Source organism: Oryctolagus cuniculus, chromosome 15 (genome assembly GCF_964237555.1).
Source record: "Oryctolagus cuniculus chromosome 15, mOryCun1.1, whole genome shotgun sequence".
Classification (NCBI taxonomy): Eukaryota; Metazoa; Chordata; class Mammalia; order Lagomorpha; family Leporidae; genus Oryctolagus; species Oryctolagus cuniculus.
The window spans coordinates 82,264,556-82,404,219 of record NC_091446.1 but is presented as its reverse complement, the minus strand read 5'-3'; the positions used below and the strand labels follow the sequence as shown (position 1 = coordinate 82,404,219).

The window sequence follows — 139,664 nt, the reverse complement described above, 5'->3', positions numbered from 1 at the left end:
GTGCTGGGGCTTTTCCCGTTAGAGCTTGGGGAACCTGCCCTCCTCCCTCCCACCTGTCCCCCAGAGCTGCCCCATCCGTCTTGAGCCCAGAGACCGTGAGAGTCCCTGGCAGACCCCCCCACCCCGCCTCGCCAGCGCTGCCCACCGCGGCCATTGCCATTGCCATCAGCGGCTCAGAGGCCCTTCCAGCGGCTCAGTGAGCTCTGAAATTGCAGCAGATGGCAGAAGCTCTGCTGGCGGCCGCGGCTGCCGGGGAGGGACCATTTGCACCCCCTCTGGAGGCTCCTTGTAGAGCCAGGCTCTGGGGGGCAGCAGATACTGCTCAGACAGCCCTGGGGAGGTGTGTCCCAGCCACCAGGGCCATCTCCCGGGGCTTCGGCCAGTTCAAGACCGCCAGGGGGGACCTCCACGAGTGGCCATCCCACCACCCCAGAGGAAGCGCCACCTGCCCTTCCTGGCGCTGGATCCAGCCTCCCGCGAGGGCGGGTCCCTGAGCAGCGAGCACTGTGGCCTCACCTGAGCTGGTCATTGGTGTCGCGGAAGTGCTGCTGAGCAAAGATCACAGCGGGGCTGGAGTTGACGGGCAGGGCCAGGCGGTTATTGAGGTACATGTCATTGAGCCAGTACTCAGACACCTGCGGGGAAGGCAGCGAGGGGCGCCTTTACCCATGCGCCCAGACAGGCGCACAGCACCTGGGGAGACCACGCTCCCATCGTGGCCACCGCAGGGGACAAGCGGGCACGTCCCTGGATCACCTATTCATTTATGCATTCATTCATTCCCCCAACATACACAGTGAGTCCAGGTATGTGCTAGGTCCCTGTGCTCCCAAGCCCACCCCTGCCCTGCACCCTCACCCCTGCTCTTCCACACCAGTCTTGCCTGTTTGGCCTCTGCCTTTCTTTAGTGAGTCCCACCCCTGCCTGTCACCTCTCTCTGCTTCCCTGACCTCATCCTTGTCCCTCTCTGCCCCCTCTTTGTCACCCGAATCCTGCCATCTGTCTGCGTCTGCCTCCCGCCCCTCTCCTGTGGGTCCCTGTACCCTGCCCCCCGCAGTAGACCATACCCAGTTGTCTGTCTCCTGTTGCCGCTCCAGGAGTTTCTGCTGCAGGGTCTCGCCCAGGCCACCAGGGGCCCCAAAACGCTGCACGATGGCCTGGCTCTTCCGGAACTGCTCCTCGGGCACCAGGTGTCGCATGCACTGCAGGTAGGTGGCCAGGGTCTGCTGCAGGGGGGGCACCGGCAGCTTGGGCAGCTCCTGGAAGAGAGGGGTCCCTGGGCACTCGCTGTGTGTCTGCCAGTCTGTGTCTCCTTCCGTTCATTCTTGGGGCCTGTTTCTGAGGCCCAACAGAACTGTGCATTTAGGGAGCTCTGGCTTGCTGTCTCTGCACCCCCACTATGTTCCTCTCCCCGCCCCACCCCCTGGGAGACACCAACCCGGAGAAGAGTCCTTGCTGTTGGACAGACCCGGGTTTATATCCTGACCTTGCTGCCTAGCAGCTGCGTGATCTAGAGGCAAGACACCCGCCCTCTGTGCCTCAGTCCCCCCCCCCCATAATGTGGAGGTGAGAACCCCGTAGGAGCAGGGAGACATGACGGCTATGAAGGTGCCTGTTAGAAACCGTGCAGGCTGGGTCTGAGATGGAGCAGTCCAGCCACTGATACTGTCAGCTGCTGGCCCGTCTCCAGTTAGGCATTGTTCCCAGCTGGGAGTCTACAGCCTAATTGACCTTAAAGGGACCACTCTCACAGGGAGATCTGGAGGGGGAAAAAAAAAAGTGGGCTGGGGGTCATGGCTCAGTGCTGCCGGAGTGACCAGAATCCTACAGCTCGCTTCCTGGAAACAGTGCTCTTGCCCCAAGCTCCCCGTGAAGGCCTTCCAACCCGGCAAAGGATTTTGTTCCTTGTGGGGCCAGGCGAGGGGTGGAAGTCCTCTCCCCTTGTCCTCTCCAAGCCCACAAATAACAACCCCCATCTAGAGAGACAAGGAGAGAGTTAACCGGGGGGAACAAGGGCCTCAAACAGACGCAGCATACAATCCTATGACGCGGGAGGAAATATTTGCAAACCGCTCATCTGACAAAGGATTAATATCCAGAAACTCAACAGCAAAAAGCCAAACAGTCCACTTAAGAAATGAGCAACAGACAGTTCTCGAAAGAAAAAATACAAATGGCCACCAAGTGCATGGGAAAAAAAAAAAAAAAAAAACTCAAGATCATTAGCCATCAGGGAAATGCAAATCCAAACCAGCATGAGTGGTAGCTCACCCCAATTTGAATGGCTACCAAGAGAAACCCAGAAAATAACAAGCGTGGTGAGAAGGTGGAGCAAAGGAAACTGTTGGTGGGAACGCAAATCAGCCCAGCCGTATGGAGGTTCCTCAAAAAGCTACAAGGGGATCTACCGTCTCCCCTAGCCATCCCACTTTTTGGGAGACATCCAAAGGAAATAAACATCAACACATCAAAGAGACACCCACACTCCCACTCTCACCACAGCACTAGTGAGACCCGTGGATACATGGGTCAGGAAAACGTGGCGTGGATGTCCTGTAGAATATTATGCAGCCTGAAAAAAGGATGAAACCCTGATGTTTGCAGCAAAAGGGATAGAACTGCCAAGTGATTAAATAGAATAAGCCAGACAAGTTTGACATGTTCTCTCTCATGTGTGGGAATTTTAAAATAAAAAGCCAATCTGAGCTTAGACTAGTGATTGTTGGGGATTGGGAAGGGTGCAGGGGAGGCTGTCTGAGTACAGGCACCAAAGCACAGTCACAGGAGGAGCACGGTGGGGTGACACAAACTCACAGAATGCACTATGTATTCCGTATGAAGAGCCAGAGGCCAGCACCCCAAGGATGAAGAGGCGGAAAGGTTGGTTCCCCAATTGGATCCATCTTTGCTGTACACACGCATTGAGATACTATGCTGCACCCCATAAAAACATACGAGACTTACATGTTGGCCAAAACAGCACACATGACCTTGTGACTGTCCTGATCCTTCAGAGGAATTCCTAGAAGGATCCCGACGCACGGCCAGGGGCTGGACAGAACCTCCCACCCCACTGTCCACCTAGGTGGGCACGGCACTTTCCAGCTTAGTGGCCATGTCCACCTAGGGCCTCAGGTAGGTCTTTGACCTTGTGAATTAGGCAGGGTGGGGGTTTCAGTTCCCATTCTGGGTCAGAACATGGAGACAGCAGTGCAAAGCCACACACAGACCAGGTGGCACATCCAGGGGCTGCAATCCTCTTCCTCCACACCTATTTTTCTTCCTCTTCCTCTGCGGCCACTCCCTCTCCCCTGCTCCCTCTCCTAGCTGCTGACCGCAGGCAAGGAGGGTTTTAAAGACTCTCATTAATGTTGCTGGTGGCTGGTGGGCCACCTTGCTCCAGGGGCTTCTCTGAGGCTTTCAGGGGCTCCTCTCTGCCCTGGGGGGCTCTGGAGTAAGGGATCCTATTGACAGCACCCCCCTCTACTCTGCTCCTGCCCCACGCCCCAGGCAGAAGCAGATGGCGTGAGTGCGAGCTGATGGGCGGATGACAGTCCTCGCCTGTCTGGTCCTGTCCCTGGACTTCACTGCTCTGGCAGAGGGTGGGGTGTCAGTGCCAGCTATAGGCTGCTCCTGCCCCGGGGCACGATGCCAGCACAGGTCTGGGCAGCACCCCAGGTTTTGCCCAGCCCTCTCGCTATGAGCCAGGCCCAGCCCCGCCACGGCCACTTTCCGTCCTCCTCCTCATGGGGTCTGGGGTCTATGTGATGGGATCGGGAGGGTCTGGGTTGGAGTCAGAGATGATGGAGAGACAGAGACAGAGCTCTACAACATGCCACAGCAGAGAACATGCCACGAACATGCCATGAGCCACAGCTAACAGCAGAGGCACGGGTCAGCTGCAAACATTGGAGTGGTATAGGAAGCAACCTCATGGAGTGGTAGAAGCCAGAAAGTTCTGATGGGGACCACAAAGCAAGGCTGGGAAGCGGGGCTGGGGGAGAGAGACCAACAGGTGCAGCAACCAGCACTCAGAAGTGTGGTTCTGTCACTCCACGGCTGGACAGGTGGGTGGGCAGATACCGTCCAGGGAGGGTGGCCTTGTCTTGGGCTGGTGGAACAGACGGAGCCCAGAGCTCCAGGGCTGAGCTGGGGCTGCAATGCAACAAGGCTTGGCAAAGGGAATTCAGCCTCCCCCTAAGGCACCTCCAGCGGGCTCAAAGCCACTGGCAGTGAACGTGGGGGTGGCAGGAGGCTATTCTAGGGGGAAAGGTAGTTCCAGGTCCAGATCCAGGGCTCTCCTTGGGATCAGGAAGCATGACTGTCGCTTCCCCTGCATGTCCTGAGGCCACTCCCAGGCCCTCTGTATGCAAGCCTCCTCTGGACTGTTCTAGAAGCAATGCATGTGAGTAGGGAGAGCAGGGTCAAGAGGGAGAACTCCAAACATCACTCACAGGCTCCTCCTCCTCGCCGCTGGTGGTTTCTGCAGCCATCGCCTGGGAGGCTTTTTCCAGGATGGGCATCTTGATGATTCCTGGGCTGTGGAAGCCAAGGGGAGACCTGGGAAATGAGAAATGAGGGCGTCAATGCTACAGCCACGTGGGCCTGCCAGGAACCTGTCCCCTCCCACAGTCTGACCCCCTGTCCCCAGCCCCAGGAGGAGGCCAGAGCCTGCCAGTAGCATACAGAGGCCCCGTGGCAAGCCTGGCTCCAATCTCGACACCCTCCCCCCACCTACCCCAGGCCTGTCCCCCTGAACCCAGCACTCTCTCTGAGCCCCCAAATGGGAAAGGATTCTGCAGTGAGCCTGCAGTTGGGACCTGCTCTCACAAGGCTGGGGGCTCCCGGGGCAGCACTGGAGGAAGAGGCAGGGCTGGGCTTGCCCTCTTCAACTCCATGGGGGTGCCTAGAGCACTCGCTTTGTTCTTGCCTGGGAAATAACTGGTATGCACTTGGCCATGCTTCATCTGCGGGGACTGGCCTGGTGCAGGGTGGATGCTGGTTAGCGGAAGAGGAGGAACACATGGGTGCATGGATGACCACAAGGCCCCCAAGGCTCTGTGCTCTGGGAGATGCTCTGGGGAGGACCCCAGGACCTGTTGGATGTCTGGTGCCATGAGATTGCAGAGGTAGCTGATGCAGGACACCAGGAGCCTGGGGCCCTAGGGGGACAGGTGAATTTGGAAGGTGCAGCAGAGGGAGGCAGGCCAAGAAGAGTGAGGCCACTTGTTCTTTTGTCTTTGTTATTATTTGAGAGGGAGAGAGAGGAGAGAGAGGAGACAGAGAGAGAGAGAGAGAGAGAGAGGGGGGGGGGGAGAAGAGAACTTCCATGTGCTGGTTCCTTCCCCAAATGCGCACAATGGATGGTGCTGGGCCAGGCTGAAACTGGGACACAGGAACTCGCTCAATCCAGGTCTCCCACATGGGTGGCAAGAACCCAACTACTTGAGCCATGCAGGTACCCATTAGCAGGACTCATGAGCAGAGTAGAGACTCGGACCCAGATACTCTCAGATGAGACGCAGGTGTCCCAACGGGCATCTTAACTGCTAGGCCAAATGCCCACTGCCAAAGGCCAGTTCTTAAGGTGGTGGGGAGCACACTGAGACCACCCCCCTCCAAGCCGGAGCCTGCAGAGGCACACACTCACGACTTCCACCAACCCACCCTCCATTCTCCCCCAAGAACCTAAAGCTCGTGTTTAGCCAATTCCATCACCCACACCAGTCCTGCTGGGAAGAAAGCACAGGTCCAGATGTGGGTACCTGGCACAGCAGACTCAGGAGACGGGGTCCCCCCACCCCCAAAGAAGGAGGGACCAGGCAGGCCCGAGGATGGAGTAGCCTGAGGCTGTCTGTGGCTCTGGGCCCTTGCAGGCAGGGGCAAGGGAGCTGCCCGCTGAGAGGCTGCTTCTAATACAGGTCCGATTTTCGTACAGTAGAAGCCGGGCTCTGTCACCCTTGATGCAGGTTGCTGGTCCTGTGTATCATATCCAGATTACTCAACCCTGCAGCCAGAGAGAAGGACGCAGCCGCATCTCTCTGCCTGGCAGGCTGGCCTCTCCCATTTTCCCCACTGTGAACCATTCAGACATTTTGCCCGGGGAACTTAAATATACCACTGGGTGCCAACAGCTCTCGTCTGCCCGACCTCCATGTGTGGGTCTTCCCACAGGTGTGCTACGCCCCCACCTCAGGGACCATAAGTACTTAAAACTCTCAAACTCACACTGTAGCTGTGCCATTGAAGCACCCCCTCCCTCCCCCCCAAAGGACCCACGCAGGTGCATCCGCTGAGGGTTCGCTTCTATTCGGACCTGTGCCAGATGGATGCTGGCGGGTAGCTACCAGACAAGTCGATAATGAAACTCAGTTGAGTCCAAAACAGTGGTCCCAGGCAGGCTAGCTTAGCAGGCGTGGGGCTGCCTAGGACTGCAAAAAAACTGTAGGGCCCAGGTGAGGGTCCCTCGGGGTGAGTGAGGAGTGGAGTCCATTTGCGAGGGCACCAGAGCAAGGTCATGTTGGTAAATGGTTCTGCAGACCTTGTTGCCAATGCCTCTTCTTGCTGCCAGTGTGCCTCTTCCCTCCCCCAGGAAGTCACTAGTCAGGCATCAGGGATCCAGGGCCGTGGAGGGGAGCCTCGGACCCCAGCAAGATGCCTTCCTGGTGGTCCAAGCCTGCCAGCTCCTTTTCCTTCTTGGCTCTTGTCTATGTGTCTCCCGAGCTCTCATCCACGCAGCCGCCAGTCTGGCCTTTTAGGGCTGCCCGGAGGGGTCTCTGCTCTGCCCTCAAGCGCCCAGCCCAGCCTGGCACAGAGTCACCTGCGGGCTTCGCGCGGAGGCCGGCTCAGACTTGCTACCTGTCGCAGCTCCCTGCCACTCCCTCCCTCCGTTCCCCAGAGGGTCTGCAGCCACCGCGAGGTGGGCGCGCTCTGGCACCTCAGGGGGAGCCTCGGACCCTCTGCCTAGGAGCGGCAAGCACACGCACGCAGACCTCGGCACTCAGCAGATGCGTGCCCGGGGTGTGGTAAGCACAGGCGCGTGGCGCCCCGGGTGATCCAACCTCTCCAAATCCAAGCGCCCAGGCAGCGGAATCCCGCAGCCTCCTGGCTGTCCCCCGACGGCCGCCGCCGCCCAAAACTCAGAGGACCCGGCGACTGCCAGGGCCTCTGGATCCCGGTCCCAGTCCCCGGACAGCACCTCTGTCCGCAGCTTTCCGCTCCCCGCGCCATGCTCCGCCCGTCCGCCCAGCCCTTCTCACCTGCTCTCCCGGGTTCCGCCGCCTCAGCCGCCGCGGCCGCACAGCACCAAGTAGGACTGGGGGCGTGGGTGTGAACCCGAGAGGATGGGAGGGGGTCGGGAGCGCGCGTCGGCAGCGCAGGGTGGGGGCCGCCGGCTGGGTCCCCGTTGGAGCCTCCGACGTAGCCGGGTCCCCGCGGCCGCCCGACTGGCTGTCTGCGAACCCGCCTCGCCTCTCCTTCCTCCTGTCCCTCCTCCCTCCCCAGCCCCTCCCTGTCTCCTTTCCTCTCGGTCCTCGGTTCCCCCCTTCCCCCTCCACCTCTGGGCCCCCAGAACCTGTCCGGACGACTCGTGCCCCGGCAGCAGAATCCAGGCCGGAGAAGGGCGCGGGGAACATGGCTCCGCCCCAGTCGTCGCCCCCTGCCCAGCCTGACCCTCCCCCGCGCTCCCCCAATCCCATCACCTCCCGCCCGCGGCTGCTTATGAAGCAACCTTGGGGAAGGTTGGGTGAGAGACGATCTCTGCTCCCCGCCGACTAGGCCAGACTCAAGCCCTACCAGACCCTCCTTAAAAATAGTAATAATAATAATAATAATAATAATAATAAACCTGTTTGCCAATTACTGCAGGGCCTACCTTTCTGCTGCCGACCCTTCCCTGCTGGCGCTGGGGGGTGGGAGGTGGAGATGAGTGGAGCTGACTTGGGCAGACGCAGGGGTGCTTGGAGACCTGACTTAGGGGCAGATAAAAGTACCGCCTCCCAGATAGAACCCCCTCCACACACACACACACACACACACACACACGAATGAGCACCCACGAGGAGAGGCCCCACACAGACACACATACACGGGGAATGCAGGCCCCCACGGGCGACCCAGACCCAGCCGCCTCTCCACGAGATCTGGAACTTGGAGGGGGGTGTCCCCCGAACGCCGGCCCGGGAGCCCGGGACTCCAGGCCCTGAAACTTCTGAGACCCTCCCTCCCCCGCGCGCGCCCCGCCGGGCGCGGCTGCCTCCATTCGGGATAGGCCGGGGGTTGGCAGCAGCTCACACACTCAAGGCCCGGACCCGCTGCAGCGGAACGCAGCCGCCGCCACCTGCGCCCCACGCCTCCTGGTGGGTAGCGCCCAGCTCTCCAAGGAACACACACGGATGGATGCGGTTCCATGGATCAGGCCTGCAAAGACGCGGCCCGTTTATCTTCCTCTTGCCGGAACGGCTCGTTGCTCATTCCTTCCTCGAAGCCTGGCCCGGGCGGGATACCGGTGGGAAGGGGAGCCCAGCCCGCAGGCTCCTTGGAGCCCTGCGGCCGGCGCGGGGCGTACCCTCAAAGGGCGGGGCCGGGCGCGCGCGGCCGGTGCTGGTTCTCTGCTCCCCCGGGCCACACCTCCGGGCGCTGCTCTGGTCCTGCCCGGAGGGGCCGACTCGGGCTGCACGGAGCGTGCGCTCTAGGGCGCCAGCGAACGGGAGCCCTTGGTGGGTTTGCCTCCTTTATGTGCCCTTTTCCAGGTAGCAAAGGAGCCACAGGCTTCCCACGTGCCCGCCGGGCTGGAGACGGACCCAGCTGAGCCTCCCCCTCTACCCGGGGCCCTACGCCCAGCTGCCCACCCCACCAGTAAAGAGACTCGGCCTCCTCGGACAGATACGGTTTATTAATTCGGCCCGGAGGCGCCGCGGTGCAGCGGGCCGTGTTTGGCACTGGGAGGAACGTTGGGGAAGAAGGGACAGGCGCGCCTTTGTCTACACAAGGGAGCCCCGAGGTGGAGGCCTGCCGGTCTCCTCCTCCCGGCAAGGAGCGCAGCCGCTTAGCCTTGCCCCGGCGCTCCACGCCCACGGGAGCAGATTCTGGCAGGGGGAGTAGAGGCTGGGGGGAGGGGGGGGGGGCTGGGGTTCTCGCTGGAGGAGGCGGGCCCTGAGCTTGAGCTGGCCAGTGCGCTCACAGAGCAGGCCCCTTGCCCCGAGGGGCAGCGGAGGGGTGGGGGGCGGTGGCCTGGTGCCCGAGCCCGGCGGCTAGCTACGGGTGTAGTAGTAGTCGTAGTCGTCCTCGCCCGCGTCCAGAGGGTCAGGCGGGGAGCAGAGCTCGCCGTCCTGGCCGGGCGCGGGACGCTCCCGCAGACGCACCGCGTCGTACAGGCCCTGCGGCGGCTCGTCCAGCAGCACGTCGCGCTCGGAGCGGGAGCGCGTGAGGAGGCCCACGTTGCGAAGCAGCAGCAGGACCGGCGCGTAGAGCAGATTGGCCAGGCCCATGCCCAGGCTGAGCTGCTCGAAGCCCAGCGAGTGCACGATGTGGCCGGCCACGATGGGCCCGAGCGCGTAGGCCACGGAATAGGAGATGTCGGCGATGGCGTAGACGCTGCCATAGACGGAGACGTGGCGCACGTCCACGAGGAAGGCGAGCGTGGGCAGCAGCGCCGTGTCCACCAGCGCGATGCCGAAGCAGAGGCCGCAGAGCGAGACGACGAGCGGCGCGAAGGAGAGGCAGGCGGGCACGACGCAGGAGCTGGCGCCGATCACCGCCAGCCCGAGCGCGCCGTACAGCCACTGCAGGTGCGGGTAGCGCGCCGCCAGGCGCACGGTGAGGTAGACGCCCAGCACGTGCGGCACGAAGGCCGGCAGCCAGACCATGCCCATCTCCCACTCGGACGCTGCCATCGTGTGCTTCATCCACGTGGCGATGGTGGGCTCGAGGAAGGCCAGGGGGATGTTGCAGGTGGTGAGCGCGCCGGCCACCACAGCGATGTAGGGGTCCAGCATAAGGCGGTGGATGGGCGTGCCCACCGGTAGGTTGGCGCGCGCGCGCGCGGCCGCCGAAAAGGGCCTGGCCACGGCCAGTAGCAGCAGTGCGTCGAGCAGCGACACGGCGGCCAGCACCAGGAAGGGCACCCGCTTCCCGGCGAACTCGTAGAGGATGCCGCCGAAGGGCGGCGCCACCAGGCTGCCGAAGCTGATGAAGGCCAGCGCCACGCCCAGAGCGCGGCTGCGCTCGGGTTCCTCGGGGTACTTGTCGGCGATCATGGCGATCCCCGACGTGTCGGCGAAGGCGGAGCCCAGGCCCTGCAGGCTGCGCGCCGCGAACAGCGTGGCGTAGTCCTCGGCGAAGGCGAACATGGCCGTGGAGGCGAACATAACGCCCAGGCCGATGAGCAGCGGTACGTCGTAGCTCATGCGGTCGATGAAGGGCCCGCTCAGCGGGTTCACCAGCAGCTGCAGGATGGCCTTGGAGGCAAACAGCACTCCGATCTTCACGTCTTCGCTGTCGGCCGGGTAGCGCGGCCGCAGGATCGGCCCGGCGGGCGGCGCGGCCGTCGGGGTCGCCGAGGCGTTGGCTGCCGCGGCGCTGGCGTTGGCCAGGGTGGGCGGCGGCGGGGTGGGCTCCCACGCCTCGGGGGTCGCCGTGGGGCTGTCGCTGCCGCCGCGCATGGAGGCGATGTAGTCCGGCACAATGGGCACGATGACCATGTACAGCATGTTGTCCAACAAGAGCGCCACGCACACGATGACCAGCACCAGACGCCGCTGCCGCCGCGGCTCCTGCAGCGCGGCGCCCACAGCCTGGGACAGCTTGGAGGCTGCAGCCCGGGCCTGGCCCGCCGGCGCCGCGGGTTCCATGCCCCTGGCCCCCCGATGCTCTTCCTCGGGAAGTCTCCACCGGCTCCGGGCGCCGACGTCCCGCAGTGCAGAAACTGCAAGGTGCGGGACTTCGGGGGGCGCGATCCTCGCCACGCAGCTCACACCCACCCCTCTACACACACACACACACAACCCCACCCCGCGCCTGTGCCTCAGGTGGCTGCGGGACTCATGGCCCCGTGCCCCGGGAAAGACAAGGACTCCGTCGCGCGAGGAGGCGCCGCCGCTGCGCTGGAGCCGATCCGGGACCCGCCGCCGCCGCCGCCGGGCTCAGGAGCGGCGGGAGAGGCGGGCGCACTGAGAGGCTGAGGCCGGAGACTGGACGCGCCGCGCCCGGGGCGCATCCGGAGCAGCCCCCGCAGCGCTGAGAGGCAGCCCGCGCGGGCCGAGGGGCATGGCTGCTGCCGCCTGCCCCAGCCCCAACGCCGCCGCCGCCGCCGCCGCCGCCGCCGCCGCGCTCCCCTCCCCGCGCGTCGGCTCCTCTTTTTCCCCCTTCCACTCGGGGCTGTGACGCGGCGAGTCCCGGCCCCCGAGTGGTGCCCCGGCCACTTGCGTCGCGCATGCTAATGCGACGTCGGCTGGGCGGGGGCCGGGGGCGGGGCGCGGCCGGGCAGGGGTCCGCTCCTCCGATGCTCTAGGGCCGCGAGCCCCAAGACAGGGTATCGTTACGGGCGGCTACGGGACGAGCCCCGGAGGGTGGGCGCGCCGCACTTGGAGCCGGCCCTCGCCTCCCCCTCTGCCTGCCCGGGACGGGGTCCCCGGGGGAGAGGGAGACCAGGGGCTCTGGATCTCCGCCTCCGCCCGAGTCTCGGCGCGCAGCGGGCAGGGAGCCCCCGAGGTGAGCCGCGGCCGCGTCCATCTGTCCTCCTCGCAGCTGGAATAGTGGAGCCGCGACCCGAGGGGCTCCGGGCACAGACACCTCCCCAGCTCTTTCTCTGGCCCCACCCCCTAGCCCCTGTCACCCCAGGAAGGGAGGGAGAGGCCCAGGGTCTGCTGAGCCCGGTCTGGAAAAATCCCCCACCGCGAACATGGGGGACTGAAGAGAGAGGTAGCCTCGCCCCGACCCAGGGTCCCGGGTATCAGCCAGGCCCCTCCCACCCTCCGCAGCCCGGGCGCTCCCGTGGCTCTAGAGCCTGCGGATCCCCCAGCCCCACTTCCTTTCTCCCCCCTCCCCACTCTAACTCCTCCCAGACTCCCCCCTCCCCAGCCCCCGGCTCCTTCGCGCCTCCGCCCACTTTTCCGACACCTCCCTTCCGCAGCTCCAGGGATGGGCAGGGTGGGCTCGGGAGTGACAAGGCCGGAGTTCCTCCTTGGAGCTGCGGGGGCGCCGCGCCCACTCCCCAGGAAGGGCCCAGCCCCAAGCGAGGCTCACCGTGATAAAGGCCCGCACCGCGGAGGCGCCCGCTTCTCAGCTCACGGGCTGCGCTGGCCGGGCTCTGCGCCGCGCCCGTCGCGTCCCCAGAAGGTCTTTGACCCCAGATGGCCGGTGGAGCCCGTGTTCGAGTCCCCGGGCTGGCGGGAGAGAGGAGGGCTCCGCAGCAGAAGAGGCTGGGGGGCAGGAGGCTTGCGTTTTTGAGATTGCGGGTTGCCTTTTTTTTTCAGAGAGGAGCCTTTCCTCTCTTCTGATCTCAAAAGCAGATCAACCATAGGTGCAGCTCATTCGCCCCACGCGCCCCCCCCCGCACCCAGCAGGAGGCCACAGAACAAGAGCTTTATGGGCAGGCAGCTGGGATGGCTCCTACCTCTGCCACTTGCTGCTAGGAGTTCCTCTGGGAAATGACTTCACGCCTCTGTCCCTCAGTTACTTTATCCGTAAAATGGAATGATAGTGGTACCTACCGCGTAGGGTGTCTGGCACACAGTAGAGCCACGTAAATACTTTGCCATTGTTACTGTTGTCTGTGAAATGTACTGTTCTACCCTCCTGTCACAGCAGGAGCAGATACAAGGGACAGGGGGCGCCCTTGGCCACCCGGCTGGGCCCTCAGGTTAAGGTGGGTGCTGTGGCTCTGGGGAGCTTTGGAGAGGGCTGGAAAGTTGGCGTCTGTCCCTGAGATGGCTGTGAGATGAGGTGATGGAGACAGAGCGTCAGACTCGAAGCAGCAGTCCTGCCAACTATTGCTGCTCAAGCTAACCAGCCCACCCCCACCCCCAAGGAGAGGATTCCGCTGACTGACCCGGCTCCTGCTCTGCAGGGGCTGCACTGCCCTCTGGGAAAGAGCCCCGTGTGCAACAGGCCTGGCTCTGGATGACCTCGGGTGAGCCCCTCCCTGGCTCCTAAGAGGTTGGGAGAGACCCTGTCCCTTTGAGCAGAAACCTGTGCCACCAGGGGGCTCTTTGGGGGTGTGGGAGAATTGTTTTAAGTTGTATTGGAAGGCCTTTGTTCTTGGTACACTCACACCCCAGCTCCTCCCGGTCTTTCTCCCCCAGCCTCCAGCCCACCCCCACCAGTGGGCCTCCCGCATTTGTCACCTGCCTAGGTCTCCAGTCATTTGAATGTGAGACCACCAAGATGAAGCTTTTAAAAGAAAGGCCTTCCAGCCTGCAGAGCCATGATTTTTTAGGCCAGTGCTGCCTGTACTCTCTAAGGGGAAGGAAAAAAGAAGGAGGAAAGAATATGAGGCAGAAGTGTTCTGTCTAGAACGGTGGAAGCCCAGAGAGGGGAAAGTTTCCCAGAACCCCCAGGTGCAGACCCCTTCTCCCAGGGCTCAGGCCACATGGCTCCTGGCTGTTCCTGAGCTCACGCCTCTTGCAGTCCTATTTCCTGGTGGCAGAAAGCAGACCTATGCATGATGGTTCTCTCTGTGCCAGGGAAGCTGTGTGTGCAGTTCTATCTACCCCTCCCTCAGAACTGTGCTCTCCATCTCACTGGGTGAAGGGAGCTGGCTCACTCCCCCAAGGTCCCAGTGGCAGAGCCTGGATTTAAGCTCAACCTGGGGGACCTGTCCCCTGGTCCTCACGCTGCCTCCTTCCTCCCAGTGCCCCTGATGCTCCACTGCAAGGTGGCCACCACTGGGACAGTGGCAGATGACCCAGGGATACCAAGCTCCCTCACTGTCATACTTCCAGATGCGAAGGCACCCACCTCCCATCATCAGCCTCAAGGACTAGGGTGCCCGGTTCATAAGGGGTGAGGATCCCTTTCAGCAAAAGGCTAAGGGAGCCTCAGCAAGGCGCTACAGGGTCTGTGAGCAGCCTCCATCCCAGCCATTCCTCCAGCAGGCGGGAGCTGTCCAGGGTGCTGGCTCTGGGCAGTGCCACTTGCCAACCAGCCTTGCATAAGGGCCCGCCCCCTTTATCTTCCTGCACCTGTGGCTGCCTCTTCCCCAGATCTCTTGGTAAATTCCTTCCTGGGGACTCCCCTATCTTACAGGCAAAAGGAAACTTCCCACCGGGCCCTGTAGGAGCAAATAGAAGCATTTTCTCCCCCTTCCTTTCTCAATCAGATCTGGCAACTGTTGCTACAGGATACACATCTGGTACTCAACGTAAGCTGAGTGAGTGAAAGAAGGAATTTGTTTGTTAGACACACAGCAGTACTTACAATGCACCAGGCAATGTTTTGAGCACTTTGCAAATGTTAGCTCATTGAATGAGCTCACCAACCATCAAGGACACCAAGGCAAAGTGATTTATCCACAGTCAGAGCTCGTAGGTGAAGAGGGATCCAGACACAGGTGATCTAATGAGCCGCCCTGCTGGCCAGCTCAGGGTGGGTGAGGACTGTGAGAAGACTGACTTGAAAGGGTCTAGCTCCAGGCCTGGGGCTTAGCTGGAACTTTTATTCTGTATGGATTCATTATTTTGTACGAGTAGTGAGGGCTTGGTGTTTTCTGGCTGGCAATCATTCTTTTATGCACTGATCTCCATCTGATGGCAGAGTCTGTTCCATGTTGGACTGGTGTTGTAGGGAAGCTTTTTGGAGACTGGGGAGTCCCAGTAAAAGGGACTATGAGGGGGAGCTAGAGGGGTAGCCGTCCTGCTACATGCAGTGCCTGGCTGAGGTGTGTGTGTGTGTGTGTGTGGTAGGGGGAGAGCCTTGTAGGAATGGCTACTGCTGTGGAGGGAGGCACTAGGTTAGCCCAGCTGCATTTCTGAGAGGGTCAGGAGGTCACATCAATTTTAGGGCTTGGCCATTTGTTGCTTGGGTGAGACATCTGATGCCAGTGATGTGGACTAGTGCAATCCTTGGAGTTGGAAGTCGTGGTGCGTGGGTGGGGCGCCTGCTCCTGATTTATGATTTCTTTGTCTCTCTGGAAGCACTTAAGTGCAGGCTTAGAGCCAATGAAGCCCGCAAGCCTCTCTGGATGCCAGCACTCAGAGTGGGGGCGCGGCATGCTCAGGCCTCACAGCCCCTGCCCTGTGCGCTGCTTCCGGAGGGCCTCAGGGCATCAGCATCATTTAATTAATTTAGGCTTCCCCCGCCGCATATTCTGACTCAAAAGAACAGAACGGCGCGTGTCAGCCTTTCTGGGAAACCTGTGAGGCTCCCGGCTGGAAACCAGAGGACGACGTGCCTGCCCGGCCGCCCTTGGCCAGCCCAGCCGCGGAACCCAGGCTCTCTGTGTGCACAGCAGAACTGGGCTCCTCAGGGAAAGAGAAGGGCTGTGGCCCCTGCACTGTGGAGCTGCTGTCTGTAGACCCTGGAAGGGGGACCTCACCCCTTCACCCTCCCTCTGACTCCTCGACAGTTCCGGTAAATTCTGCTGGAAGCAGGACTTGACAGCGCCTTTGCTTCCTGCTGCCTCCCCTGGCTTTCCATCCCTGCCCAGTGTCTCTCTCGGGCTCATCACTCCCTGCCCAGACTCTGCACCTCTCCCCACTCTGGGACAATCAACACCTCCCCTCTTGTCCTCTGCCTGGCCACCTCTGCATACTTCTCTGTGAAGTCCCTCCAAAGTCTGATCCCAGGGTCCCCTGCGTCTTCTCCAAGCATGGTGACCACACCTCACAGCCATCATGGCCTCCCTAGGAGGCCACAGGAGCTGCTCCCTCCACACCTGGGAACCAGCATTCGGCTGGACCACAGCTTTGCCTTTCCTTGCTCTCCCCTCTCCTCTGATTCTTGAAATGCTGTGACCAGCTCCTGACCCCCAAATCCAGGCCTGTGAGCTCCTGGAAGGCAAGGGCTGGCTTTTGCTTGCTGTGTACCCCATTCCATCCTGGCCAGGGCACTTTGCATGGGGACTGATACATCCATGTTTTGGAAGTCTCCCTCTTCGTTTGTTAAAAATGGAAACTAACCACCTGAGTCATACATGTATGTGTTCCTGTAGAAATGAGAGCACTGTGAATGGTCAGCCCCTCTGCCACTGTTATGATGTTGATGTGTATTCTTTTGATCCTTTTCTAAACTCTTTGCCAGACATCCATGAGCACTTTAAAAAGCTTGTGGAAAATGGAATTAAAAATAAATTTATTTTGGGGCAAAACCTTTGGAAACCCACGCCTATTGAGGTCTCTCCAAGGAGGAGAGACAAAACAGGTATCGTGGAAAAACTATGGTTGGATGTAAAACATTTTTTTTGCACCAAAAAGAAGCTCATCTTTTAATTCCAATTTCCATAGTTTAAAAAATCATTTACTTGGTTGAAAGGCAGAGAGAGAAAGAGAGAGGGAGGGAGAGAGATAGAGATAGAGATAGATAGAGAGAGAGAGAGAGAGAGAGAGAGAGAGAGAGAGAGAGAAACCAGCCCTCATGTGGGATGCCAGCATCATGGGCAGAGACTTAACCTGCTACACCACAATGCCAGCCCCTGTAAGACTATTTTTTGAAAAGATTTATTTATCTGAAAGTGTGTGTGTGTGTGTGTGTGTGTGAGAGAGAGAGAGAGAGAGAGAGAGAGAGAGAGAGAATCTTCCATCTGCTGGTTCTCTTCCAGAATGGCTGGGCCAGGCCAAGGCCAGGAGCCCAGAATTCCATCTGAGTCTCCTGCATGGGTACAGGGGCCCAGGGACTTGGCCATCTTCCACTGTTTTCCCAGGTGCATTAGCAGGGAGCTGGATCAGAAGCATGGCATTTGGGACGTGAACCTGCTGTGCCACAACCTGGCCCCTCCACAGTCGTTCTGAAATACCCTAATATGTATTTCTTTAAACAAATCAGGTTTTTTCTCTTTTAAAAAATACTTTTATTTACTTGATGGCAGAGAAAGCTAAGGAAGAGGGAAGGAGAGAATCTTCCACTCACTAGTTCATTCCTCCAAAAAAACCTGCAGAAGCCAGGGCTGGGCCAGCCTGAAGCAGGAGCCAGGCACTCCATCCCAGTCTCCCATGTGGGTGGCAGGGGCCCAAGCATTGAAACCATCATCTGCTGTCTCCCAGGGTGCAGCAGCAGGAAGCTGATTGGAACTGGAGTAGCCACGACTGGAACTGGCACTCTGAGACAGGATGCAGGTATTCCAAGCAGAGCCTTATCCCATCACACCCATCGCACCTCCACCCAAACAAGTCCATGTCAGCAGAAATGTGGCTCTGTGTGTGTCATTGTGCATTGCTTTGATTTCTGGTCAGCGTGACCCACACTTTCTGAGCTGTTGCATGATATTTCCTGGTGTGAACATAGCATGGTGTTTTCAACTATCAGATGCTTGGGTCATTTCTGCCTTTCCACTCTTACCATGCTGTGATGAGCCTCCTCGGGCTTGTGTGGAGTTGCTTCCCCAAGAGATGCACCAACAACTGGGATTGCTCAGTCATCCCCGGCAAACTGTGTGCTTGCAATTTGAAAAGAAATGTGCAGTGGTTGTGTGAATGTGTACCCCCAAGCAGTGGCTGCTGTGCACAGCCCACCCACACCCGTGCCAACGCTCCCTTTTATTATCAGGGTTTTTTTCCCCTTTCTGTCCATCTATGGCAGAAAAATGGCTTTCAGTATCATTTTAATTATTGACTTGTTGTGTTGGCTGAGTTCCTTTTCGTAGGTTTCTTGGCCATTTCATTTGTATTTTCTCTCTGTGTCTTTTTTCTTTTTGAGGTGCCTGTTTCTTTGTATGTATTTGTTTTAAATTAGACTGTTTGCCTTTTCCTTTCTGGGTTGTAAGAATTCTCAACATCTTTAAAATAGAGCACCTTTGTCCCAGATCTGTCCATGGTAGATGGAAATTATTGCTCCTACTTCCTTCCTGGATTTAATGGTTTATCCTCATCGGGCAAGGTAAGTTAGAGTGGCTATGAAGTTGCTGCATCAGGTAAAACCCTTCAGAGTCCCGTCAGCAGTGGAGAGAGTCCAGATCCGTTAGCTTCACACAGAAGGTCCTCTATACAGCATCTCCTTCCGTGGCCTCCATGTGATGCCCGGATTTGATGTCTGAGTCATTCCCTTCTATTTGAAACCTTGAGTGAATTTAAGTTCTGGGGTCTGTCATTTTATCTTTTTTTTAAAGATTTATTTATTTATTTGAAAGGCAGAGTAAGAGAGAGAGAGAGAGAGAGAGAGAGAGAGAGAGAGAGAGGAGAGACACAGAAAGAAAGATGAAAGATCTTCTGTCCACTGGTTCACTCCTCAAATGGCCACAATGACCGGGACTGGGTCAGGCTGAAACCAGGAGCCAGGAGCTTTTTCCTGGTCTCGCATGTGGGTGCAGGGGCCCAAGGACTTGGGCCATCTTCCACCGCTTTCCTAAACAGTGCTGTCTTTAGCACATTAGCAGGGAGCTGGATCGGAAGCAGAGTAGCCAGGACTCGGACCAGCACCCACGTGAGATGCAGGCTGTGGCTTAACCTGCCGTGCCATAGCACCAGCCCCAGGGTCTGTCATTTTAAACACCTGTTGGCATTGCCTTTCCTTTGCAAGTTTCTAACTCCCTGGTCTTGTGCAACTTGCTTAACTTCTCCCAACCGTACTTACACGCCTGTGAAATGGGTGCATCGACAATGCCACCTAGGGTTTGCTATTATACTATCGCCAGTCTGCCTAGATGAATCTTCCACATCTCGGCCGGCGCTGTGGCTCACTAGGCTAATCCTCCGCTTGGGGCACCAGCACACCGGGTTCTAGACCCGGTTGGGGTGCCAGATTCTGTCCCGGTTGCCCCTCTTCCAGTCCAGCTCTCTGCTGTGGCCCGGGAGTGCAGTGGAGGATGGCCCAAGTGCTTGGGCCCTGCACCCGTATGGGAGACCAGGAGGAAGCACCTGGCTTCTGGCTTCGGATCAGCACAGCGCTGGCCGTAGTGGCCATTTGGGGGGTTAATCAACGGAAAAGGAAGACCTTTCTCTCTTGTTTCTCTCTCTCTCACTGTCCACTCTGCCTGTCAAAAAATAAAAATAAAAAAATCTTCCACATTGCCCTCTTTTTTAAAGATTTATTTTATTTATTTGAAAGTCAGAGTTACTGAGAGAGGTAGAGAAAGAGAAAGAGGTCTTCCATCTGCTGGTCCACTCCTCTGGCTGATGGAAAGCCAGGAGCCAGGAGCTTCTTCCACATCTCCCACGTGGGTGCAGGGGCCCAAGGACTTGGGCCATCTTCTACTGCTTTCCCAGGCCACAGCAGAGAGCTAGATTGGAAGAGGAGCAGCCGGGACTAGAACCAGCGCCCATATGGGATGCCGGCGCCTCAGGCCAGGGCTTTAACTCGCTGCACCACAGCGCCCGCCCCTCTTCCACATCTCTTATGATCAAATGAAGCCTTTGTTCCACCCCTACCCCCAAACAGCACCGACCTCTTCCCCCTTTGCATCATGGAGCATTTACTGTACGGATCACTCCGTGTGACCGTGGTGGGCTCACTGGAGCAGGCACCTGGGAGGTAGGCTCTGAAGTAGCTGGGTCTCCTTCGCTGCCTAGCACCAGAACACCGCGGATGGCTGACTGTGGAATGAGAGAATACACCTGTTTGTGAGTTTCAGAAAGAATCAGGAGGCACTGTGGAGTAGCAGGTAAAGCCGCCACCTGTAGCGCTGGCATCTCACAAGGGTGCCAGTTCTAGTCTCGGTGGAGCCAGTAGAGTGCAAGGAGAAGGCGCGCCATCTAGTGGCAAAGCCAGGCCTTGCCTGAAAGCCCAGGCTTGGAGGAGAGGGGCCGGGGTGCTAGCCATTAGCCTGGTTCCCATCAGTCATCTGAGCAGCTGGAAATCGGCCCTTCCCCCTTCCCAGGCGAGTCTGTGATGAGAGAGAGAGAGAGAGAGAGAGATTGAAGTCCAGGGACAGCCACAGCGCCAGGCTTGGCCCCAAGCCAGCCCCCAGAGAAGGCTTTTAACATTATTAGCTGTCAGTCCCATAGGCCCCCTGAGGCATCCTCGCGAGACTCCCCCCCGCCCCACCGTGTCCTCTGTAGAGCGGGCAGTGCTGTGTGCCAGGTCGTGGGCGTCTGACTCACGCTCATGTGCTCTGGGGGCTGGGACTTCAGGTCTCTGCTCTACCTTGGGTCCCCCTGACCGGTGTGTGTGGTCAACTCTGCCCTCCTCGCCCTGAGGCTGGGGGCCATCTGGCCCAGGGAACAGAGAGGCAGGTGCCTCTGTCTCCTTGTGCGGATTTTCTGACATGCATTCTGATGCAGTCTTGCTAGGACTCCTGCAGTAGGCTGTTGGCAGATCCCCTGCTCCGGGATCGGTTCTGCCCACCTCCTGGGAGCAGGTTCACCAGCTCGGCATGGGTGGTGGGGCCCTCGGTGGGTGCCTCCACCCTCCCCCATAGTGCTGCTCCTAGTATTCCACAGGTGCTCACAGGGCTGCCTGCTCAAGACCGCTGGGTCCTGTTGCTGGTGCTCTCTCCCCACCAGAGAGCAGGTGGGCCCCGGGTGCACACCCCCACCCTGGCATCTTCAGAAGGGACTCCCAGGCTGGGTTTAGTCCATCTCACTTCTCCCAAGACGATCAGGGGGCCTCAGGCAGCAAACACCTGGAATGACCAGAGTCACACAGGTGCATACACACCTCCACACTCACCATACACACCCCCCACACAGACACACACCCCACACATATACCCTCATGTACAAAGACATGCATACACCCATATACTCACATGCACACACGTACACAACCTCACACACATATGTGTGCACACCTCACACGCATGCACATGTGCACACGCATACACAGACATATACGCACATGCACACACACCTCACACACATGTGCACATACACATATACCCATACACTTATATACACATGCCACACACACTCACATGTGTACACATACACAAACACAACATACACACATGCACACACTCACATGTGCACACACACCCCATATACACTCACATGCATATACACATGCCCACATGTGCACACACCTCACACACATGTGCACACACATACACATGCACACATATGTCAGGGGGACCCAAGACAGAGCAGAGACCTGAAGTCCCAGCCCCCAGAGCACATACCTCACACCCATACACTCACATGCACACACCCCATATACACTCACGTGCATACACACATGCCCACATGCGCACACACACCTCACACAATACACACATATGCACACATACCTCACACACATGCACACATATACTCACATGCACACACCACATGTGAACACACACATACACACATGCGCACATATGCAGGGATCAATGAGCAGACTGGCGCTCTGACACGAGGCTCGCTCTTTTGTCTGTGTTAAATTCTGTTAACCAGTGGCTGGTGCCGCGGCTCACTACACTAATCTTCCGCCTAGCGGCGCTGGCACACCGGGTTCTAGTCCCGGTCGGGGCGCCAGATTCTGTCCCGGTTGCCCCTCTTCCAGGCCAGCTCTCTGCTGTGGCCAGGGAGTGCAGTGGAGGATGGCCCAAGTGCTTGGGCCCTGCACCCCATGGGAGACCAGGAGAAGCACCTGGCGCCTGCCATCGGATCAGTGCAGTGTGCCGGCCGCAGCGCGCCGGCTGCGGTGGCCATTGGAGGGTGAACCAACGGCAAAAGGAAGACCTTTCTCTCTCTCTCTCTCTCTCTCTCTCTCTCTCTCTCTCTCTCTCTCTCATTGTCCACTCTGCTTGTCAAGAAAACAAAAAACAAACAAAAAATTCTGTTAACCCCCGGACCGGCTTTATAAGCGAGGAGGAGTTGGCGACCTGCGGTTCCTCACAGCAGCCTCACCGTGTACTTTACGTGTAATTTCCTCCTGTTTTCTGTGCGAGGGCCTCAACACATTCATGGAAATGGGCAGCAATCTGTCCGGGAATATTTTAATTTGAGAGAGGGAGCGCATGTGCTGCCATCTGCTGGTTCACTTCCCAAATTACCACATCGCTGAGGCCAAAGCCAGAAGGTGACCTCATCCCAGGTCTCCCACGTGGGTAAGCGGCAGGGTGCTGGCACCTGCTGCCTCCCAGGGTGTGCCCTGGCAGGAAGCTGGAGTCTGGAACTGGAGCCAGGACTGGAACCCAGGGGCTCTGATCTGGGACACGGGCGCCTGAACCAGCCAGGCCAGGTGCCCACCGCTGACCATGACCTTCTTGAGACTCCTTGTATGTGATGAACTGAGAGAGGAGGTGACGTAGTCCAGGGTGCATGGCCAGGAAGCAGCAGGGCCAGGATGGCGTGCAAGCAGGGGGGCCCAGGCCATCTCTCCCTCCCCCTAAATGTGGCTTTGGGATTGTTCGGGGCTCCAGGGGCCGAGCCACCCATGGGACAGGAGCCGTGGTGAGCCTGCTCCTTGGAAGTGGCAGCTGGAGCATCCCCCCCCCCCCCGCAGGGCCCGGCTTCAGCTGCAGGTGGCTTGGCCGGCAGTGGGGACCAGAGGCCCTCTGTTCACCTGTGGGCTGTGCTCGGGGTGGGACAGGAGACAGGGAGAGCCCCTGGCAGAACATGATGATGCCAGAACAGTAGTGGGGGGCTGGGGGACACTTGGGAGCATGGTGACCAGAAGTGGACTGCCAGACCTCGACAGTCCCCGCAGCACCCACGACAGCCAATGCTTCCTGTGCACACAACCTGTGACCTTCTCAGGACTGTCCCCAGCATGTCTCCAGCACCTGGCACCATGGCTTCTCCAGACTTCTGACCAGGGATGCCAAACCACATGGGAAGCCCCCGAGGGCCCCCACCATGGCCACATGGCAAATGAGGCCCTGAGAGAGGGTGTCTCCAGGACAGTGGCCAGCCCCAAGGGACCCTGACCACATAGAAGGCCTGGAGAAACTTCCAGGTTCTGAGGGTGACATTGACACTTTGGGGTGTGGGCACCCTGAACTGGCTAGACCAACCACCTCCGTGCAAGACTCTGAGGAGTTCTGAGCACCACGTGGAGGTCTGGGTGGGGGCTGGAGACAGGAAAGGTGGACACGGCCCCGGTCTCTCCACTGGTGTGCAGGGACTGCGTGGGGTTCTGGAGCGGGGGGGGGGGCATGTCATCCAGACGCTTGGACCCAGTAGAAAACATGATGTGCTCAGAGTGGCAAGAGGACTAGCCAGAGCCTGGTTGCCCCCAGGTGATCAAGGTCCAAGGAATCCAACTGCACTTGGAACTGGTCTCAGACTCATTCTTGATGCCACACGTGCAAACATCCGCCCACCCAGCGCCCACCACTGCTGTGTGGTCGTGTGGAGGTGGCCGGCGTTGGCGCCAGTGGGAGGGTGGGAAAGAATCAAAAAAGCCCGAGTGGTGGGGGTTGGAAGGAGGAGGTGACGTGGAGGGGTCAGGCAGGCAGGGAGTGGCACGGAGAGGCTGGGGGGCTCCAGGCAGCTGCCCGCTTCAGGGACTGTAAATGTGCCAGAGCCCAGCCCAGCCCACGCCACCGCAGCCATGCCCTCAGCCCAGGGAGCTTCGCCTCTGACCGCACGGTCCCTGGCCTTCCAGACCTCACCCAGGCTCCTCCAGGGTCTCGACAAAGCTCTCATGCATCAGGTACCAGGGCAGAAGTGGATGAAGAGGCCCTGCCTCCTGCAAACGGGAGACACAGCAGCTGCTCGCCACCCCACCTCCAGCAGCGGCAGGGGCGGGGCGTGCAGGCTGAGGGTCCCTGAAGCCCTGCACCGGGATTGGGGGACACAGGATGAGGGCCGGGCGAGCAGGCGGGGGGACCATCCCATGGAGACGAAGGACAGGATGGAGCGATGTCCCAGGTGGTGGCAGGACTGTGTTGGGAGGAGGGCTTACTCTGTGAGTGGGGTGGGGGGAAGGCAAAGCACCCAGGGGCCTTGGAGAAGGGAGAATGGTAGTGACCGCGGGCAGCGGAAGCCCTAGCACCTGGCTTCCGTGACCAGTCCCTCCATGGAGCACGGGGCGAGCCAGCGTCATGAGACCCACAAGTCTACCAAGTGATGCGAGTAGCGCGTGCACTATGTCTTTTTATTGCAGCTCCCCCGGGAGCAGTCTGTCACCAGCACAAGGCGCTCCCTCCTTGAGCGAACCTACACGGGACTCAGAAATGGACGCTTGGTGAGGGTCTGCGACTCGTGCAGCCGCTGCAGACACTGCGCATGTGCAATAGGCCCGCCTTCTCCCAGGCTGTCCGCCAAGGAGCCCAGACTTTGGTTCCGAGATTCGGGGGGCAAGGTCGTCATCTATTCACTTCCCTCTGGTCATCCCTGTCGGGTGTGGCTGTGGGCACCATCAGGTGTTTGTGGGAGGAGCCAGGACAGAGGCAGTGGGGTACAGGAGGGCCAGGTGTGGATTTCCGTCTGCCGGATCAGCTGGGGAACTTTGGAAAAAGAGAACTCCACGGTGCGTGACGTCGCGGGACTGGAGAAATGTGCACCTGCTTCTTGGGGTGGGTCACGCGGCCCTTCCCCCGAGGAGACCCCAGGCTAAGAGGAAGACCCTGCTGTGGCCAGGGTGTGCAGTGGAGGATGGCCCAGGTGCTTGGGCCCTGCACCCCATGGGAGACCAGGAAAAGCACCTGGCTCCTGGCTCCTGCCATCGGATCAGCGCGGTGCACCGGTCGCAGCGCGCCGGCCACGGCGGCCATTGGAGGGTGAACCAACGGCAAAGGAAGACCTTTCTCTCTCTCTCTCTCTCTCTCACTATCCACTCTGCCTGTCAATAAATAAATAAATAAATAAGAAAAAGAAAAGAAAAGACCCTGCCTACAGGTCACGGGCATGGTCAGAGGAGCATCCGGGCAGGCAGGGGGCTGGGCTGGGGGTGGGCGGCCTCAGCGCCCAGGCCAGGAGGACCGCTGGGGACAAGGGTTGCCAGACGAGAGGCTACTGTTGAAGACTGCCCATTCCGGTTTTAGACGCTGGCAAGGTTTGGAGGGGTGGGCACCTGAGCAGACTCAGAGGGGGCTGTTTCAGAAATAAGCAGGTTGGTGGCTAGGCAGAAGGTATTTTGCCAAATACAGATATACACTACCCACTCCCACAGCAGTGCCTGCTCGTTTTTGGAGAAAGCGGCCCTGTGCCTGGCTGCAGGGTCTGGCAAAGGTAGTTACACCTGGAGAGCATGTGCGACGCACACTACTGGGTCCCATCTCTGGCAGTTTCTGATTCCGTGGGCGCGGGGTTTGTGTTTCTAACAAGTTCCCAGCAGGCCTTTGCTTGCTGGTGTCTGGAGTTAACACCATCCTGAGCTGGGCTGGTGGGCACAGAGCACCCTGGGACCCAGGGCCAGGACGACGACACCGCTGGTCTTTGCTGCCCCCGTCTGGTCACTCTAGAGAATGACATGCTATTTTTCTGGTTTGTCGGGACAGGTTCATCCGCCGCGCTGTTCATTTTAATTTTCATTTAACCAAAAGTGTCTGTACTGAGATAGACATCTTTCTTTGTAAATTTCTCAGTGAAGGATTGATACACCCATTGGGTGTTTGGCTTAGCAGTGAAGCTGCTGGTGGGGACGCACATCCTAACGGAGTACCTGGGTTCAAATCCTACCTCTGCCCCCCATTCTGGCCTCCTGCTAATGCACATCTTGGGGGGCAGAGGTGATGGCTCCTGTAGTTGGGCCCTGCCACCCACGTGGACTGGGCTCTGGGCTCCTGGCTATTGTGAGCAGTTGGGGAGTGAACCGAAAGATAAATTCTCTCTCTCTCTCTCTCTCTCTCTCTCTCTCTCTCTCTCTCTCTCTTCATTTCCCTCTCCTTCTCCCTCTCTCCCTCTCTCTGCCTCTCAAGTAAATGATTAAATAAAAATTTAAAGAATACAAAGTGAAAAATTCATGTAAAATTTTGCCAATATAGCTTCTCTCCCTATTGATTTTCTTTTCTTTTTTTTTTTTTTTTTTTTTTTTTTTTTTTTTTTTTTTGACAGGCAGAGTGGACAGTGAGAGAGAGAGACAGAGAGAGAAAGGTCTTCCTTTTTGCCGTTGGTTCACCCTCCAATGGCCGCCGCTGCAGCCGGCGCACCGCGCTGATCCTGGCAGGAGCCAGGAGCCAGGTGCTTTTCCTGGTCTCCCATGGGGTGCAGGGCCCAAGCACCTGGGCCATCCTCCACTGCACTCCCTGGCCATAGCAGAGAGCTGGCCTGGAAGAGGGGCAACCGGGACAGAATCCGGCGCCCCAACCGGGACTCGAACCCGGTGTGCCGGCGCCGCAAGGTGGAGGATTAGCCTATTGAGCCACGGCGCCGGCTCCCTATTGATTTTCTTTAGGGGCTCTTGTTTGTTATTTTTAACTCATCCATTTGTAGTCAACTAACATTTTATCTGTGCTTTTTTACATATTATATTTTGTGTTTGTTCTCTTTTTTGAAGGTAGAGTTACAGAGAGGAAAGCAGGGGACAGAGAGAGAAAAAAAAGAGGTCTTCCATCCACTGGTTCACTCCCCCAAATGGCCACAATGACTAGGGCTGGGCCAGGCTGAAGCCAGGAGCCAGGAGGTTCTTCCGGGTCTCCCACGTGGGTGCAGGGGCCCAAGCACTTGGGCCATCTTCTACTGCTTTCCCAGGTGCCTTAGCAGAGAGCTAGATCTGAAGTGGAACAGCTGGGATTCGAACCATTGCCTATATGGGATGCCAGTGTCGTCGCAGGTGGTGGCTTAACTTGTGTGTCTTAACTCCAGCCACCTGTCTTCTCTCTCTTTTATAGAAATTCACTTATTTTTATTTGAAAGTCAGAGTTACACAGAGAGAGAAGGAGAGCAAGAGGGAGAGGGAGAGAGAGAGAGAGAGCGCCCTCCCACCCACTGGTTCACTCCCCGACTGCCCACAATGTCCAGGTCTGGGCCCTGATGAATCTGAGAGCTGGGAACTCAGCCAGGGCTCCCACATGGGCAGCAGGAACCCGGTTACTGGAACCACCAGTGCTGTCTCCCAAGATTCCCATCAGCAGGGAGCCGGGGTCAGGGACTGGGGCCAGAAACCGAACCCAGACACCGAGGTGGGCGTGGCGTCCCAACCAGTGACCTCACTGCTGGCCCAAACGCCCCCTCCCGGAACCAGTCTCCAGGCAGGTTTTCCTCTGGCTTCTCAGCCCACCCACGCCCCTCCCATTTCACACGCCCTGCGTGGAGGCCCTTCCTGTGGCAGCTGAGGTGGCTCAGGGAGGCCGGGGCTGGAGTGTGGGCCTCAGGAACTGACATGGGGTTAGAGGAATCCTGGTTAGGAGAAGCAAGGTAGGAAATACGGGGGGCAGAGCATGGGGAGCCCCCGAGTCTGCGCTGCACTGTTGTCGAGTCTTGCCTCGGGCAGGCTAAATCTGTGCTGCGGCTTTAAGAGCAGAGTTCAGGGTTACTCTGGGGTCCCAGGGTAGGGGGAGGATGCTCTAAGTCGGCTGGAGGTCCCATCCCATGTGGTCATCAGGGATCTGAGTTCCTTCCACCCTGTCTCTCCACCATGCTGTAGAGGAGGCTCAGCTTTGCTCATGAAAGCCCCTGGAGGAGGACTGAGCCTTTGGCCTCATGGTTAAGAGCCCCCCTCCCCATTAAAAGGCCCTCATCCCTGGGCTGGCGCTGTGGCATAGCGGGTTAAGCTACCGCCTGCAACGCCAGCATCCCATAAGGGTGCTGGTTCGAGTCCCAGCTGCTCCCCTTCCCATCCAGCCCCCTGCTGAAGGCCTGGGAAAAGCAGTGGGAGATGGCCCAGGTGCTTGGCCCCTGCTACCCACATGGGAGACCCAGAAGAAGCTCCTGGTTCTGCCTTCAGCCTGACCCAGCTGTGGCTGTTGTGGCTATCTAGGGAGTGAACCAGCAGGTGCAAGATCTGTCTCTCCCTCTCTCTCTGACTTTCAAATAAATACATTTTTCAAAAACCAAAAAGGTGCCCAAGAATATCTGGGTTTGAGTCCTGGCTCCAGATCCTGGGACTCTGCGCTGAAATCAAAGGTGCTCAACCTGGAGCGCGCATCAGCGCCACCTACAGGGCGCGATAAGCACTGACGGCGGTGCCCGCATCAGCGCAGCGTATAAGCCAAATTTAATTCCTGACGAATTCCTAATTCCTGACGAATTCCTCAATGCTGCTGCTGCTGGGCTAGAACCACGTGTTTTTATTATTTTTAATTAACTAATCACTTTTATTTGAAAGGCAGAGTGAGACAGAGACAGACAGACAGAAAACTCGCATTTCCTGGTTCACCTCCAGATACTTGCAACAGCCAGTACTGGGCCAGGCTGAAACTCAGCCCAGGTCTCCTGTGTGCATGGCAGGGACCCAGTTACCTGCCAGGATTCTGCAGTAACTGGAGGCTGGAATTGGGAGTGGAGCCAGAACTTGAACCAGGCACTTCAAAAAAAAGATTTATTTATTTATTTGAAAGTCGGTGTTACACAGAGAGAGAAGGAGAAGCAGAGGCAGAGAGAGACAGAGAGAGGTCTTCTATCTGCTGGTTCACTCCCCAAATGGCTGCAATGGCCAGAGCTGGGCCGATCCGAAGCCAGGAGCCAGGACCGGTGCCCAAAAGGAATGCCGGCACTGCAGGCCAGGGCTTTAACCAGCTACGCCACAGCGCCAGCCCCAGAAAGGACATCACAGAGAGAGGCTGAGCGAGCTTGCATTGACAGCAAAGCCACTGGTGTGATAACCCCCAGTGTCCAGGTGGAGGATTCCACCCTTTAGGGCGGAGCCCACTTCCCAGAGGCCCCGCCCCCAGCCCGGCTGCACTGGGGCCACAAGGATTCCCGGGTTCCACCTGGACACAGAGCCAGGAAATGCTGCTGTGGTTGTAATGGACTAGTCACCTGGGCACTGGGAGTGCATTTGCTCTCACTCTCCAAGCGGGGCTGGAGAAGCTACAGGGGCTTTTGAGATTTTACTTAAAGCTTGAAAATAAAGGTCTATGCAGCAGGTTTAGGTAGATGGGAAGGGTATAAAGTTAGTGTCTTCTATGTTCCTTGAAATAAACCACAGGGGCCGCCACTTGCAACACCAGCATCCCATGTGTGCACAGGTTCGAGTCCCGGCTGCTCTGCTTCTGATCCAGTTCCCTGCTAATGTGCCTGGGAAAGCAGCGGAAGATGGCCCAAGTCCTTGGGCCCCTGCACCTGTGTGGGAGACCCTGGCTCCTGGCTTTGGATTGGCACAGTTCCAGCCGTTGTAGCCAACTGGGGAGTAAACCAGAGGATAGAAGACCTCTCCCTCTCTCTGCCTCCCCTTCTCTCTCTGTGTAATTCTGACTTTCAAATAAATAAATATTAAAATGAAATTTAATTAAATTAAAAAACAACCGACAACGTGATGTAAGTGTAGATGGTGATTGAAAAACTGAACAAATTGTCAGGATCAGTTTTGTCAAAACTCTGAAATGTTGGTGAGAGTTTGCAGAAACCGGAAAATGCTGAGCCCACAGTGGGAGGGGATCAGGGCCGTGTCTACACTCGCCCCAGCCGCACCTTCCTGGCTCCTGGCAGTCTGGCAGAGGCCAGCCCCAGCTCCTGGGGTGGGACTTCTTTCGACGGGACTTGTGGTTTTCTATCTCGACCCAAAAGACTTTCACCAGGCACTGGTCTTGTTTTTGCCTGCAGCGGGTGGAGGGTGTCGCCGGTGGTTGTTTTGGGAGCAGCAGCCATTCTTGGCTAACAGTGGAAGGCAGACCCAAAACCCACTGGGTGGGAACAGAAAGAACTCATGGTTCAGGCAAAATCATGGAGCCTGGGGAGCTTGGGAGCAAAAGCGGGGGCCGGAGGGTCCTCGCCGCACTGGGACCCTCAGAAGCTTCAGTTCCCGGTGCCCCTGGGGACGTCGCAAGCCGCGTGCTGGCTGCTCTGCTGGTGCAGCAGAGGGAGGGTGGCACGTGGCATCAGTGGCACTCCCCAGAGGCGGGTTTCTCTTTTCCTCTCCTTGTTTCCTGAATCCTTCAAAAGAAAAGGAGAAACTGAGATATTCCCAAGCAAACAAAATGATGTGGCGTTTGCCGCCAGTAGACCCGTCCTATAAGAGAAGTTCAAGGAGGAAGGGCGTCCGGCTACTATGAAAAGACGCTAGAGGGTAACTCGAAGATGGACAGAGAAGCAAAGGGTTCGAAGCAAGGCGACCAGAGAGGTAAACCCGTAAGAGCCAGGGACCGGTGTCTGGGGCAGTGTGCCTGGTTCAAGTCCCAGATTCCCTGCTTTTGATCCAGCTTCCTGCTACGTGCGCCCTGGGAGGCAGCAGAAAGAGGCTCACGTGCCTGGATCCCCATCACCCAGGTGGGAGACCTGCACTGAGGTTGACTTCAGCCTGGCTCAGCCCTGGCTGTTGTAGGCATTTGGGGAGTGAGAGTGAGTCAGTGGATGGAAGATCTCTCTCTCTCTCTCTCTCTCTCTCTCTCTCTCTCTCTCTCTCTCTCTCTAACAAAATCAAAACCAAACCAAACAAAAACGTTCCTGTGGGTTGTCCTTTTGTGATTGAAGAACCTTAAAAATCAAACCAAGATGGAGTGACTTAAGCTAACACTATTAAAAACAAGAAGTTACCTTTGCCCCAAATAAAAATTAAAGTTTAAAATTACAGCCCTAAACTTTTCCCCCCAAAGCTAAAATTAGGTGCAGCTATAAAATAAGGGACCCTATGCTTAGCTAGCTGCGACACTTGTGCCTGGCTGTGCTAAGACCTAACCCAGTTTGTATACCTCCTAATACTCAAATAACGGTGTGGGAAGTGGGACGCCGCTCTCCCACAAGGGGAACAAAGGGAGCGAGACGTCGTCCCCCTCAGGGTGAACAAGATGGCGCTGGCAGGGAAAGGAACTACTAAAGAAGTAAACAACAAAATGGCGACGAGGTGCATGCCTCCCATGTGATCCCGTAGCTGATTGGATAGAAGACGCATGCCCTTCACATGAACAGCTCACGGATTGGACTGCTGTGTGCATGGACTCTATAGTGCTTTTGATTGGTCACTGCGGGTATATAAACCGTGTGGCTTTGTGCTGGGGGCGCTCTCTGGACTCCTGAGTTCAGGAGGCCCGTCTGCGTAGACGCCGAATAAATCCTCTTGCTTTTGCACCAGCTGGTCTGGAGTCTGAGTCTCTGGGGTTTGCCTCTCGACGTGTTAGCATCCTCACTCCGAGGGTCTAACAGTGATGTCCTTTGAAACCCAAAAAAGTTTCAATTCTGAACAAGTGCAATTTATCCCATCTTTTTGCTTTTGTTGTTTGTGTTTTTGGTATCCTGAGAAACCAATGCAAATCCAAGGTCATGAAGATTTATCTCTGTGTTTTTTTTTTTTTTTCAAGATTTGTATAGATTTGACTTCTACATATGCTTCTTTCCTCCCTTTGGACTTAATGTTTGGATCTGTGTGAAGTAAGGCTCAAACTTTATTATGTGTGGGTCCTCATTCAGTGGGTGGATGGATAAGCCATGTACCTCCAGACTACACAATGTTGCTTAGCACGAAACAGAAATGAAGGGCCGGCGCTGTGGCGTAGTGGGTAAAGCCGCCGCTTGCAGTGCCGGCATCCCATATGGGCGCTGGTTTGAGTCCCGGCTGCTCCTCTTCCAATCCAGCTCTCTGCTATGGCCTGGGAAAGCAGTAGAAGATGGCCCAAGTCCTTGGGTCCCTGCACCCATGTGGGAAACCTGGAAGAAGCCCCTGGCTCCTGGCTTCGGATAGGCCTATCTCTGGCTGTTGCAGCCAACTGGGGAGTGAACCAGTGGATGGAAGACCTCTTTCTCTCTCTCTCTTTCTCTTTCTCTCTCTCTCTGTCTCTCCTTCTGTCTCTGTATAACTCTTTCAAATAAATAAAACTTCAAAAAAAGATACTATGAGAAAAAGGCTGGTTTATTTTATTCTGGATCTTATATTCTGACTTCACAGCACCGGAGCTGCAGCAAAAGCACCTAGGAGATATTGATTCCTGCTCTTTGGATGGGCAGGTGCTGGGTGGGTGGTGCATCGGTGTATGGATTAGCCAGCGCCGAGACGACCAGAAGCAGAACGTGCCCCAGCTGGGCTGCCTGCACCTGCCCAGGGTGACAGTGCTCAGAACCAAGGATGAAGGACATAGTGGAGCACACCCGAGTGGCTGCTGGAGCCTGGTGGAGCCACGGAGAAAAAGCTGGCCCCAGAGTCAGAGCTGGGGCATGCCTGAGGCCAGCGAGCCAGCTCCGTGCTGCCTTATGCTTGCTGCTGAAAAAGCCAATGAGGGAACTTGGCCGGGAGAAAGTCAGGTCCCTGTGGAGTTCAGAAGTGCTGTGTTTTCACTCCACAGGTCCCACTAGGCTTCCTTCTAAGGTGCACCCGGGTCAGCATCGAGAGGTGTGAGCCGCCAGCTACTAATTTTTTTTTAAAGATTTATTTATCTGGCACTGCGGCACCGGCATCCCATATGAGCGTCGGTTCTAGTCCCGGCTGCTCCTCTTCCCATCCAGCTCTCTGCTATGGCCTGGGAAAGCAGTGGAAGATGGCCCAAGTGCTTAGGCCCCTGCACCCGTGTGGGAGACCCAGAAGAAGCTCCTGGCTTCGGATCGGCACAGCTCTGGCCATTGTGGCCATCTGGGGGGTGAACCAGTGGACGGAAGACCTTTCTCTCTCTCTCTCTCTCTCACTGTCTGTAACTCTGCCTCTCAAATAAATAAATCAAAAAAGATTTATTTATTTATTGGAAAAGCAGAGCATCAGAACTCCATCCATGTTTTCCATGTGGGTGGCAGGGACCCAAACGGTTGGGCCATCCTCCGTGGCTTTCCCAGGTGCATTATGCGGGAACTGGATCAGAAATGGAGCAGCCAGGATTCGAACCAGTGGCCACATGGGATGCCACCATCGCAAGCTTAACCTGCATATCACAATGCTACTAATTCTTATTTTTGGGTCTTGACCTTGTTAAACAGAGCGGATACTGGGGCCTGTGACAGTCTCAAATAACTTGCATAATTTATTTGGGTTTTCCTTTTACTTACTCTAGGGAATACAATCAAGGACATTTTTATCCAAATGGAGTTGTATTGGCAATGTCAACTTTTAACAGTCAATAGTACTTTGAGAAAGAGAGAAGAGGGGGAGGGAAGAGATAAGAGATTAGGGACAAGATCTCTGATACAGGGCTGTCACAGAGCACTCTGATTCTCCAAAGGCTAATTTGTTCCTAAATTCAATGACCTGACTTTGGATCTCTCTTTTGTACATATGATTCATTCTCTCTCTCTCTCTCTCTCTCTCTCTCTCACACACACACACACACACACACAGAGCGCGACAGCGAGAATGAGAGAGAGAGAGAGAGAGCGAGAGAGAAGTGAAAGACATCTGCTGATTCACTCCACAGATGCCAGCAACCGGCTGGGGCTAGGCCAGGAGCCCAGAACTCCAATGTGGCTCTCCCAATAGGTGCAGAGGCTCAAGGACCTGGACCATCCTCTGCGGCTTTCCCAGGCGCATTCCCAGGGAGCTGGATCAGAAGTGGAGCAGCTGGGACTCAACCGGTGCTCACGTGGGATGTGGCATTGTGAAAGCTGACTTAACTCGCTGTGCCACAGTGCCGGCCCCTGGTTTACCTTTTGAAGTAATGGTTTCATCCTGGGCGCGCTTATAAATTGCCCCCAAGTGGCTGGGCCCTCTCTGCTGACCCTCCCCTGTGGTAGCCATCTGACTTATCCAGCCAGGAACAGCCAGGACTCCCTGGGTAATTCGTGGTTCTGGTCTCCTAGCGTGGTTTGCAATCATCTTCGACTCTTTCTTTGGAAACTTGTTTTCTGCATCCTTGGTGATGACCTGGGGTCTCAGGCACGGGGGGCGTGAACTTTTCACTCCATTCTAGCATTTTCCTCTCCATTTGATCTCTGGGCTGGTTTCATGGGCAGTTTCCTGCTGCCCGAGGCCAATGATAATTTCTATTGGATATCAGGAGGGAGACCCTCGTAGTGCTGTTTCCTCTGTAAAAGCCATTCGTGGGGCCAGTGCTATGGGGTGGCAGGTAAAGACAACACCCGCAGTGCAGGCATCCCATGTGGGCGCTGGTTCGAGTCTCGGCTGCTCCACCTCCCATCCAGCTCTCTGCTATGGCCTGGGAAATCAGTGGAAGATGGCCCAAGTCCTTGGAACCCTGTACCCATGTGGGAGACCCAGAAGAAGCTCCTGGCTCCTGGTTTCAGATCTGCCCAGCCCCAGCTGTTAAGACCATTTGGGGAGTGAACCAGCAGATGGAAGATCTCTCTCTCTCTCTCTCTCTCTCTCTCTCTCTCTCTCTGCCTCTGCCTCTCTGTAACTCTGCCTTTCAAATAAATAAATCTTTAAAAAAATTCTCTGGTGATCTGGAACAGTGGCACGGAGGTAGCCTCATGAGAACTACTGTCCTGGAGGCAGACAATAATAGAACTTAAAAAATATATTTATTTCAGAGGCGGAGAGAGAGAGAGAGAGAGGGAGAGAGAGAAAGTTTCCACCTGCTGGTTCACTCCCCGAATGCCTGCAATGGGTAGGGTTGGACCAGAGTTGAGCTGGGAGCTGGGAGCTCCATCCAGATCTCCCATGTGGGTGGCAGGAACTCAACGCTCCAGCCATCACTGCTGTATGAGCAGGGAGCTATAGTCAGGACCCAGAGCCAAGTCTTGAACCCAGGCCCTCTGATGTGGCAAATGGGTATCTCAGCCTGCTTCTTCTTCCTCCTTCTTCTCCTCCTTTTTATAAAGATTTATTTATTTGAAAGGCAGAGTTAAAGAGAGAGAGAAAGAAGCCGGCGCCGCTGCTCAACAGGCTAATCCTCCACCTGCGGCGCCGGCACACCGGGTTCTAGTCCCGGTCGGGGCGCCGGATTCTCTCCCGGTTGCCCCTCTTCCAGGCCAGCTCTCTGCTGTGGCCAGGGGGTGCAGTGGAGGATGGCCCAAGTGCTTGGGGCCCTGCACCCCATGGGAGACCAGGAGAAGCACCTGGCTCCTGCCATCGGATCAGCGCGGTGCGCCAGCCGCAGCGTGCCAGCCGTGGCAGCCATTGGAGGGTGAACCAACGGCAAAAGGAAGACCTTTCTCTCCATCTCTCTCTCTCTCACTGTCCACTCTGCCTGTCCAAAAAAAAAAAAAAAAAAAAAAAAAAAAGAGAGAGAGAGAGAGATATGGAGAGAGGGAGACATCTTCCATTGCTGGTTCATTCCCCAAATGGCCACTACAGCTGGGGCTCAGCCAGGCAGAATCCAGAAGCCAGAAGCCAGGAATTTCATCTGGGTCTCCCACATGGATGGAAGGTGCTTCTTTTTATTATTATTATTTATTTATTTGAAGGGCAGAGAGAAAGATCTTCCATTTGCTGGTTCATTGTCCAAATGGCCACAACGGTGGGAGCTGCCCCGATCCAAAGCCAGGAGCCAGGAGCTTCTTCCAGGTCTGCCACATGCGTGCATGGGCCCAAGGACATGGGCCATCTTCTACTGCTTTCCCAGGCCATTAGCAGGGAGCTGGATGGGAGGTGGAGCAGCCGGGACTGGAACCGGCACCCATAGATGATACTGGTGCTGTTCCCCATCCCTGCTTCCTGAAATACTCCCCTCTCTTGGATTTCATGACTTCTCTCTCTCCCAGTTTTGTTCCTACCCCAGTGACCTTCTCAGCCTCCTCTGCTGGGTCTTGTACTTGACCTTGAACTGTGAGAGGTGCACAGCTGCTCTCTTACACACTGCCTCCAGGTGCTTCCATGCGGTTCTACCACTTCCCGTCCCATCTGCCTGCTGAAGATCCTTCATTTCCATTTCCACCTTGGGCCTCTCAACTCCAGGCTCATCTTTCAGATTTCCACTTGGATGTCTAAGCAATCTCTCATGCATGAGCCAGCCGCAACACTCCTCTTCCCACCCCTTGGCCCGGATTCGCTTCTCATGCTGAGAACATAACAAAGGCCCCTCATCTCAGCTGGAGGCGTCACCACCCAACCTGTGGTTTTTTTTTTTTTTTTTTTTTTTTTTTGGACAGGCAGAGTGGACAGTGAGAGAGAGAGAGAGACAGAGAGAAAGGTCTTCCTTTTGCCGTTGGTTCACCCTTCAATGGCTGCCACGGCCGGCGCACTGCGGCTGGTGCACCGCACTGATCCGAAGCCAGGAGCCAGGTGCTTCTCCTGGTCTCCCAGGGGGTGCAGGGCCCAAGCACTTGGGCCATCCTCCACTGCACTCCCTGGCCACAGCAGAGAGCTGGCCTGGAAGAGGGGCAACCGGGACAGAATCCGGCGCCCCGACCAGGACTAGAACCCAGTGTGCTGGCACCGCAAGGCGGAGGATTAGCCTAGTGAGCCGTGGCGCCGGCCCAAGCAACAGTTCTTAGACCCTCTGCTAATCTTTCCTTTCCCTAACCCTCATGTCAAAATCACTGGTTTGTTCCCAAGCGTGCTCCAGGTCTCTCCCGGCTCTGGCTCTCCACTTGCTCCCTGTTCTTTCTCCTAGGCAAGTGCAGGCACCCACCTGTGCCCCCACCTGCACCAGGCACCCATCACACGACAGGCAGACAGTGAGGTTCTAAACCCTGGAATCTCCTGTCCCTCTCTCACTGAAATCCATCCTGTGGTTTCCCTTAGCAGCAGAATAAAACGCACACAGGGATTATCCGCTCGATCCAAATCCCACTGGCATCTCAGCCTGCTGGCATCCCCAGGGCTCGGGTTTAACCCCCACCCCCCGCCTCCCTCCTGCTCACCGAATGAGGGGAGGGCCTCAGAACATTTGAGGAAGTGGAATTGAAAGAACATGGGTTTGTTTTGGTGCCAACATTTTTGAAATTCATGTACAAGAATTCCTGCTAAGAAAGCATCAGCCTGAGCCCCAAATCTCCAGGTGACCTCCGAGCTCAGCCTCACCCAGGACCTGCTGTGTGATTTGGAGCCTCAGTGTGTTCATCTGAAAAGTGGGCTGAGTACAAGCGACGAAGAATTGGCGAGAGGATTTGAAGAGAACACGACAGGAAGGGGCCTAGGGCAGTGCTTGGCCTGGCACGGCTTGGACCCTATACCCCCTTCCTCCAATGGCCTAGACGCCGGTGATGCCTCCACTCCACCCTATTCCCAGGAAGTCCTGAGGACCACAAACAGCTTCCTGGGAGTTTTGTTGGGAAAGAAAAGAGAGTTCCGGAGGACAGAAGGGACAGGAGCCCCCACGTCTCCGTTTTCTCCACCCCAGCAGCCGCCCCAAGTCGCCCTCCCAGCACGCGGCCGGCCAGGGCTCTGTCATTTCCTGTCCCCTGAACTTCGCACACACCTGGGCGGCCCCGGTTCTGCCGCCTGAGCGAGTACACAGATCCACTCACTCTCTGCGATGTCAAGGATGACTCATTAGGTGGACGCGGGCTGGGCTGATTAATCTTACTTATGCACGTGTCTTGTGTCTCTCTGGAGGGCTGCTGGGAGTGTTCATTTCTGCTACACCGGGAACAAAGGCCGCGGGCAGGTCTCTGGGGTGCTGCAGGCCGCGCGCTCCCCACTCTTTGGCCTCCGCATTAATTTTCTTCAAGCGACGCCAGGAGACCGATATGTTGTTCATGCACCTTTGCTTTGACAAAGCTTTTGCTTCTGCTCCCAATCATTTGTGCAAACAGCTCTGGCTTGCGTTTCTTTAGATCTTCGGGACACTTCCAAATTGCATCCGCCCGGGAAACTTGCTGAGCCAAGCAATTTCTCTGCCTAACCCAGGGCCTCGCTAAGTGCCTGTATCAGTCAGAAACCCACACATACCACGTGGGCCCCAGCTCCCAGCTGTCACCCCCAATGAGGATGCTCCATTTTTAAACAAACGCTGTGATCCCAAGGTGTTCGTTGTTGGAGAGGGTTTTGCAGCCTTTTCTCGAACACTGTTTTCTGTTCAACTAGGATCTTTATTTTCCTGGGGCATCTTCGGAGTTCTGCACCATGGCCCCACTCTGCCTGTGCCACCCCTAGTCTAGAACAGACTGCCATCAATAAAATAGCATGTTCCTTAGTTGGGGATTGGGAAAGAGCAAACCTTTTTTTTTTTTTTGAAGTATTGCTTATTTATTTGAAAGGCAGAGTGACAGAGACATAGACAGAGGAAGAGAGCGAAATCGTCCATCTGCCTGGATCACTCTCCAAGTGGCTGCAATGGCCAGAGTTGGACCAGGCTAAAGCCAGGAGCCTGGAACTCCATCTGGGTCTCCTATGTGGGTGCCAGGGACCCAGGCACTTGGGCCATCTTCTACTGCTTTCCTAGGTGCATTAGCAGGGAGCTGGATTGGAAGTAGAGCAGCCTGGCTCAACCCTGGCTGTTGAGGCCATTTGGGGAGCAAACTAACAGATGGAAGATCTCTCCCCCCACCCCCGCCTTTCTCTTTAACTCTGCCTTTCAAATAAACAAAATAAATCTTAGAAAAACCAAAAAACCTCTCAGGTTCACTACCTTTTGTAACAAAGTAAGAGCGACTAAGGGGCAAACCAAGATCCCAGAGGGGACCGTCCAGGGCCAACCCAGTAAGAGCTACCAAGAAGGAAAGAGGGTGAGAGCAGGGTGTTGGGCTGTCTCCCTCTGTGAAGGTCCCAGCCCCGTCGGGAAGCCCCCTCTGTAAGGCTCCCTTCCCTGCCTGTGACACCACAGGCTTCTCTGACAGTCACTGGCCCTTGGTGACAGCCAGAGCTGGATCTCAGCCCCAACGGACCCTTCTCTGGGCACACTTGACCTCAGCCCTTGCTAGGGGTTGTGGCTGCTTGCTTGTGCCTGCTAGTCTGATGCTCTCTAGCGTTCTCTCTGTTTCAGCCAGCGAATCTCTCTTTACTCTCACCCTATGTTGCATTCATAATTCTTTTTTAAAAAGATTTATTTACTTGCAAGTTAGAGTTACAGAGAGAGAAGGAGAGACAGAAAAAGAGAGATCTTCCATCTGCTGGTTCACTCCCCAGATGGCCACAACAGACAGAGCTGGGCCAGGCCAAATCCAGGAGCCAGGAGCTTCATGTGGGTCTCCCACGTGGGTGGCAGGGGCTCATCTTCTTTTGTTTTCTCAGGCGCATTGGCAGACGGCTGGATGGGAAGTAGAGCAGCCAGGACCTGAACCAGCAGCCATAGGGGATGCTGGTATTGCAGGCGGTGGCTTTACTCACTGCACCACAACGCCGGCCTAGGAGTGGGACGTTTCACAGGTGGCTAGGTCACGAGGGCTCTGCCTTCATGAGTGGACCAGTGTCACTCATGCGGGAGTGGGTTTGTTACTAAAACAGTTTGGTCTCTCTTGCTCCTCTGCCTTCCTCCACGTATGATGCAGCAGCAAAGGGCCCTGGAAGCTGGCTCCTCCATCTAGGCTTCCCAGTCTCCAGAGCCAGGAGAAAAATGCATTTCTCTTCTGTACAAAGCACGCAGCCTGTGGGACCGACCGGAATACTGGCCCAGTTCCTGCCGAAATAGTTCATCAGATGCGCCAGCATCGTAAGATCCCGCCCACTTGCAAACGCGCCCGGGGGGTGGGGAGAGCTGTGGCCTCATTTCTGCTGCCCTCACACTTCTGCTGAAACACATCACTCGCTGGGTGACACTTTCATTATCTGCTGCTCGGAGCTCCGAGAGCAAGGCGGCCAGGCTGGTCTCCACTCAGGCATTCATTAGTTTTAATTAGACCCTCCGATTTTATTTGCACTGCCACAAACTGATTAACAGCCCACTGACAGACAGCAGCATGTCTTAGAAAGACCTCACAGAACAGAAGAAGGAGGGAATTGTGGAGTGTGTGTGTGTGTGTGTGTGTGTGCTTGTGCGCACGCCCGCACCTAGGGGAGGAAACTGGATGGAAGAATTCAAAGGCATGGGGCTGGTGCTGTGGCATAGCGGGTAAAGCCACTGCTTGCAGTGCTGGCATCCTGTCTGGGCACCGGTTTGAGTCCTGGCTGCTCCTCTTCTGATCCAGCTCTCTGCTATGGCCTGGGAAAGCAGTAGAAGATGGCCCAAGTCCTTGGAGCCTTGGGAGACATGGAAGAAGCTCCTGGCTCCTGGCTTTGGATTGGCGCATCTCTGGCTGTTGTGGCCAGTTGGGGAGTGAACCAGTGGATGGAAGATCTCTCTCACTCTGCGCCTCTCCTTTTCTCTCTGTGTAACTCTGACTTTCAGATAAATAAATAAATCTTAAAAAAAAAAAAAAAAAGAATAAAGGCGCAGTGTCTGTAGTGCACGTGGCCACCGCTGGGGGATATGAGCTTGGGTATGATATTAGGAGACCAGGGATACAAGCAGGGCTCCTGTGGGAGGCACAGGTGGCAGAGTGAGGCAGAGACAGAGTAGGAGACAGTCCCCATCGCAGCCTGGAGTCAAGTTCAACAAGGACCCCAGAGGATGCCGACGGGGAGTGGCATCGGCATGTCGCCTGGAACATGTGGGCAACGGTGCTCCCACTAAATGGTGGGCATTAGCGTCTCAAGAGGGTGTGAGAGTGGCGGACAGCGGTAAAGGCGGTCTGAGCAGACGCACAGGCTGGAGGTAGCTCGTTAGGGAAGACTGAGGAGGCCGCAGTGAGTGCGTGGGTGGATCCTTAGTAGGCACACACAGGGCTCATGGATCTTGAGTCAGCAGTGCACACGCGACCTTGTTACTACTCTCACTACATACAGGTTCAGCTACAAGGCTTTGCTGAACGAACACCATCTCGTTTCTAAAGTGAACGGTTGCTACAAGCAGTGGCTAATCATTGTGTGGGGGAAGGAGCGAACGGCTGCTACAAGTGGTGGGTAATCACCGTGTAGGGGAATGGCGTCTGCTTTCTGCTTGGTGCTCCAGACCCACCCCCGCCTCTCTCCTCTGATCCTCAGCCTCAAAGGCTGATCGACACGGACAGGCACCAACAAGCTCTCCGGCCCTTTGGTTTTAGCTTGGTTTTGACCAGCGGGAGCCACCAGCAGATCAAACAACGGAAGAGAGTAATGGCAAGGAGTCCTCTCCACTCTGCTGGGCTCCAGACCCAGGAATGGTTCAGAGCTTGCCATGGCTGCTCTACCAAGGACCACGCGCTGGGTGGCTTTCACAACAGGAATCTGCTTTCTCACGGTCCTCGAGGCTGGAAAGCCAAGATTAAGTTTGTCAGTAGGGCTGGTTTCTTCCCAGGCCTTCTCCGGCTTGCAGACTTCTTCCTGGGGTTTCCACGGTGCACATTCATGTCCTAATCTCTTTGTATAAAAAAATACACCAGCCATATGGCAGATTCTACTCCCATGACCTCATCTAACTCAGTTCCTTCTTTAAGAATAACCCTGCCTTCAAATACGTCACAGTCTGAGAACCAGGGACTAGGACATCTTGGAGGGCTCCAGGCGGAAGCCCCCCACCCCTATCGCTGAGACTGAGGGTGGACGTTCAAGGGCGAGCGAGGCATTGACGCAGGTGCGACGGAGGCGAAGGCCACTTCCTCTTCCTCACGCGTTCCCAGCCAGAGCCGAACGGCGACGCCCTTGCACACCGCCACCCAAGGCTGACTTCCCCTTTAGCGTTCGCATCTCAATCCTCCGACTGCAGAGACTCCACACGCATCCCAAATCTCAGACCACACAGCCCTAACCCGGGCGGCCAAACCCAACGCGCACCGGGCGCCTGCGCAGCCGGCCTCACGGCGCAGGCGGGGGCGGGGCCTATGGCGGGCCCAGGGCGCATGCGCCACGGCCGTTCTAAGTCGGGGGTGCTACGACGGCTGGCGGCGACCGTGGCGCGCGTCGCGGCTTCTGTCCGGGCAGGCGCACGGGGCCGGAGGGTGAGTGTTCGGGCTGCCAGGCTGCCTGTACGGCGCGGGGCGGCGGGTGTCTGGGCCGTTGCCGGGCCGGGGTGATGGAGCCCCGCCGTGCGGAAGGCAGGGGGCCCGGGCTCAGACCCGGGGTCGCGCGGCGACCGGAAGTGACGCCGCGGCGCGCGCTCACCTGAGGGCGGCCGGGGGTGCACCGCGAGTGGTCGGAGTGGGCGTCGCGGGACCCCCTGTGTGTAGACGACGGCGATGGCGGCGGTGTTGCTTGAACGAGCGACCCGGGGCTTGTGGAGACTTGCCCCGGCGGGTTCCCGGGCCGCCCGGCGGACAGGGTCCCAGCCCCCGCAGCCCCCGGTCACTGTCGCAGGGTAACTCCTGTGAGATTGGCACAAGCCGAGCAGAGTCCTTGTGGGCATTTTTTTTTTTTAATTTCAAAGTTGAAAATAAAGTTAAAACGTGGCTCGCTGTGTGCCAGCCTCCAGGGGCAGCTGTGCGCAGCCGTGCGAGTGACACCTGCTGTTTCTTTGCAAGGTATCCCGTGCACTCTTGGTGGCCTGATGGACCCTTCTGGCTGCCCGCTTCAGGGTCGCGTTGTCAAAGCCGCCTCCTTGACCACACACCTCCCTCCGCAAATTCCTCAAGTCTTTCTTATCGTACAACCCTGTATTTTTTTTTTCTTAAGATTTATTATTTATTTATTTGATAGGCAGAGTTAGAGAGAGACACACAGAGATCTTGCGTCTCATCTGCTGCTTCACTTCCCAAGTGGCCACAACGGTGGGCTGGAACTGGGCTGGGCTGATCAGGAGCCAGGAGCTTCTTCCGGGTCTTCCACGCGGGTGCAGGGGCCCGATGACTTGGGCCATCTTCTGCTGTCCCAGGCCACAGTAGAGTGCTGGATCGGAAGTGGAGCAGCCAGGACTCGAGCCATCACCCATATGGGATGCTGGCACTGCAGGCAGCGGCTTTACCCGCTATGCCACAGCGCCGGCCCCAGAATCCTGTGCTCTTACCAGCCGTCACCGCAGCTCCATGTCCATGTGTGGATATATACAGTTACCTTTTTTAAAAAAAGGCCTGCCTTTTCCAAGGGACTCTAAGCTCTGTGGGCAGGAGCTAGTTCACCTGGGCGCTTGTTACTTGTTGCACGCCTGGTTTATTTCACTTCCGAAACTCTTGCTTGACTTTCCAGGGAGCGCCTTCTCCCTTCCAGCTGGCCTGGGAGACTGGCTCTCCCGGCTTTAAGAAAAAAACTCCCCAGCTTGGACCCCAAGTGAGTTACTTAGTTGCTCCTCTTAGCATCTTCAACCCCGGGGCCCTCCTGTTGTCCCACTCCTATGCAGACTGCTACTCCCTGAAAGAGGAGACGCCTGGGCCCCTCTGCAGTCTGTGGCTGTGGCCGGCCTGCCTCACCTCGGCGCTCCGTCCTGTCCTGTCCTGTCCTGCCTGCGGTTTGGTTCCGCCTCAGCCCTCTTTTCTTCTTCTACAGGACGCTTGCCCATCCCCCATCCCACCCTATCCCCTGATGTGGGGAAGGCCCAGACTTCCTACCTGGTGTGGGGTTTGGCTCCGCGGTCCACTGGAGCGTCCTTCCTCTACCGCTACATACTCAGCTGCGTCCGGGGGTCAGGCCTCCCAGCCCGGGTGGCTCTGGACCTGTCTATCCCTGTCGCCCTCTCTCTTTGTACAGATTGCTGCGTCTCACCCCCACGGCCCCTCCCGGCTTCCTGTCTGAGAGTCTCCTCCTCGCTCTCAGTTGGCCAGACTGGACTTGTTCTCCCAGGCTGCTCCCCGGGCCATACCTGCCAGCACCGGGTGTGGAGCAGCTCCTCCGGTGCAGACCAGGGGCCGGTGTCAGCTCTGAGCGCCTCCGTGATGTTTGCAGTGTCCCCGCTCCCCGTTCCCATGGGCTCTTGTCCTTGCCCGCACGGGCTGCCCTGCCCTGTGGGGGTGTCACTGACACCTCTGTGCCAGCTGGCCTGGGGGATGCTAAATTCTTGGTGCCTTTGCGGGCTGTCCTTGCCTTGCTTGGTGGCTGGGATTGTTCAGTGAGGGATCAGTGCGGGCGGAAAGGACTTGTGTCATTTCACGAAAACGATTTCAGTGCTGAAAGAAACCCGAGTTTGTTCGCAGTTCAATAACAGGAAGGCTGTCTCTTGGTTAGTCACGGTTTTTAATGCATTTATTGGATGTTATCGTTACATGCACGAAGTTGGGACTGCACGGAAATTTAAGCAGTTTCTGAGTACATAGACAAATGTGAAAGTTCTCCCTTGCTCCTCTCCGTCCCTCCTAACCCCCGCGGGTTTATTATACATCTTTGCATGTCTGTGTCCCTGTGTCTACACCCACAGATGGAGATGCGTGTTTCTCTGAGTGTAACCTCATTCACGCTGTGTGTGTCACGTTTTTCATTTAGCGTGGCTTTTATATCTGTACCACAGAAATTACTTGGTGGCTACTTTACACTGTTCACCTACCACGGTGAGTGCCTTCTCATTTGCATGTATCTCTCTGGAATAAACACCTTGACTTGGAATTGCTGGCTGCAGGTCTGGTGCGTCTTAAACTTTGACAGGTATTGCAAACTTGTCCCCGCCAGAGGGCTCTACTCGTTCACGTTCCCATCAGCAGTGTGAGGGAGGGTCCCCCTGCTCATCCGCCGGGGCCAGGCTCGGGCCCCGCCTCCTTGCCAGCGCCATGAGAGGGGACATTGTGAATCGAAGTGGAGTCATGGCCGAGACGATTCTGATGATTCTGCCCAAGGCTGGCGTTTGTTCAAGGCTCCCACGTGCTGGCTAGCTGTTCGCCGCGAAGTTTCCAGTTTCAGGTCACGCGGAGGCGCTCTCCTTCCCGCACGGGCTGCACATCCCGGCGGGTCACGAAGGTGCTGACTGGGAAGAGCCACCAGGTGGCCTCGGCTGCTCCGGTGTACACGCGTGGCTGTCACTCACCTTTTTGGTGTGACTTTCTGTGCTGGGTGCCCAGATGTCCTTTGTTGTGATAACTGCATCTCTTATTTTTTTTTTTTTTGGTTAATTTTCCTTTTTTATGATCAGAACCCAAGAAAATAAACAATTAGTGCCCTTTTAAGAAACTAACACTTGGAAATTTGAGTTTATGGAATCGGAAAGTTATTACTTGATCTCTTGAGATTCAATTTGCTTTAATTGTAAAATTGGAAGCTCTGTTTAACTGAAAGAGTATTATTATTTTTTCTCTCCGAGGTAGTCCATAGAGGATGTCAAATGAAGGAGTCCCCCACTCACGTGAAACTCAGGGTTTGGACTGTTTACAAAGTGAGTGCATCCAGAGCGATGCAGAAATGGCCATCCAAGAGGAAGACACAGAAGGGATGGAGGTGGAGGGGGAGGCACTCCCACCCTCCCGGGTCCCTGGCGATGGCCCATCCACTTCCGCTGGGGACGGCATGTCAACAGCCGCGAGGAGAGGGCCGGCCCTGCTGCACATCGACAGACACCAGATCCAGGCAGTGGAGCCGAGCGCGCAGGCGCTGGAGCTGCAGGGTCTGGGCGTGGACGTCTACGACCAGGCTGTGCTGGAGCAGGGCGTGCTCCAGCAGGTGGACAGCGCCATCCACAAGGCCAGCTGCGTGGCCCAGCTCGCCGACGCTGAGAAGGAGTATGGCTCGGTTCTGGATGACCTCGCGTGAGTGCAGCCCGTCTGCTTCCTGCGTTTTGTGTTTAGGCACAGCAGGGGAGGTCCAGAAATGCAGGCTGTTACAGAGCCTGTCCCTGGGGCATCCGGGTCAACCAGGGCAGTCCCCAGCCTCGTCTTTGCACCCTTCCCCGCCTCAGCTGCAGCCTGTGCATAGCAGCTAGGGCCCCCATGCAGCTCACACAGCCTGCTGCACGTGGGACGTCCCAGCGAGGAGGGCTCTTCCGAGTGCCAAAGTGGGCTTGAGCAACAGCACCGGAAGTTGGGTGTCTCCCACTCCAGGGACCAGGAGCGTGCTTTTCTCCGGCTTGTGCTTTGTCCCTTGCTGTCCACAGACTGCTTGGCCCCTTGACAGTTGTTCTGCTGTGCGTTTCTGGAGGCACTGGGGAAGAACTCCCTGCTTTTCCCTTCCGTCCCGCTCTTGACTCTGTAAGGAAGGAGGAAGTCCTGTGGGGACCTCCTCTGTGTCTGGCAGGAGAGACCCGGTGGGCCCTGAGGGGGAGGCTCTGGGCCAGGGCGGGCGTGGGAGGGAGGATTGAGCTCCCCCATCATTGCCGGTCTGCCCCCTGCTGGGCTGAGTTCTGGGCAGCATCAGAGCCGCAGAAAGAGCAGGTGGGGCCGGGGCTGGGTGGAGGAATGGGACCATCCCAGAGCGCGTGGCCGGTGGCTGTGCAGTTGGGGAGGCCGCTGGTGCAGGTGGCTGGCGGCCGTTCAAGGACGTGTTTTCTGTGCACGGTTCCCTGGTGTGTGCTTTTGGCCTCCAGAGTGGCAGATGCTCTTCCGGAGCTGTAGTTTGATCTGGAATGTCAGTGACCTTGAGTATCCGTGACCTTGAGTGTCAGTGAGCACAGCTTTTACATTTGATCTCAGAAATGTCTCTGTTTTTTGCAGAGGCGACAGAAGGCAGGCTGACGCTAGGTGGTGGTGCTGTGGTGCCTTAGATGGCCGGCAGCCTGCACTGTGCATCCTGAGATGCACAGAGTACAAGCAGCAAATCCCACAGGTGCCTTGGGATTGAATTTGTGGCTTTTTGACAACTAGAAACTACAGTTCTGTGTGTCTATTTTAGGTGTAATTTTTTTTGTATGTGCCTTTATTACACTGCAAAGTTTAATATAACAGTGAATGAATCTTTTAATTGTGAAATATAAAAAAAAATTGGCCGCGCTGCAGCTCAATAGGCTAATCTTCCACCTGCGGCACTGGCATCCCGGGTTCTAGTTCCAGGTGGGGCGCCGGATTCTGTCCCGGTCGCTCGTCTTCCTGTCCAGCTCTCTGCTGTGGCCCGGGAGTGCAGTGGAGGATGGCCCAAGTCCTTGGGCCCTGCACCTGCATGGGAGACCAGGAGAAAGCACCTGGCTCCTGGCTTCGGATCAGCGCGGTGGGCCGGCCACAGTGTGCCGGCCACAGCGACCATTGTGGGGTGAACCAACAGAAAAGGAAGACCTTTCTCTCTGTCTCTCTCTCTCACTGTCCACTCTGCCTGTCAAAAAAATAAATATAAAACATTGTCACACATAAATGATTTTTATAAGATGATGTGCAAGCACTTTTAGGACCTTGTGAGTTTTGGGAAGCTTCCTTACTAGACCTTCAAAACCCACATGTGCATCTCGTCTCATAAGAGGGCAGCCTACTGCAGGTCACTCTAGCACAGTCTGGACTGCAGCACTGGAACCAGCTTGCACGTAGGAGGAGCTGATTTAAATCACAGATGAAGAACACTGGCGTCCCTGGGAGTCTCCAGACCCTTCAGGTTCTGTTTGTGACCCGTTAAGAATTTGCTTTCTGTTATCGTTGAGTTAATAAGACGGCAAAGGAACACATTTTAAATCACTTATCTCTCTGTGTCGCCAGAGTGGAACACACACCGTTTATCTTGTCTTTCAGGGCCTGTACGACATCCCTAAGGCAAATCAATAAAATTATTGAACAACTCAGCCCGCAAGCTGCCACCAACAAAGACGTCAGCAGGAAACTGGATTCCGTAAAGCGGCAGAAGTATAATAAGGTAATTTAGAATAATGCCTAAATATCTCATTTTTGAAAACACCGTTAGTTAGGCCCGCGTAGCGTTTCATTACTTGTTATGAAAATTACTTGCAAGGTGACAAGCAAGTATTTGTAATTGCAATAGAGAAGATTTGAGTTTCGTCCGTGTCACCTTTCAGCTGCTGCTCTTTAACCCTCTGTGTCCGACAGTGGGGCCGGTGTTGTGGCACAGCAGGTTAAGCCACTGCTTGCCGTGCTGGCACCACGTATCAGAGCGCTGGTTCAATTCCCGGCTCCTCTGCTTCCTGTCCAGCTCCCTGCTCACGTGCTGTGTGCCTGGAAGGCCGTCGAAGATGTCCCTTCTTTCACGTTCCACCTGCATTCTGTCCTTGAGCGCCTGGTCTCTGTCCCTTGCCTCTGCCAGAGCAGCTGAGCGGTGGCAGCAGTCCCTTGAGGCAGCCGGGAGCTCCCAGGTGAGGCCCATCTGGCCTCTGGTGGGCGCCTCAGTGCCAGTGCAGAGGCCTTTGCCCCCCTGCACGGCTCCAAAGGCGGAGGCGACCAAACTTCAGGTCCTGATCTAACTTCAGTATGCATTCTTCCCATTGTAGCTCTCTGATGTTTAGAGGGATTGTGTTTTAAGTGAGAATTTATTGAGGGAAAAACTGAGAAACAAGTTGCCAATCCCTGCAGTAAGCATTTAAGTTCAGGATTTCCCTTCATCCACACTTACTTTTTAAAAAAATTTATTTAAAGATTTACGTGTGTATTGAAAGAGTGAGACAGAGACAGACAGACAAAGATCTTCCTTCTGCTCGTTCACTCCCTGAATGGCTGCAGTAGCCAGGGCTGGGCCACGCTGAAGCCAGGAGCCAGGAGCCCTGTCTGGGTCGTCCATGTGGGAGGCAGCACTTGGGCCATTTTCCGCTGCTTTCCCAGGCACATTAGCAGGGAGCTGGACTGGAAGTGGAGCTGGGACTTGGACCTGTGCTCCTGCTGCGCCACAATGCTGCCCTTGCCCCAACCCCCAACTGTGGTATTGAAATATTCTTGACCTTGAAAAACAAACCAAGAGCCCCAGGCTTAGTTAATTGGGTAAGGCCCCACAAAGGTCACGTATCTCAACTCTGTTGATGCCCAGGGAGCCAGGATGAAGAGGAGTGTGGGGCGGATGGGGTAGAGGCACAGCAGAAGATGGTTTTCCTTGAAAGTTTTGTGCTTGAGCAGAGTGCTCTGTGGGACAGCATGCATGTGAGGCCAGCTTTCCCTCTGCTGCAGCTTTTGCATTCGCACTTCTCACTGTGCATGGCCTGTTGGCCGCTGAGGTCCGACGCGCAGAAACTGAGTGATGCGCCCAGTGCGAAACGTGTAGTGTGCGCGTTCTTCAGGGCCTGGGCTTGGACGTTGCGTGCCGCAGAGTGGGCGGGACGGGGACGCCTCCAGAGGGGACTGACTGGGGCTTGTCGCTGCAGGTGCTCACGCAGGTTCCCTGTGTGCTTCTCCTGTGCAGAATTGCTGTCTGACTTTGGTTTTCTCTTGATGACGTTGCTGACTTTTGAGATGCTGTCGTTGGCACTTCACAAAGTCACTGCGTCGCTGTGTTCTCTTTGGTATTTGCCATCCAAGGAACAACAGCTGAAGAAGATCACTGCCAAACAGAAGCGTCTCCAGGCCATCCTGGGAGGAGCGGAGGCCCGAGTCGAGCTGGATCACGCCAGGCTGGGGGCGGAGGATGCAGGTGAGGAGCCGTGAGCGGTTGCCCTGTGTCCTGATGCCCGATGCCGGAAGGCGTGTGTTCAGTCTTGGCCCGAGTTTAGAGAAAAATACGGTTCTTTGCCTTCGTGTCAAAACCGATTTAAGGAAACTTTATTCTCTAAACCTGCAGAAGCAAACTCTTGATAGGGGTTTTTTAGAGAATGAAAGTCAGTTTTAACAGTGCACACTGACAACTCCATCTAATGGAGTGGAAGTCGTAAACACTGTCAACACTCTCACGCAGTTAAGTTGATAAAGGTGACTGGCGTCTTGATTGAGCTGCATTTTGGAAGCCAGCCTCAGGCCTGAGCATCTGTGGGCTTGTTCCACTCACCTTTCAGGGGCACGTCTGGCAGGCTTTGTGAGCCTCTGCTGTTGTTTCTGGAATGACGCCAGTGCTGCCTTCACGCGGGTTATACCAGGGCCATGATTTTGTTGCTATTACTGCCTTGAATGGTTGTCCTTTGGAAAGCCTTTTGGGAAAAAGGGTAAGCTCTGTTGTGTGTGTGCGGAGACTGTTGGTTGCTGCTCAGTCTTTTACTGCTTGAAATGTAGATTAAGTCATCTTTGCATTTTAGCTCTTCAAGAAAATACTGGGAGTTTTTTCCATAAGACAAGATTATTAAGAATGAATGAAGGCAATAGAAAAGTATTAGAAAGATGTGCTTTTGCAGTCCAGTCTCGGGGCAGGCACTGTGACGTGGCTGTTAGGCCACTGCTTGGGATGTTGCATCCCATTCTGGCGTGCTGGTTTGCGTCCCAGCCACTCTACTCTGATCCCGCTCCCTGCTGATGTGCCTGGGAGGCGGCAGGTGGATCAAGGACGTCGTTCCCTGCCACTCGTGTTGGAGACCTGGATGCAGTTCAGGGCTCCTGGCTTTGGCCTGGCCCAGCCCTGTCTGTTGTGGGCATTTGGGGAGTGACCCAGAGCATGGAAGATCTCTCTCTTCTGCCTCTGCGTCTCTGTCCTTCTGCCTTTCACATAGATGAAAATAAAAAGCGCTGAGAAGGAAAGTTCAGTCTCTGAGAATTTATAGGCCTGCAGGCCGTGCTCTGTGCCGGGGCACATGCGGCTCTTCTGTTCCTGTCTTGCTGTCTGAAGCCTGCTCTCTTCCGCGTCCTGCTGTTACTTTGGTTAAACTTTCCCCGGGACCAATAGCTGCCTCCCCAAATCCAGAAGCCCTGCTCCTGCCCGCTCCGCGCCCTGTCTGTAGCAGCTGATTCCTCTGTGCCTTCGGGGATCCCCTCCCCCCTGCTCCTCATTCAGCCCTCTGTTTCTCTGTAGTTAGCTTTGCCAGCTTTTCTGCCCTTATCATAAATGCTGATATGTTTCAGGATTCCTTGCTGAGTCATAGTCTTGTTTCATTTCCTCTCCCTGAGCACGCACATCCACTCCCCAGAGATTGTGCAGCTACCTAGGTTCTAGTAGCTGTAAGCCAGGAGACCTTTGGCCTTGCCTTTTTGTTGAACTCAGGATTCCTGCACTGTTCCGGCACCAGGTCACCCCGAAACTCCTGGTCTTCTACTCCCCACCTCCACCCCACCTGGGGAGTCAACAGAGCAGAACGCCGAAGAGCCCAGGCCCTGGGGACCGAGCAGCATGTTGGCGGTGTGGACCTTGGCTGTGTTAGCCTCTACTTCTGCTCTCGTGCTTCCCTGAGCTCTCCGTTCAAACGCTGGCCTCTCCATAGATCTTTTCCTAACGTGGTTGTAAGAATCAGTGGGCAAAGTTTCCTTCTGGGACCAATTCCAAGCCCACTGGAACTCTGGCATAGTCTTTGTGGTCTGGGAGGAAGAAAAGAGAAAACATAGGATGGGGAGGAAGAGGTAAAACTCTGATTATGCACAGAGTTCACAGCAGGTTATTCACTCAGCCTGGGGAGAGCTGAGTGGCTTACTGGGAGGAACAGCTGACGGGCCAGGCGGGCCGCTCAGGCAGGGCTGGAGCTGAGCGCACAGTCATACTCGGGTGTGGGGAGGACTCCAGTGTCAGATCCTGGGCTGCCTCCAAGGTGGGCCTCTGCAGATGCAGTGTTTTCCTTAGGCCCCTCTTGCTCACACAGGCTGATTTCTAACTTCCTGCCTAGCAGAATTATATAGGAATTTAGCGCGGTCATTGAATACAAGGTCAATGTGTAAAAATCTGGCTTATTTCCTTGTGCCACAAACAATGAAATGTAATAAAGGAGCCAGTTACAATAAAAATCAAATGCCTAGAAATAAGCCCTAGCAGAAGAATGTAGTTTTCTGCAGTGGTTTTTTTTTTTTTTTTTTTTTTTTTTTTTTTTTTTTTTTAATTTGACAGAGTTATAGACAGTGAAAGAGAGAGAGACAGAGAGAAAGATCTTCCTTCCATTGGTTCACTCCCCAAATGGCCGCTATGGCCGGCGCTGTGCTGATCCAAGCCAGGAGCCAGGTGTTTCCTCCCAGTCTCCCACACGGGGTACAGGGCCCAAGCACCTGGGCCATCCTCCACTGTCCTCCCGGGCCACAGCAGAGAGCTGGACTGGAAGAGGAGCAACCGGGACCTGAACCCGGTGCCCATATGGGATGCTGGCGCCGCAGGTGGAGGATTAACCAAGTGAGCCATGGCCCCAGCCCTGCAGTGTTTTCTACATCTATAAAATGTCATTGAGAAAATAAAGATGTAAGTCTTCCTAGACCGTAGCTGTGGATTGGAAGACACTGTACTGAGAAGACATCAGATCTCTTGTCCTGCTACAGTTTCAGAGCACCCCAGTATGTGTTTTAGGGTTTGTTCCCCTGAGGGAAGGCCAGGGGGTAAGAGGTGTGGGGGGGAGGGGGGAGGGGCATGTGCAAACTTGGAATTTGTGTGAGGATGCATGGGGCCGAGAATAGCCAAGGCATCACGTAGGTGAACTCAGTGTTGAGACCTGCTATAAATCTATCATAATTAAGCTAGTGCGCCATTGGCACACAGGTGGATAAACAGGCTGATGGGACAGAGGAGAGGGCCTGGCCAACGGATCCAGCCACACGTGGTCCCTTGACTTAGGGCAGAAGCAGCAGGCAGTGCTGCGGGGAAGAGCGCTGCTGAGCTGGTCGTGAATCTGACTTCGGGTTCTGTGTGCAGTAGCCGTCTCCAGTCATCCAGCTGTGAGCGGTGCAGAAACACCCCCTGGAAGGGAGCTGGTTTGCTACGTAGCCTGTCTCCACACCAAGAACGTTGGTTTGCCGAAACGTGGCGTTTAGAGTAGAAAGGTAGGCACAGGCTGGGAGGTGTTTGCAGCAGCCACCCCAGTCTGTGGTGAGTTGGTTCTGGGGCCCCCACAGGCACCGTGGTGTGTGAGACCCCCGTATTCAGTGGAGTACTTGCACAGAACCTGCACGCATTCCCCCGCCCCCAGTACTCTGTCGCTAGGCAGCTACGTAAGTAATGACTATTGTTCAGGGAATGATGACGGGGAGAAAGTCGGGGAGCTCCGGACAGGAGCGGCTTTCCCACACGAAGGGAGCCCATGGGGACGGGGTGCCCACTGCACGCGTGTGAAGCAGGGGCGTGGATCTGGAACAGAAACTCCTGGGAGGATTTTTTTTTTTAAGGCAGACAAAAAGGAGCAAAAGACTTTAACATTTTGTACACAGAAGAGGCTGCCAGTGAATACATGCAGGCTCTGTCTCAGACCAGTCTCTGTTAGGACAGAGTCCCCTCGACTGGACTGGGTGATCAGGCAAGTAGAGGTTTGTTTCGGCTCGTGGTGCTGGTGGCTGGGCCACCGCGTCTGTTGCGGGCCCTGAGCCGCAGAGAGAGGAAGCAGGAGCACTGAGGGACCAGGCTTGCTTTCCCAGCAGGTCACTCTCCTGCCGGAAATAACTCATTTCCGAGAGGAAGGCCTGGATGCATTCCTTAAGGTGGGTCCTGCTTGATCCAGAAGCCTCCTGAGGCCCCCCCCCCCAGTCTCTCAGCACCCTTTACACTGGGGACCAGGCCGCAGCATGAGCTTTGGGAGGGGTGCGCCATCTTCACAGAGCTCGGCCTGGTCCATCAGTCATGAGAATTGCAGATGACCTTCTCTGGGTAGTACTGTGGCACGCACCAGCATAGCTCAAGAACGTGTGGCCGGCGGGACTCCCAGACGCTGTGGGTGGAACTTAAAATCGGAGAACTGTGTGCGGTGTCACACGCCCACAGATTCATACAAGTGGATTTCCCAGAGCTGTGTGGCAGGATATCAGCGTCAGTAGCCAACACCTGGAAGCCTCCCAGGTCCTTGTTAACGGTGTAGTGGGCGAATGTGCCGTACCTGCCGGCACACAGGAGAATGCAGCGCTGTGGCCGCCTTCGGCAGCGGGTAGGGCTCAGAAGCGTGGTGCTGAGCGGAAGCGCGCAGAGCCAAGAGCACAGGCATTTCCCGCCCAGCTCCCTTCCGGCGGGTTCAGAGCCAGGTGCAGCTGGCGCCTGGGCCAGACCCCAGGGTGCCGGGGGCGCCTGGTGACCTGGATGTCGGTCCATCCAAAAGCGCTGCACTCTGTACTTGGCATCTGTGCACTTTCTGCTGAATGTTTTAGGTCGGCACGAGTTTACCAGGAAGCTGGAGTGGTCTCCGGGGCTGCAGGCAGTGTAGACTTAGAAGTGGGGATTCCTTTCTGTGCAGCCTGAGGTCCGTGCTGTTTTGGCTTTGTAGCAAAGTGATTCTGCTGGAGATTAGTTAGAGCTAGTGGGAGAAGGGTGACTGGGCTTATTGTGGCTAACTTCCGGTTGCAGGTACCTTCCAAGTCAGGTCACTTCCTGTCCACCCCTGTGCTGTCCATAGGCCTCTGCTCATGGTGAGACTGTGCCCTCTCTGTGGCGGCCATTGTAGTAACCCGTAATCATCTGGAGCCACCGAGCACTTGAAACAGGGCAAGTGCAGCCGGGAGCTGAGTTTCTGACTTAATTTAATGTAAATAGCCACAGGTCACTGGCAGCGGCCACGCTGGGCGGTGCACAGCTGTTTTTTATTTTAGTTTATTTGAGAGCCAGAGCTCCTACATGCTGGGACACTCCCCAGATGCCTGCAATGGCCTGGGCTGGACAGACCGAAGCCCAGAGCCAGGAACTCAGTCCGTGTCTCTGTCTCATATGGGTGACTTCAGCCATCACTGCTGTCTCCCAGGGTGTGCATTAGCAGGCCACTGGAGAGAGGAATCAAACCCAGGCCCTCCAATGTGGGACAGGGGTGTCCTGGCTGGCGTCCTAACCGCTAGGCCAAACGCCTGCTCCCAGGGGTGACAGCCACGTCCCATAGTGCCTGTGGGGGTAGCTTGTCTCTGCCTTCAGGACGCCCTGAATCCTGGTCCTAGCACTCAGGTGGAGTGTGGGTCGAACAGGAGCGTCGTACGCGTGGCATGGTACGGTGCCGTGATGCACTGCGTCCCGCGTCTGCGGTGCGCACTGGTGCACGGCCCGCAGGTGCCTGTGTGCGGGTGCTGAGTGGGTGTCGTTTCTCCCTCAGAGCCAGGGCCGTCCAGTCTGGGCAGCATGCTCATGCCCGCCCAGGAGGCAGCCTGGGAGGAGCTCGTCCGCACCGGGCAGATGACGCCCTTTGGGACCCGGATTCCTCAGAAGCAGGAGCGGAAGCCCAGGAGGCTGATGCTGGACGAGGCATCGGGCTTCGAGAAGTATTTGGCCGAGCAGGCGAAGCTGTCCTTGGAGAGGAAGAAGCGAGCCGGCGGGGCCAGGGCAGCCAGGAAGGCCCCGGCCGCCGTCCCCGCCGCGCTGAGCCCAGCCCCTGGGGGCAGTGAGCCGGGCTCGAGAAGCAGGGCGCTGTCCAGGGCAGACAAGCGCCTGAAGCAGCACATGAAGAAGCTGCAGAGGCGGGCGCGCCAATTCCAGGGCGGCCTGGGGCTGCTGCGGCGGGGGAGGCCATCGGAGCCCCGGGCGGGGCCCGGAGCAGCTGGCGACTCCGAGGCTGAGGGGTCTGGGGACTGCCCCACGGACGGGGAGGGGCCGGGGGCCGTGGCCGGTGCGGACCTGTCTGGAGACAGCCCCGACTATGAGCTGAAGCCTTTGCCGCAGGGCAGGAGCCGGCGGCAGAGAGCCCCAGTGCAGGAGGTGGACGAAGACTTCTTCCCCAGCTCCGAGGAGGACGAGGAGGACGGGGGAGCTGCAGCCGCGGCCGCGGGGAACCGTCGGAAGGCGGCACGGTGCCGAGACGACGGCGACGAGGACTCCTACCGGCAGCGGTTAAGGTCAGTCTCCCCGCACGGAGTTGGCGCCCTGGGCCTCTGCATTGACAGCGGGCGGTGGCCTCAGCCTGCTAGAGCCAGAAGCCCCTCCTGTGGCCCCAAGCTGGCACTGTCTGGGTCGGGGGTGGATGTCGGGCCCCCCAGGGCAGCCTCAGGCTAAACTTTAAGTTGATGATGTTGGCTGGCCCCCAAATGATGATGTCAATATCCGGGAGGCCCTTGACAGAAAGAGGGTGCCCCGCCCCTGTGTGGGTCTGTCTTCAGATAGGGAGGTGAGTCTTAGGTGACAGGAGGGTCGGGCAGAGCCGGGAAGAGAGAGGCCGTGAGGCTGAGAGCGGTCACTGTGGGGCCCGCGTCAGGACGGGGTGGGGGCTGTGTTCTTGTTTTCCTTTTGAAGTAGGATAGTAGTTTAGAGGACTTGCCCCCAGTAGAGTGCGGGCTCCTGAAAGTCCTGCGCCCCAGCCTCGAGGGGGCGCTCGTCTGCTCTGCTGTGCCTGTGGCCGGCCCCGAGCGCACCCTTCCTTCGTGGTCCCCTGCATTCTGCTCCAGACCAACTTGGCTTTAGTCCCCGTGGCCTTGTCAGGTGACACATGCGAGGCGAAAGAGGAGAACGCCAGTGAGACGCCGTCCTCTCCTCGGCGCCCTCTGAGCCCCCGGCGCCCTCTCTCGGTCCCGCGTCGGCCCCATGGGAGCGTGGCGGAGCCCCTGCTTCCTGTGTATCTAATACTGGGTGATTTTGGCCCCCTCCTCTAACAGCTGTCTCTTACTCTGCGTGAGGGAGACCTGCTGTGCTGAATTCATTGTGGCTTCCCATTGGCCTGCGTGAGGGAAGGGCGCCCTGATGGTTTTCTTCTCTTATTTAGAGCTGCTGCTCTCGACCCGTGTCCAGTCTGCGGCACACACCCCATGACCTCTTTAAAGTGGATGCAGCGTTGTTCTTTTTAAAAATAATCTGAAAGGCAAGATGCCTGCATTCAGGGCTGGCGCTGTGGCACAGTGGGGTCAAGCTACTGCGGTGCCGGCATCCCATGTGGGCGCTGGTTCAAGTCCAGCTGCTCCACTTCTGATGCAGCCCTCTGCTACGGCCTGGGAAAGCAGCGGAAGATGGAGGTGCTTGGGTTCCTGCACCTGATGGGAGACCCCAGTGGAGTTCCAGGTTCCTCACTTTGGCCTGGCCTGGCCCCAGCCATTGCAACCATTTAGGGAATGAACCAGTGGATGGAATCTCTCTCTGTCTCTCTGTCTCCCTGTCTCCTTCCCTCTCTGTAACTCTGCCTTTTAATAAATAAATTTTTTAAAAAAAATTAGAGGTGGGAAGAAAATGATGCCAGCCTGCACGTGAGAGCACCTGGGTGTGACTCCCGGCTCTGCCGCTGATCCCAGCTTCCTGCCGGTGCAGACCGCGCGAGGCAGTGTGGGCGCAGGTGACCGAGTTCCTGGCCCCCATGCAGGGGACCCGGGTTGGCCATTGCAGGCCTTTGGGGCGAGAACCGGCAGCTGGGAGCACGCCGTCTGCCTCCTGCACCTGTCAGATCAGTACGTGCACACAGTCCTGCAGAGCGGTGACTGCAGCGCTGCGGAGCCGCTGTCTCAGGCCGCCGCGGTGCCTGGGTGGCAGTGGCGCCTGGGTCCCTGTTGGTTGTCTCATCGCGGCCTCAGGTACGTGCGCACCTGCGGGCCTTGGGGCTGTGTGAGGAGTGCTGCTCAATACCCTTAAATAGTCTGAACACTGTGCAGAAGTAATGAAAGTATTAACTCAGCATATTGATTGCAAATGGAGCAATATATATTCTTCCCATTAAATTGGGTCAATATTAAATGTTTTAAGCATATCATTGTTTTGATCAAGAGCAATTTATTTTGATTGAATTTTAAATATGGGCTTAGTTTAATTTTGCAGCAGTAACTTTTCTCTTAATAATGTTATAGCTGTAAACAATTTATTATCTCCAAAGCCATATCAGAAGCCAGTGTTTTGTGAAAGTTACAGTAAAATCTCTGATGAATTTCAGAAATGCCAATAGCTCTAATTGCCACCAAAATAACGACAGCTCTTAGATTTTATAGCCCCGCTTATTAAGGCCGGGAGCCGCAGATACCCACGTTGGCACGTTTGCGTTACATGTCCTCGGGCGCGCTTCCGAGCCGGGGATGTGGTGAGATGCTGAACGCTGGGGCCGAGAGCGCGGCGAGGACGCGTGAGTGCGGCTGGCCGGCTGTAGACAGAGGTCTTTGTAGACAGGTCGTCGCTGTGGCCGTGTTCCCTGAGGCCAGGAACAAGACCTGTATTTTCTTTTGGTATTTGTTTTATTTATTTGAAAGGCAATTGGGGTGGGGCTTCCATCTGCTGGTTCACTCCGAAATGACCCCAGCGCCTGGGGTTGGGCCAGGCTGAAGCCAAGATCCAGAAACTCCATGTGGGTCTCCCACGTGGGTGCAGGGGCCTGAGTACCAGGTGGAGCAGCCCATATGAGAACCTGGTGGCACAGGTGCTGGCTTGTCCTGCTGGGCCACACTGCCAGCCCCAGGAGGAAACGCATTAGGACTGCTTGTCCTCCGGCGGTTTGTTGACTCGCAGTCAGAATGAAGCCCGTGTAGTTGATAACATAGAAAACACATTTCTTTCCTAGCACTCAGAACTTGGGCTGTGTGCCCAGGCTGGGGGTCCCACTGAACACATTGTAGCCATGGGTGAGGACACTCTTTTAAACTCCCGGAAGCGGGGGCAGCTCCTGGACAGCCTGCCGTCTCCTCCCCTGGCCTCAGTGTTCATCAGCTCCAGGCTCGCCCTCACCAGGCGTCTTGGTCGCTGCGGATGCCTGGTGTGAATTTCCCAGACTCCTGTCAGACTGCTGCAGTAGTACCTTCTCTGGAGCTGCGATGCAGCACCCCCAATCCTGCTTTCTTGGGTCCGGTTCGGACCCCAGTGCAGTCTTGAAAATTTGAGCCCTTTTTTAAGCCGGCTGTGCATTTGCCCTTCCCACGCATCGGTCTTGCTCCCTTCGTGTGGCGCCTCAGCGGCGCCCCCTGGTGGCCACACCCCACAGCCTCGGTGGGCCTGTGGAAGTCCAGGCTGTGTTTTAGAAGGCATACAGAGACTGGCGCCGCGGCTAACTAGGCTAATCCTCCGCCTGCGGCGCGGGCACCCCGGGTTCTAGTCCTGGTTGGGGTGCCGCATTCTGTCCCGGTTGCTCCTTTTCCAGTCCAGCTCTCTGCTGTGGCCTGGGAAGGCAGTGGAGGATGGCCCAAGTGCTTGGGACCTGCACCCGCATGGGAGACCAGGAGGAAGCACCTGGCTCCTGGCTTCAGATCGTCACAGTGCTGCTAGTAGCGGCCATTTGGGGGTTGAGCCAACGGAAGGAAGACCTTTCTCTCTGTTTCTCTCTCCCACTGTCTAAGAAAAAGAAAAAGGCACACGGCTCTGTGTGTGAATTGTAGCTCTTCTCACACACTGCACATGTGACGTGCTGCGTGGGGTGAGTCCCTGGTGCCCACCTCCATGCTGCCCCCTTCATGGGGCCGCGCAGACACAACGGCCAGGGCCCAGAGTGCCAGCTTCCCCCCACCCTCCGGCTGGGACAGGGTGCAGCTCCTCAGTCCCCTTCCCTCCCTGGTGTTGACTGCCTTCCCTAGGTGGGGTACGAGGGCAGCTCCTGGCGCAGGGCCCACGTCGGTGTCCGTACAGAACTGGGAGTCTGTCCGAGGACAAAAACAAGACGTAACCAAGTGCTGGGGAAAGGGCCTGGTGCTGCAGGGTGGGGGCTCTGCCCATCTGCCCCCAGGCTGCAGGTGCGCTGGGAAGGAGACACCCAGCCAGCGGGCACCGTGGAGAGCTCAGGCCGGCTCCAGGCTGCTCTGCCCGGATCACAGCCTGGTGCCTTTGAGGGTTCCCAGCTCCCTGCTGCTCCGCCCCAAGCACCTCTGACGATTCCCTGGTTTTTCTAGTGAAGACATGATAAGAATACTAAAAATTTTCTGTTGGCTTTTTAAAAAGCTTACTTATTTATTTGAAGGCAGAGTTAACAGAGATCTCACTCCTCAAATGGTCACAGCAGCCAAGGCTGGGCCAGGCCGAAGCCAGGAGCCAGGGTCTCCCATGCAGGTGGCAGGGGCTCAGCACCTGGGCCATTGTTCACTGCTTTCCCAGGCTATCACAAGGGAGTGGGATTGGAAGTGGGGCAGCCAGGACTCAACCCGGCACCCATACGGGTTGCCGGCACAGCAGGCGGTGGCTTTAACCCTCTGTGCCACTGCACCGGACCCTCCTATATTTCTGTTTTTTAAAAAATTAGTTAATTAGAGTGTCCCCATCTGTTGGTTCACTTCCCTAATATCCTGAATGGCTGGGGCTGTTCCAGGCTGAAGCTGGGGCCTCTGTCCAGGTGTCTGTGTGGGTGGCAGGAACCTAACTACTCGAGCCATCATCACTGCCTTCCAAGGTCTGAGTTAGTAGGAAGCTGGGAGCAGGAGCGGAGCTGGGTGTGAAGCCAGGACTCTGATGGGGGACAGTGTTTTCCTTAACCAGAGCCTTAGCCCCTGGGCTGAACAGCTCCTCTGTTTTCTGTTTTTATTTTTCACCTGTCATTCTGGTCTTTGGTCCTGCGATACATGTCTTCACAGTGTTATAATTACAGTGGCCTGTGTGCTCTGCTATGCCCCTTTGACCTTACCTCCTTGCTACAGCCTTGAAGCCCCTGTGGGTATGGGGACATTGGTTTCCTTCTGCTCTGGGAGTGGGTGGAAAGTGCAGTATCTAGATATGACCACAAGATGGCGCTAAGAATCAACACATGCTGTCTCCACCTCCACCCAACCAGAAGCCTGGCCAAGGGTCTGGGATGTGGTGAGGTGGCTACGGAGTGCAGGAGGCCTGACAGGTGTAGTGTGGAGGGGGATAGACCTGCAGAAATGATGTCTGCTGATCTTTTGTGTTTTGTTTTTTTTTTTTTTTTTAAGATTTTTTTATTTAAAAGAATTACAGAGAGACAGAGATTGAGAGATCTTCCATTGGCTGGTTCACTCCCCAAATGACTGCAATGACCAGGGCTGGGCCAGACTGAGGCCAGGAGCCAGGAGCTTCTTCTGGGTCTCCCACATGGGTGCAGGGGCCCAGACACTTGGGCCATTTCGCGCTGCTCTCCACCAGGCTGTCAGCAGAGAGCTGGATCAGAAGTGGAGTAGTTGGGACTTGAACCAGTGCCTGTATGGGATGCCGGCGCCACAGGTGGCAGCTTAACCCACTGTGCCGCGACTGGTTTTGAGTACATTTTGTGCCTAAGGGTTTTTTTCTTGTGTGCCACTTTTTACTTCATTTTACATGAAGAACCTTGAGATTAAAAGGAAAGTATGGACTCTGCTCACCGTGTGAATCTCTTCCTGCTCTCTGGGCTCTGGGCCCTGTGGCCGGGCCGAGCTGGACCCTGTTTTGGGGGTTTGGCATGCAGACTTGGGGTGGGGGTCAGGCCAGGTAGGGGCAGTGTGGAGGCTTCCAGGGCCTGGGCGAGGGGGGTGTTGGGTGGGGGCCGACGTGAGCCACAACGGTAGCCTCTGGGCGTTGCTTCCTGGCGCTGGTTAATTTCTCTGTTCCCCAGGTCCTCAGGAGAGAGGAACCTGAGCTGGAGAGAAGGCATTGCCCAGGGTAGCAGTGGGACAGGAGCCCGGGCAGGGGCGCGGTGTACTGGGGACTGGTGGGTCAGCGGCGCTGGACGTGGATGAGCACTGCCCCGGCGCCCAGTGTCTGCTCGCTGGACGGGGACCGGCACCGTGCAGCTTGGGGTCCTGTTCCCTGCCTGCAGCCCAGAGCCGCCGTGCTCCTGGGCCCTCGTTCTCTTCCTTCCACCGAGGGCCCGTCTGCTGGGACTTGTCCGCGGCTGCGCTCCCTCGCGGTGGGCCCTGTGTGGTGCTGGGTGAGCAGCAGCGGTGTGAGGCCGTGCTCCAGCAGGGGCGGCAGAGGCCACGGGCTTCATCAAAGCCCCACTAACGGTGCGTGCCGGAGACCTTTAATCTGGCGTTGACCCAGAAGCCGAAGTGTAGCGATCTGCAGACTGGTCGCGTCATGGTTCCGGGAGCTCATTTCCTTCCTGGGAAACACGCTGATGCTTCTTCTTCTTCCTCTTCCTCTTTAGGAAGCTCTTTCTTAAAGAGGGAAGAGGAAGTCACTCCCCAGAGGATCTCTTTTCCCTTTTTACGGGGTGCACCAGTTTGTCTTGCATGAGGCACAGCGAAGACTGATTGTGCCCCCTGCGCACCTTCCAACGCGGGCACATGCACGCTTGTCTGCATCAGGCTTAGTTGACTCTGAGATCCCGGCTGCTAACAAAGGGTCTTTCGTCTGCTCGGCTGTGCCAGCTAAGGCCACCCAGAGACCGTAACAGGGCAGGTGAGAAAAGCACGGAGCGTCTCGGAGGCATCCACGAGGGGTTCTTAGCTGTCTGAGGCAGAGAGCCGATCGTGCTGTGGAAACGCAGGCCGGCTGAGGCCCCCAGCTTGGCGTGTGGGCGTACTGTAGAAATCAAGTGGTCAAATGGGGCTCCCCATGCTTCGCCATAGACCACCTTTCTTGAATAGCGCAGTAGGTGCAGTGCAGTCCCGAGGCTGAAGTTTGGCTCTGGGTGAACAGTTCAGCTTTGGGTAGCTTTTCCCCTCCATCGTGGTCGATTTCAGCTGCTCTGGCTGGGCTCGGGGACCCTTGTGATATCGTACTGAGAAGCCAGGGCAGCACGGTCAGCTTTGAATTCCCAGCACCCTCCCTGAAGCCCTGGGGTGGGGGGCACCCTTGTTATGTCCAGGTAGGACTCCGAGGTCAGGCTGCACGTAGTGGCTCCTTCCCCCTCGCAGGGGAACTTTGTCCCTTTCGTGGGTGGACACAGGCAGTTGGGTACGCTGACATGTCGGGTATTCAGCGTGGCTCATGTGATGGTCCAGCCTGATGGTCTGCAGTCAGGGGGACTGTTGAGCCGATCAGCCTATATATATTTAAAGTATTAGAGAGAGAACACACTCCGTCTGCCCATTCATTCCCCCAGATGTGTGTATCGTCCAGGGCTGGGCCAGACTCGGGCTGGGCACGGAGAACTCCATCTGGATCTCGCATGTGCTTGGCAGGAACCTGGTTCCTTGAGCCATCACCAGCCACTGCCGCCCAGCGTCTGCATCAGCGGGAAGCTGGAGTCGGGAGCAGAGCTGAGGCTGCAGCCAGGCCCTGCAGCATGGGATCCAGGCGTCCCAGCTGGCCGACCCCACAGGGCTGTGCACGGGGCTTGAGTCTTCACTGCTGACTCCTTGGGCGTCCTGGGCAGGCATCGCTATTTTTCCCTGCCTGCCTTGCTTAAAATGAAAGACGAAAACTGGAGTCACAGTAGCATCTGCCTCAGTTGAATGTAGCACTAACTGATGAACGCGGACGCTCAGAGCGCTGCCGGCGCGCGGTGAGCCCCGGTGACTGTCAGTATTACTCTGATCTCTGATTCTGGATTTGAAAGCACTCCCTTGGTGCATGCCTCTGTGCACGGTCTCAAGCCACATTTGTCCAGGTCCAGCCAACCGGCCGACCGTACTGAAGGAGTCGGTGTTGGGCCGAGAGTCTCCCCAGTGGCCGGGAGGTCTCGCGCATCCCCTCTGATGTGAAATGGGCACCGTTGTTCACCTGCACTCTCACTGAAACAGTTAGGGCAGAGGTGGCCTCCGTCCGCCAGTGAGACGCGTGGCTAGGCCTGTGGGAACCAGACAGGAGAGTTTCCGGTACTGAGAGAGGAGGAGGTGACTGCGCCCCAGTGTCGGGGCTGACAGTAGTGTGTGTGATGTCATATGCCTTTTTAAACTATGGATCCCTCGTTATTTCTCCTTTGAGCACAATAGGGGGCGCAAGGTGTCTGTCCAGGGGATGCCCATGCTTCCCAGCCTGCTCCTTGGTGCTCAGGGTGACACCAGGGCGCCTTATGGCTCCATCTAAGGGAGATGTGCTGGATTCTTCCCCTGGCTTGATTTCCAGACCCCTTGCTGCCCTGGCAGCGAGGACGTCAGGCCCAGAAAGCCGCATCGTGACCGATTCGCGTGGAGTGGGCCAGCACCGCGGGCCTCTGTGCTTGGGGGCCGAGGTCAACTCCTTTCTGCCCAGGACTGCAGTAGTGATTTCACATGCGTTGGTTTTTATTAACATTCAACCTGCAAGTAGCTGAAATGTCTCAATTTTACTTTTTTCCTATGATTGCTACCAGTGATTTTTAAGGTAGCAGCTGATCATCGTGTGGTTTCCAGAGCGTATTGTTTATTATCCCATGCAGTCCTCGTAAGACTGTGCCCTCATCTGGCCCCTTTTGTGGGCCAGGGGCCAGGAGACAAATGCACGGTGTTCAAGGTGCTCCCCGAAGTCGTGCTGCCCTCTGCCTGCATCGCTTTTCACCCTGTCAGTGCTGCTCTCACATCTGCGCTTGCTGCTTGCTGGCCGCTACACTAGCGGTGGCGCCGGGCACGAGATGTCCGGGTGAACGACGTTGCTCACCGCGTGGCAGCCGGTGCAATGCCGGAGACACGAAGGTAGAGCAGTCAGGAGCAGCGTTGATGGGTGTGCGGGGCTGGTCAGACTGTGACTGTCACAGGTCAGGAGCGGCGTGGACGGGTGTGTGGGGCTGGTCAGACTGTGACTGTCACAGGTCAGGAACGGCGTGGACGGGTGTGTGGGGCTGGTCAGACTGTGACTGTCATAGGTCAGGAGCAGCGTGGACGGGTGTGCGGGGCTGGTCAGACTGTGACTGTCACAGGTCAGGAGCAGCGTTGACGGGTGTGCGGGGCTGGTCAGACTGTGACTGTCACAGGTCAGGAACAGCGTGGATGGGCGTGCGGGGCTGGTCAGACTGTGACTGTCACAGGTCAGGAGCGGCGTGCACGGGTGTGCGGGGCTGGTCAGACTGTGACTGTCATAGGTCAGGAGCGGCGTGGACGGGCGTGCGGGGCTGGTCAGACTGTGACTCACAGGTCAGGAGCAGCGTGGATGGGTGTGCGGGGCTGGTCAGACTGTGACTCACAGGTCAGGAGCAGCGTGGATGGGTGTGCGGGGCTGGTCAGACTGACTGTCACAGGTCAGGAGCAGCGTGGATGGGCGTGTGGGGCTGGTCAGACTGTGACTGTCACAGGTAGGAGCAGCGTGGACGGGTGTGCGGGGCTGGTCAGACTGTTACTGTCATAGGTCAGGAGCAGTGTGGATGGGTGTGCGGGGCTGGTCAGACTGTGACTGTCACAGGTCAGGAGCAGCGTGGATGGGTGTGCGGGGCTGGTCAGACTGTGACTGTCATAGGTCAGGAGCGGCGTGGACGGGCGTGCGGGGCTGGTCAGACTGTGACTGTCACAGGTCAGGAGCGGCGTGGACGGGCGTGCAGGGCTGGCCAGACTGTGACTGTCACAGGTCAGGAGCGGCGTGGACGGTTGTGCGGGGCTGGTCAGACTGTTACTGTCATAGGTCAGGAGCAGTGTGGACGGGTGTGCGGGGCTGGTCAGACTGTGACTGTCACAGGTCAGGAGCGGCGTGGACGGTCGTGCGGGGCTGGTCAGACTGTTATCTCGCAGGAGGATGCTGTTCAGAAGCAGTGGAACCTTGGCCCGGCCTTGGCCGCTTGGGTCTCGGGAAGCTTGGAACCAAGGTGGATCCCCAGGTTGTCCCGCAGCCAGTGCAGGCTGTAGAGGAGATAACACAGGGTGTGCCTGGAACCCACTTCTGGAGATGGCACTGGGACCCTTGTCAAGCCGTGCTTCTCTGTCTCCATGTCTCCCTAATCTAGCCCGTTTCACTCTTATTCCTTCAGCTTGAGATGGGCATTTTTGCAGCCCCAAGGGCTGTAAACACCGCTAAGGCAGCCTCTGCTCTGTGCTTGGGCAGCTCCCTCTCCTATGGGGAGGCAGATACAGATTTCACAGTGCGCTGATACGTGGTGTCCGCCGTAGTGGAGACCTGGGTATGCCGAAGACGTCACAGGGTCAGGAGGGCACTCGAAGACTGGACGCCTTGCTCTGGCTGTTCAGGGACGGCAGGGGAGGGCCGCAGGCCGGCCAGGGGTGTGTGCGTGTGCACTGGGGCGGGGGTTGGGGACAGGACAGGGTTCCACACGGGTGATGCGGTGGCAGCTGGCAGCCCTGCTCAGACAAATTCAGTGGCAGCAGCAGGGTCTCAGCTGTGTTCTTAGGGTTCTGTCGATGGCACCTAGCGGGTTACGGTGGCGGGGCGCGGCGGGGGAGGGGGGTCGTCTCTGGGGACTGGGTCCACGTGGCCTCTGCCAGCTCATCGCCACAGCCTGAGCTGCAGGCACTACGGCCTGGGCCAGGCCTCTCTCTTCCTGTGTGGATGCGGGCAGCCAGGGAGTGTTTTCTCCACCCGCATCTGATTGGAATGACAAGTTTATGTGCACTCCTGGCATCTCCTCCCAGCGGCTACCCGTGGAGTCGGCACAGGCAGAGGGAGGCAGCGACTGCCAGGAACCCCAGGCCCGCTCGGTTTATGCGGCTGCAGCTGTGACTAGCACATGCATGGCGTTTTTAAATGAGAGAGGCGAGAACGTGGAGAAGTTATTTCTCGTCTAGGAAGGTAAAGATGAGATTATTTACTGCTCCCTTCTGCTCTTCCTTAGCTAACTGCTCTGTTAGTTGAAGTAAAAGAGTTGGGGAGCCATTTTGCATTTTTAAGATCTCAGCTCAACTGGGCCCAGATCTTAACTTTGCCCTGCACCAGTGGCTTTAAAATCTCTCTGCAGCCACTTTTCGCTCCTGTCCTAGGAGAAGTGCCACACTCGCAGCACTTGACTGCTCGCGCATGTGATGACATTGTTAAATTGAGGCGCCCCCACAGGTCGTGTCTGGAGGGCAGGTGTTCCCTCACCTGCTCATCGCGCTGTCCGTGGTCACTGCCTGGGCCTGCACCTGCTCAGCTGTCATAGTTTTCGTGCAGGTAGGCATGTGCAGGTGAGTCTGGCGCACCTTGGCAGCACGCTGGCTTGTGCACAGGATATTGGGCTAGCCACTGCCTGTGCTCCCTCCTCTAAGTGAGCACAGCGGCGGTACCTGGTGCTGGGCTGTCGTGAGGGTGTGCATGCGCCTGGTTGCATACCCATCATATCCTGGGCTCTGTGCTGAGCCCCTGGTGGGAGACACTGAGTTCATCTGCCCCAAGCTCCCAAAGGAGGAAGCTACAGTGCAAGCCAAGTCGCATGCCTTGCTGAGGGTTGCAGAGCTGCCTAATGACGGCAGGGATTGATTCTTGCCGGCCTGGGTCTGTGCTTAGTCCTGTGTGTTTGGGCCTCTGCTCGTCCATCAGGCAAACCTAGTGTGTCCACAGCTGGGAGCCCCTGTTCCCATCTGCTGGCTGGACAGACTGCCCCGCGTGCCAGTGCACAAGCCACTTAACCCACACCAAGCTGCTGTGAGACACTGGGCAGCGTCTGTAAGGGACAGGCCTCTGACTCTCCTGTGTTCAGGCGATTTCGGCCCCCCTCCTCTCGCTGATGCTCCTGCGAGCCCCACCTCTGTGGGCGCTGCTCCGAGCCACACGGGCAGTCAGTCCTGCCGCGCTGTACCTGGGGAATCTCTCAGCGGGAGCCCCTGTGCGTGTGGTTTCAGCCCTGGCGTTTGCTGTCTAACACAGGTGTGGGCCTGCTGGGGCGGTTTGTTTTCACCGTGCTGCAAATACTCGGAGGCAATCGTGCCTTTTCCCCCAGCGCCCTTAGGCACCCGTTAGCGGCCTGAACACATGTCCGGCTGTCTTCCGCCTTCTCTGCGAAGCAGAAGGCGCTGGGGGACCATCATTTCTGCATGGCTTCTGTGGTTTCCTGCCATGCCTGTGTGTGTAGGAGCCAGGGCAGGCGGAGGAGGGAGCCAAACCCCGTGGACGCAGGGCGACGCAGCGTGAGGCTGAGCCGGCTCGGTGTGAGCTCGGTGTTTGTGTGACTGCAGCGCACTGTGTGACGCCGTGTGTGCCCTGGAGACATAGTGACCTGGTTGCGCCAGGCTGGTGGAGCCAGCGTCTTCTCGCGTCGTTACTTCTCTTCCCGCCGGGTTATCTCAGAGAGATTGCAAATGGAAGTGCTCGTTGGGGTCTCTCATAGCTTTGTGAATCTTCCCCACTTCCTGTCGCCATATGCAGTGACCCTTTTGGGGTGCAGCTGTCTGAAAGTGAGAGTGTGGGTACCAGAGCCTGTCTCGTCATCTGAAGCTGCTGGCGGGCTGAATTTCAGAGAGTGAGTAGCGGGAACCTGCACGTGTGTCTGAAGGCGGTCCTGCTGGCTGCTGAGCGCCCGTAGTCAGTCGGGGACGCCCGGACACCAGGGCTGCTCAGCCTCTGCATTACTGGTCCCGGGTAGCCTGTGTGTGTGTGTGTGTGTGCATGTGTGTGTATGTGTGTAGGAGGTGCCTCGTGCATCGCAGAGGCCCTGGACTCCGCCTGCGTGGTATAGCCTCCACCCCCATACTGCCTGCACAGTTGCCACAACCAAGTGCGTGCCCAGGCTCTTCAGGCTACTTGGGAGTGGGGAACAGGAGGCAGAACTGCCCTGTGTTGAGAGCCACTGCCATACACCGCTGTGCTAAACCAAACTGGTAAATGACACGAAACCCAGGACAGGAGCGCACGGCTGCAGCCAACTGGAGATAACTAGTCAGTGGCACAGAGGTGATTTTTAAGGGAGACAGATGCTAGCGAGGGAGAGGAAGAGGTCGCCTGTAGAAGTTAGGCAGAGACTTTGGCTGCAGGAGGAGTACCCTGCATTCAGCCAGGTGCTCGTAGGGCAGGCAGCTGTGGGCCCAGAGCTGGCTATGCACCGCCTTTCTTCCGCGTGCTGCGCCTCTCTGGGCGTCTCCGCAGGGCCTCCTTGATGGACACACAGATCTCGGCCCGCAGTGCGCTTCACAGCCCCCACAGCCCCACAGTCGGTGTCAGCCCTCCCTGCGCTGTGAGAGCTGAGGCTCTCAGCTGGGCAGGACTTGGTCCCAGGGGTGTTTTCAGGTCCGCGGCAGCTCATGCAGGGAGTGGGCCTCTGCAGTGGCCTGGGCCTGTGCTGGTCACGTGGCACCCTGGCGGGGCAGGGTGGCGTCCTAGCCATTCGTTCTCGGTCACCCTTGGGTCATGGGTGGCGGCTACACGCCTTCTTTAACGTCGCCGCTGTTCCCTTCCCCAGAGCTTTTCCGTTGGAAGGCAGCTGCCCACTGCCTGCTTGATTCCATCCCCTCCGTGCCCTGAAACTCCAGTTCAGCTGTGTGGTGCTGAGTCTTCCTTTCACTTTGAAAGTCAGTAGACTTTGAAGCTGTCGGCTTTAGTAAAACTGTGCTTCTCACTCACGGCACAGGGAACCCCTGGTTACAGGGTGCAGCCTTAGTGTGCTGCAGCCTTAGTGTACTGTGAGGCCTTTCAGGTCTTTGGATGATTGGCATTTCCTGTTACGTGGACATGGTGTCGTGCTTCTAACTAAGTACAGGTGTCGTGGGCCTGAAAAGATTGCGTTACTGAGTGCATAGCTGAGACTATTCAGTGGGCACGTTTTTTCTGAGTGGGGTTCCTCTCAGCACTTTCATACTGGTGATATTCCTCCCAGTTCAGTAATCAGCAACGTGAATCTGATAAAGCTCTCCTCACTGAACACTTGCTTTTTTTGTTGTTGTTGTTGTTTTTTTTTTAAGGTCCTGTGTTGTTACCTGGTTTTGGTTTTACTGTGTTATCATTTGGAGATACTCAGTTATACAGAGGTTTTTGCCAGGTCTCTCCTAGAACTAAGTTCATATATCTTAGGGAGTAGCAGAGAAATTCTTCCTGAGGGTCTGCCGGAAGAGGAGCGTGTCGCCTTTGATAATGAAGTGAAACCTGGCAGTGCCGTTTCTAGAGCAGCTGTAATAATTCACAGGAGAATCGCAGTGGGAAGGCGGGCGCAGAGCGGTGTGCTTCCTCGGGCAGCGGGGCTGGGCACGCCGGCGCGAGCATTCTCACTCGCCTGCCTTTTCCTGTGCGTGTTCTAGAACTGTCTGTCTGCATCTCGAGCTTTGCAACCAAAATAACGGAGATGCGATTTTTGTCTTCCCGGCAGGAGATGGAACCGACTGAGACTGCGGGACCGAGGGGAACGCGGGGAGCGCGAGGCTGACTCCGAGGAGAGCGACGCCGAGTTTGACGAAGGCTTCCGCGTGCCGGGCTTTCTGTTCAGAAAGCTTTTCAAGTGCGTGCCCCGTGCTGTGTCCTTCCTGTCGGTCGCCAGCCCGCCGGGCACCAGTCTGAATGTTAGGGATCACATGGGAGTGACCAGTGGGCCCTGTCAGGTGACGTGTTAGCCACATGCTGCTCCTTCACATTAGATGGTGATAAACTGACCAGGGTGCGTGTGGGCGGGTCTAAACTGCCGGATCGGTGTGGGCGTGGCTCAGCAACGCATCCCGTCCCAAAGCCATCTGCTCTGTTGCTTTGTTCTTAGGAATTTCTAATTTGTTAAGCCAAGTTGATAAGAAGAGCTGTATGTGAAGATCAATATTGGGTTTTTGGTTTTGCTTTTGTTTACTTCTGGGAGGAAATAAGCCATTGGGATCATTTTCCGAGGGCCTTGTGTTGCACCTAAGGGTATAATGCTTTTGAGCTGACCCAATGTGCTTCTAATTATTTGCTGTCGATGTTGAAAGAGAGCACAGGAGCAGCACCTGGCGGGCGCCATTGCAGTGTGCAGCTGGCTTGGCCTCCGTGTGTGAGGTGGCCGGCTGCTGCCATGTGGACCACGCCGTGGTCCCAGTGCTGCACCCTGGGTGTGAGCACCCAGGAAAGTCTTCGTTCTCACCGCCCTGGGATTCACTGAGCACCATAGCTCAGGAAGGCTTCCTAGATGGGTACAGCGAGTAAAGCCACCAAACAGCTCCTGTCTGTCTCTTGTGTCCTCAAGTCGTGGCTGGGGGCGGGACGTAAGCTTCCTCCTTGGGGTGGTTCAGTTTCACGTCCAGTGTGGGTCCAGCTGTCGGCCATGCCCTAACCCTGGAGAAGGTGTCTGCTCCTATACAGCCTGTTTCTGTTTCTGCCCAAAGAGCCAACGACCTCGTTCTACTTGTCCTTTCTGTGGGGGGTGTAGTTATTTCAAGTCCCTGAACAGAAAGCAAAGCCGCCCCCTGAAGGTGTAGTGCGACTTGGCTGGGTTGTGTAACTAACCGGACAGAGGAGGGGCTGCGTTGAAGTTGATTCCCAGATCTCGCTGGTAATTTTTTCAGGAAAATCCTTTTATAGCCTGGAGAGGTGGCTGCTTTGTTTATTGCTTCTCCCAAATGAAAATTAACTATGGAAAGGTAAATAAAGATGACATTTATTGGCAGCTCCTTTCATTTTCGCTAAAATGATTGCTTATTAAGAACAGGCCAAATAGTGTCAGTGTTAGACTAACAGAAGGAATACCCAAATTGTAGATGAAATTGATTTAACAAAGGCTGTTTCTGCATGTGTGGTGTGTGCTTTGGCAGAGACCTCAGGAGGCAAGTTGAGGGTGCATTTTTTCGTTTAAACGTCACATTTTCTAGCAAAGGAATTTCACAGTTAATAACCCATAGGGTTCAGTGTATTGACTGTTAACCCTATAGTAGTTAAAATAAATACATGTTTTTCCTTTAGTCCTTCTTAATTGCACATTCCCAGAAAGTGTTTTATTTACATTTTACAGAAAACAAGATTTTAAATATTTTACAGATCCTATAAAGCTTCTATTCCTTTTCTTCCACCGTATAAAAAATACCAGCGTTGGTAGAAGCTCCAGTTTTCTTTGATGATTAAGTTTGGGGCATGCCAATTTAATTTTAAACTGTGGATGTATTTTTACTGTGTTTGCTGCACTCTGTGGAATTGAATTAACAGGGCAGATAGTTGTACACCAGGGATTCAGAAGGTACGATTACCCATTTAAGTGCTATTTTCTGCAGGATAATGTTTAACTTTTAAATTTCGGTCTTGAAAGTGTGCCCAGCAAATGCATTTGTGTGCAGTTTAGTAGCCGGATGATGACAGGCTTCAGTCTTTGACCTTAGTTTTTCAGCCACATTCGTGAATGCAGTCTTGGGGAGCGCGACCGTGCAAAGGTAGACCAGTTCTCTCTGGTCCTGTTGTGGTGCCGCAGTCTCCTGTGGATACCAGACTATGGTCATTTCCTAACTGTGATAACACTGTAGTTTATGAAACTCTTTAATAACTTTTTCTAAAGTAATTTCTGTTGGCTTTTCGAAGGTTTTGAAAATTAGATTCTGTAACCTGTTTCCTTTGAACTATGTAATTGTTTTACAGTGTTATTATTAGAAAAGTAAGGGATTAAGCAAAGTCAGTGGGAGTAGTGGAACCAGAGCCCAGGCCCTGGCACTCCCAGCCCCGCAGGCCACCTCACTGGTGACGCAGGGTGGCCGGCGCTTCCTCTCTCTCCTGTTCTTTTTCTTCCTCGTTTTTTCTTTCCTCCCACCCTCCCTCTCTTCCTTTGTTCCTTCATTCCTTCCTTTTAATATTTAGTGATTTGAAAGGCACAGTGACAGAAAGAGAAAGATTTTCCATCCTACTGGCTCGTTCCCCCAAATGGCTGTAACAGCCAGGTCTGGACTGTCTGAAACGAGGAGCCAGGAGCTCCATCCTGGTCTCCCACACGGGTGGCAGGGGCCCAGGCATTCGGGCTGCCGTCTGCTGCCTTTCCGGGCACATTAGCAGGAAGCTGGATCAAAGGTGGAATAGCCGGTACTTGAACCAGCACTTGGGTATGGGATACTGGCATTGCAGGCGGTGGCTTAACTCACAGTGCCACAAGGGCCAGCCCCTCTGGTGCTTTTGAACGTGCAACTACAGTCTGAGAGCCTTCCAGTGTTGTAGGTGGAAAGGAGCCCCCTTTGCCATCTTGTACAGTAACTCTAGTTATTGTTGGGGACCTATAGGTTGCTAGTAGATAGTTTTTTATTAAGTCACTTTTTGTTGCTGCTGATCCCCTCCTTTAAACAAAATCCTGTACTGTTTGAAAGTCCTTGGAGATGGGGCCAGTGCTGTGGTGCAGTGGGTTAAGCCTCTGCCTGCAGTGCTGGCTGCTCTACTTCCAGTCCAGCTCCCTGCTAATGCACCTGGGAAAGCAGCAGAGGATGGCCCACGTGCTTAGGCCCTTGCACCCACGTGTGAGACCCAGAGGAGCCTCCTGGCTCTAGCCTGGCTCTAGCCTGGCTCTAGCCTGGCTCAGCCCCAGCCGTTGCAGCCATTTGGGGAGTGACCCAGCAGATGAAAGATCTCTCTCTGAATCTCTGCCTTTCAAATGAATCTTTAAAAAAACAGTCCTTGGAGATGAGATTTATAGTCAAGGAGCCGCCCAGTATGCTGCCCGTGCTGGGTCACAGAATGCAGATGCCCCGGCTCCCTCCTGGACTCCTTCTGGGCACCACACTGGTCGCCACTCCTTTGCTAATATATTAGCTGATGGCTGCTGTGCACATTTCCCGCTGTGAGGGCACAGGTCCCAGACAGGGCTGTTGGGCCATGTTAGACGGAGGCTGTGTGGCGTGGGTGAGGGGCAAGGATGGGAACTAGGACATCTGGTCTCCTAGAGGGTCTTTCCTTCCGTGGAAGGAGGCCGGCTGGCTGGAATTAGTGACTGCAGACTGACTGCACGTCGGTGTCTTTGGAGAGAACTCGCAGATATGTCCGTTTTGAAAGCTGAGGTTATTCCAGTATAGCCAGTTCAGGAACCAACTTTGGTTCTAGATGCGGGTTTCTCAGCCTTGGCACCCTTGACGTTTGGGGCTGAACATTGTTGAAGGATTGTCCTCTGCTTGAGAGGATGTTGGACAGCACCTCTGGCCTCTGGCAAGCAGATCTCGATCGCACTTTTCCCAGTGGTCACCAAAAAATACCTCTGGACCTGGCCACATGTCTCCGAGGAGCAGAATCATCCCTGGCTGCGAACGGGTCTAGGTCATTTCCAGAATGGAGTGCTGTGGAATCGTGCAGTGCCGGATTGCAGTTCCTGCCTGCTTGTCTCGCTTGCCCGTTCCGAGCCTTCACTTCCCAATTATAAAGGGTGCCGACGGTCTCGTCCTTGCGGGCCGGCTGTGGGGCTGTGTGCAGACCGCCCCGGCTGTGGGCTCCCACCTGGCAGCCATTGCTCTCTGCTTATGTGCCACGTATTTGTGGCACGTATTGTCCTCCTTCCAAACTGACGACCTAACACTCCCGCCAGACCTTGCTGTGCGAGGGCTGTTAATCCTCCTCTGAGAGGCATGGAAATGATGATCACTGATCTTAGTGGCCAAGTTCTGAGAAGTTTCCCGTGTGTGGACGTGATGACGGCAATAGCTAGAGTCAAACTTCTTTTCAAAAACAAAACAAAACAAAACAAAAAACTTACTACGTTATTTATTTGAAAGATAGAACGAGAGAGAGAGAGACCATGCATGCTTCTGTCTGCTGGTTTACTCCCCAAATGCCCACAACAGCCCCAACTGGGTGAGGTTGAAGCTGGGAACCTAGAACTCCATCCAGGTGTCCCCCGTGGGGACAGGGACCAAGTACCTGAGCCATCACCTGTCGCCTCCTGTGGAGTGCATTAGCAGGAAGCTGGAGTGGAAGTGGAGTTCCTGGGGCTCAACCCAGGCGCTTTGATGTGTGATGCTGGCGTCCAGGTGCTGGTTCTAGGTTCTAACTGCTGGCCACAGCACCCGCCCCCTGAAGTTAAACTTTGGTAATGTTTTTACAGCATACTGGTAGCCAAGTTAATTATGACCTCCTTACTGAGAGGAGATGAAGTGAAACCAGCTCTATAGGGATTGAAGTCCTAAATGATCGTTTAGGTAGACATATCAGGTACTAAACAGTAAATATTTGGGCGGTAAAGCTACAAAATCATCTTCTTTTGAGGTGGGTCGCTCATTAGTCTTAGTGTTTTCTTGGGACAAAGAAAATCTTTTAAGGTGTTATCATTTTTTAACTTAAGTGGTTTTTTGCTCTTAATTTTTAAACTTGACATTCAGTCTTCATGCCATTCCATGATGTTCAATCTTTGTTCTGCTTCAAAAATGTTTTTCCTGTTTTATTTTTTAGCCTCTTTTTTTTTTTTTTTTCCTTAATGTCATTAATGGAGAAAGGAAAATAACCAGCTCCTATTTTGGGGAGGATATTTTATTTCTCTTTGACCTGTAATCCTTACTTAAAATTTTAATAGCTCTGATCTTTTTTTGTACCTATGATAAAATGCCTGAATCAATTTCTGCTTTAAAATATTAAAACGTCCTTTTGTGTTATTGAAGCTTTAAACTGTTTGTTTGTGTGTCTGCAGTATGACAGAATCATATGTTACGTACCAGTTTTGCAAGCAGTCCCATTTTTCAGATTCGTCTATAGCCTTAAAGTTTAATTTTTCTTGTAAAAAGAGAATGAGATTGCAGAGTGACTTTTCAATTGTCTAAGCTGTAACTTGTGGTGTTCTCTGCCCTGCCGTTTTGATGCTGCCCAGATTGAAAAAACATAAATAACTGTTAGTGCCTCTTTTTTTTTTTTTTTTGGTGCAACTTTATATACTGAATATATTTGAGATTTTTTTTTTCCCAGAAAGAGAATGAATAAAAGAGAATAAGTTGATGCTTGTTTACCAAGCTTTTTCTAATGTTGGAAAAGAAATGAAGTAATCCCTGATTACCCCATCTATCAGTTTAATTAGAAATGTGTTAACATTCTGTAAAGACAAAATTGTGATTTTATGCCTAGGTGATCAAAAATGTATGACCTTGTAAATACACTGCTCGTGTAGAACACGCATCCGGCGTGTTCTCTGACTGGTACTAGCACCTAGCCAAATGACTAATTCATGAGTACTTTCTGTTATGATCTGTATTATCTACCATTTGCCGTTTTCTCTTTTCTTGTGGGTGTTTGTTGTTGTAGGTACCAGCAGACAGGTGTTCGGTGGCTGTGGGAATTGCACTGCCAGCAGGCAGGAGGAATTCTGGGAGACGAGATGGGATTGGGCAAGACCATCCAGATAATTGCCTTCTTGGCAAGTCTGAGCTACAGCAAGATCAGGACTCGCGGTTCAAATTACAGGCAAGTGCTCCTCTGCAGACTGTCAGTCTGTGGAGCCCGATGAATATTTCATCAGATGGATTGCTGTGGAGGAGGGTCTTGTGAATTATTGATGACATTTCAATTACAATATTCCTTTAATTCTTTTAGTGGGGGACATCAAAGGAAAAATTTTACGAGACAATGGAGCTGTAGGGCAGGAGAAATTAAACATGTAACACTTCTAATGAATTCCAGGCACCGATGCTCCGTTTCGCAGATGAGCCCCACCAGATATTTTGGGTCAATACGATGTCTAAGGTTAGCGTCTGCAGACGGATTGTTTACAAACTCAATTATGTTAATATCGATAGTTTACACAGTATGGAATTTTCAATTAGGCATAATACCTTTGGTTCCATTTATTAAATTTTACATTAAAATATTTGTTTTGGCAGGAGACCAGGTGAGCATTAGAGGGAGTAGCAAGTGTGTTGGTGGGGAAAGTTGGAGCTGGGAGGAAGCCGTCCTGCTGGATTTCCTTTCTGTCAGGGTGCGTGGTTGTGTTTGTGGACGGCGCGCTCTCGTCGCGTTTGCTCGCTGTGCCTCCTGCCCCCTTTCGATCTGTACGAGTCGGATCCGAATCCCAAGTCCAAGGCCTAAATAACTAAAAATGATAGACAGCTGTGTTTGGATGTTGCTCTCTAGTGTCTTTAGAAATTTGCATACACTATTAAAGCTTTAGTGTTCCAAAAGAATAAGCATGTAATCTGCTCAGGTTGGTAGCACTGTAAGACTTTATCTGTATTTACCCTGTAAATTAGCCTTGTGGAAATCACTGTTGAGAACAAAACACTGCTAAGGAAGTTCTGTGGGATATTTACTCTCGGACCCAAGATCATCCAAGAGCTGCTTGTGTTTCAGTAGCGCCCGTCGGACGAGTACCAGCAGGATAGGTCCTGGAAGCCTCAGGCACTCTGTTCGACCGACCGGGGCAACCTCAAGACAGTGTTGACGTGGGTGAAGCCAGGGACTGCAGGAAGTTACTGTCCCGCCCTCCCTCTGTGGGTCGGGAAGCGCCAGGTAGTCTGCTGCACCTCTAAGCTCCCTAGGAAGGAGGTGCCCATGGTCTTCACTTCAGGGCTTCGCCTGAGCGTGGAAGGTGGATGCCGCTCGTGCGGGTGTTCGCACATACAAGCGGCAGGGAGGTTTTCCAGTGGTGAATGCTGTGTTGCTGCTGCTGTCCCAGAGAGATCGTACTAGAGCAGAGACTCACGCCTTGCCTGGAGAAAGGAAGACACTGCAGCCCATCGGGAAGGTCGGAATGAGAGTTTCCCCATCTATGTCTGACACTTGTTTAGCATTTGAAAAAAATTATTTCTGTTTAAATAAGCTCTTTGTTGATCTCTGGGACACTCTGTTGTTGTTTTTGTTTGTTTGTTTTTCAATAACTAAAATGCCCCAAGCTGCCCCAAATGGTTTCTGGGACTGGGATTTTCTTACTCCCTCCTCACTGTTGTGAAACTTGTGTGGACTGTGCCCTGGCCCGGGAAGCCGGATGTCACCCTGCAGTGTCGTTTTCATCTGAAGATCAAACCCGCATGCCTGAGTGGTGACGTCTCACTCAGAGTCAAGTGGGGGGGGGGTGGGTGCTCCTAACCAGCATCAGCTGTAATCCGTTAACTACCAATGCTCACATCCTCTTCTCCGTGATGAAACACTGTGGCACACTGGATGAGAGCCCGGTGGTCTTCACCGCAGTGGCCTTGGCTTCCCAGAACGTGGAAATGGATCAGCCGGGCCCCTGGGCCCCACAGGGCTCGAGGTGCAGGAGGAGCTGGGCCCCTCCGCTTCCCTGTGCTGGGCAAGGTGGCAACGCTTCCCTGTGAATTTTATAATGTATCCACTTGAAATTAGTGAACCTGGAGTTTTCCTCCATGCCGTGTCCTAAGATAGTGTCGGAGGTCAGATGCAATTGTGCCTGAGCCAGTGTTGCTTTTCTGACCTTGCCTGAACTCATGCAAGCTGGGGGTTTGGAACTGGAATGTGTGATGGACTTGGTGCTGGACTCCTGTTGGAATTTTAAGGTTCACAAGCCTGAAACAGTGTTAAGTCTCTGAGACAGCATAAAACTGCTACAAAAGTTTGTTTTATTTATTTATTTATTTTTTAGTTTTTGTTTTGTTTTGTTTTGTTACTTTATTTGAGAAAGAGATAGAGGGCTCTCCCATCCACTGGTTCACTCCCCAAATCCCTGCACAGCCAGACCTTGGCCAGGCTGGAGCTGGGAGCCGGGAGCCGGGAGCCGGGAACTGATCTGGGTTTCCCATGTGTGTGAGCCCTCACCTGCTGCCTCTCGGGTGTGCATTATTGGGAAGCTGGAACGGGGACCCGAGCCCAGGCACTGCCAGGTGGGCTGCAGGGTGTTAGCTGCTGGCTCACATGCCCACCCTCCCTACCCCTGTCGTGTGTTTTATGCTTGCTTGTTTTCAGAAGGAGAAGTGTAGTCCACGTGGTTACTACAAGTCTGTCTGGCAGTCGTGTTCCTGTTTCACACAGATGCAGGACTTTGCCTTCACTCAGCTGTTCGTATTTCAGTGTTAAGCCCCCTGAATTTTACGGTGGAGAAGTTATGTGCATCCAATTCCAGACTTCACTTAATACTTCAGAGTCTTGGATGCCTCTTAGTTAATTTCTAATTAGGAGCAGATATCCTGGAGAAAAAGCGGCTGTGTTAGGCAGGGTAGCTGTTGTGCCCTGTGATTCTTGGTGAGTTGTAGGCTCAGACTGGCGGATTTCCGTCCTGTAGTGGGACTGTTTGACCGTGGAGCTCCTGGCCTGTCCTTAGGTGATCAGTGGCCGTCAAAGGTGACAGGAGCTGCAGTCTACTTCGTGATGGACACTGTCCCCCAGTCCACTCTGTGCACCTTACACTCATCTTGCCAGTGCTGGGTCCATTTGATGTCACTGTTAATGAACCTGACAGCCCCCTCTGGGGCCCAGAAACAAGCAGGCCTGCTCCCAGACTCCAGCTCAGTGTGGGAAGTCCCGAGCCGTCTAATAGAAGAAGAGTGGCAGAAACTAAAAGGCATAAGAGTGCCACAGAGATGCTTGGCCAGAAGAAAATACTAACCTTAGGTGACAGCATGAGTCATCGGTGCAGCAGTTTGCCCAGAGCACATGATACAAGAAAACAAAAGTTCTGGGTAACATGAAGACAATCAGTGGTGTAATCATGTGTCTTTGAATGGGCGTTTGCTTTTAAATATTTTAGAAAGCATCTGATTGGTTGTTGCCTAGTCCCTGCTAAGTGTGTGTGGATGGTAGCTGTGGAGGATGTAACTGAGCCAGGCGTTTAGTCCTTTTAGAGGGGAATGCTGTTGTGGAAGCACAGGAGGCCCGTGCTGGCCCTGCCCTGGATGAGAAGCAGGGCTCAGTGCGTAGCAGTTGTCCAGGCGTGTGTGGTCCTTGGTCTGAGCCTCTGTTCCCAGCTGAGGGGCGGGGGCTGTGACTGCAGCTGGAGGCGGGAGGGGCTGCAGGTGCACAGAGGCACTTTGTCCCATGGGGGTGTCGCAGGCCCTCACGTGAGCTAGAGCCTGGTCACAGCCTCGTTGCTCTTTTAGAACTACAAAGTATTTTTCAGCTGTGTTGAATATGATCTCTCACATTTCAAGCCCTGTATGATTTATTGAGTTACTTGCAAATTTTTTTTTTTTTTTTTTTTTTTTTTTTTTTTTTTTTACAAATTTGGGAATCATTTATTGAGCTGTAGCAGAAAAATAAGAATCATCTATGATCCCCTAACTCAGCAGTAATCTCCTTTGGCATTTTGACATATTGTCCTCCACGTTTGAAAAACGTGCTGTGGGCCAGGCGCTGAGATGGTTGGAAGAAGAGGTGACCCCTGCTCTCAGGGATCCTAGGGGGGAATCCCACAAGGCTGGAGCAGGGGCCACACGGGTGTCACAGGGTTAATGTGAGCTCCTGACGAGCGTGGGTCCTGGAGAGGAAGCCGAGGTGTGAAGCAGCAGGAGCTGAGTGGGTGGAGGGGAAGGGAGGCCCAGGCATTTGGATTGTCCATCAAGACACCACGTAGACGCCCTCATCCCCAGTTGGAGCACCTGGGATTGAGCCCCCGCCTCTGCTTCTGATTCTGGCTTCCTGCGGATGTGCACCCTGGAAGGCAGCAGGGGATGGCCCTAGTACTTGGGTCCCTGCCGCCCCTGTGGGAGGCCCAGCTAGAGTTCTGGGCTCATGTCTTTGGCCTGGCCTGGCCCCAGATGTTGCAGGCGTCTGGGGAGTAAGGCAGTGATTGGAAGATTTCCCTCTGTGCCTCTGCCTCTCGAACAGACAAGTTGGGGAAGGAGGTCAGGGTGGAGGAGTACGCTCCTTGTAGGGACTGAAGTTCAGGCCTTGGGGCAGGTGTTGGGGTGGAGGCGGTGAGAGAGGCAAGCTGCAGAGGGGAGCAGAGGTGCAGTCCTGCGGTCGCATAGGCCAAGTCAGGGGTTCAGACTGCCCAGGAGCAGGGCGCAGCCCTAGAAGGCTTTGAAACCGGTGGATGAGGTGTCCAGGCTGTGCCTTCGAGAAGGCGCTGGAAGGTACAGCAGGTGAGCAGTGACCACAGCTGGAACTGGAGCACAGTAGGCTGTGAACGTGGGGACTGACAGGGATTTAGGAGGGAGATGATGAGAGCTGGGTGTGGGTTCCTCACAGCGGGGAGCAGGAGGGGCTGATCAGGGGAGAGCCTGGATTGCCGATTGGGGCCCCTGGGGATCAGGTAGCAGTGGTGCCGTGGGGCCACTGCGTCAGCAGGTGACACCCAGCATGCACTAGTTTGGAGTTGCGGGGAGAGGTCTGGCTGCAGACGTAGATGAGGCCTGGACAGTGGGCAGAGAGAATGGAAACTGGGAGCACTATAGTGTGATCGCTGGGTGGGTCTCGCGTGTGCATCTGCCTCGCACGGTCAGCCTCTTTGTTGGGCAGGAAGCAGGGAGCAGGGAAGAAGGACAGTCGGCACGTGCCAGGGACTGCTCTACCACGCTCAGTGTCGGGTCCCGGGTCCCACTTGCCCCTCGTGACAGGAGCTGCGTGTACGTCTGGTGGGAGGCTGCACACACAGTCTGGTGGGAGGCTGCAGCTCAGTGCAGCCTGCTAAGGCCAGCGTGTGACTGCTGCCCCAGCTCTTGCTCCAGGCTGCTCAGCCCTTTTCACTATGGCGCTGTCCATGTGCATCCATAGGTGCGGCCTCACCTGGGCAGGTGTCCCCGATGCACCTGCACCGTGCTGTCATCGCACCGGGGGAGCAGGCTGCAGAAGACTGACTTCCACGCTTTGCTCTGTCTCCTGGTAGCCGTGTGCTGGCACGCCAGCCTTCTGAGCCCCTGAGCACAAATGTGTGTTATGGAAAAACTGTGCCGATTAAAAAATTCTGACACTGAAACCAGCTTACCTTTTTATTTTTTAAACAGGTTTTTGTTTTTTCGAGAGAAAAAGAGAAAGAGCTTCTATCTGTTGGTTTACTCAGAGACCGAGAGAGAGGAACTGTCATCCATTGGTTCACTGCCCAAATGCCCACAGTGGCTGGGGCAGGGCTGGGTCGTAGCTGGGAACTGGGAACGAAAGCCAGGTGGCCCACATGGGTGGCAGAAAGCCATCTCTGCTGCCTCCCAGGGTCTGCATCAGCAGCAAGCTGGGGCGAGAGGCAGAACCAGGTTCCAAACCCAGGTACTCTAGTGTGGGACATGAGCACCTCAGCCAAGCACCCACTCCCGAACTTATCTTTTAATTCTGTTTTTCCATAAATGTCTGAAGTACCTTGGCATTTCTGTCCTGCTTCCTTCCTAAGACTGTGAGGATGGAAAACCCTGCGGGTTGAAAACTTGACAAACTATAAAGCTGCCAACAAATTTGAGAGAAATTGTGCTCCCTTAGGTTAAGATGGTAGCTTCACTGACCCCTAGTAAAAGGTACAGAAAAGTATTTTAGAGTTCCTTGATTTTCTTATACTTAACTATAGGTGTTCTTTTAAAAAAAAAAAAAAGATTTATGTATTTATTTGAAAGTCAGAGTTATACAGAGAGAGAAGGAGAGGCATGGGGCCAGCGCTGTGGCGTAGCAGGTAAAGCTGCTGCCTGCAGTGCCGGCATCCCATATGGGTGCTGGTTCGAGTCCTGGCTGCTCCACTTGCAACCCAGCTCTCTGCTATGGCCTGGGAAAGCAGTAGAAGATGGCCCAACTCCTTGGGCCTCTGCACCTGTGTGGGAGACCTGGAAGAAGCTCTTGGATCCTGGCTCCTAGCTTTGGATCAGCCCAGTACCAGCCATTGTGGACAACTGGGGAGTGAACCAGCAGATGTAAGACCTCTCTCTCTCTGCCTCTCCTCTGTGTAACTCTGACTTTCAAATAAATAAATAAATCCTAAAAAAAAAAAAAAAAAAGAGAAGAAGAGACAGAAAGAGGTCCTCCATCCGCTGGCTCACTCCCCAATTGGCCACAACAGCCTGCACTGTGCTGATCTGAAGCCAGGAGTCAGGAGCCTCCTCCGGGTCTTCCCACATGGGTGCAGGGGCCCAAGGACTTGGGCCATCTTCTACTGCTTTCCCAGGCCACAGCAGAGATCTGGATTGGAAGTGAAGCAGCAGGGACTTGAACTGGTGCCCATATGGGATGCCGGCACTGCAGGTGGTGGCTTTACCCACTATGCCACAGCACCGGCCCCAGGTGTTAACCTTCTAATGTATTTGATATTTTCTCTTAGTATCTGCATCCACTGATTTATGAATGGGATCATAGATTCTACTTGATGAGGTTTTAACCTCAAAAGCTTTTTCTTTGAATAAAATATCAATAAACTCCCCTAGCTAGCATTTCCGTTTTTGAAGCTGAGGGTTTTGCTGTTTGTTTACTTTGGCCATGGATCACTCTGTGTGCTGACTTCTGTGGTTGTGTTTTCTTCCTGGTCGTCGTGTGCAGGTTCGAGGGGCTGGGTCCGGCTCTGATTGTGTGTCCGACAACCGTGATGCATCAGTGGGTGAAGGAATTCCACACGTGGTGGCCTCCGTTCAGAGTGGCGATTCTGCACGAAACTGGGTCCTACACCCACAAAAAGGTAAGGCTGTAACACCTCACTACCCTTGGTTTGTGTGTGTTGAAGCCCTCCATTTTACGTATTTGATTTTTATTCCTTGATCCCTGGATGTCAGATGTATATTCCTGTGTTTCTTTCACACATTTAAAACTACTTTACTATTACTGACTTAATATCGAGCTCTGTATTTTCAGTAACAATGAGGAGTGCAGGTGTGACTGTTGTAACAGCCTGTGGTGTGCTGTGGCTATTTGTGGTCCAGTGGACACTGTTGGGGACAGGTGGTACCACAGACTCAGTGTAGAGCGAGATGCTCAGGGGACAGGAAGTGGGAGGGACAGTAGGCACTGGTGGCCTTAGGCAGTTCAGGAAGTGGATACAGAGTCATCTGTGTGCTGAGCACCCCACATCCGAAAATTCGAAACCTGAAGTGCTCTGAAATCCATCGCTTTGTGAACAGTGACGTGATGCAAGTGTAAACCCCATGTCTGACCTCGTGTGATGGGGTGCAGTCCAAACGCAGGCCGCATGTATCTGTACAGTCAGCTTCAGATCGCGAGTGGGTGAGTCCCATCCCCACAATGGTCTCCTGTTGTATATGCAGATACTCCAGAGATGTCCAAGATAGCCAAAGTCCAAAACACCTCTGCTCCCATGCATCTGGGGTAAGAGAGTCTCAACCTGCAGCACTCCCTGTTGGCAGATCCGGCTGGTAATATGCCCTTAACACACGGTTGTGATGAATGGAGACGCACCCTGCGTTCTGAGGGTTGTACGAGTGTGGCTGCCTTTTAGTTAAGTTGGTTTTTGTTCCCTGAACCCTTGATCACCCTGTATGAAAGCTATAGTTTTGTTGACAACCACATTACCAAAAAGGAGGCTTCTCCCCAGGCTGTGGGTAGCATGGGTGCGTGGTGCTGCGCTTCCAAGAATTTCTTTCTTTTTTTTAAATAAGAAACTTTTATTTAATAAATATAAATTTCAAAAGCACAACTTTTGGATTATAGTGGTTTTTCCCCCCATAACCATCCTCCCACCCGCAAACCATCTCATCTCCTACTCCCTCTCTCATCCCATTCTTCATTAAGATTCATTTTTAATTATCTTTAGATACAGAAGATCAGCTCTATTCTGAGTAGAGATTTCAACAGCTTGCACACACAGACACACAGAGTATAAAGCCCTGTTGGAGGACTAGTTTTACCGGTGACTCTCACAGCACAGTGCGTTAAGGACCCGTGTCGTACCCAGCACAGCGCGTTAAGGACCCGTGTCGTACCCAGCACAGCGCGTTAAGGACCCGTGTCGTACCCAGGAGCCCACAGGCACTTGCTGAGTAAACGGAGCTCCCGCAGCTTCTCTGTAGGCTTGCAGGCGCCTGGCCGACAGGAAGAGCTGGTCCGCCACGAGCGCTTTGGGTTCTTTCCGAGTCTCCTGAGCTCCGAGTGAGCCGTCCTGCACCCCAGGAAGCGCTGCCCCTGTGGGAGCCGTGGAAGGCTCACCTCCTGGGCTAGCACTCGGGACCCTGACCCCATTGTCTCCGCAATTTTGCACGTACCCCTTTTCTTTCCTCCGAGTTCCTGCGTGCCCATGATCACGATGAACAGAACCTTGCTTAGAAGTGCATCAGGAATGTCTAATGATTCGGGAGCTCGGGTGCAGTGAGGTGGAGTCCCGCCTACACTAGCGGTTATTGTTAAAACCAACTGACTTCGCCCAGAAGTAACTGGAGTGCAGACTAGTTAAGCTCATCAATGAAGGAGCACGAGTGTTGGTTGTGCTTGGCAGCGTGAGAGCAACAGCAGTCTTGGTTATGTTTCTGGCCAGACTGCCTTGCACACCTGCCCTGGTTGTAGCGCGTTACTGATGGCTCTGTTCATTCCCGTTGTCTGAGGACTCCCTATCCCTTAATGCTTTAAGTTGCAAAATCCTCTTGTAGATGAGTAGGCGTTTGTCTTCTGCTGGCACAGTTTTCATGTTTCTCTGCCTTTGTTCAGAGGTGGGGGGCAGTTAGTGAAGGGCACGTATCTCACACTTTCACCTGGATGCCTGCTTTCCTGTTCTGACGACCTTCACGTAACCCAGATATGTTGACTCATTGCCGGAAATACAATTGACGGTGTCCTTATTGGTGAAACTTGATTTCTGAGCTGCTTTGGAGGGCACGACCTTAAAGAACAGATAGACAGTTCTGGTTACAGTGGGTCCACCTTCTGGGGCTAAGGGGCATCCAATCACAGACACGTGGGTGTATGTGGTTGGTTATAATTGTTTTCAGTGCTTTTATTTTACCAAGGACTTGAGCTTGAAGCTTCTCACTTAACTTGAGAAACAGCAATATTGGAATTTTTCTTGGGATCTTACTCGGTATCTTGCCCGTCTTCCTTTTCCATTATAAAGTTGTTTTGCAAAAGAGTGGAAAGAGGAACATTTAAACAGGTTGGATTTGTTCGAAAGGCCAGGAAAGAGAGCGCCTCCATCCAGTAGAAACATACTTCTGTGTCTTGCAGCCCATGTTCTTGACTTAGAACAATTAGTTGATTATTAATGTTAATATCAGTTAATATTTGTAGTGATGACACGTTGAGGACATGTTGGTTCTCTGAGCAGTCCTTGTTAGTGACGTTGCGATTCCGGCACCTGAGTGGCGTTTGCTTCTGCCTTCTCCGTGTGTGTGTGTGTGTGTGTGTGTGTGTCGCTGTTGGTTCCACCCCCACCCCCTGCACACCTGCTGGCTTACAGGTGTGTGTGGGTTGTAATGGAGTCTACATTTCCCACTCTTTGATGCCATCTTGTCCTTCCCTTCCTGAGCGGCTAAGGTTTCTGCTTTCCATTGTGCCTTTGGCTGTCCTGTCCAGATGCAGCGGGGCATCTGGCATGGGAACATTGAGTACTGGGCAGAATGCAGAAGAGAACATACTGTCTCTCTGGAAATTGTTAGAAGAGTAGTAAGAGGCCGGTGCCATGGCTCACCAGGCTAATCCTCCGCCTGTGGTGCTGGTACCCTGGGTGTCCTAGTCCCGGTTGGGGCGCCAGATTCTGTCCTGGTTGCTCCTCTTCCAGGCCAGCTCTCTGCTGTGGCCAGGGAGTGCAGTGGAGGATGGCCCAAGTGCTTGGGCCCTGCACCCCATGGGAGACCAGGAGGAAGCAGCTAGATCCTGGCTGCGGATTGGTGCAGCGCCGGCCGTAGTGGCCATTTGGGGGTGAACCAACGGAAGGAAGACCTTTCTCTCTGTCTCTCTCTCACTGTCTAACTCTGCCTGGTTAGAAAAAAAAAAAGTAGTAAGAGAATGGCTTTGCTCATTCAGGTAAATTATTTTCCTAATGCTATGTTGTAGCTCGTATAGCAAAATAGTGAGAAACTTTTTCATTTGGAGAGCAGATCTCAGATGGCCAGACAGTTGCTGGATTGAGTACGTCTCGTGCTTCTTCCCCAAGTCGCTTCCCTCTCTCGCCGTCTAGCCTCTGTTGCCTTCATCCACTGATTGTCAGCGTGCTTAGAATTCTCTGGTGCACACCCAGCAGTGCGCGGAGAAGTAAGCATATGATAGTCTCAGCCGATCCAGTTTGATAGATTTTCAGGCTTCTGAATGTCTTTGTTGGTCAGTTGAAGTCGTATTTATTAGGAACCCAAAGATAGCTGTGTAAGGAGAAATCGCTTCTCTTCAGCAACAGTTGTCACCGTATTTCCCTCCTTTTTTGGTTTTCCAGCTATGTGGGATCTGGTAATTCTGTGGGATGTTTGGAGAAATAGGGGTTTTGCCTCCTTTTGATCAGTTTGTGCCCCTTGGAGACATTCAGCTGGGAAGAGCTGTGAGAGCACAGGTTTTGAATGACTGGTCAGGCTGGGAGTCCTGGGTAAGCTATGTTCACAGCTGTGTGACCTGGGCGAGTCACTTAGCTTCTCTGAGCCCAGTTGGATCACCTGACAAATAGGTATTTCTGGGTAATTTTGTGAGAACTGATTGAGTTTAATAAGCGTGCACATACAGCTTTTTGTAGTCCCTGGTATGTAACACTTTGTCAAGTATTCTTACTGTCATTAGGAACAAAATAGTAGGGGCTGGCACTGTGGCACAGTGGGTAAAGCTGCTGCCTGCGACGCCTGCATCCCATACGGATGCTGGGTTTTGTCCTGGCTGCTCCACTTCCGATCTAGCTCTCTGCGAATGGCTTGGGAAAGCAGCGGAAGATGGCCCAAGTGCTCGGGGTCCCTGTGCTCACGTGAGAGACTAGGATGAAGCCCCTAGCTTCTGGCTTCAGCCTGGCTGTTGCGGCCATCTTGGGAATGAACCAACAGATGTCTCTCTTTCTCCCACCCACCCCCAACCTGTAACTCTGACTTTCAAATAAATAGATCTTTTAAAAAAAGAAAATTGTAGGGCTCTTCAAGACAAGACACTGAAAGATGCAGGTAGAAGCCTGCTCATGGTCTGGTCTGGGGCTTCTTTTCCCTTGTACCCATGGAGACAGTGGCAGAGTGTCCACACTTGGGGCGGGGTGGCGCAGGGCGTGGTTAGATGAGGAACTCGCCTAGTGTTCTTTTAAAAGGCCTGCTTTCTGAAACACAACAGTGAGAAGACTTTGCTCTTCAGAAGGCTGGAAAGGTGTCGGGCGCAAACACAACAAAGGCGAATGGAGAGGGCCCACGTGGCCCCTCACACGTCCTGCATCGTTCAGACCCGTTCCCCGGACAGGGGTCACAGCACAGTGCAGTGCCGCGCCCGTGCGGCACACCTGATACAAGACACTGTAGATGGCTGGGCGCGTGCCGCCGGCTGTGTTGGAAGATTCTTCATCGTCAGCACAAATCCTTGTTTATTAAAGATTTAGCTTGAAGGAAATTTTAATTAATTGCAGGTGCAGCGGCTCCTGCCCGTGTTCCCATGAATGGCCTTCATGTGCCGGCGCTGCGCGCGGCGCTCCCCCAGCTGACAGTGTGATTTATGACGGTTGTTTTCCACCCGTCCACTGTTTGCCCTGTAGGAGAGCTCGGTCTCCCGAGCCTCCGTAATCACGCAGCACTCGCACAGCCGCCGCTTAATGACAACAGCGCTGCGTTCAGTAAGGCAGGCTAATTGCAGATGCACCCTATTAATTGCAAAAACTAGGAGAGGTTACATATTTTACAAGCTTTTAATTTGAAACCGCCCGAGATGATTTGTCTTAAGTGTTTGGATAGAGACGTCCATAATATTCAACAATTCACCATTATTGAAACTCTGGTCTGGGCAGTTACAGAATTCTGAGACTGAATCAGCCAAACACAGATGGCCTTCGATGTGTTCTTACCAGAGCTGAGTGGGAAGTCTGTTTCCAGTGGGGCATTGTAAACAGTGTCCTGTGGGCTGCTTTCCCAGCATCTTCTTAATTCTTCTTCTTCTTCTTTTTTTTTTTTTTTTTAAGATTTACTTACTTATTTGAAAGAGTTACACAGGGAGAGGTGGGGGGAGAGAGAGAGAGAGAGAGACAGAGCGATATCTTCCATTTACTTGTTCACTCCCCAAGTGGCCACAATGGCCAGGGCTAATCCAAGCCAAAGCCAGGAGCCAGGAACTTCCTCCGGGTCTCTCATGTGGTGGCAGGTCCCCAGGCACTTGGGCCATCTTCCACTGCTTTTTCCCAGGCCATCAGCAGGGAGCTGGATTGGAAATGGAGCAGCTAGGATTCGAACCAGCACCCATATGGGAAATAGGCATCATAGGTGGTGGCTTAGGCCACTAGGCCAGAACACCGGCCCCCTAATTCTTATTTATTCTGATTACTTGTTATACAGCCTTCTGCACAAAAGAGAAATTCCACATTCCCATAGCTAACATCACAGCATTTTCCAAATAAATTTCAGTCCTAAAGCAAAAGCAGCTGGTCATTGTTGGAGAGCTGTACACTGAAGAAGTGTGACATCTCACTTGGGTGCTGGTTCCTCCACTCACACCAGGTATTCACCTCTGAGTGCATCCCCCGGAGCAAAAGGGGGTGGCTGCGATGAGCTTGTGCATCCCACAGTTAGGAGGTCTGGAGTCCCCGAGCAGTGGGCCCTCCTTTGCTGGCTTTGGCTATAAATGCAAGTCCTAATTTAGCTTCTGCACTACCCGAGGCCCCCAGCAGTGGGCACTGTTTCCCTCTCCCCACCTGTGTGCATGTAGCTCCTGGCTGGAGTGGGCTGAGATGTGTTTCTGGGTCTCCGTTTGCTGTCCCTCATGTCTCACCTGCTGTCTTGGCTTCTAGCAGCCACTGCTCTCCTGGAGGCGAGCATGGGAATAGAGTGGGGGAGCTGCTGCCCAGGGTGCGGCTGCAGTTGGCTGTGGGATGGGGGAGGAGAGGTGTTGGAGGTGGAGCTGTGCTCTTCTCCTCCGGGCACCAGCCACTGAGCAGGGGTGGAAGCGAGGCCTGAAAGCCCGTGTCCCATGGCTGTACGGCTGCCGTGGTCATGAGGTCTGGAGTTGTGTGGTTAAATCAAGGGTGGCCTTCAGTGTGGCGGTACTGTGCAGGCAAAGTAATCGTAGCACGTTCTCACCTGTTGACCCTCTCGTAGGTCCCAGGTGCTGCGTCTGTGGCACGTTTTGATTGGACACACATTGAGGGTGGAGTGGAGTGTGACCCACGAGAAGACAGTGCACTCTATTTTGTTCCTTTGAAATTGTCCTAGCCTTTATTGCACTCTTCTGTAGACTCTGTTGAATTAAAAATATTTTAGTCCTAGCCCTATATGATATAAGATGACCAGTTTTGACGATGTCGAATTTGACAGGCGTCCTAACATCTGGCTATTGTGCGCTTGTGAAAAACCTTATTAGATGACTAAGTAGCTAGATCTCTCTGAAGTAATGCATCCCTCGTGTCGGGGTATGGGTGCACAGGTGTTAGTGTGCAGTGCTGTCAGTTTTGCACAGGTTTTGTTACAAGCCCTATCACAGTGATTTGGACACATGTTTTCTCTGTACTCCGGGACAGTCTGAGGAACAGGATTTGTCCTGCTCTGTCAGGAAGCTCTTGTGTGTGTTGCTCTTGAGTGTGTTGACCCCTTTAAAAAAAAAGGATATATCTGTCTTTTCTCCCTGCTTCTTGTTGTCTGGTGTCTGCATTGCTAATCTTGGCCTTTTTTTGGTTGCATTCCCTGGGAATAGCTTTGATACCTCTGCATTTCACCTTTCAGCGCCAGGCTGGTCTGAGTCGGTTGAACGTGAGGCTGGGCTTTTGCGTATTTCCCTGGAAGGACAGCGCAGTTCCGTAGCCTCTGCCATGGGGACCTCTGCTGGGTTTGGTCGGAAACTTGCCATCATACTCCCGGATATTTTCTGTTTTCTGGCTTCCAAATTTCTGCTGTTTTCCCCTTCAGTGGTTTGATAGTCCTACATTCTATTTCTTTTCTACTGTTTATGTGAAGTAGCAACTTTTCATCAGAAGGCTCAAATTTTTGACAAATGTATTTTAACCTGTTTTCTCTGGTGGTTAAGTTAAATGGTGTTGGCTGGCGCTGCGGCTCACTAGGCTAATCCTCCACCTGCGGCTCCAGCACCCCGGGTTCTAGTCCCGGTTGGGGTGCCGGATTCTGTCCCAGTTGCTCCTCTTCCAGTCCAGCTCTCTGCTGTGGCCCGGGAAGGCAGTGGAGGATGGCCCAAGTCCTTGGGCCCTGCACCTGCATGGGAGACCAGGAGGAAACGCTTGGCTCCTGGCTTCGGATTGGTGCAGTGCGCCGGCCATAGCAGCCATTTGGGGGGTGAACTAATTGAAGGAAGACCTTTCTCTCTGTCTCTCTCTCTCACTAACTCTGCCTGTCAAAAAAAAAAAAAAAAAAAATGCTAAACAGTGTCTAGGACCAGTGTTGTGGTGCAGTGGGTTAAGCTGCCACTTGTGAGTCCTGGCTGTTCCATTTCCAATCCAGCTCCCTGCTAATGGTCTGGGAAGAGCAAGGGAAGATGGCTCTGCCACCCATCTGGGAGACTTGGATGAAGCTCCTGGCTCCTGGCTCCTGGCTGTGGCTTGGCCCAGAGCTGGCCATGTGGTCATCCGGGGAGTGAGCCAGTTGATGGAAGATTCCCCACACCTCTGTAACTCTGACTTTCAAAATATATCGTTAAAAAGTTAATATGTAAACTTAAATAATGAAAGTATTGCATACTTAGACTCACTTGCTGTGTTAATGACTCATTTTAAGAAACGGTATGTTTATTATGTGTAATTATCTCTTTCTAAGTTGATTTGTTTTGCGGTCTAATAAGGGGTGTGCAGCCTGGTGTTTAATGGCAGCGGCTTTGGTGTTGGCGGCTTTCTGCCTTTGAATCCGAACCCCACTGCTCACCGACCTGGACAGCAGTCACTGCCCCAGCCACAGCTTCCTGTCTTCCAGACAGGGCTCAGGGGTGGTCGTCTCTGCGCTTGGCGGGAGGTGCTGCTGTCCCCCGTGCGCACGGCGTGGGTGGGGATGGGGCGGTGAGGGGTGGCGGTCCCTGCGTGCCCATTCCTCCGGCCCGGGGCAGCACCCTCACTCTGCATCCTGTGCCCCGTGTCTAGCCAGCCACTGCTGCTTGCCTGTTTCTTATTTTCCGAATGCCGGCCTGCCTGGAGCTGGGGTTTGTGTGGCTGTTAGTGCGAATTGCAGGGCTGCCGCGGGCCTGCTTAGGGCTGTGTCAAGTTTTTCTCTTTGTTTCTGACAGTTTTCGTGTGGCGGAGAAGGTGTCTGACGCAGGCTGACTTTCTTCAGTGTGAGAGGAGCCCTTTCTGTCTGTTTTGCTCTGGAGTTTTCTCTTGCTGTTGGAGTTCATACGTCTCGCAGGCTGTGCTAGGGCTGTGTCCGCCGACCCGGCGGGGTGCTTTGTTCTGGAGCTCAGCCTCCACACGGTTTGTCCCTTGTTGCTTTCCTGTCCCTCTCCCGCCCCACCGTGTCCTCCTGGCATCTGGGTCGCACGTCCGGGAGCCTGGGTTCGTCTTCCTTGTCACCTAGGATTTTCTCCCCATTCCCATCTGCCTTGTGATCTTAAGTTTAACCAGAACAGACGCAGAAGATGTTTTGGAAAGAAATAGAAATCATATACAGCTGTTTCACGTCTTTTTTTTTCGGGGGGGGGGCACCCCCACCCTCAGGAGGGTCCTGTTGTTAGGTATTCGCCACCGTAGCCTTTCACCACGTGTAAGGTGCGTGCCCGCGCTGAGCGGGAACAGTCAGGACTGCGCACCTTCTCTGTGTTCCTGTGACGTGCGTTTGATCGCATCCTGGCTGAGAGGGCATTTGAAGTCATGCTCCTGAATTCCACTTCCTGGGTAAGCTGGCTTTCCTGCTTTATTGCGGCTTTAGGAGAAGCTGATTCGGGAGATTGCTCACTGTCACGGGATCCTGATCACCTCCTACTCCTACATTCGCCTGATGCAAGATGACATTAGCAGGTACGACTGGCACTACGTGATCCTGGACGAAGGACACAAAATCCGGAATCCAAATGCCGCCGTCACGCTAGCCTGCAAGCAGGTATGACCTCAGGTGACAGGAGGGTTCCCGGGTAGAGAATTGCTTTGAAGCAGGAATACATTACCTGCTGTCACTGAGACATTTGTTGAGTGTTTCCCTGCGCCTTTGTGTAAGGAGTTACAAATCCACATTTTACTCGAATGTGGAAAATTCTCGCCACGAATCACTAGGCTCACTAGGCTTAATGTTTCGTGGAAGGGTCAGTTGCTAGAACGTGGCCAGAGAGCCGGCGCCGCGGCTCACTAGGCTAATCCTCCGCCTTGCGGCGCTGGCACACCGGGTTCTAGTCCCGGTCGGGGCGCCGGATTCTGTCCCGGTTGCCCCTCTTCCAGGCCAGCTCTCTGCTGTGGCCAGGGAGTGCAGTGGAGGATGGCCCAAGTGCTTGGGCCCTGCACCCCATGGGAGACCAGGATAAGTACCTGGCTCCTGCCATCGGATCAGCGCGGTGTGCCGGCCGCAGCGTGCCAGCCGCGGCGGCCATTGGAGGGTGAACCAACGGCAAAGGAAGACCTTTCTCTGTGTCTCTCTCTCTCACTGTCCACTCTGCCTGTCAAAAAATTTAAAAAAAAAAAAACAAAAACAAAAAACTAGAACGTGGCCAGCCCACCTGCAGTCCACAGTGCCCACTTGGGCAGTGAGAAAACGTGGGCCATCTCCACGGGAGGAAAGTTGTAGCCGCATGTGATGTCTGTGTGTGGGAGGGGACCACGCCGCGGGGCGTGTTGAGAGACACCGTGGGGGAGGGGTCCACGCCACGGGGCGTGTTGAGAGACACCGCGGGGGAGGGCTTGGCCTGTTGAAGGTGAGTCCAGTAAGGAGGCGCTTATTTCCGCAACAGTTCCGCACGCCGCACCGCCTCATCCTGTCCGGCTCGCCGATGCAGAACAACCTCCGGGAGCTCTGGTCGCTCTTCGACTTCATCTTCCCCGGGAAGTTGGGCACCTTGCCCGTGTTCATGGAGCAGTTCTCGGTCCCCATCACCATGGGGGGCTATTCCAACGCCTCCCCAGTGCAGGTAACCTAGTGGGCAGGTGGCTCCGTGGGCTTTGGAATACCCAGAACTTCCTGCTAGATGGTAGCTGGATCATTCAGCGTCAGCAAAATGGTTATCTGATAAACATCCCAAAATTACTTTTGCTTGCTGACTCATATTTTCCCACATAAGGTTTTAAAAATCATGTTTACTCAGAGGAGAGCCCAGAGTAAAACCTCTCCTTGCGTAACAGAAAGAGAGCAGCTTTGGCCTTGGTTGTTCCTGGGGTGTTTCTGTCAGGTAAGTAGCACAGGTCACGGGTGACCGGAGGGGGCATCGACCAGGCCAGCGTGTGCTGAGCGCACCCTGGGGTAGCGCTGTGTCCTACAGAGTAAGGAAGAGCTTAGGGGAGGGGACAGCAGGCGGGGCCCAGGGTACGTGTCTGGGCAAAGAGCCACCCAGAGTAAGGGTGGTGACGTGAGCGCGGCCAAGCTCAGTGGTTGTGGGCGGTGCCGAGACCCCCCTGACTAAACTGGAGATGCCGTGGGGCAGGGGGAGGTGGAGAGAGAGGCAGCAGCCTGCAGGGAGGGCGGGGGCTGCGGCTGCCGAGGGGGTCTGAGCAGGACGCTGGGAGACGGCGCTTCCCCAGCAGCTCTGGGCTGCAGGCTGCTCTCCGGGGAGGTGGGCACTGAAGGAGCTGTAGGGGCCCTTGGGGTGAGAGCACGGAGGACCTCGGCCTGGACATGAGTCGTGTCTGAGAAGGAAGGTGGGGAGCTGGCGGACCTGGATGGCGTTTAGGGGGTGGGGAGCACACTGCAGCTGACCGCTGAGGTTCAGGTCCAGGCAGCGGGTGGAATGGGTTTCTCACGGGCAGGAGCATCAGGAGATGCAGCTGAGCTGAGGGAGGTGTGAGGCCTCCTGGGCAGTCTCCAGCCTTGGGGGAGGCGGTTTCTGTGCAGCCATCCTCAGGTGGGACCTGTACCTGCAGAGTCATGGCTGATCCTGGAACAAGGCCTCCCACCCAAAGGGATGCCCACCTGTTTTGGAGAACTTATATTTAAATAGAAAAGAATTTTAGCCCTTGAGTGTCAGAGAATTGTCAAAAAAAGAAAAGCTTTAATGTATTTTATGTTTTGAGATTGATTTTCAAATTTTATTTCTTGAAAGAGTTACTTGTTTGAAAGGCAGAATGACAGAGGAAGGGAGAGACAATCTCCCACCCACTGACTTACTCCCCCGACGCCCGCAATGGCTAGGGCTAGGCCAGGCTGAAGGCAGGAGCCAGGAGCTCCATCTGGGTCTCTCATGTGGGTAGCAGGGGCCCCTGTCCTCCACTGCCTTTCCAGGAGCAGTAGCAGCGAGCTGGATTGGAGACAGAGCCGCTGGGACTTGACTGGTACACCTCCCATATCGGGATGCTGGCTTCGCAAGCCATAGCCTAACCTGCTGAACCTCGATGCTGGCTTCAGATGACTTTTTTTTTTTTTTAATTTTTATTAGTTAATAGATTTTATTTCAGTAGCTGTAATTCAGTGCTTGTTGAAATGAAAACTGAAAACAAGTATGCAAAATAGTTGCCTGCTTCTTATTAAACAATGAGAAGTTCCACAATACCACATAAAACAGTTCTGAGGTTTTCCCCAAAATTTAACAGCTTCAGTTTCAGTGTTTATCAAGACACAGAAAAGTAGAGGTTCGTCTTTTTTCCTGACTAATCAGACCCTTGCAGGCTGAGGGAGAGAAAGCTACTTCACACATGCAGATGGGGGGCTTCCCGGGGCTGTGGTGCAGAATGGATGCACCCTCCCAGCTCACACTCCTGCTGGTGAGCCCCCAGACATCAGGCCCATGAGCCTGAGCAAGTGTGTGGGAGAGTGTGTGCCGCAAACCATGGGCTCCCGCTCTGGCTGGCCACATGCTCACCAAGGGGGCCCCGGGGGAGTTGGATGCTGTGGCCCCCAGCCCACCCCACCCCACCGGCGACTGTGAGCAAGAGCTACTGCATAAGGAACCCTAGGCAGCCTCAGGCTGTGTGTCCTGCATTCACCTCAGCTTATCTTTTTAACTGTTTTGAAAAATGCTCTGAGTTCACATTGAAAACAAACCCCCAAATGGATCTTAGCAGATCTAACACCCAGAGGTGCGTCCAGCTCTGAACACAGCCACAGACTCTTGGAGTGGAGGTGTCAGTGCACCGAAACCCCTTCTCAGGACTAAGCAGTGAGTTGATTGTCTTTTGACAATCAAAAAAGCTGAGTAATACTGCATAGGAACACCAGAAACTGGCTCAGTGGAAACAGAAACTATCTTTAAAAAAAAGAAAAGAAAAAGGCAGAGTTACAGAGAGAGAAAGAGAGAGAGGTGTTTTCCATCCGCTGATTCACTCCCCAGAAGGCCTCAACAGCAGGAGCCAGGAACTTCTTCCAGATCTTCCATGTAGGTGTAGCACTTCCAAGTCCCAAGGACTTGGCTGTCTTCTACTGCTTTCCCAGGCCACAGCACAGAGTTGGATCGGATGTGGAGCAGCCAGGACAGGAACCCGTGCCCATGTGGGATGCCAGCACTGCAGGCGGTGACTTTACCCATTATGCCACAACGCTGGCCCCTACAGAAACTGTTTACGTTAAATAGGAGCCTGGCCACAGGCTGTGTCTGCTCAGGAATGGTGTGGTGCGACACACACTGTGACCCACCCACAGAGACGGCGTTTGGTGCTCAGGACCACAGAGTCACACGGTTGCCACGGGAGAGGAAAGCTGAGGGCAGAGGAGGAGGTGGAGGGGGATTCTCGTTCACTTCTGGCTCCGGAGTCCAGTCCTTCACACAGCCTGTCCCCGCTAGTGGTGCAAGTGGCCTGAATGGACCAGAGTGGATGTGGGTGCAGCCCCCGCTCGTCTGCGCTCATGGCATCCTGCTCATTGGAGACTCGCAGTTCCTCCTCAGCCCGCATCCTCATGCGCTCCACCCACGCCTCGTTCACATGCTCTCTGTCCTTGCTGTCCACCAGACACAAGCCTTGGGTGTGCTGGAAGTCGTGGTGATGCTGATGTCCGCGTATTCCAGTCTCCACGTTGAAACCTGGGCGGCGGGGGCAGGGGGGATCATGATGTCACCCAGCTTCGGCCTCTGCAGAATGTATTCCTACCACGAGCACGTGTGATTCCTTTTCATCAGAGGTCCCTGGAGGGGCTTGCAGAGGTTCCCTCACGCTTGTGGAGAAGCAGAAGCTCCGTGGCCACAGAGACCTGGGTGGCAGCTGCGGGGAGCCAGGTTATGGAGACTCTGCGGTGTGCAGCTCACCCAAGACCACACCACTCTGCAGTAGGAAGTGCAGCTTGCCGAGGCACCCGTTTCCACGGCCCTGGGGGTTGGGAGTGACAGACACACACAGAGGAGCCAGTGGGAATTAAGTATAAGTCACTGGCCCAGGGCTGGCACGCAGGAGAGAGCAGGAACCCAGCGGCCAGGCCACTCCGCACCTGGCCCCGCTTTTATCCCCAGCCGCAGGCGCATCCACCTGCAGGCAGGTGATGGGGCGGAGGGAGGATTGGGGGAATCTGCCCCCTTAATGCCTTGTGTACTTGCTTCTTCAGTGGGAGTGATGTGTTCATTAAATTCTGAAATTTATCCCTTTCTGCATCACAAATCATTGTAGAGGTGATTTTTAACACTCTCTAAGTGTTGCATTCCAGGGGTTTTATGTAATGAAAGCTGTGTGTTTGCTGAACTTTGTTACTTATTATTCCAGACAACTCTTTTCTTTATATTTATGCATGTACACACAGAACATAGACACATGCACACATACACAAACACAGGTACTTCAAGAGTTCATGGACAGTGCAGTTAAAAGGGAAGTTTATGTAGTGGGCATTTAGCCTAGAGCTTGAAGAGGCTTGCCTGGCTCCAGCTGCTGACTCCAGCTTCCTGCCAGTGGACACCCTGGGAAGCAGCAGTGATGGCTTGAGTGACTGGGTTCTGCCACACACCTGGAGGCCTGGTTAAGTTTCTGTCTCCGGGCTTTAGCCAGCCCACTTCCAGCCCTTGTGGGCATTTGGGGAGCGGGCCAGCTTTGCAATTATGAAATAAAGTGGGGCAGGCATTTGACCGAGCAGTTAAGGTGACTGCATTCCATTGAGAATGCCTCGGTTTAATCACAGGGCTCTGGCTTTAACTCCAGCTTAGCGCGGATGCAGACCTGGAGGCCAGGGGTGAGGGCTCAGGTAATTGGGTTGTTGCCAGCCTTGTGGGAGGCCGGATTTCATTCCTAGCCCCCGGCTTCAGCCCTCCCAGTGCTGCCATCGTGGTTCTTTGGGGAGCAGACCAGTAAATGGGAGAGATTTCTTCTCTCTCTATTTCTCTGTCTCTCTTTTTCTCTGCACCATACTCTTTCTGTTTTTAAAATAGGCAAGTTCATTTTACTGCAGAAATTTTTGAAATCATCATAATTTTCTCATAATAGACATTTACACATAATGCAACATGTACATTCCCTGTACATTTTTAATGTATGCAGCCTCGAGTGAGATGTCCTTAGAGTCTTTTAAAAGTTTTTAACACGTCAGTTTTTTTTTTTTTTTTTTTTTAAATTTTTCACAGGCAGAGTGGACAGTGAGAGAGAGACAGAGAGAAAGGTCTTCCTTTTCCGTTGGTTCACCCCCCAATGGCCGCTGTGGCTGGCGCGCTGCGGCCGGCACACCACGCTGATCCGAAGCCAGGAGCCAGGTGCTTCCTCCTGGTCTCCCATGGGGTGCAGGGCCCAAGCACCGGGGCCATCCTCCACTGCACTCCCGGGCCACAGCAGAGAGCTGGACAGGAAGAGGAGCAACCGGGACAGAATCTGGTGCCCCAACTGGGACTAGAACCCGGTGTGCTGGCACTGCAGGCAGAGGATTAACCTATTGAGCCGCGCCGGCCAATGTCAGTTTTTTTTTTTTGACTTGACTTTTCCTGTGTGTGTTATGGCCAAGCTCTTTTATTGTCATTCATTTTGTAGTTAACTTTTTCTTACATTTAAACTTGGGTTGAAACTTTTCCTCCTCCATGAAGCAGTGCATTACTAAGCCATTATGTCTGTTTAGATTGTTTCCCTTGTAAGTGTCAATAATTGATCGAATTCTGTGTGTGCTCCTCAGTGGCTGGCAGAGAGTGGGGGCCTGGCCCGTGGGTCTTTGTTGTCCTGTGTGCAGTTAATGCCCCTCTCGTGAGTGTGTCCATTACAACCCAGATGCTCCTTTTCGGGCCGGAGTGACCTCTCCCTCCAGGGCCCCGGGGACTGCACCGCACACTCTGCCGTCTCCGGGGCGCTCAGCCCTGCCTGTCAGCCGCCTGCTCCCAGGGCGGCCGTGCTCCCCTCCCCCCATCTTAGCTTTTGATCCTAGTGCTGCAGAGTGGCTCTTTGTAGCTCTGGAGGATACAGGGTTGTAAACAGAGATGGCGTTGAGCAGTTCCCCCAGAGGGTGGTGCGGAGGCTAATCAGTCTGCACGTTAGGGTTTAACTGGGTAGTGGTGATGACAGCAAAGTGCAGACAGAGTGAGGCACGGAGCTCCTGTTCTGTGTGGTGTTACACATGTGGCTTCATGAGATGAACTCTTTTACTGTTGTAAAAACGTGTTGTACTGGAGGCCGCCTCCTCCCGGAGTGTACAGACTAGTTTTCCTAAACCATCTTCCAGTCATTTCCACCCAGTTTTGTACGCCAGCGACCACTCTTATTTTTTTTTGGCAGTGGAATCATTTGTGTAATTTCCCGCCCCTTTCTCTTCCTACAAGGTTAAGACCGCGTACAAGTGCGCCTGTGTCTTACGAGACACCATAAACCCATACCTGCTGCGGAGAATGAAGTCAGACGTCAAGATGAGCCTTTCTCTGCCGGACAAAAACGAGCAGGTGCGTACGCCCAGCAGTGAAGAGAGCATTCCTCCCAACACTCCGCACATGCCTGTTTGTGGTGTCGGCCCCAGCGGGCCTCTTCCCCAGCCTGGCCGTGCTGTCAGCCCCTGCTTGTCTGTGCTACATGATGCCTTAGGTGCCCGTTGTGTTAGTCCTAGGCTCCAGGACCCAGCGTGGATAAAGCCAAGTTCACTTTCCCAGAACTGGTGCTGCTGCTTGAACAGTCACAGATGAGCTCCTCCGATGTCAGGCGGCGCTGAGTGTGGAGAACCACGTGGGCAGGGGTGTTGGGGAAGTGGGTGTTCTCGCAGGCGAAGTCTGAGACCTCTGATGAACTGACGCTGGGCAGGGCCTACAGAAGGTGAAGGCGAGAGCTGCGTGGGTTGGGAGGAAGAGCGTGCCAGTGGACGCACTGGGGTGGTGCTGCCGTTCACTGGGGATCGGCAGGGAGGCCGGTGAGGCGAGGCTGGCCGCCCGAGGACGCAGGATCGCTGGCTGGAGGCCGGGTCAGGAGTGCTTGCTGGCCTGGGGAGGGGTGAAGAGGAGAGTCAGGGGAGCCAGGTCCTGGACTGAGGCGTTAAAAGACTCGTCCCTCTGAAATCCATTCTAGTGTCATGTAGTCTGTGAGCGGCTGCAGCTCTGCTCAGCACCTGACGGTAAACCTCTGTCATCAGGTGCTTCTGTCCCTTCCCAGGGGCGTCTCCAGCCCCTGCCTGCCCCCAGGCCACCATCCTCGGCAAGGTCTCTGACTCCAGAACAGCAGTGGCCCAGGTGTCGTGGTGCCTCCTCCTCCTCCTCCTCGCCTGGTGTTTCCCACCTGCGGCTTTCCTGTGAACTAGTGTGGTTAGCTGTCACCAGGCTTGTCCTCCCGCCCAGGCACTTCTCCCCCACCAGCTCCAGGGCTCTCATCCAGCCCATGTGCCCTGGTGTATCTGCCCTGTAGACCCTCAGACTGTCTGCTTGTATTCCATGCGTATTCCATGCGTTCCCCGCCCCCCCCCCCCCCCGCCACGATTGCATCTGAAGGACTGACATGTGGAATCTTAGTTTCTTAAATTCTGAGGTTCATATTTCAGAAAGACTGCTCAGACGTGGGCTGGACTGGGGTGCAGGTGGGGCGGGCAGAGGGGTGGAGGGCCAGGGGACAGTTTCTGGCTTAGATTCCAGGTCTAGGGTGGACCTGCTGCCCCGGGGCCTTTGTGGGGACAGCCAGCCGGAGGGTGTGGCCGGTGCATTTAATAAGGGATGGATTTGAAGAGCCCGTGGGACACCCACTGGCCCAGGAGGCAGCTGTCGGTGGATCTGGAGCTCTGAGGAGCGTTCCAGGCTCTGCCAGGGGTTCTGGGTCCTTAAACCCAGCAGCTTAAGGAGAGCATACAGGAAGAGGAACTTGAGAGGGAAGGGAGGCCCCGGCAGACAGGAGGAGGTGGTCGGGAGGCCGACGGTGGGTCCCCAGGCTATCAGCGCAACAGGTGTGAGCTGGACAGACTGGCTGTGGGGCCCCTCAGAAGTTGCGAGTGGTGTGTCTGCAGCAGGGGGAGTGGTGTCCGTGGGGTCTCCGGCAGGTGTGGGCGGGTTTTCAGAGTCGGGGCCAAGGTTGCTGGGTGGCCCTAGATCCTGGGTAGGGACCTCTTCCTCTTGGAATAAAGGATGCTAAGGCCAGGCTGCTATAAAAGCAGAGGCATTTCTGGGGGAGGCACGTGGAGTGTCGGCGCGGCCGCCAGGGCTCAGGCAAGGTGCTGGGCAGGGCAGGCAGTGGCAGGCCGATGCGGGTGTTGTCCAGCCGGCTGGGCGGGCACCGTACATAGTAGAGGAGGCAGACACAGTGGGTTCACGGTCATCCTTCAGATTGTGTCTTTGTGGCCTCAAATTTCTTTTTTTTTTTTTTTTTTTTTTGACAGGCAGAGTGGACAGTGAGAGAGAGAGACAGAGAGAAAGGTCTTCCTTTGCCATTGGTTCACCCTCCAATGGCCGCCGCAGCTGGCATACCGCGCTGATCCGATGGCAGGAGCCAGGAGCCAGGTGCTTTTCCCGGTCTTCCATGGGGTGCAGGGCCCAAGCACCTGGGCCATCCTCCACTGCACTCCCTGGCCACAGCAGAGAGCTGGCCTGGAAGAGGGGCAACCGGGACAACCGGGACTAGAACCCGGTGTGCCGGCGCCGCTAGGCGGAGGATTAGCCTAGTGAGCCGCAGCGCCGGCCCACTGTGGCCTCAAATTTCATGAGACCTTCTGCTCAGTGAGGAGTACACACCCTGCTGATGGAGAGTGTTGGCCACAGGGGCCTGCAGGGACACCTGTGGGAAAGTGGCTGCCAGGGAAGAAAGAACCATGCGCTGGTGGGGGGGGGGGGAAGTGGCAGGTGGCAGGGCGTCAGCGAGCACGATGCCATAGGTAGTCGTCCCTGCTCAGCTGGCATGGTGGCAGCTACGGGCAGAGACAGAGCTGGTAGGCTTGGGTCCCTGCCAAGAACTCCAGGAGAGGGAGACCTCCAGGTGGGACTTCTCAGGTTTGCACTTGGGTGAGCTCTGCTGAGCAGAGTGCGTGCCGGGGCCACCTGGGAGCTGGGCCGGACCCAGCACGCTGAGGCTAGGGTGGGCATGGTCTGTGCATCCAGGTACTGTGCTTGCCGTGTGCAGGAAGCCAGACTTCGGAGCCTGTTGGTGCATGAGTGGGCACCAGGAGGTGGGTGGGTGAACAGAGGGGCTGGTGCAAGGTGTGGGATATGCTCTTCAGTCTTGGGGTCTTCTGTTGTCCAATGAGAAGTGCTTTACAAAAACTACAAACACTGCTCCTGTGGTGATCTTACTTTTCTTTTGACATGCTAGTTTATTGTTTTCCCTGTGTAGGTCTTATTTTGCCGTCTCACAGATGAGCAGCATAAAGTCTACCAGAATTTCATTGATTCCAAGGAAGTATATGCGATCCTCAATGGAGAGATGCAGGTTGGTGGGAGAACAGAAGCCGGGGGGATGGACCGGGGACCAGGCAAGGTGAGGCAGGAGGGACGTGCGTTTCTGGAATGTTCCAGGCTCTTCCCAGCATGTTGTCACAGTTCTCACGTGCAGTCCCACGTGGGAGGTGTGAGCAAGCTTCTAGGTTGGCGAAGTTAAGGTGCAGAATTTGGAAGATTGCACAGCCATGTGCTCAGAGCTGGAACCCAGAGCAATTGATTATGACCCTGTAGACAGGCTCAGTCCAATAGAATCTTCTAGTTGTAGCAGCGGAAGAAGGTGTGTGAAAGTTACCTTCTTGTAGCTCCTAATTTAGAAAAAAAACCTAAGAAGCCAGGGAGGAGTCCTGTGTTGTCTCGGGCAGCCCCCTTGCCCGCCTCCCCCAGCCTCGCTCCGCGTGGGAAGTCTGAGTGCATACGTTCTTTTGTGCCTTAGATCTTCTCTGGACTTGTAGCCCTCAGAAAAATCTGCAACCACCCTGATCTCTTTTCTGGAGGTCCCAAGAATCTCCGAGGTCTTCCTGAAGAAGAGCTAGAGGAAGATCAGTTTGGATACTGGAAACGCTCTGGGAAGATGATCGTGGTCGAGTCGCTGTTGAAGATCTGGCACAAGCAGGGCCAGCGAGTGCTGCTGTTCTCTCAGTCCAGGCAGGTGAGCGCACCCGCCCCGGCGGGTGGCGGGCTGGCCGTTTATGACCTCAGGATCGGAACTGAAGCACAGGACACGTCTGAAACGGGGCCGGGGGCAGCCTGTGGTTTCTGCGGGAGTTCGGCTCTTTGCTGGCAGCCAGCGTCCAGAAGTGTTTTAAAGCTCACTGTGTGCTTCCGGCGTGCAGATGAGTTGGGGCCTGGAAGCTCTAAGAGTTACGCATGAGGAGGTGGCACAGATGCTCTTCCGGCCTTTAGATTTCTGTGCCTCAGAGGGGCCTCCATGACCCCAGGCTGGGGAAGGTGTGCCCGTCTGCACAGCGCGAGAAACCCCGGTGTTCACCTGTGCCTTCCCCCAAGTAGATGCTGCACATACTCGAGGTGTTCCTCAGAGCCCAGAAGTACACCTATCTCAAGATGGACGGCACCACGACCATAGCGTCCAGACAGCCTCTGATCACCCGGTACAACGAGGTAACGCGGGACCCCATGGGAGAGCCGCGGGCGGCGGCCATGTGTGAGCGTGTCCGCAGCGCCTGCTTGTGGGGCTGGCTGCAGGGAAGGGGCTATTGGCTTTGACGTCTGTGCACTTTGTGATTGCTTGTGTGTGTGTGTGCATGAGTGTGTCTGCGTGCATAGGTGTGTGTGTGTGCATCGGTGTGTCTGTGTGCATGGGTGGGTGTGTATGCATGTGTGTGCGTGCATGGGTGTGTCTGTGTGTGTGCATGGGTGTGTGTGTGCACAAAGGTATGGGTGTGTGTACATGGGTGTGTCTACATGCTTGTGTGTGTGTGTGCATGGGTGTCTCTGTGTGTGTATGTGTGTGTGAGGTGTATGTTTAAGTAAAGACTGTTTTCCTTCTTGGTAACTCTGATTTTAGGTATTACTGATAGCACTGGGATTACAGGAAGAGCTGTGGGGAGCGTGCCAGTTCCCCACAGGTCCTTGCCTGGGGCATGGGCGGGGTGGAGAGCCGTGTTGTGTCTTGCCTCTAGGACACGTCCATATTTGTGTTTCTTCTGACGACACGAGTGGGCGGCTTAGGAGTCAACCTGACCGGAGCCAACAGAGTCATCATCTACGACCCCGACTGGAACCCGAGCACGGACACACAGGTGTGCTTGCTGTTGTCTAAAGGATCTGTTAGGGATGCGGGTCCGTGGCGGGCGCTAGTGGGTTCCATGCTGGTTCACTGTGTGGTTGTCCCCGCCCTCGCACGTCGCAGGCCGAGGAGTCTGCAGCAGTGTGCCCGGGGGTGCTGGGCTAGGTCTGAGCTGCCGCATGCAGAGGTGCGCTGTTGGCCAGCCAAGGCGGCTCGTCCTGTCTTCCTCACCTGGCTGTTTATCTTCGTAACTAGTCATTGCTACCCTGTGATAGTTTCTATATTATTATATTTAACGTTGTTGTTGTCATCGTCGTCATTCTCATTGTTGGCGTCACCGGCCAGCATTCTGACCCTGGAAGCTACACGCTCCCGCCCTCGCTGAGACGTCTCTCTCTGCCGCAGGCCCGGGAGCGCGCGTGGAGAATAGGCCAGAAGAAGCAGGTGACCGTGTACCGGCTCCTGACCGCGGGCACCATAGAAGAGAAGATCTACCACCGGTCAGTGCGGGTGTGGCCCTCTCCCACCGCTGCTCTGGGGGTTTTCCGGCTGTCGTTTAACTTTGGAGTACCACTTTCTTTCAGAAAAGTTGTAACGCATGACGGAGTTGGGCTGACACTGGCATTTCCACAGAGTGCACAGGTGCGGTCCTTGGCTGAGGTGGCCCTGGGAGAGAGGCCGGCCGGCTGTTGCTGGGGCTCACAGGCACATTGTGGTCTCCGCCCCTCCCCCACCAGGCTTTGTCCCCGGGCTGTACCCCAGCTCCTCTGGGGAGGCCCCCTGCTCCCGCGCTGCGATGGGCCACTCCTGGAGCCTTCGTGTCCTTAAAGGCCTGTGCTGAGTGGGATCCCGTGAGAGGAGAAACGTGCTTGGTCTGAAGATGCACACCCGGAAGGGCCCAGCACTGCTTGGCGGAGATGCCAGTGCCAGGGGATGCTGGCAGGGCCGCAGGCGGGGCCGGGCACACGGGTCAGGGTGAAGGCAGAGCCTGCAGCCGGCCCCCGGCTCCTCCCGGCTCAGAGAGGCCGGGAGCCACAGGCGTGTGTCTGGGAGTGCGGTGACTCCTGGTGTGAGTGGTGAGCAGCTGTTTCTAATTCAGATTCTGCGACACACAGAAGCCTGGCCAGTGCTGCACAGGCAGGCTCCTGAATTGTGCTTTGCTAAGGCTGAAGGCTTGGGGCACTGTTGGGCCACTCGTGCCGCTGCCATTGTTTCATAACTAGAGTTTGGAGCTAGCGCCCCGCGTTTGTTCATAACAGCTGAATTTCTGCCTTCCTAGACAAATCTTCAAGCAGTTTTTGACAAACAGAGTGCTAAAAGATCCAAAGCAGAGGCGGTTCTTCAAATCCAATGACCTCTACGAGCTGTTCACGCTGACCAGCCCCGACGCGTCCCAGAGCACCGAGACCAGTGCCATTTTTGCAGGTACCGTGGCATCTCTCGGAGGTTCAGGTGGCTCGAGGGGTGGGATTCCCGCAGTGTGACGTTGGCTGTGTTTCCCCCTTGGCAGGGACCGGGTCAGATGTTCAGACCCCCAGACGCCATCTCAAAAGAAAGAGCCAGCCAGCCTTGGGAACGGACCGGGGCCTTCCAGAAGGCAGAGCGCTTGCCGAGTCTCCTGCGTCGGCAAACGATGCCCCGGTGCCCGCAGAGAAACCCAAGGCCGCTGGAGTGGAAGTGAATGCAGGGGCTTCTGAGGAAGGCGGCCCTTTGCAAGGAGACCCTCCCACAAGGGGCAGCGCGACTCCCGGCGACGGGCTGGGAGAGGAGCCGCATGCCACGTCTCGGCCGGAGGACTCTCAGGCCGGCGGTGGCAGCGGGACATGTCCAGACGCCGCAGGACGTGGCCAGGCCCCTGGGCTGTGCAGCGAGGAGAGCACGGACACCAGGCCGGGCCTCTCTTCTCCAAGAGAAGGCTGTCGGGCTGAAGCCGGGCCTCTCTGGGAGAGCGAACAGACAGAAAATAGTTCTCTTAAGCACAAGGCAAAAACGAAACATCAGAACGTGGCCAGAGAAGGGAGCCCCGGGAAATGCGCGACCCCAAAGCAGCAGCCCCGGAGCTCCAGGCCCCGCAGGGACGCCAAGTTCGAGGGGACTCGGATCTCACACCTGGTGAAGAAGAGGCGGTACCGGAAGCAGGACAACGAAGACGCGCGGGAGGCCGGGGCCCGGAGCACTGACGACTACGTCTTGGAAAAGCTTTTCAAGAAGTCAGGTAATGCTTGTGGTGCAGGTGCCATGCACTGTTGCCAACGGGCAGAGCAGGCTCTCCACCCCGCGTCCTCTCCCGGCATTCCCTCGGCAAGCGGCAGTGCTAGCCAGTAGCCACTTGTAACAGGAAGGCGTGTGGTGCTGTAGGTGCAGCTGTGCTACCCATGTGGCAGTAACTTCCTTAGATGCTGGGTGCATCTGGTTCTCCAGTGACGGGAGCTGACAGTAAGAGCTCACGGTGGGGAGGGCCAGGGGCTTGGGAGAATCAGGCCCTCTAGAAGCAGAGCTGGGAGCTGACGTCAGGAGAAGCGTGAGGGGAAGTTGATGCACCTGTAGCTCCGGTCCTGGTAGACAGCGCCCACAGCTCAGTCACCCCCAAGGTGAGCCGAGAGAGAGAGAGGGACAGACGTGCCATCTGCTGGTACCCCTCAGATGCCTGGGGGCTAGGCACCCCGTCCAGCTCTCCCACTTGAGCCCTCACTGGTTGCCTCCCAGGGAGTGTGTTATCAGGGATCTGCAATCGGGGCAGAGCCATTCCAATAGGGCTGTGGGTGTCCCAAGTGACACCGTGACTGCTGCACCAAGTGCCTGCTTCAAGGCTTTTGTTCAGCCCGATTAAATAGTTGTGTTAATTTCTTACGTTGAAAGAATTTCAGACTTTCAGCTTGGCTAGTACAGGGAGCTCTCCTGTATCCATCACGCACCAGTGCCTGCCTCCTCATCGTCACACATGCATGTGGCAAGCCGCAGTTTGGCAGAAATTACAGAGGAGAGTAGCGGCGTTTGTCGTGGGTCTGTCTGGTTAACTTTCAAGATGGCTTGGTTAAGGTGGGATCCGCGAGGTTCTGAACACTAGTGTCTGTCTCGTGTAATGAACGCGCACTTTGAAGAGCTGTTCTGTGGGAATCTGAGATGCAGGTGTCCTGTTCCTCCTCCGACTCGTGTGCACTGGTTTTGACGTCTGTCAGCGATGCTCTCCTGTCAGCTGTCACTGTGGTGGCCGCCTGATGGTGATTGCCATTCTTAGGAACAAGGTCTTCCTCCTGCCTCATCTCCTTCATTTATGTGCTCTCCACGGCCTCTCTGTTGTCTACCGGTGACTGTGATCGGCGGGGGTGCTCTCACATGCCCGGCGGGAGCGCCGACAGGCTGGCGCCTCTGTCTTTCTGACACCCCTGTTCTTGGAGCACCCCCTTCCTGGCACTCTGGCTTGTTCTGCCTGAGCCCGAGAATCCGCCGTGTTCTCCAGGAGCCCTGGGGAGCGGTGCTTAGACACCAGGATCTGGGTTCTCAGAGTGCTCACTGCTACTGGGGTGTCGCCGCTTCCCCGGCCACTAGACAGCTAGGACTCAGATGTGTGTACGTGTGTGTACACATGCCTACGTGCATGTACATGTCCAAATGACGTACACCTGTCTGTGTCTGTGTCTGTGTCTGGCTAGATAAACCATGAGTTTGGCTTCCAGCGAAGATGCAATGACGTTTACCCACCCACAGAAAACAGCTAAAGCCGTCGCACCACCTGTGAGGCAGGCAGTGGTTCTCAGGCTCCCGGGGTGGAACAGATGAACTCAGTCTCCCCAGGCTGGCCCACTTCACTGCCTTGCAAGAGTGTTCAGGCTGTGGTATAAATGGAGACCCCAGATGCAGCCCCAGCAGAGTGCTGAGGAGGCAGAGCTGAGTGCCCAGGGGCACCAAGGAGGCTGGAGTGGGCGTGAGAGTGCTGTAGAGGAGAGCATGGCCCCCTGGACCTCAGCTGATGCCGGGCAGCACTTGAGTTTGAAGAAATAATGGCCCCAGACTTCCCACATTACATAAACCAACCTATCCAAGAAACATCATAAACCCCAAATGCAACAAACATAAAGAAAAATACATAGCATGGTCAGATTGGTCCAAACGGTAAAGAAAAAACCTTGCAAGCACCCGGAGGTGGGAAAGACGTGTTAGCTACCGAGAAACAGAAATAGGCAGCAGTGTCTCAGCCTGGGGTCAAGATCACGGCAGGAGCAGGGTTCTGTTCAAGGTGATTGCACTACGGCGTGCCAACTCTGCGTTCCTTGGCTAAGCTGACTTGCTTCAGACTCACCAGGATTTGGAATCACCAAGTAGATGATGGGTTGCTCTTGTCAACTTCTGCTTTTGATCTTTATTACTTTCTACCTTATGCTTTTGGTTCTGTCGCATTTTGATGGTTATTTACTTTTTTGGCTTCGTTTTTTCTTTGCGCAAGCTTTTTTTAACTTAGAAATTTAATTCATATAATTTTATTTCATTTTTGTCAATGTAAGTGTTCAAGGCTAGGAATTTTCTACAGCTTGCTGCATTGAATGATCTGTAGCGTTTTCATGCTCATCATATTCTAGAACTTCTGTAATTCTGTTGTATGTCTTTCCCTTCACTAAAGAGTTTCTGATCAGTTTTTGCATCCCTGCCAGGTCACAGGGAGGAAGTTAAGGGTTAAGACTGTGATAAGAGCAGGGTCCCTGGGCCGTCACACAGGGCGGGCGGGCGGGCAGATCTGCTGTCCCTTGCAGCGGGGGTGTGTGAGTAGGAGTCCAGGCACTGGGGCAGCAGCACAGCACAGCCAGCGTGCCTTAGCTTTGCCTGCCGCCACCCTGGCTGCTGGAGGGGAGCCGGCACCCGCGCACACGCTGACAGGCCCTCTGCTGCTTCCATCCTGGCCAGTCGGCGTGCACAGCGTCATGAAACACGACGCCATCATGGATGGGGCCAGCCCCGACTACGTGCTGGTGGAGGCTGAAGCCAACCGAGTGGCCCAGGACGCCCTGCGAGCCCTGAGACTGTCCCGGCAGAGGTGTCTGGGCGCCACGTCAGGGGTTCCCACCTGGACTGGCCACAGGGGAGCATCTGGGGCCCCAGCAGGAGGAAGGTAAGAGCTCACCCGCTCACCAGCAGGCCAGTGGCCGAGGCGGATGTCGGCTGGGCTGGGCTGGGCGTTGGATGCACTGAGGGTGGGGTGGTGGCAGCCAGAGCTTGGTAATCGCGCCTTCTCCTCACTTGGGCCCCTCCTCCCAAAGCTGACTTCCTGCGAGAGAGATGGGTTTCGTGTGAGAGGCGGTGGTGGTAGATACAGGAGGTGGTTCAGCCTGAGGAGGACGACCCTGTGCTGGGCAGTGTGCCCCTCAAGAGTCAGGGGTGCCTCCTCGGCTGCTGAGCGAGGACACGGGCCCTGCAGGCAGAGCCGTGGCTGAGCGAGCACACAGGCCCTGCAGGCAGAGCCGTGGCTGAGCGAGCACACAGGCCCTGCAGGCAGAGCCGTGGCTGAGCGAGCACACGGGCCCTGCAGGCAGAGCCGTGGCCGAGGAAAGGCCGTCCCCGCGGAGGGCGGGGCTGTGGCGAGGCCGCGTTGCCCGCCCAGTCCCGGAGGCAAGCCTGTCTTTCTCTGCAGGAGTAGGTTTGGTCAGAAGAGGAATTCGCACCTGTCTGCGCAGCGTCCCACGGAGAAGCGCCAGGTAACGGGCGAGCCGGCCGCTTTCCACACGGGAACGGGGCTTGACCAGGTTGCTGGGGAAATTTCACCCGCTTTGGCTGTGAAGCAATGACTGTTGCCGGCATAGCTGCCCCTTCTCGAAGACAGAGTCTTAGCCCAGGGTCCCGAGCAGCTCCCCTGTCCTGCCCTCGGCACGTTCAGGCAGGGCCAGGTGTCCACGGCCAGTGCAGCCCACCGGTGTGGAGGGGATGGGCCAGCCCTCCAGAGGGAAGGCCCCGAAGCCCCTTGCTTTCTGTGATTCCTGGCTGCTGGGGCCGAAGGCCCCCTGCCCCTGTTCCCCACCCCTGTCTGCCCTGAGGGCCTCAGGGAGATGGGTAGGCCCAGCGCTGCCAGTCTGTGGTCTTTCTGGCTAAGGCCTAAGTGCAAGAAAACTCAGAAAACTCACGAGCTCAGGGCTGCAGGCTCTGATTTTAGATTAGCGTGAACGCATTAGGAAGAGAACCCTTGACTCCCCATGCCAGCTGTGTTCAGCAGCAGGGAGCTGAGGCCCAGTCAAAGCCAGAATTGTGTCTTAAAGAAGCTCGTGTGAAGTGTAAGGAAGGGAAGAGAAAGGAGACTTGGATGTGAAGGAGAAGAGGAGGGGGAGGAAGGCTGTGATGCTGCCCCTCACCCCACGGTGGCCATCGGGGTCTCTCTGGGAGGAGGAGCAGGACAAGGCCACAGGTGCCCAGGTCCTCTTGGTCCTCCTGGAGCCCTGCGTGGAAGGCAGCCCGCACTTTGCCTCCCTCTGCCCCTCCACCTCACGGGCCCAAGGCAGTGGCCAGCGTCCCCTCTCCTACTTGCTCATCCGTTTGGGGAATTGGCCCTCGACAGTGGGTGGTCCTCCCCTCCCTTGGGGTCCCACGGGGTCTCCTGTCCTCCCCCTCTGCTCACCGCCCTGCACACAGGCCTGTGTGGGAGGGAGTGGGGGCAGGGACTGGAGATTCTGCACCAATGCAGTGGCCCTCTCTCCCCAGGACAGCGTCGCGGGGCAGGAAGGAAAGGACCGTGGCCCTGGGCACTTCAGTGGCCATGCAGAAGAAGCAGAGTCTTCGTCCGGGGCGCCTTCCTCGTCCTCGCTGTTGGCCAAGATGAGAGCGAGAAACCACCTAATCGTGCCTGAGCGGTTGGAGAGCGAAGACGGGCACCTCCTGGGGGCTGCTGGCCCCGCCCCCGCCCCCAGCGCCACAGAGCACGACGAGCTGCTGGTGGAGGTGAGGAACTTCATCGCCTTCCAGGCGCGTGTGGACGGCCAGGCCAGCACGCAGGAGATCCTGCGCGAGTTCGAATCCAGGCTGTCCGCCTCGCAGTCCTGCGTCTTCCGGGAGCTGCTGAGAAACCTGTGCACTTTCCGCAGAGCTGCCGGGGGCGAGGGGATTTGGAAGCTCAAGCCCGAATACTGCTGAGCAGCCCCCGAGCGCCCGCCCGACGCACGTCGGCCCTGAACGGCGTCTACCTCGTACTTCAGGCTTCAAGGAAGAAGACACGGAGCCGACGTCGGGAGGGGTGCTCGGAGGGCTGGTCTGGCACTGCATTCCCCAGACCCAGGGAGCTGGCGGTCCTCCTGGGGCGCACTGGCCCCTTCCCAGAGCGTGCCGTCAGAGCGCTTACCTGGTTGCTCAGACGTCTGCGGAAATCTCAAGAATTCCTGTCATTGGTGCTAAGAACTTGTCTGTGTTCAGCCAGACTTGTTCAGTAAATGAGGTCATCGCTGTCTGATAACAGCATCGCTGTGATGCACGACTGCAACACTTCACGTCGATCATTCACCACTCAAAATCCCTTTTCTTACCTCTCAGATCGTACTTGCCTTTAAGCTGCCCTTCTTGAGGTACTGTTAAATTGCAGGTATTTTTATAAGTGAGGTGTGAGTTAGCTGGGTGATAAGGAAAGCGTGTGTGCGTGTACAGGGTTGTGGGCGCCGAGTGTGCCCTGACTGCTCTGAGCACCGCGAGTCTTTTCCCCACTACAGGGACCGTTGGCTTCAGGGCAAGAGAAAGATGCGTTACCATAAAAACAAAACAAGCAGAACCAAAAGTGCTGTGTAAAACTGCACAAGACGCGCAGGCATCTCTCCAGACCACAGCCAGGTAGGGCCCGAGCGTCCCTGCTCGGCAGATCCCGACATCCACCGCTCCTGACCTCAGCTGAGGGATGGGTGACAGTCGAGGTGCAGGCTGTGTGTAGTTGTGTAACGTTTCCTTCAGGCTGTGTGTATGAAGTATACCTAGGAATCATGCACTTCACAGTCGGCTTGGGTTTGCACATGTCCCCAAGCCAAAAAGGAAAGAAATCCAAAATACTCCCGTGCCAAACGTTTCAGGTCAGGGACTCAGCTCGTGGACGTGACCGCCCCTGCCCTCCCCCTCCCGCCCCCAGCCTTCTCTGGGCCTCGGTCCCGTGGTTATCTTGGAGCACCTGTGGGTTAGCTTCTGTCCAGGCTCCCCTGCCTCCCTCCTGCCTGTCACTCTCCGCGCCACCCCTTGCTGTTTGGGTGGGCTGGCGTTCATCTGCGCCCCTCTCTCTCTGCCCGCTGTTCAGGGATGTGCGGTTCCGCGCTGCGTGGCCCTGAGCCTCCAGGCCCGGCTTTCTCACGTCCTTCTCGTGATCTTACAGTCTCGTCTCTGAAGTCTTGTTTTCCGATGGTCGCTGTGTTCCTGACGTGTCTCCCGTAACTGTCCTGCTGCAGCATGCTTTCTTGAGTGTGTTTTCGCAGGCTTGTTTCTGGGCGTTACCCTTGCCCCTTCTGGGGCTGGCTCCATGCATCTTTTTTTTTTTTTTTTTTTAAGATTTATTTATTCGTTTGAGAAGCAGAGTTACACAGAGTGGGAGAGACAGAGAGAGAGAGGTCTTCCATCTGCTGGTTCACTCCCCAGATGGCTGCAATGGCTGGAGCTGGGTTGATCTGAAGCCAGGAGCCAGGAGCTTCCTCTGGATCTCCCACGTTGGGGCAGGGGCCCAAACACTTGGGCCATCTTCTGCTACTTTCCCAGGTGCATTAGCAGGAAGCTGGATTGGAAGTGGAGCAGCCAGGACTTGACCTGGTACCCTTACGGGATGCCGGTGCCACAGGCAGTGACTTAACCTTCTATGCCACCATTCTGGCCCCTCTCCATGCATCTTGCTCATGTCTGCAGTGGGCAGCTGTGTCCAGATCTTATGTGCACCTACTGTCTGGGTTGGATCGGAGCACGTGGCCTCTGCCTGCTCCACTCTGGATCTCCTTGGGTTTGGTCCTGGGGTCCTGCCCTTTAGAGATGTCCTAGGCAGAGTCAAGAGTCCCACGAGGACTTTCTGCTTGTCCCGGATTCTAGCTTGCTCATTTTCAGGTTGATCCCTATATACTGGGGGAGAAGATATTATTTCCCCCACTTTGCCGTCTTTTACTGGGAAGTCGTAAACGGGATTCTTACACAGTTCAGGAAGTCTCGAGTTAAGCACGTGCCTCAGACGGGAGTCACAACTAACGACTGGCTCGTTTCTGGGGAGCCCTGAAGTTAGGATGCAGAAAGAGCTGGGGTTCCTGGACCAGTGCTTGGCCCCGCTCGGTCCCTGCTCTGCCCCTGACTGGCCTCAGCTGGGGTCTGGGCCCAGTGTGCACTCTGGGTGCAGGAGCTCAGAGAGATGACTCTAAAGGGAGTGGTTTGTATCCATAGCACATAGTGACTCATTCAAGAAACGTGATATTTGCAGCTTCTGAGGCTTGGTGTACCACAGATATGTGTCATGTGCTCAGCATGTTACATCCCATCAGACGTCTTCAGTCCCTTAGTACCTGAACACAGAGCTCCGTTAAAACATCGCGAGCCATGCTGTGCCTCCCCACTCCCACGCCGGTCTCGCTGCTGTCTGAGCGAAGGAAGGGCTGTACTTGGTGTGAGGCCTTCCGGGCCATTCTCTCTACAGTGACTTGACAGGAGCGGGGCGGACCGCTGCTGGCCAAGTCCCGGGTCACACACGGACACGGGGCAGCTCAGCCTCCCCAGTGCTTCTCCATGGCCATGGGACTGCATTATTTTTTATTCAGAAGTTTTTCTGAAATAATTTTTATTTATTTATTTATATGTTTATTCGAAAGGCAGAGAGACCAGACGGTCTCCCATCCACTGGGCCAGGCCGAAGCCAGGAGCCAGGAACTCCATTTGGCTGTCAGGTCGGTGGCAGAGACCCAAACACTGGTGCCGTCCCCACAGATGCCCAGTGTTTTCATCAGCAGGGGAGCTGGGATTGGGGGCAGGGTGGGGCCTCGAACCCGGCACCTGGACCTGGGATATAAGCGTCCCAAGTGGCGCCCGAATTGCCAAGTGCCTATTGCTGTGTGACTAGTTTCAGGCAGCGCACTATGAGGGGAACTTCCCAATGGGCCCTTAAGTGAAGAACTGGGGGTACACGCCCCTCGACACTCCTCGTTCCTGCTGGCTGTAATGCTTGGCTCAGTCTGGCCCCGAGCATGAACAAGGGGGGCATGCCCACCTTAAACTGTGTTCCTTTCACCTGTGGCTTACGAGTGAAATAAATCCCTGACTTCTTAAAAGCACCATCTATTGGAGCGTCTCTTAGAGCAGCCAGTTTGTTTTATGCATGTAATTTATCCTAGTGTGGTTATACCTTTTTATTATGTGACTAACTTTAAACATAATGTTACATGCAAGATGTCTTTTAATTCCTCTAGGTGCAGCTCTGCCTCCGTGGAATTAATGGGTTGAAAACGATGTAGATTCTTAGTGTTAACGGGTGGAGTGAAATTGCTTTTATTCAGTTTCGCACTTCATAAAAAAGACCTCTTTCTCCTCACCTTTGCCATCAGCAAGTAGTGTCATTCCCCATAGGGGTTTTTTTTCAGTTCTTTTTGAACCAGTCTTGGTGGACGGTTAGCCTAGTCGTGAAGCTGCCATTTGGGGTGCCCCTGGTCCCATGTTAGGGTGCTCAGCTTCCGTGCCCACCTCTGGCTCCTGACCCCAGCTTCTTGCTCACGTAGGCTGGGAGGCAGTGATGATGGCTCAAGCGGCCGGGTCCCTGCCACCTGTGCGGGAAGCCTCGAAGGAGTTTCCGGTTTCCCCATGTTTGGGGAGTGCACCACTTGTCTCTGTGTCAACCGAGGAAAAAAAATGTTTTTAAAAAAATACCTAGCTTTACCTTGGGTCTCCCTGATTGCTTATACAACAAGTATTTCCACGTTTTCTCTGCCATCTGTAGCTCTCTCTGCTCCTGTCCATGTCCCACTTATGTGCTTTTCCCATGGGTTATTCCTGTTTCCCCAAACAGTGAAGCGGGAGGTCATGGATAGGCCATCCTTTCCCCCGCCGATCTGAAGTCCACCTTCTGCGAGGTCGCTCTGCAGCCGGAGCCGGGGGGCTGTTCCCCAGCCGTGCTCGGCACACCGTCATCTGGCTCTGCCCTGGCTCTGCCCTGTGTTTGCTGACCACGCCTCTTTTCTTGTTTTCAGTGTCGTCGCCGCGTGCATTTTCTGATCCAGGTGTATCATGGACTCAGGTGTTGTTTAAGTTCTGCTGAAATGGAGTTGCTCTTTGGGTTGGAACCGCATTCCTGTGTGCACTCTTTTGAGGGCAGTAGGCTTTGTTGTGGTTCCTACGATTTTCCTATTCCGCGGGTCTCTTTTACGTCTGTTATGTTGTCGGATGAAATGACGTAAAAGTCTTGTGCATTTCATAGTGGGCTTGTCCTTAGGTGTCTAATGGATGTTTAACTTTGGGAATCTTTTTTTACATGAGAACACGGAGAACTAGGACTTCCGCGTATAGTGTGTTTATGATGTTTACCATCCAGAGCATTTTAATTTTAGCCTTAGCATGATCAGTCCCTCTGTGTTACATTTTCTTTAAGGACCCTTGCCCTCACCTAAAGGTGTGAACACGTTCTCAGCAATTCTCTGTTAATTCCGTATGGTAGCTCATTTTTCTAGCACCTTAAAAATAATGTGTCCCTTCCCCTCTGATAAGGCCATCTCTGTTTATGTCCGGGTTCCACGCAGTTGTGGGAATGTCTTCTAGGCTCCGTGTTCTGTTGAATTTGTTCAGTTATCTGACTTGGCCAGTAACTGCCTGTCTCCATCATCGCGGCTTTATAATGGGTTATTAAAACAGTAGAGTGACGCCCCTCGGCCTCCACAAATGCCATGGTGGCTTCTGGAGCTTGACGCCATAGAAATTTTGCAATAAGCTCGTCACATGTGGATCTTATTTCTGCAGTTGTAATAAATGTACACATTAGTTGGAGAGGGTTATTTATGATAACTGAGTTTCCATCTTTGAATAGATCATACCGCTATTTATTAGATATTTATAAAGATATAATTCCATTATGGCTTAGGTTTTATGAAAAGGTTATGTGCATCTCAGATGTATTCCTAGCTGTGCTGTACAGTAAACTGCATCCTTTTAAGATGACATTTTCTAGGTTAGAAGTTGGTTTTTGCACACTTACTGAACTTGTATTAATTCTGATCGCCTGTGACTTGTTCTGTATGTGACAGCCGTGTCGGCTGCCAGTAATGACACTTGTGTATGTCCAGCCCCATCCTTACACTTCATGTCCGTATGGTAAAGAATGATCATGGCAGTCGGCATCTCTGTCTTGTCCCTGACCTCGGAGATACAAGCTTTATGATTAAATAAACATTCCGTTGTTTGTAGCGGGAGTCTGCATCAGATTAGGGGCGTGCTCGTTCCAAGTCCTGAGTCCAGTGCTGAATCTTGCCAGCTGCACCCCGTGCATCTGCTGGTAGGATTACGTAATCTCTCAGCATCTCGTGGTGGGGAGAACACAACTCAGTTTTCCTGACTTCCAAAACAGCGGTGTGAGGGAGCCCTGTGCATCCCAGGATCCAGAAGCTGGCCAGTAACTGATGAACATCGTCAAACAAGGCACGCCCACCGCACACTTACAGCGTCTCTGGATCCACCAGGTGAAGCGACATTCTACTAAATCTTGGCAAGAGCCCCGAGAGTCCACGGCACCTGAGCTACCACCCAGACCCCCCACCTCAGTGAGGTGGCAGAAGCTCCATGCTGCCTGGGTCGAGTCAAGAAAACGGGGCTCCCTGTGCAGGGACGCGCTGCCCACGGGAGGGGCAGGCTGCCAGAATCTGTCACCCGCTCCAGCGCCAGGTTGCAGGGGTAAATTCCTAAAGCTGAAAGTATAGCAAATTTCACTTGTACTGGAGGGGCCCAAGGGTAGGTCTGAATGAACAGAAGGGATGTTCAGCCAGCTCGCACAACCAGAGAGACTTGGCTACCCGAAGACCAGAGGAGAGGGAGAACCTCAGACGAGACAGCAACAGGTGCACCATGAAGACACCGTTATATGCACCTGGGACAGGATGTACAGGGAGGACAGGAGAGAGCCAAACCTTCAAAGAAACAATGGCAGAAACTCCCCAGGTATACTGAGAATCTAACAGGAAGCTCAGTGAACTTCATGCATGGTAAGGATTCAAGGATCCGCAGATGTGTCATAGTAGAAATGCTGAAAGCCACAGGTGGAAAACGACACAGGGCCGGCGCTGTGGTGTAGCGGGTCAAGCCACCTTATGCGGTGCATGCATCCCATATGGGTGCTGGTTCCAGTTCCAGCTGCTCCGCTTCTGATCCAGCTCCCTGCTGATGCACCTGGGAAAGCAGTAGAGGATGGCCCGAGAGCTTGGGCCCCTGCACCCGCGTGGGAGACCCGGAGGAAGCCCCTGGCTCCTGGCTTTGGCCTGGTCTAGCTCTGCCTGTTGCAACTATCTGGGGAGTGAACCAGCAGATGGGAGATTTATCTCTACCTTTCAAATAAAGAAAATAAATCTTAAAATGACACATCATTTAGCAGGCTAATTCAGTAAGATTAGCAGTTGACTTCTTGGAAGAAACATCAGAGAATGGAAGACAGGGCAACACTCAAAGTGCTCAAAGGAAAGAAAACCAACCAACCAAGAGTTCTGTACCCAGCAAGGGTGTTCATTGAAAATGAACATGGGGGTGGGCATCCAGCCTCGTGGGTGAGATGCCAGGTCAGACACCCACATCCCACATTGGAGTGCCTGAGTTTCATTTCTCTGGCTCCTGACCCCAGCTTCCTGCTAGTGCAGACCCTGGGATGCAGCAGTGACAGCTCACGTGATTGGGTTCCTGGCACCCACGTGGGAGACCTGGGTGGGATTCGCAGCTGCGCCCACACCTGGCTGTTGTGTGCACTTAGGCATTGAACCAGAGGATGGAGCATCCCGCTCTGTCTGCTTCTCAAGTAAATTGAAAACAACAATGAGAAGGAAATAAGGACTCCTCAGATAAACAACAAAAATTGTTGCTAACAGACCTGCCTAATAAGAAATGCTAAAATAAGTTCTCCGGGCCAAAAGCAAGCACTTGCAATCCTGAGATTCACCCGGAGTACCAGGAAAAATGATGCTGTGATGACAGTGTCTCTCCAAATATGTGCATTTCTCCTTTCCTCTATAAACTGAGAAAGCAATTGAATTTAAGTTTTTGTATATGTACACACACACACACACACACACACAACCTTGGGACGTAACACACAGAAATATAATGAATGTGTGACATACTTCCCAAAAGAGCACAGAGGAGGTGGGGGCAGCGAGACGGAGATGAGCTGATGCGAGGACAGCAGGTAAGGAAGTAGGCATTGTGACTGTGTTCTCTTGGCTGTAGTATGTGTAGTCGGAACCTGCAGAGTTGGGGAACAGAGTACGATCACATGAGGGTGCAGTTTGCATAGGTGTTGTTGGAGTTACAGTGTCTGAGTAGATTGTCCTAGACCCTAGAACAGCCACCTAAGAAAAGCTCCAAAAATACACTGCAACAGTAAGTACTGCATTAGAAAAAGAATGACTCCATGCAGAGAAAACAGTAGGAGAATGAGAGGAACAAAAAAGGCCTCAGAGAAAACCAAAATGAATGTGTATCCAGCTGTATCAGTAGCATTAAACACTGATGGTTTAAACAATCCAATGGAAAGATAGAGGTTGAGTTTTTAAAATATCCAGTTTTGCATTGTCTACAGAAGACACACTTCCGTTTCAAAGACACACAGTGGAAGGATGGAAAGTGGTATTAAAACGGTCTCCACAAGAAAGCTGGATTAGGTACACACCACAAGATAAGAAAAATCACTAGAGACCAAGGGACCTTTTCTAGCAAGAACACAGTCAGTTCCCCAGGTGTATAATAGTTACCCACACATAGGCGTTTAATAACAGCACCAAAGCCATGAACTGACAGAAATGGAGAAATTGGCAACAGTAATAATGGGAGACTTCAAACCCCGTGTTCAACACGGGTGGCACAGCTAGACTGAGATTAGCAGTGAAGTTAAACGTAGAAAGGTTCACCCTGCCACTGTAGCACTTAGTTTCTCAAACGTACCCGGTTGTGCTGGGCCGGGGAACTTAACAGGAATCGGGCAAAGCGTGTGGGTATGAGCTCAGTCACAGAATTACGTTGGAAATTCAAAAATGGGAAAAAGAATGAGGCACTCAGAAATACAAGGAAATCACACAAAGTAGTGTGTCAAGAAAGCAAAAGAGAAACCAGAAAATACAAGTGTTTTCTGGAAAAACAAAGGCACAACATGTCAAAACTTGTGGGATGAAGCTAAGAATTTTAGAGGGAAATTTATAGGTGTAAATGCTGATATTAAAAGGGAGGGCGACAGATGTTTAGCCCAGTGATTAAGATATCAGTTAAGACGCACACGTCCCACATCAGTACCTGGCTTCAAGTCCCAGCGCCACCACCCAGTCCAGCTTCCTGCTTGTGCACGCTCTGAGAGGCAGCAGTGATGGCTCCAATGATTGGGTTCCTGCCACCCACGTGGGAGACCTGGATGGAGTTCCTGACTTTGGCTCAGTCCAGCTCTGGCCATTGTGGGCATTTGGAGAGTGGACCAGTGAATGGGAGTACTCTTCCCCCACTCCAGTAGAGGATTTTAAAAAAGAAAAAAAAAAATCTTAAAGCGATAACTCTACCTCACCTTAGGTCACTAGGAAAAAAAAAAAAAAAAAAAAGCAAACTGAACTCCCAAGCTCCCAAGCAAGAAGGAAGGAAATAATAAAGATTAGAGTGAGAATTAATGAAGTAAAGAGCAAAACAGTAGAGAAAATGACACCAAGAACTACTTTGTAGTGATTGGCATAATTGACAAATCTTTAGCTGGTTTGACTGAGGAGAAAGAAAGAGGACTCAAATTGCTAGGATCAGATATGAAAGAGGGGGCAGTACTGCCAACCTTACAGAAATAAAAAATTTTCTTGAAGATTGATTTATTTGAAAGGCGATTAGAGAGTGAGAGTGCACCTGCTTGCTTCTGCTGGTTCACTCCCTAAATGGCCAGGGCCAAGTTAAAGCCAGGAGCTTCATCCGGGTCTCCCATGTTGGTGCAGGGGCCCAAGCACTCAGGCCATCTTCCACCGCCTTCCCAGGTGCATTAGCAGGGAGCTGTATTGGTGTGGAGCGGCCGGGACTATAACTTGCACTCATATGGGATGCTGGCGTTGCAGATGGTGGCTTACCATGCTGGGCCACCACGCCGACCCTCCAAAGGTTTATTTTTTTTAAAATACAGTATGAACAATTGTATGCCCCCCCGAATTAAGTAACTTTGATGAAAGGGACAAATTAATAGAACAAGCAGCCACAACAGACTCAAGCAGAAATGGGCGTTCTGAACAGACCCTTTACAAGTGAAAAGATTAACTCAGGAACCAAACACTGCTCACAGTGAGTAGCCCAGGCATATGCGACGTTGCCACTGAATTCTACCAAACAATCAAAGAATTAATGCTAATTATTCACAAACTCTTGCAAGAATTGGAATAGGAGAGAGTACTTTCCAGCTCATAAGTCCAGCGTTGCTCTAACACCAACCACTCAAAGGCATCACAGGAAAACAAAACACCAATATATCTTAAAATATAGATATGGGCCGGCGCCGCGGCTCACTAGGCTAATCCTCCGCCTTGCAGCGCTGTCACACTGGGTTCTAGTCCCAGTTGGGGCGCCGGATTCTGTCCTGGTTGCCCCTGTCCCAGGCCAGCTCTCTGCTGTGGCCAGGGAAGGCAGTGGAGGATGGCCCAAGTACTTGGGCCCTGCACCCCATGGGAGACCAGGATAAGTATCTGGCTCCTGCCATCGGATCAGCGTGGTGTGCTGGCTGCAGCGCGTTGGCCGTGGCGGCCATTGGAGGGTGAACCAACGGCAAAGGAAGACCTTTCTCTCTGTCTCTCTCTCACTATCCACTCTGCCTGTCAAAAAAAATTTTAAAAAATGAAAATACTCAACAAAATACTAGAAAATGGAATTCAGCATAGAGAAAGAATTATACATCATCACAAGGAGGGATTTATCCCAGGGGTACAAGACTGGTTTAACATACGAAGATTAATAAATCATACAGTAGAATAAAAATTAAAATCATGTGATCATCTATAGATACAGAAACAGCATTTGAATATATCCAACACCTTTTCCTAATAAAAATAGTGGGTGAACTAGGAATCCAAGGGAACTTCCTTAGCCTGATAAACTGTACGAGAGACCCAAAGCTGACTGTTCTTCCTGGTGAGAGACCAGGTGCTTTCCTGCCAAGACCACGAACAAGATAAAGAAGCCTGTCCCCACTTCTATTGCGAACGTTGTACTGGGCTTGCTCGCCATTGCAATCTGGCAAGAAAAAGAAAGAAAAGCTTCCAAGTTGGGAAGGAAGATGCTAAACCATCTCGTTCCCAGGTGACATGGTCCCATATAGACAAACTCCAAAGGGATCCACTAAAAATCTAGAGCTAAATAAAGGAGCTCCACACAATGGGGAATACAAGGTCCCATTGAGGAATCTGGAGGTGGCCACTGGGGCTTGTCCTTTGGAAGGTAGCTCTCGAGAGAGGGCTGAGTCTGGCCCAGTTTTTCTCTGTGTGCTTCCTGGCTTCCTGTGGTCCTTTCTCTGCTCATGGTCCACCATCTGTCATCCCTGCCAGGGGACAGACTAACGGAGCCGCCTGACCTTAAACTGCGAACGTCCAAAACTGTGAGTTGAAATAAGCCCTTCTCTGCATATGTCAGCATCTCTCAGGCATTTTAGTTAGAGAAACAGGAAGCTAACGAGTGCAGTTAGTCACCAGGGAAATGCAAATCAAAACCACAACGTGGTGCAGTGGGTTAACGCCCTGGCCTGAAGTGCTGGCATCCCATATGGGCACCGGTTCAAATCCCAGCTGCTCCTCTTCTGATCCAGCTCTCTGCTATGGCCTGGGAAAACAGTGGAAGATGGCCCAAGTTCTTGGGCCCTGCACCCGCATGGGAGACCTGGAAGAAGCTCCTGGCTTCGGATTGGCACAGCTCCGGCCATTGCAGCCATCTGGAGAGTGAACCACTGGATGGAAGACCTCTCTCTCTCTCTCTCTCTCTCTCTCTGCCTCTGCCTCTCCTCTCTCTGTGTAACTCTGACTTGCAAATAAATAAATAAATCTTTAAAAAAAAAAAAACTGCAGTGAGGTGCCGTTTCATACTAACTAGATGGCTAAAATGCAAACAGCTAGTGACCAAGTTGGCAAAGATATAGAAATGTTGGAACCTACAAGCCCTGCTGGTGGGAATGTGAACTGGTGCAGCCATGTTAGAAATAGCCGGATAGCTTCTCACCCGGCTAAACAGAGTCGCAGTGTGATCATGAAATTCCACGCCTAGCTGTAGGACGCGGGTGACGTGAAAGCAGAAGCCACACAAACCTGCAGGTGAGTGTCCGTAGCAGCATTATTCAAAACAGCCAAGGATGGACGTAGCTCCAGTATCCATCAAGGGTGAATGGGTAAAATGTGCCTGTCCAAGGCCACATAATTCAGCCCACAAAAGCCATGAAGGGCTGATGCGTGCTGCCGCATGGCTGATCTGTGGCATTTTCATGCTAAGTGAATAGTTGGGGTCATGGAAGACCACACAGCATCGGGAAATCAATAGAGACTGGGCAGGTGGTAAGTGGGGGTGGGGTGATCAATCAGAGCTTGGGTCTTGGTTTTTGAAGTAATGGAAATATTTTAAAATTTAAGTGATTTTTGTATATCTATTTGGATATGTGAACAACTACTCAATCTTTAAATAGATGCGTTGTATTGCATGTGAACTATATCTCAATACAGTTATTTAAAAAAATTGAGAGTCCAATAAAAAAAAGACAACCCCATTTAAAAAAAAAAAAAAAAGGAGGGAGGTGAAGAATCTGAATAGGGCTGGCGTTAGGCTGCCGCTTGGGACACCGGCATCCCATGTCGTAGTGTGGGTCTGAGTTCTGGCTGCTCCACTTCTGATCCAGCTCCCTGCTAATTCACCTGGGAAAGCAGTGGAAGATGGCCCAAGTCCTTGGGCCCCTGCACCCAGGTGAGAGACCTGGATGGAGTTCCTGACTTTGACCTGGCCCAGCCCCGGCCTTTGAGGCCATCTGAGAAGTGAACCAGCAGAGGAAAGATCTCTCTCTCCCTCTCCCTCTCCCTCTCCCTCTCCCTCTCCCTCTCCCTCTCCCTCTCCCTCTCCCTCTCCCTCTCCCTCTCCCTCTCCCTCTCCCTCTCCCTCTCCCTCTCCCTCTCCCTCTCCCTCTCCCTCTCCCTCCCTCTTTCCTTCTCCCATCCTCTGCTCCCTGCTTCCTGTCTCTGAGTCACTCTGCCAAGTGTTGATAAGGACATGGAGAAATGGGACTCTCGTACACTGCTGTGAGAAGGTAAGTGGTGCAGCCGCTGTGAAGAACACGTTGGCCGTTCTCCACAGGTTCAGCTTAGAGCTGCCGTAGGACCCAACAGCTGTACTCTGCAGTAGAATATTCCCACGGGGATTGAAAGCCAGTACCCCAACAAATACTGGTATGTGAATAGTTGTAGGGGCAGTACTCAACAACAGCCAAAATATAGAAATAATAAAATATAGAAAAGTATCCACACAAATGGGTCAGCAAATTACTTACATAGTGGGGTATTATTTAGCCATAAAAAGGAATGAAATACTGATACATGCTACAACACGGATGAGCCTTAAAAATATTATGCTACGTACAGAGGCTGGACACAAAACATAACATACTGTATGAGTGCATTGGTAGGAAATACTGAGAACAGGGATTCTATACACAGAAAGCAGATTAGTGGTTGTTGGGGGCTGGGGGTAGAAAGGGAGGATGGGGAGTGATTTCTGCTTTTAATGTTTATTTTTTCCTTTTACTTGAAAATGAGAGAGGGGGCGGAGATCCATCTTCCATTCACTGGTTCGCTCCCCGAACGCCCACAACAGTCTGGGCTGGGCTGGGCCCAAGGCAGGAGGCTGGAGCTCCCTCTGGGTCTCCCCCATGGGTGGCAGGGGCCCAAGCACTTGAGGTACATCTGCTGCCTCCCAGGGTGCATTAGCAGGAAGCTGGGTCCGGTGGGTGAAGCAGCCAGGACTTGAACAGTGTGCTGGTATGAGATTCGGGTGTCCCAAACAGCAGCTTACCCATAACACCTGCTCCCATAGGAGTGCTTTCTTTTTCTTTTAATATTTACTTATTTATTTGAAACAGTTACAGGGTGGCAGGGGGTGGGGAATGACACAGAAAGATAGAGAGAAGTCTTCCATCTGCTGGTTCACTCCCCAAATGGCTGCAATGGCTGGGGCTGGGCCAGGTGGAAGCCAGGAGCCAGGAGCTTCTTCTGTCTCCCATGTGGGTCCAGGGGCCCAAGCACATGGGCCATCTTCCACTGTTTTCCCCAGGCTGTTAGCAGGGAGCTGGATCGGAAGTGGATCGGGGGGACCTGAACCAGCACCCTAATGGGATGCCCGTGGGTGTTGCAGGTGGCAGCCTTACCTGCCATGCCACAATGCCAGCCCCAGAGAGCGCTATCTTAGGATACAGAATTCTGTTACAGAGGAGTGAAATGTTTTGAAACTCGGTGGATGTGGATTTCACAACATTGAAATGAAACATACACTTTAGAAGATATTTTCAGGCTTTCAATATTGCTTCCAGTTCTGATTAAGTTGCATTTTTCTAGAGAGTTGTCTGTGTTAGTTTTAAAAATTGTTCCTTTGGGAGCGAGCACCTCTTTGATGTTGATGTTTTGCATTTGCACGCTGATTTACATGGAGTTATTTTTATCCTGTGTGGAGCTTGTGCTGAGTTAAGGATTCATGTATTTCAACAATCCCGGAAAGCTGTGTGCCTTGTCTCTTGAATACTGCCTCTCTCTGTTCTCCCGTCCTGCTGGAACTCGTTCTTTCTAATCTCCTGTGAAGCCCTCCATTGAACTGTTAGTTTTATGGCTAGAATGTTCCCTTCTAAAAAGGCTTCTCTCTCCTCTAAGCTTCCTGAGTTTTTCTTTAAGGAATAGTTGAAAAGTAGAGAGACATTTTTTTTTTTTTATTTGACAGGTAGAGTTACAGACAGAGAGGACAGACAGAACAGAGAGAAAGGTCTTCCTTCCATTGGTTCACTCCCCAAGTGGCCACTACTGTTGGTGCTGCGCCGATCCGAAGCCAGGAGCCAGGTGCTTCCTCCTGGTCTCCCATGCGGGTGCAGGGCCCAAGCACTTGGGCCATCCTCCACTGCCCTCCTGGGCCACAGCAGAGAGCTTGACTGGAAGAGGAGCAACCGGGACTAGAACCCGGTGCCCATATGGGAAGCTGGTGCTTCAGGCAGAGGATTAACCAAGTGAGCCACAGCACCGGCCCTGAGACATTTTTGAGATGAGAAAGAGTATATGAGGACCCATCAGTTCGTTCATTCTTCAAATGCCCACAACAGCGGGGGCTATAGCAGGTGAAAGCCAGAAGCTGGGAGACCTCAGTCCAGGTCTCCCACGTGGCTGGCAGAGACCCAGCTGCTTGCTGCCCCCAGGGTCTGCACGGGCAGGAAGTGCAGCCAGGACTCGAATCCAGATGCTCTGATCTGGGAACCAGGTGTCTTAACTGCAAGGCCCAACATCTGCCTGTGATGGTGATTTTAGATACCAGCTTTTGTCTGGCCATTGTGGCCATCTGGGGAGTGAACCAGCGGATGGAGCTCACTCGCTCTCCCTTTCTCTCTCTTTCTCTCTCTCTGCCTCTGCCTCTCTGTAACTCCACCTTTCAAACAAATAAATAAATCTTTAAAAAAAAATGAGGGTGAACCAGATGTCCTTGTCTTTCTCTGTGCCCAAGCAGCAGGCTGAGCTGGGTTTTGTCCAGCAAAGCCCATGGGCTAGGCAGGTTCACATTCCCATCGGATTTGTTAACCCACTGCAGTCTTGGGAGTGCAGTGCTAACCTTGGTCTGCTAGTGGAGACTCTGAGACAGGACAGAGCAAGGACAGGTGCCCGGGGGTGGACAGGGCTGGGGACCACCCCGGGGCTGCATCTGTAGAGGCATTTGGGGGATTGCTGGCAGGGTCTGTAAGGACCTTGGGAAACCACACATTGTGAAGGTCATATACTGCCTCTCCCCTGCTGTGAGATCAAAAGAAAAAGGCTTTAAACCGCCGAAGCCCCAGGAGGCCCCACAAAGTGCTGATTCGCCTCCTGTCCACATCTTGGTTTTGTTGTTGGTAGAGGTGGGGGGTATACCATAGGCAATCATTAAATGAGTTCATGTTCGGGCTGGCGCCATGGCTCACTTGGCTAATCCTCCGCCTGCAGTGCCGGCATCCCATATGGGCACTGGATTCTGTCCCAGTTGCCCCTCTTCCAGTGCAGCTCTCTGCTGTGGCCCAGGAAGGCAGTGGAGGATGGCCCAAGTGCTTGGGCTCTGCACCCACATGGGAGACCAGGAGGAAGCACCTGGCTCCTGGCTTCAGATTGGCTCAGCGCGTCAGCCGTGGCAGCCGTTTGGGGGGTGAACCAATGGAAGGAAGACCTTTCTCTCTTTCTCTCTCTTTCTCTCACTAACTCTTCCTGTCAAAAAAAAAAAAAAATGAGTTCATGTTGGCTGCTGGATTCTCTGGTGTTTCTCTTAGCCTCAACCCACTGTCCACTGGTTGTCCCCGCACTCCCCCCTGTGCCCATCTTTGGCACGTGGCCAGACCAAAGCCATCAGCCAGGCACTCCATCTGGGTCTCCCACGTAGATGGCAGGGGCCCAAGCGCTTGAGCCATCACCTGCTGAGCGGAACCAGGGCTTAGAACCCAGGCGCGCTGGTGTGAGATGAGAGTGTCCCAAGCATTGTCCTCCCCACTGTGCCACGCGCTTGACCCGCCCACGTCCAGGTCCAGCGTTTGTTGCTGAAGGCTGTGGCTCAGCCAGCACACAATGCGGGCCCCTCCCCCGTCCCTGCCTCTTGTCCCTTTGAGCCCAGCAAGCCACGTGAGGGCATATCCTTTTGGGACGCGGTACATATCCTGTTCTCCATCATGGGTGAAATGCCCAAATTCATTTTGACTATGATGGCTGCCGAAGGGTTTTCTCATCCCCTTGTTCCGTCTGCATTTATTGTCGGCTTTTACTGGGAGCAAGAGCTTCCCTTGCGGACTTATTAATTTACATCAGAACAAGCTGGTGGAATTTTGCCGCCTCGAGTAGTTTATAATCCGTTCGTGTCATCATTCACACCCTCCGTCTTGCCAGGAGCTGCTCGGAGCTGGCTCTTGTGGCCTTCTGACCGTTCCCTTCGTGTATGCCGTGTGGCCACTTCACCAGTGGCCCCGTGGGACAACGCAGGCTCTGTGGGGACCTCCCCCGCCCTCACCGCAGTCAGCTGTCCCCCTCCCTCCCTGCCGCCCTCCCCACACCCCTCAAACTCTTCATTCTGAAATAATTTCCCACTGTGATAGAGCGTTTGCAAGCTTGGCTCCGTGCAGAATGGGGCTTCCAGGCCAAGCGCTGTGTGTACTGATTGCTACTCCAGCCGCCTCTCTATTATGTATTCATTTTATGGTTCTCCTGGTGTGTATGAGGGTTCTGGGTTTGTAACAGTGTTGCAAAGCCTCCATTTAACACAGTTTTTTTTTTTTTTGGGGGGGGGTGGCTACTGATGGGAGGCAATTTCTGCAAAATTGGAGGTCAAGTACAGATCCTGGATACAAAAACCCTTTGAAGGTGGAATGTGAAGCCCTGGATGATGATGTCTGTGCTGCTGAACCCAGGAGCACGTGGGAGTCCCTGCCCTCTCTCCTCAAACACAGATGCCCAGCTCTTGGGAAGGGTGCTGCTTGTGCTAAGAGAAACCGCTCTGCTCTCTGGAGTCACAGGTGTGCGGAGAGGTTTATACCATCATCACCGCTGTTGTACACAGCGGGAAACTGAGGCACCAAAGGCCGCTCCTTGGCGCTGCAGAAACCCAAGCCTGGGACGGTGCAGGGCTGCTGGTCTGGGCTCCTGCTCTGGGCTGTGGGGTGCTGGGCTGCACGGAATGGAAGACCTTTCCCAACGCTGGCGTTCAGAGAGCAGCCGTCCACTGCGTTTCTACTGCCGTTGGCAAACTCGCACGGGCGTGGGTCAGTCGGTTGGGACCGGAAACAGCGACCTGCTCATTGGGTTTATCTGAAGGGAGATTGGTAGATGCTAAAGACCTTTTATGTGGTTTGTATTTATTCATCTGCGTTCCACAGATTTGTAATTGATATCCCATGATTGATATGTCGATTGTACACACGCTGTGGGGGTACAGCGTCTGTCATCCCTGTGTGTTCACACCTCTCTCTGGTAGTCCTTTATAAAATGTGCTACATCGTTGTGGGCCACTGGCACCCTGTTGTGGGAAAATACATTAGAACCTACTCCCCCTGGGTAGCTGTATTTTTTAAAAAAATATTTCTTATTTATTTGCAAGGCACAGTTATAGAGACAGAACACACACACACACACACACACACAGATCTTCAATCTGCTGGGTCACTCCCCAAATGGCCACGAGAGCTGGGCCTGGACCAGGCTGAAGCCAGTAGCTAGGAACTCCATCCAAGACCCCCACATAGGTGGCAGGGACCCAAGCACTTGGGCCATCTTCTGCTGCTTTTCCCAGGCACATTAGCAGGGAGCTGGATCGGAAGTGGAGAAGCTGGGAGTGGAACCCGCACCCCCATTGTTAGCAGAGATGGGTGGGATAGGTTCTTGTCTTTGCACGAGAGAGACTTCAGATGGGAGGCAGCAGTGGTGAGCAAGGCAGCATGGTGTGACGGGGTAGGGCATCCGTCAGAACAGACGGGCACCTCTCCAGAACAGGACTGCCTAGCAACTCAGACTGGGAAAGCAGGGTCACATGGCTTACTGGAACGACTGCGCCTGACAGGCCACGGGCAGCTCAGATAGAGCTGAGACTGAGCTCCACTCAGCCCGGGCTTAGCAGGGAGAAGGGTCTGGCTCTTCCTGCTTCTCCTTCCCTTCCTCCTGCTCCAGCACAGAGGGTGTGCCAAGTGTGCACTGTGAAACCCCTCCCCAGGTTTCACGACTCAGTGCTTCAGACTGGGGAGCCCACCTGGGGCTGGGCAGAGGCCCCTCCCCGAGGCTGCCTTCCTGCGGGGGAGGCCGTGAAGGCTTTACTGCCCACTGTTACCAGGCCAGGTCACCCATCTGGTGCTGAGGAGAGAGGATTCTCCAGGGGCGCTTTCCTTGGGGGGAAGGCTGAGATCACCTGGAAAGGTATGGGGTACAGGTGGGACTTTGTAGTGTAAAATACTGGGTTGTTTGGGGCCTGCACTGTGGGGTAACAGGAAAAGCTGCCGCCTGCAGTGCCAGCATCCAGTATGGGCGCTGGTTCAACTCCCAGCTGCTCTACTTCCGATCCAGCTCTCTGCCATGGCCTGGGAAAGCAGTAGAAGATGACCCAAGTCCTTGGGCCCCTGCATCCGCGTGGGAGACCAGGAAGAAGCTCCTGGCTCCTGGTTTCAGATCAGCTCAGCTCTGGCCATTGCAGCCATTTGGGGAGTGAACCAGTAGATGGAAGACCTCTCTCTCTCTCTCTGCCTCTGCCTCTGCCTCTCTGTAACTCTGCCTTTCAAATAAATAGACAAATCTTTAAAACATAGATAAATAAAATAAAATTCTGGGCTGCTTCCAAGGTGAGCTTCTGCAGATACTTGGTTTTCCTTAGGCCCCTCTCATACACAGGCTAATTTCTAACTTCCCACCTAACAGTGTGGGATGCCGGTAGCCTAGGCAGCAACTTAGCCGTAATGCCAGCTCCGATCCCACCACTCGTTCAGGGCTGGGCAGGTGATTCTTTGTCCCCGGGAGGAGATTGTCCCGTGTCCTGGGGGAGGTTTATCCGCATCCAGCCACAGCAAGCCTCACAGCACCCCGCCCCGTGGTGACACTCAGAGGCATCTCCACACACACGCAGGGGGGAGTTCCGGGTCCAGAGGCCGAGCAGGACTTCTGGAAGGTGCAAGGGTGGGTTCGGAGCGGGGAGTGGGTGCGCAGGGCCACAGCATGGGGGTGCTGGCCATTGTCGCAGACAGAGAAGGAGCCAGGCTCAGAGTCTTCCCGCCCCTCCCTGGGCTCGGCCTTGCCCTCTCCCCACACTGCTTCTCCCACGGGTTCTGCCGGGTCTCCTCCGGGATGGCACAAGCTCTGAGCCAGCAGCAACAGCTGCACCGCAGCTGTGTTCCCGTCTGTCCACGGACTTGGAGTTGGGGGAGGCCTGGCATGCGTGGCCCTGCCCCAGCGCTGTCCTCCACCGCTCTGCTTGCAGATGCACCGCCTCCTTACAAGGGGTCTGGGGTCTGCACAGCCTCCTCCCCACAGGTCCTGCAGTGATGGCATGACCAGGAGCACCTGAGCTGTCCACGGCGCAGGAAGGGGCCCGCACCTGCAGACCGTGAGCAGCTGGCGTGGTTGACACGTCTGGAGAGAAGTGCCGCATAGCGGGCACGGGCCCTCCAGGACTGGCTGTGTGGCTTGCCTGGGTGCTGCCACCCTGGGGAACCGTGTGACCAGTTGTGAGCGTTCCTGAGAAGGTTCCAGTCCCTTCTACAAATGGCGGCGGCGTGTGTGCCGTCACCCCTGCACTCCCTCCTGTGCACTGTAATCTGTCTCTAGATGACCGAGGATCCTGAATACACCGCAAATGCACGTCCCCAGTACAGTTGCTACACTGTATTGTTTAAGAAGTGATGACGCGAACAGGACAGGTGCAGTTAAGACAAGTGCTTTCCATCTGTTGTTGGGTGAGGAACCTGGGGGTGCAGAGGCCACGGCCTCCTTCCCGGACTCCCTCCCCCCTGTCCACGCAGAAGCAAAGATCAAAGGGACCAGGAGCCTGGGGCAAAGCGAGGATAAAAGCCTTTTCCAGCAGGGTGATCAGGAAGAGTGGCTCCACCCCCCCTAGCTCCTGCACCGTGGCTGGCCCTGGAGCCCTGGTGCCTCAGCTTCACCAAAGCTGTTGGGACTGCCAGGTGAGGGGCGCCCAGCCACCATCAGGCAACCAATCAATCAACCAGGACAGGCCCGGGCATTGCAGGCGACAGGCAGGTTAAAGTCCTGAACCTCCAGGAGCGATCACAAACCCTCCGAAGAGAAGCGAGGCACAAAGAAGAGCCGTTTGTCTCCCCAGCCAATAAATCCAGATAAATTCAAGACAGCACAGGACAGCCCAGTTATGTATGGGAAACTGCTTAAACTCACTGTGGGGGCACCATTGTCCCCCAGTTCCCTCCTGACGGCTCTCCAGCAGGGTGGATGTCCTGCTGGGGTGTCAGGCTCCAAGGCAAAGTGAGTGACAGGACTCCTGGGCCCAGGAGGGCAGCCAGGCCACAGTAAATGGGCAGTGGATGCCCCTGCTCCCCAGCAGCCTGGGCCCTGCTCCCAGCAGCTCCTTGGGGCATCTCCTTTCCTATACACTCACCGGGACTTCACAATGGCCCATTAAGCAGCGATAATTAAAACGAGATATATGGGGTTTGTTTATTCTGGACTTCACAGGGAAATGAGGTTTGCAGCAGGGTTGGTGCGGAGTTGAGGGGGGCAGGGCCAGATGCATGGGGTGACACGGGAGTTACTTTTGCACGGGAAACATGCATGGCTCAGGGGTCACGGCCTCTGCTGGTGGAAGGGTGTCCTGGCTGGGCGACAGCACAGGTGGGCACCAGGCTGTGAGCCCCTGGGGAGCCAGAGACAGGTGCACTCTTGAGTTGGAGCTGCTTGTGATGGACCAGGGTGCAGCTCCGACTTCATTTACGGAAGCCCCTCTTTCATCTCTCTGTCTGCCCATCCATCCTCCCGTCCACCATCCGTCTACCCATAGGTTCTCTGACTGGCAGATGCGCATTTTCAGAGTCCCCATCCCTCTCCAGGGGACCCCCAGAGGACTAAGCCAGGGCCCCCCTCCTGCCTTCCCCAGTGCAGCTGGCCCCACAGCTGAGGCAGACCTACTTCCTCTGCGCTTTGGTGCCACCTGGTGGCAGTTGTCGGCTCTGGCTGCGCTCAATGGGGGCGGCTCTGGGCTGCATGGGTCCTTGGTGCCTGCAGGACATCAGCAGCCGACCCAGGCAAGCTGCCCAGTGGTGGTGCCCCTCTCTCAGCCCAGGCCGAGGAAGCTTGGCGGGAAGGACATGGGGGTGAACTTCCCAGCTTCCCAGGATGGCCCGAGGTGCTATTCTGATTTCACATCAGTATGGGACTTGACGGTGCAGTGTAGTGTGACCCAGGAATGGAGCTGTCTGTAGGGCTGTGGTCAGACAGCCCCACGTGTTGGTGACAGTCCCTTAGTCCTGCAGGAGGCACTAGGTGCGTTCACAGTGGGGGTGGGGGAGGATCTTGAGGACCCCCATGTGCTAACTGGGGGGAGGAGTCAGCCAATGGCGGGGGGTCCTGAAGCCTTTTGTACTTGACCTTGGGACTGTCTTCCTCCTTGGCTCTGGAAAGGAAAAGCCCCACTTTTGTGTGTGATGCTTCTGCCTCCCACCCCCACCCTCAGAGCCCCATGGCCTTGGGTTTCTTGCTTCTTGGCCCATGCCTCTGTCTCTGTGTTTTGGGGGCTTCCATCCAGACCCCTGGTCCCTGGGCCCTCACCCACCAGAGCCAACATCCAAGACCCTGCCTAGCCTTGGCTTTGCCAGCCCCTGACTGCAGGCGGCTGACTCCATGCGGTTTGTGTCAGGAACGAGGTTTCCAGTGTGGCTGATGCTCACCCGTGTCTCACCACTCCCTGAGCCAGGGGAGCAGGAAGCTGCTTGTGGGGGAGGGGAAGCCAGCGAGGGAAGGATTTCCCTGCGTTCTGGTCTGCAGGGAGTGTGAATAATTCTTGGGAATGACTAAATTTGCTTTTTGCTTTTTTAAACAAAGGTTTATATATTTTATTTGAAAAGCAGAGTTGGGGGGTGTGTGTGGAGAGATCTTCCACCTGCTGGTTCACTTTTCAAATGGTCAAAAAGACCTGCGCTGGGTTGATCCAAAGCCAGGAGGAGCTCAAGCCAGGAGTGCAGGGGCCCAGGTACTCGGGCCATCTTCTGCCACTTTCCCAGGCGCATCGGCAGGGGGCTGGATGGGAAGTGGAGCGGCTTGGCCTGGCACCAATGCTCATACGGGACGCCAGTGTGGCAGGTGGCATTTTAGCCCTCTGTGCCACAATGCCGGCCCCTGCTTCATCTTCGGTAGGATACTTTCTCTACAGACAATCCATCTCAAGAAAACAACAGTGAGCACTCCACAGTGGTTCCCAAAACAGAGTATGACGGTGGCAGGCTGCGACCGTCGTCCCCGGGCTCAGCCTGCTTTCTCCCCAGGATAACAAGCCCCTGTAGTATTCCCTGTAGTATTTACCTGGGCACACGGCTGCTGAGGCAGAAACCGTTTCTAAGTGCTGGCTGACAGAACGGAAGCAGGGGTAAGGCGGGACTTCCAGGTCCCAGAAGGGGGCGTGTCCTCTGAGGAAGGGTGCACCCTCCAACCGTTCATTCTGAACTTGGCCACATTGACAAAGGTCTCTCACACACATGCCAGGGATGGGAGGGAGGCCAGGTCAAAGGAGACCCTGCCATCCTACCTGGGGACAGAGCCACTGTGCCACGGAGACCTGTGTAGTGGAGAGTGAACCAAGAACCACTGAGAACCCTGTGGAGGGAAGATATTTAGAATACGCCGTTAGGTGGAAAGCGAGCCCCACCAGGCCAGCTATTGCTACCATCCCATTTTTTCCCCTTTAAAAGTCTGCATAGAATACATTCCTATGAAATATTTGTAAGCTCTATGATGAAATGTTAATGATGGTTATCTTTAGGCTTGTGAAATTATGGATGCGTTAGGTCTTTGCCTTACATGCAGCTCTCAAAACATATTGGAACATTCAGTCCATTGATGAGTTTTCCTTTGGACAACTTTCCCTGAAGGACGCCACACAAGGGAAGTTAGCTCTAAACCCACCATCTTTTTTTTTTTTTTTTTTTTGACAGGCAGAGTGGCAGAGTGGACAGTGAGAGAGAGAGACAGAGAGAAAGGTCTTCCTTTGCCGTTGGTTCACCCTCCAATGGCCGCCACGGCCAGTGCACTGCGGCCGGCGCACTGCGCTGATCCGATGGCAGGAGCCAGGTGCTTCTCCTGGTCTCCCATGGGGTGCAGGGCCCAAGCACTTGGGCCATCCTCTACTGCACTCCCTGGCCACAGCAGAGAGCTGGCCTGGAAGAGAGGCAACCAACCGGGACAGAATCTGGCGCCCCGACCGGGACTAGAACCCGGTGTGCCGGCACCACAAGGCGGAGGATTAGCCTATTGAGCCGCGGCGCTGGCCTAAACCCACCATCTTAAAGAGCTGGTGTGAGGATGCCTGCAGAGCTGGGGGGGGGGCCTGTCCTGGGTGCAGGGCGGGGCCGGGTAAGGGGCGTGGCCAGCTGTGTTCTGTGCACCTGTTTCCACATTGCAGACAGATGACAGCTGTGGGCATCCCCCAGACAAAGCACACAACGGGTGCTCTGGTGGGACAGTAGGCAGCCACCTCTGGATAAAGTCAGAAATGAAAGCCCCCTCTCCTCCACCCCTGCCTCCCCCTCTCCAATCACTTTTTTTTAAAGATTTATTTATTTGAAAGTCAGAGTTATAGAGAGAGAGAGGAGAAGCAGAGAGAGAGAAAGGTCTTCCATTCGCTGGTTCACTCCCAAGATGGATGCAACAGCCGGAGCTGCACTGGTCTGAAGCCAGGAGCCAGGAGCTTCTACCGGGTTTCCCACATGGGTGCAGGCCATAGCAGAGAGCAGGATCAGAAGTGGAGCAGCCAGGACTTGAACTGGCGTCCCTATGGGATGCCAGCACCGCAGGCGTCAGCTTTACCCGCTACGCCACAGTCACTCTTAAAGGGCTGAAGAGAGTGAGTGATCACAGCCAGGGCAGCTTTGGGGACGGGGAGGGGGTGGGAATGGGAGTAGGTATCACCTGGACAGGTGGAGTTTGGCACAGGCATTATAGGATGGAGGCTGAACTTAGTGGGAAAGGGAGGGAGAGGGAGGGAAGGAGGAAGGAGAGGGGAAAGAGAGAGAGGGAGAAAGAGAGAGGGAGGGATGAAGAGGGGAGGAGGAGGGAGGGTGGAAGAGGGGAGGTGTGACTGCTGGAATAAGGACAGGTGCGCAGATGTGGGAGAGCCCCCGCCCCCTCTGGATTCGAGCAGTGGAGACCGCCCGTGCTAACCACAGTGCTGAGCACTGCTTCCGGCCCTTCTCACCTGCAGCTGGGAAAGCAACGCTCAGACCAGCTCCAAGCCTCACGAGCTGCAAAGTAGCAACATGAATTTCAGGCACAAAGTCCCGTACCATCCTCCTGAGCCAGGCTGCCCTGGAGCAGCCGGGGCGTAGAGGTGGGGAAAGAGGCCAGGGTGGCTGGGGGGGTGGTGGTGCCTTACTGTCTCCAGAGGGGAAGGCACGCACTGGGCTCTGCTCCCTACGGCCGTCTTGGGGACATGGCCCTGCCTCTGTCCCAAAGCTTGCAGCAGCGTTTAGCAGCAGATCCGGGAGAGGAGGCGATTGATTGTCTCTCTGTAACTCACAGGGTTATAGAAGCCCTCCAGGGAGCCCTGGAGGACATCACCGGCATTGTCCAGTGTCTGAGGCTTCTTTGGGACCCACTGCTGTCTCTGCAGGACTGGCTTCGGCAAGCTGCGCCATAACGGCTCTGAGATGCTCTGATAACCTCCTGCAATCCCTTGGGTTTTGTTTCCAGGTGCAGCTCCTGGCCGGCACCTGGCACTGGCCTGGTGCTCCCCAGCTCTTCACTGGAGGGGATGAGGAAGGAAGGTGCTGTGGTGTGTGGGGGCTGAGCCTCGCCTTTCCCGCTTCGGGCTGCTACCCAGCGGTTGCCCCGGGCCAGCCTTGCTCAGACACCAGCCAGTCTCTTGCAAAAATGTTTCCTGTTAAATCAGCATTGTGCTCGGAGAGCCTGCCCTTGGCTGAGACCCTCTGCAGGGGAGGAGGCAGGGACCCTACCTGTGAATGTGCGGAGAAGTCTTGCAACGGCGTGGCCACGGAAGGCAAGCCTATGGGGACTGCTGTCACCAAGACAGAACGGACAATGGGAGCGGAGCAGTGGAGTGCAGGAGGGTGGGGCCTGACCATGGGCCGGTGTGGGCTGGCCAGACAGGGAGAGGGAGGGGAGGGCCCTGCAGAGGCAGGTTTGCAAGAGTAGCACAGAAAGGTCAGTTATGAAGCCCCTGCAGAGAGAAAGAGGAGGAGGAAGAGGAGGAAGAGGAAGGGCAGGGAAAGATGGTGGGAGGTGGAGGTGGAATCAGGTACTGAAATACACGCATTGTCAGTGACTGTGCTCCTTTGTGGCCCCAAGAAGTCAGATCCGACCCCAGTCCCCAGGATTATGCTCACACGTGTGCACGAACACACGTGCACACATGAACACACAGGCACACATGAACACACATGCACACACACAGGCAGGCAGCTATTTTAGAAGGCTTTCATTGTGCTTACTAATTACTCATGTTGCAAACTTTTTCCATTTCCCTAACAGTCGTTTCCATTACATTCTGCACATTTGTTGAACACTTAGCAAGGGCAATCAGCCATGTATTTTGTTTTAGGGCAAATGTGTCTTATTTTAAGGGGGTGTGGTGAAGAGTGCTGGGGACTTGGGGGGACCCAAGGGCCAGCCTCACTTCTGAGGCGCACTGGCTCTGCGGGGTGCCCACCCTCCCTCTCCCCCCTTCTCGTTTGGCTCCTCCTTTCTTTAAGTCCTATGGAGAGGTGATTGGAAAGCGCTGACCTTGAGAGTTATTATTATTTGTTTCCTAGAGGTTTATTGGTGAGAGAATTTAGCCTGGGAGCCTGAGATTGCTCTTCTATTTTCGGCTGGATTGGATTTGAGATTTCCTGGGATTGATTTCGTTTTCTCATCAGCAATTCATTATTGCATCTTAGTCGCCGTCAGCCAGACCCACCAAATCGAGTGCGTGCGGGGAGGTTGTGCGGGGAGGTTGTGCTGCAGGCCAGTGACTCCAGGAGCTCCGTCAGAGCAGTGCTGGCTGCTGGGGCTGCGGGAGCTGTGGGACTCATCCCAGACTGACCTGTGGTCCAGCCCCCAAGGCCCTCGCCACCTGGAATTGGGAAGCGGCAGGCTCTGGCAGGTGGTGCTGAGACCCCCTGACACAGGTGCAAGCCCTGGGGACAGGGAGGAGACCACGGGCTCTTCTCCATCTGAAGCTGCCGGAAGTCACGTGAGGATGTGGACCCCTCTCCAGCCGGCAACGGGCTGCATCATGAGGGTCTCCCCTTCCAGAAGTTGGTTCAGGGTGGTGGATGGAAGTCCCATGGACCAGTGCCTCTGCTGCGGTTTCCAGATGGTGCCAGTTTCCCCTCCCCCTGCCTCCCCACCTCCTTTCTTAGCCAGAATCTCCAGGGGCTGGCTCCTGAGCCTGTGAGCTCAGCTCAGGCTGTGTCCCCTGCCCCAGCACCAAGTCGGTGCTAGGTAAATACTGACATGGCGGTCCCAGACAGCGAAAGGGCCAGCAGCTAAGGACGTGTTGTCCATATCACACACGGCTGTTCCATCCAGACACTTGAAGAAGAGGTTGCTGTCATCCTGGAAATAATGACAGACTCAACAAAATCCTTGTCAGTGATCAGAAAGTCACACAGATATGAGAGGTTCTGAAGGAAGCAGAGGGCCGGTGAGGCGCGTGACCAAGCGGAGTTCACTTGTCAAGTCCAACGGCTGTCGACTCGGATTTCTAAAAATACTCCTGTCGGCCGAATAAGATGTCTTCAATCCCCCTCGGAGGCCCTTGGTGTAAGGTGTTCCTGCCGAAGGTGAGGGTCGTCCAGAAAGTTTTTGGAAGAATGCAAGGATAAAAAGACTAATTTATCTTGTTGTAAGAAGAACTGAAACCCATGCATATTGAAGGCCCCCACCAAAGTTCATTGAAAATGTGCATTTGCACCAAAATAAATTAATCTTTTAATTCCATTCTGCATGAACTTTTTTATTTATTTATTTGAAAGTCAGAGTTACACAGAGAGAGGAGAGGCAGAGAGAGAGAGAGAGAGAGAGAGAGGTCTTCCATCCACTGGTTCACTCCCCAGTTGGCTACAATGGCTGGAACTGTGCTGATCTGAAGCCAGAAGCCAGGAGCTCCCTCCAGGTCTCCCACGAGGGTGCAGGGGCCCAAGCACTTGGGGCATCTTCCATTGCTTTCCCAGGCCATAGCAGAGAGCTAGATCAGAAGTGGAACAGTGGGTCTTGAACTGGTGCCCATATGGGATGCCGGCGCTTCAGGCCAGGGCATTAACCCACTGCACCACAGTGCTGGCCCCTATGAGCTCTTTTTTAACTTTAAAAAAAGATTATTTATTTATTTTAAAGGCAGAGTGACACACACATACACACACAGAGTTATTCTATTTGCTGATTTTTATTTTAAAGATTTATTTATCTATTTGAAAGTCAGAGTTACACACACACACGCACACACAGAGAGAGAGAGAGAGAGAGAGAGAGAGGTCTTGCATCTGCTGGTTCACTCCCCAATTGGCCGCAATGGCCGGAGCTGCGTCGATCCAAAGCCAGGAAGTGGAGCAGCCGGAACTCGAACCAGTGCCCATATGGGATGCCGGTACTTCAGGCGGTGGCTTTACCTGCTACGCCACAGCACCAGCCCCAGAAAGAACTCTTGAGAGGGTGATGTCTCTTCAGTGCGCAGGAGGCTCACTGGGGAGTCAACCAGACGTCAGGTGCAGCTCGTGGGAGAGCGCAGGTCCGCTGGGCCCTGGGAGAGTCAGACACCATGGTGGTACTAGGATCATAATGACAAGAATGATACAATAGTCACAGCTGGTGTCACCCAGTGGCTGTCACGTGCTGGGCCTTGTGTCCAGCACTGTTTTCCAGCTTGTCTTCTTTATTTTAAAATAGACTTTTTTTTTTAGCAGTTTTCTGTGCTCAGCAAAATTGAGCTGAAAGAACAGGGAGTCCCCATGCCGCCTCTGCTCCCACACACAGACAGCCTTCCCCGTCTCAAATGTGGGACGTGTATGACAAGGATGAGTGGGGGGTGCCGCATGCCCCCCCAAAGCCCACGATCTACACTGGGATTCGTTCTTGGTGGTATGTGCTCTATGAGTTTGGAGAAATGCCCACTGATATCTGGATACCCTCAGAGGATCACACAGAAGGCTTTGCTGGTCTCGCGCTGTCTTTCAGTCCTTCAACCAGCGCTTTGAAGGGATGTTGTCCTACAGAATGTGCCCCAGAAGTCCCGAGAGGGTAAGCGACCTGCTCAAGCCCACTAGCCTGACCACAGCTGGGCATGTACAGATGTTGTGGGAGGCTACCCTTGAGCTTGGGGAACCGAGCTGCCCTCTAATATCAGGGGCAAGGTCAGGGTCAGGGGCTGGAGACACGTGGGAACCCACTCCATCCTGGGCCACTGGACAAGATCAGGTGAAGTTACCGGAGCCTGACTCACATCTGAGCAGCTGCTATCACTTTTACATGACAGTAAAACTGGTGAATTATAGGGAATTTCCAAGATAATAAAATGCATATTTATCCCTTGTTGGGTATATATATTTTCTGTTCATAAGTCCCCTGTTCATGTGGAATTCCAATTAGCTGCTATTTTTTTTTCACATTTTCTAATCAAGCCTAACCCAAGCTTTCTTGGTAATTTCCAGAACAACAAAATGACGATGGAGTCACTGACAAGGAGGTGTGCCTGTTCACACCAACCATGCACCTGCTGCACCTGTCACTGGGGGAGAGCTGGGTGGCCACTGGGGATCACAGCAGAGAGCCATGCTCGTGTTTTAAACCACGCGTGTCACAAACAAGACACATCATCTGCACCCTTCCAAAGCACAGCCTAAGAAATTCTATATGACTTTTCTCCTCTCTTTCCCTGTACTGGAAGTATTTTCTCAGCTGGACCCCACTGTTAAAGACATAAACTGTGTTTGTGTAGTTTCTGCAAAGAAAAAGTTGTCAAAGGGATGTTGGGAAATCGGTTCTATGCACAACTCAGATGTCACGCTCTATGTATGTTCACTCACGTGGGCTCAAAGATGTGGACAGAGGTGTCTCCAAATGGTCTTCCAGCTGTTGTGAAATGGAAGACAATGGCA

At 54.7% G+C, this 139,664-nt stretch overlaps 3 protein-coding genes across 4 annotated transcripts in view; 1 reads left to right on the top strand and 2 right to left on the bottom strand.

Moving 5' to 3' along the window:
* Positions 1–7,461, bottom strand: part of CHAT (choline O-acetyltransferase) — a 47,658-nt gene extending 40,197 nt beyond the window's left edge. The window contains exons 1-4 of one of the 2 annotated variants that reach the window (XM_070058107.1): positions 7,260–7,461; positions 4,455–4,560; positions 1,068–1,259; positions 517–635 (exon numbers count right to left, since the gene is read on the bottom strand). In XM_070058107.1, the coding sequence (XP_069914208.1) occupies positions 517–635; positions 1,068–1,259; positions 4,455–4,523 (380 nt within the window). In that variant the 5' untranslated portion in view covers positions 4,524–4,560; positions 7,260–7,461. Of the gene's footprint in view, positions 1–516; positions 636–1,067; positions 1,260–4,445; positions 4,561–7,259 lie in introns of those variants that run through there. The other variant, XM_070058108.1, reaches the window with a different exon arrangement.
* Positions 7,462–8,854: 1,393 nt separating this feature from the next.
* Positions 8,855–11,948, bottom strand: SLC18A3 (solute carrier family 18 member A3). The gene has a single exon (XM_002718340.5). The coding sequence runs from the start codon at positions 10,848–10,850 to the stop codon at positions 9,252–9,254; it is 1,599 nt and encodes a 532-aa protein (XP_002718386.2). The 5' UTR covers positions 10,851–11,948; the 3' UTR covers positions 8,855–9,251.
* Positions 11,949–41,616: 29,668 nt separating this feature from the next.
* ERCC6 (ERCC excision repair 6, chromatin remodeling factor) lies at positions 41,617–115,833 on the top strand. The gene is made up of 21 exons (XM_008269831.4): positions 41,617–41,759; positions 44,975–45,416; positions 47,316–47,436; positions 49,041–49,152; positions 54,626–55,361; positions 69,413–69,541; positions 75,241–75,399; positions 82,330–82,465; positions 91,740–91,910; positions 92,749–92,925; positions 98,656–98,772; positions 101,624–101,719; positions 102,164–102,379; positions 102,739–102,849; positions 103,371–103,490; positions 103,883–103,977; positions 104,757–104,902; positions 104,988–105,692; positions 108,377–108,581; positions 109,101–109,164; positions 110,159–115,833. The coding sequence occupies exons 2-21, from the start codon at positions 44,989–44,991 to the stop codon at positions 110,585–110,587; spliced, it is 4,473 nt and encodes a 1,490-aa protein (XP_008268053.2). The 5' UTR covers positions 41,617–41,759; positions 44,975–44,988; the 3' UTR covers positions 110,588–115,833.
* Positions 115,834–139,664: the final 23,831 nt, after the last annotated feature.

Excerpts from the sequence above, each read along its gene's own strand:
- SLC18A3 (XM_002718340.5), bottom strand. The coding sequence starts at position 10,850 with ATGGAACCCGCGGCGCCGGCGGGCCAGGCCCGGGCTGCAGCCTCCAAG.
- ERCC6 (XM_008269831.4), top strand. The coding sequence starts at position 44,989 with ATGTCAAATGAAGGAGTCCCCCACTCACGTGAAACTCAGGGTTTGGAC. Across the intron at positions 98,773-101,623 it reads TGCCGGACAAAAACGAGCAG|GTCTTATTTTGCCGTCTCAC; the intron begins GTGCGTACGCCC and ends TTCCCTGTGTAG. Across the intron at positions 102,380-102,738 it reads TGTTCTCTCAGTCCAGGCAG|ATGCTGCACATACTCGAGGT; the intron begins GTGAGCGCACCC and ends TCCCCCAAGTAG.